The sequence below is a fragment of the Anoplopoma fimbria genome, chromosome 19 (genome assembly GCF_027596085.1).
Source record: "Anoplopoma fimbria isolate UVic2021 breed Golden Eagle Sablefish chromosome 19, Afim_UVic_2022, whole genome shotgun sequence".
NCBI classification, from domain to species: Eukaryota; Metazoa; Chordata; class Actinopteri; order Perciformes; family Anoplopomatidae; genus Anoplopoma; species Anoplopoma fimbria.
The window spans coordinates 6,791,954-6,914,585 of record NC_072467.1 but is presented as its reverse complement, the minus strand read 5'-3'; the positions used below and the strand labels follow the sequence as shown (position 1 = coordinate 6,914,585).

General features: G+C 40.3%; 4 protein-coding genes across 5 annotated transcripts; 2 read left to right on the top strand and 2 right to left on the bottom strand.

Moving 5' to 3' along the window:
• Nucleotides 1–21,825: 21,825 nt before the first annotated feature.
• Nucleotides 21,826–23,807, bottom strand: fjx1 (four-jointed box kinase 1). The gene is given in 2 exon segments (XM_054620610.1): nt 21,826–23,482; nt 23,484–23,807. Coding segments are annotated over 2 exon segments (1,281 nt in total). The 5' UTR covers nt 23,799–23,807; the 3' UTR covers nt 21,826–22,516.
• A 17,758-nt stretch (nt 23,808–41,565) lies between these two features.
• pamr1b (peptidase domain containing associated with muscle regeneration 1b) lies at nt 41,566–62,675 on the top strand. 2 transcript variants are annotated; one of them, XM_054619971.1, is made up of 14 exons: nt 41,566–41,728; nt 48,597–48,766; nt 49,636–49,761; nt 50,343–50,457; nt 53,146–53,363; nt 53,981–54,088; nt 56,479–56,649; nt 56,834–57,025; nt 57,252–58,142; nt 58,234–58,410; nt 59,585–59,651; nt 59,789–60,018; nt 61,184–61,542; nt 61,622–62,675. In XM_054619971.1, the coding sequence occupies exons 1-14, from the start codon at nt 41,658–41,660 to the stop codon at nt 62,207–62,209; spliced, it is 3,483 nt and encodes a 1,160-aa protein (XP_054475946.1). In that variant the 5' UTR covers nt 41,566–41,657; the 3' UTR covers nt 62,210–62,675. The 2 variants fall into 2 exon arrangements, with proteins under 2 accessions (XP_054475946.1, XP_054475945.1); XM_054619970.1 differs by having other exon boundaries at nt 48,590–48,766.
• Nucleotides 62,676–89,258: 26,583 nt separating this feature from the next.
• On the top strand, nt 89,259–97,269 carry slc1a2b (solute carrier family 1 member 2b). The gene is made up of 10 exons (XM_054619822.1): nt 89,259–89,400; nt 91,138–91,290; nt 91,617–91,867; nt 92,179–92,326; nt 93,062–93,188; nt 93,388–93,621; nt 93,711–93,905; nt 94,660–94,794; nt 94,968–95,232; nt 97,198–97,269. Exons 1-10 carry the CDS (start codon nt 89,271–89,273, stop codon nt 97,267–97,269), a joined length of 1,710 nt encoding a protein of 569 aa, XP_054475797.1. The 5' UTR covers nt 89,259–89,270.
• Nucleotides 97,270–104,292: 7,023 nt separating this feature from the next.
• cd44b (CD44 molecule (Indian blood group) b) lies at nt 104,293–116,628 on the bottom strand. The gene is made up of 8 exons (XM_054620075.1): nt 116,162–116,628; nt 109,328–109,493; nt 108,540–108,679; nt 108,333–108,398; nt 107,462–107,833; nt 106,581–106,640; nt 106,334–106,412; nt 104,293–106,123 (listed from the first exon to the last, which is right to left on the bottom strand). The coding sequence occupies exons 1-8, from the start codon at nt 116,226–116,228 to the stop codon at nt 105,910–105,912; spliced, it is 1,164 nt and encodes a 387-aa protein (XP_054476050.1). The 5' UTR covers nt 116,229–116,628; the 3' UTR covers nt 104,293–105,909.
• Nucleotides 116,629–122,632: the final 6,004 nt, after the last annotated feature.

The window sequence follows — 122,632 nt, the reverse complement described above, 5'->3', positions numbered from 1 at the left end:
TTAATTTTTTTTATTTTTATCTTGTCTTTCTTTACTATGTCTCTTGTGTGCACTTTAACTCTATGCTGCTGTAAGCCTGCAAATTTCCCCGCTGCGGGACTAATAAAGGATTATCTTATCTTATCTTATCTTATCTTATCTTATCTTATCTTATCTTATCTTATCTTAAGGAGCTCCAAACATTGCCTATTTGAATTTAAGTGATATAGTATTTACAACTAATAAATTTATATTTTTATTTTTTTTTCATATTTTAGGTTAGTTAAAAGAAATGGCAATAAACAAAACTCAAAAGAAACCACGTGGGAACAGAGTAGCTGCCTGTCACTCATGTTATCATTTATAAACTAAGCATTTTTTATATGTTGCTTAATATGTACACTGTAGATTTTGAGTGTGTTTGATGAGGTCGTTGGCTACATCTGAGTCATGGCTGAGCCGGATGTTGTCATCAGAAATAAGTAAAAGTAAAACCTGAACAAGCCTTGTGCTGGTTGTTTGACAACACTGTCATACAGTACCAGTCAAAAGTTTGGACACACCTTCTCATTCAACTACTTTGAAGAATCTAAAATATAAAACATATTCTGGTTTGTTGAGCATTTGTTTGTTTACCACATAATTCCATATGTGTTCCTTCATAGTTTGGATGTCTTAAATATTAATCTACAATGTAGAAAAAAATGAAAATAAAAATAAAGAAAAACCATTGAATGAGAAGGTGTGTCCAAACTTTTGACTGGTACTGTACATTTCCCATATGCCTCATAACTTACTGGAGCCATTATATACTGTATATACTAGTGTGCAGTTAAGTTGCTAATTTTTAAAGTTTCATTTTTCTCTTTCTTTTTGTTTGTTTTTACATGTCTATCTGCTTTTCCCTGACACAAACAGAGAGGGTGAACGTTTAGCAGAAAACCATAGCCATTGTGTTTTTTTATTGAATACATTCAAAATACAGTGATGATAACATTACTTAAAAAGAGAAACTGAAAATGGAAAATAGGAATTATAAATAAATAGGAATCAATAGAAAAAATAATTTCAGGTTTTAATAAATATTTGCACCAAAATGTGTGCCAAAAAACAGGCTGTGAGTAATGTGATTACATGCTTGTCTTGATGTTGTGTACTAAATCATACAGTGCTTTTTGTGTCGCGTAAGCGGTTTATTTTAATGTAATTATTGTATCTATTTTATTTTATTTTTTTGTTATTCAACCATTTTTTTACCAGGATAATCCCATTGAGATATAAAATCCTATTTTCGAGTGTGTCAAGACAGTAGCATAAAACTTTTGAAATAAAAGCAAAAACAACATACATAAAACATAACAGCAACAAGTAAAAAAAAAAACAAGAGATGCCAAACGCTCAATATAAACAGCAAATTACATCAAACATGAATTAGCAGTGACAGAACATGCACATTCAGTGGTCAATAGTGCTTAAACCTGTTTTTTTAATCTTCCATTCTTATAAAATAAAGTAGTTTAAAGTGACTCTGTACCTCATACCACGATGATGGAGCAAAAACTTTAAAATCATGTTCATGAAAGACTATGCGGGTTGGAGGAATGACATACTTAGTGTGTCCGATGATCGAAAGAACAGCTACTGGTGGTAATAGTTATAATAGATTGAACAAAATAAATCTTAACCAATAAAATAGAATAAAATTGCTTTGTAAGAAAGACTGTTCCAGTAAAACATAAGGATTGTGACCAGTGCTCAGATACCTGAAATACTTATGTGACTAACTTGCTCATAAGACTTTTGACTTGACTTTAGATTTTAAACTTCTCCCTATAGTTAAACATTTCAAAATTGGTAATTGCTTCAAAAACAGTGATTCATTGCTGGGATTCAAATATAATCATCAGTGCAAAAGTTGTAATAATAATAATGGCAACATCCTGGGGCCTGGGGATGAGATGAAATAAAACCCCTAAATCCTCGGGGTTAGGCAAAGTGAGGCAAAAGCAATATTATATCACAGAATTCAATCCTGTTTTCTCAGTGAGCATTTGAATGATGTTAAAATAAGTGCATGTCATTGGTCATGCATACATTTATAAGAATTTGCAGCAAACTAAGTGACTGCCACAAGGCCAAACAAAGACATATGTTTAATTTGACTAAAGGAAGGGGTTAAACTGGAAGAGTAAACAAATTGTGAATTTTAACACTGGCGGTTAATGGGGAGTTTCTAATTATGATGTCTGCTTTCCTCTTCTGTACACATCCTTACCCTCCATAAACCAGCACTGAGAGACAATGGAGCAGGATTAGAGGTCTGGAGAGAGAGATGACGAAAAACAAGCTGTTCTCTGTTGAGAGATCTAAAGAGGCTATTGAGCTGGGCTTCAGACAAGCCATATTTGGCAAATATTGTTTACTGTTACTGATATTTGAATGGCACACAATAAATAACCCCAAACCACATTCCAAGTACTGTGAGCCTACGGCATCCACTTGACATGGATGATGAGGCTGTTTTTGCAAAAGTTTTTGAGCTGTTTTGAAAAGGATTGCTCACATAGAAAGGTTGCCACCAGAAATGATTTAGTCTATAAACAGAAAGGATGACTCAATGAAAACATATTTCACTGCAAAATCAAATTTGCCTTGGCTTGAGACTCGCTTAAGCCTTACTGACGTAACGATTGAAACTTCAACCACTGTTAATCATAACAAATGAATGATTCTGGTTGGAGTGATAGCTGCAATTGAGAGGACATATATTGCTCATCAGTATATGTCAATATCCTAATGAATCAAACAACATGGTCATTGTGAAGTTAAGAGTCATCTGACTTGTTATTAAAAATCTTTCACTGCATGCTGAACAATAAGAGACAGCATCATCATGCGCTCTGCATAAAACGCAAAGGCTCATTGACTAGCAATTAATTAGTATAAGCACTCAATATAAATACAATATTTGGCTACTGATGGGAACTATGATTTGTTTTTTCTTTACCCAGGGAGTGTAGTGGAATAAAATAGGCGACACAATAGGAGCTAGATTGTTTACCTAAATTGTGTTTCTACAGCTCAGAAAAGCCTGTGCACTGAAGTTGGCAACAGAAAGAACATGAAGCTAGAAATGGCAGCCAAGAGTAAAGGGGGAAGCTTTGGCAGACAGAAAACACTTACTTAATGGCTCTGTTTTAACATTGTTTTATGTATTTTATCGGGATGAGGTCACTCTTTGCTTTCAAGATGAAATACCTGTCATTGCAACAGCAACGGCATGTCAGAGGAGCGCTTCTCTCTCTCCACATTGGGTGTAGATATTTTATTATCTCTCCCAACTCATTTGCTTTGGGTGCTCTTGACTTTTCCACAACTCTCTCAACCTGTCAGAGCCGAGCAACATAAAACAGACTCAAACAGTCTATGCCCCATATGCTGTTTGACAAAGTTGTTAGTGGATTCCTGAAACCAGTCTCATACAGCAGAATAACTAAACGCTGCTGAATAAAACTTTTAAGCGCTTCAAAGCAGATCTGGAACACAGGCTGAAGTAAAGACAGATGCATTAGGTGTTACTCAGATGCAATTTCACCAGCTAAAATGGTAATCCTGCTTTATGAGATAGGCCCCGTGGGCTGCACTTGCTCAGCATCGTTTGTTTTCTGTGTGTGTATGTGTGTTTATAGGGCAAGGTTGGGGAAGGACAGCTGTCAGGACTGATCAGAGGCAGAGAGATACAGGTACAGAGCAGCTCGAAACAAGGCATCCAAGTCAATGTGAAATCAAGATCCCAAGAATACGTATGCATTAAAGCACAAAGACTGCTGTAGTGTTGATTCAACTTCATGGTTATCTGTGAAGCTGTTGCAATATATGCAATCTAGGTATTTCTAATATTAAGTCCACCCTCACTGATAGAGATTTCCTTTTTATACTCCTTAGTTCATATGTGGTATTGCCTGTGTCCAGAATATAGTTTTCAAGAATGTTAATATATATAAATATGTTGTTTTTTCAATCTTACTTAAATGTCAAAACTACATTTCAATACCTGTCATCATTAAGTCGAGACCTATTATCAATTATGTTGTTGGTACAAGACCCAGTTTTGTAGTAGTACCTGCTTTTCTACCTCAGCTAATTTCTAATCAGGTAATAGGGCTGGAATGAGTCCCAGAATTCTTCCAACTCCCTTGGTGTATTATAGGACAAACAATTAGACATTCTTTAATTTGTATGCAGCATATATTCATCAGACAACCTTAATCTAAAATGTAAAGTACAGTGGTTGGTTGTCAAAATACACATACACGCTGGTTTATTATCAAAAGTTCATATTTCTACTTTCCTTCACCTCAACTAAACCTGAAGCGTCTTTCTCTGAACTAAGATTAAATTGCTATACTGCAGCCCCAATATCACGTTTTTTCAAAACACAGATGTTCATTATCATATGTATCAAGCGGAGCACCACCTCAGCGTCTACTCTCTCTCTCTGTCTTTCCTTCTTGTCTCTGTCATAAAGTAGCAGAGAAACCTACTTTGAGTGCTCCCTCGTGAAAACAGAAAGAGAAGAATTTCCCAAAACTTCCCACAATGTTGGTCGGGTAAATCTGAGTTTAGATTTGAAAAATTGAAATGTGTATGTAAAACGTGTGTGGCTCCACATTTTTCGTATTGTTAAACTTTGAAAGACATTTTATTTGAGGGTATTTTTTTGGTCCATGCTTCTCCAAGGGGTTACAGATGAGGTTGTTGTTCTGTAGTTTGGGTATTAGACTCAGAGTCCCTCATAAGGATATAAAAAGACGGGTTGTTTGTGCATGCGTTACCAAAATTCTGCCATCATGAGCCATATAGCCCTTAACAGTTTATGGTACCATACTATTCTAAATCTTATTTTAACCTCTGCAAGGCTATTATGAGTTACAACATCTCCTTATGGCCTGTCTTCTCCCTAGAAACAGAATCAATTTGCAGCATAGAGCCTGCAGCCTTCCATCAATAAGTCATTTAATCAATAATCCCCAGAGTCTGCTGCATCACGTCTGTTTTTGTAAGCCCAGGTTCTAACTTGGAATGAATTATTAGAAGCAAATGGACGGAATGATTAGTCAGAGAAAGGCTATGGCTGAACCAAGGAAACAATTTTATTGTGACCACAAATGCACCTATAATGACTTGATCCACTTAGAAGATCTAGAAAGAACAATAGGGAATAATATATTTTTTTCTTCTATTCCCTTGAAAATCCCAGAGAAAATGATTTTGCAGACATGTAATTCGGCTACATTTCACATTAATCTTTTTCACTGCCATTCTATACAGTATATTTATTGATTAACAGCATCTCTTCAGTGCACTTGGGTATTTTTCAAGTCTATGTGAAGAGGAACTCTCTGCTATAATATAGATAAATGAAGCATGATGTCAAATGGACAGACAGACATGAAGGGGAGCGAACACACAAAGCACATGAACCAAGGAACTCATCATCTATGCCTTGGCTTAAATTCCTAAACCGTACCCCACCTCTGCCTACCTCTGTTTGATCCAAACATTGCTCTTATCAGCCTCTTACACACACTCTGTAACCACGGTAACTGTCTTCACCAGTAGTCGTAGGGCAGCGATGTGCAACCATCAGTTTCCTGCAGGGTTCTCGGTCCACTTTTGCTCAGAGCTGCAGAAATAGGGTGTCGGGGGACGACGGTAATAACATGGTTCAGAATCAAACATCCAGCACGGCTAATATGATGACTTTGAATTCTCACTGCACAGTTGAGTGTGTGGAAGCAATTAAGCTTAGGCTTGTATCCCTGAAGCAAATTGAAATGTAGCATACATCAGTAGTCCTTTCATTCATTGGTTACATATGGGAGAGAATTTCAGGCGATATAGACAGATTACTTTTTTAACAGTTGGAAGGTGTTCTTATTATTTTTCTCATGCAGTTGAAATTGTATCTGGCATCATGTTCAAAAGCAAAGCTGTGAATGAACAAAGAAGTTCTAGCATCAAGCAAAAAAAGTTGCAGTGAAATGTTTTTTTTTCTTTTTTATGATTTTATTTATACTTTTTACATTTAGGACATACACAGGACATGGAACACACAATACAATAACACATAATAACTGAGAAACGGGGCTGGAAACAAATCAATAGGGGATCCTATTGATGTGGAAGTCCGGGAAAGATGCGAGTGGGTGCAGGATTGTTGTCCTATGGGGATGCTCTGTCTACAGCAGCGATATGGGGCTCAGACATCGGATTAGTGTTACTGCATCATAATCAATTTGCTGTCTGGATCCCATTGCATATAACCCTAAACAACCACTCATGGCTTGATGCTGCAACATTTTTCTTCTTTGCTCTGTCTTTCTTTCTTTATTTTCACCCTTTCTTTGCTTCCCCTTCAAACCTTAAGATGCGTTGAGCAAAATCTCTATTGCTCAACGCCTGTAATAAGCTCACACATTACATTACATTACATTACAGTCATTTAGCAGACGCTTTTATCCAAAGCGACTTACAATCAGTAGTATATATTACATATCATTCACCCATTCACACACTGATGACAGGCTACCATGCAAGGTGCCACCATCAGACTCTAACTAACATTCATGCAACATCCAGTCCACACCGATGGCAAGCCTTCGGGAGCAACTTGGGGTTAAGTGTCTTGCCCAAGGACACATCGACTGCCGAAGCCGGGTATCGAACCACCGACCCTCTGATTGGAGAACTACCTTGATACAAAGCTGTCTACCAACAGCAATATTCGTAAAGATGCTGCCCCTCTGGGTAGACACATAACATAAACCATAATTTACATGAAGAAAAAAAAACATGGGTGGGGGGGACTGCCAGAATATCAGAGATGACACAAAATAAGGGTACAACATAGTAGCAAACTTGGCATTCAGGTCTCATCAAGCAATTTCAAAAATGGTTTCCACACCTTCAGGAGGAGATTTTGGGAATTACATTTGTAAAACCAACACTGTTCCATCTTAGCAACAGAAAGCATTTCAATAAGCCACCATGTCAGTTTCTTACCAAGCATCAAAAGTATAGATTTATAATGAGAAACAAAAACAGCTTTTTTTCCTATCCCTATTAAATCAATCAGATTATGCTTGAAATGGCAAAATAAACAAAAAGTGCATCTTATCTCCATTTCTATCCGCTCAAACTAAGTAATCGGCAACAAAGGTCGTAGCCAGCAATACCAGCATAATATCTAGTTTCCAGACTGGTTTCACATCTGCTGGGCACACATTCATTTTTCCTCTTGTAGTAGTTTTAGGGAGTATTTATTTCTTTATTTCCTCTATCATCATTCTTCTCGGGATTGGATCACTCTGCGTTCCAGTCTTCAGTGGGAGATGTCTGTTGGCTGAAAAGGAGAAAATAAATTAAATCTGCAAGCTTGGAGAAGGAATCGGTGTATAGTGCTGTTGCTTTTTTCTTTACTGTTGGATTTATGCCAAAAATAAATATTTTGGTAATGGACTGTGAGTACAGAGCTGCATGTAATAGGAAAGCGTTCTTGTCAAGGAGTCATAAGTGTGAATATACAGTACAACGGTCCAGATATGCATATATACGGTAGCACAAATTAACTGTCACAGTCGGGTAATGTCACTTTTGAAGGGGAATTTGTGTGAAATTCTAATATTTACCATGGTTGGTCAGGTTTCCCGTGCATAATGATGTACTATTTGGCCTCCACCAACTGTCAACAGAAATAGCACAGAGCACAGGTGCTTATAGGGTAAACAGGCAGACTATGCAAAACATTGTGAAGCTTGACACCAAAGATGTGGTGTACTTCTGGATTGCAAGTGACACTGCTTTTACTGTATACTGTGCAAGTCAAGTCCCGTAAATACTAAAGCATCATATGGCAGAGGTAGGCGAAGATTTTCTGTAACATAAAGTAGTCCCGCCCTAATCTGGTTAAGATCTGTTTGACGTAGATTGATTCTTCTCACAGAGGGAGAAAAAATGAGTCAAACACAATGAGCGGTTTGTCTAACGTTGTTATGCCTTGGTTTAGTCGTGACATGATAATTTTCCTGCTCCATCTGTGCTTCATCATGAGCAAACAAGTGTGTCCTCGCCACTGAGTCACACTCTGCAGAGTGGAGAGCACAACACCTAAATGTTTAGCATCCAAAACTTTAACAATGAAGAATAGGTTGTGTACATGAAAATATAGCTGCAAAGTGAAATTACCATCAAATATAGCTTTCATGAGAATACTCAAACTCACACAACGCTGAGCTCAACGGCCTCGTTCCACAGACATTGCGTGCTTGGCCACAGCTGGACCAATGTCTGCCATGACATCATAGCAGAGGACACAGAGCAGATCATTGGCGCTGTATAACAATGACATTCAGTGTTTTCCTCTTTTGGTCCCTCTCAGCAGGCCCCTAAACGTGGGAGCTGGGTCACAATGCTCCTCTGTGCCCCCTGACGTATGGCATCCTGGCTCTGGTGTGGCCCTGGAAAACTCTCAGGATGAATGCCCTTGGCAAAAGCCTTCGAACGTTCCAATGCCCGCTATGGCATCCTCTGGGTCTCTCGCTTGATAGTCTTGGACTCAGCTTACAACACGCTGAAAGAGAGACAGCTCTGAGGTGAGTGTGTGAGAGAGGTAGGCAGAGCATGTGGGAAAAAAGCAAACTACACGTTCAAAAAGTGAAAAATGGTTTCAACTTGGCAAGAAATGCTCTGTTTGGCTGCCAAACCAATCAGGCTTTTTACTATTTTGAGTGTTCTAATGATGATTTAGGGGTTTCAACACACTTCTTCTTTGGATAAGAAATAGGAAACACATTTCCCACAGACACCTGACAACCGCTCTTTAAAGTAAAAGCATTCGAGTCATTATTATCTTCTCATGTTGAAGCTGCCCTGAAGTTATTTCATAAGTGTTGTCTGATCAGAATGTAGCATTGATCTCAAGGTAACGCAGCACCAGTCAGTCAAAATGTGGCAACACAAACCTTACTCCTGACGGAATGGAGTTTGGGGGGGGGTGTAGTGAGGGAATGAGACTGCATTTGGCACAGTCGCTTAGGTAATTACAGATTTAAAGACGTAAGAGATTCACACAATGTTCACTCAAACAACTACGCCCGGGGCCAACAAAATGGAGGAGAGTCTTTTGTGTGTGCTGCCGATGCGACTGACTGAGTTGTGAGAAAGAGGAAGGCAGAGAAAAAAAGGGTGAGAAAAAGGGAAGAGCAGGTTAGAGGGACGATAGAAGCAGACAATAGTTTTGTCGAAAGGGTGGGGTGATGTGGAGGGGAGAGTAAAAACAGTGAGTGAAAGGATGAAGATTGAATTTCGTCTTCACTGGCGAGAACACTGCCTGCGAGCAAACAAAAGGATGAAAAGATGTCCTGCCGCTGTTCTCTGACTGACGGTCGGACAGTTCCCCATCTTCCTCATGGCAGCCCCTCCCTATAACCCCCCCCCTGCTGCAAGTCTCCAACTGCCAGTGTCCGATATCAACTCTTAAAACAATTATTGGAGTGCCTGAGGGTGGGCATAGCGCTGTGTCAGCAAACAAATGCAGAAGACTACCTGTCACAGAGCGGGGAGGCAGCTGAGGAGAAGGATATAGGATGAAAAGAAAAAAGAGGAGGGAAGCATAAAGAATGAATGAATGGTTTTAAAAATGGAAATCTAATGACAGCTAAGCTGTTTATTAATTTGGCTGACACTGGGAGACAGTGTGTGTGTGCGTGCGTGCGTGCGTGTGTGCGTTTGTGCGGCCTGTTTGTCCCCTGTCTTTGAGCGGATCCAACACTAGTCACAGCAAAAGCAGATTATGAGATTAAGTGCTTCTGGGAAAAATATATATAAAAAAAGTGGTAGATGAATGAAGACAGTTGGTACAGTGATGCTAGAAGGAAATCATTCTTAATTGAATTGTTATGTGGTGTGTGGGTGGAGAGTATGAATGAGTCATGTTGTTGGGATACCAATTCCTGTATAATATTTTACAGTAAACTGCGTTATGTCACATGGAGGGGGCAGAGGGGTTACTGTCACTTTGTCATGGCTTTACTGAGAGCAGGGAAATTAATCGCTGAATCAGTAGGATTAATAATCCGCTCTGGGCGGGAAATAACCTGCAGAGAATCACCATGATTTTGCTTTATTCTCCCCTGGGTTTACAAAGTTTCTCGTCGCAATCGAGATTGCCTCACAAGAACGCCACGTAATCCCAAGGGATTAAATTGTTTTCACATGGAACATTTGTAGCATCGCAGTAGAGGAATTTGTAAACCATGGTAAATATGAAATCACGGCTCTGATGTAAACCACTGCAGGGTCGACTATCTCTCTTTTTCCCCCTACTTCCATTGTTTCAATATCTCTCTACCCTCTCTCCGGCTCCCTCTGTGTGTTTAGAAATAGGATCTTATAGCCTAAATTGAAAATGGGACTGCACCTCAACACTCAACACATGGCGGCAGATGTTTGCAAGTGTGCAAGAAGGGGGAGGGCAAAAGGAAAATGAGGCAGAAGGAGGGAGGGACTGAAGGAAAGAAGATAAAAAAGGGAAAAGTAGGAGAAGGAAAGATAAAGATGATAAAGGTAAAGCTGGAGAGGGAATCAACAGAGAGCACAACAGGGGAGGAAGGACGATAAGAGACCGGAAAGGGAGGGAAGAGGAATGGAGAGGAGTTTAGAGGCTCTCAAACACATTGCACTCCCAGCACAGCAGATGCCACATTCTGTCTGGCACAGTGATCTGTGGGCCTGCTCTATTTATACCCTCACTGTGTCACTTCAGGGCCAGCACAACACTCAAAACACATACACACATCTAGCATCAGAGCTCTCGTGGCTCAGCTATGACTGAAATGAAGCAGGTTAGAGAGGCTCGCTGTAGGAGGTTAGAGATGGAAAACAACGTCAGGGCATATACAGGGACAAAATGGGAACAGGATATTTATATTTATGTTTGTAGCAGAGTTGAAAGTTCTGTTTGGAAAATTCCTCTGAAGCTCCCATGTGAGAGAAGATAAAGATGCAGATTTGGCTTTTCATTAATGCCTGGCTGGTTTTAGTTGGCAGGCCAGACCCTGAGAAAAGGGAGAGTGAACAAACAGTGGTCTGATTAAGCAGCGGGCGGACCGGAGCCTTTTTGGATCGCCTTGGTTACTGGGAATAAGAGCCACAAGTTACATCAGCTTTCCACCTTAACAATGAGTCGCGTTGGGCAACACGAAGAGGAAAATCTTAGTGAGTGTTGAATAAGAATAAAAAGGGCGGAGGGAATGAGAAAAGGATATAAAAGAGACATGTTGGACATTTAAAGGCACAGCAACAGAAACAGTTCTGTATGCTCTTTTCTGTAAAAGTGTGTAGTGAATCCATTAACACTACAGTGTAAAGTTGAGAATTTTTAATATATAAATCATCTCAGCTCATGTGGGCAGAAGGAAAGCTTGAATTGAAAGCTTGAATTTAACAAGCAGCACGCTGTGGTCTTTTCTAACGCCGTATATGTGTAATCTCCTCTGTGAAGCTATGTTGCATTGTTAAGAGGCAGCACCCCTGCATGTTAAATGGCCTTTGTTTGCTATCAATCAGACGAAATGTTACAGAAGCCAAGCAGGGTTCATTACACACCCGGCTCAGAGAAACGACACCACAACACACATCCATCAACCTCACACTCCGCAGGGCCCCTGCAATGTAGCGCCAGCTGGTCGGAAACAGAGGTGCGCTCACACACGCAGATACAAACACTCTCACACTCACACAAATAAAGGTAGATACAAACGGCTATACATAAGCCCATTTTTCTGTGACCTTTGGTGTTATATGCAAAGTCACACAAACAAATTCTAATAGCGCAGAAGGCGGTGGCATTTAAAAGCAATAGGAATATTTTATGCAGGTGCAATAAAAAAAAGAAGCTTGCAGGCAATCTTTGAAGGGTCACCTTTGATAGTATGAAAAATGGAAATGCTAAATCATGTCTGTAATTGTTCTGCGTGTCTTTTGATGTGTGAGAGTAAGAAAGGCAAACTTCAAAGTTCTCAGCCGCCACCTATATCTGGTCATACAGGTTGCAGAAATTAAATGAAAGCTAAGATAACAGTGTGTGTGTGTGTGTGTGTGTGTGTGTGTGTGTGTGTGTGTGTGTGTGTGTGTGTGTGTGTGTGTGTGTGTGTGTGTGTGTGTGTGTGTGTGTGTGTGTGTGTGTGTGTGTGTGTGTGTGTGTGTGTGACTGTGTGTAGACCAGTGAGTGAGCATTCCAGCTGCCAGAGGCTCAGAGGGGTGGAGAGAGCCGTGCATATGTGTGCACCAGTGAGCGTAGGAGTGCAACAACAACAAACGCTTCCTCCTCTTTGAAGTGGACCCTATCACCTTGCCTCCTCCGCTATGCCCCCCCTCTCACTGTCCATCAGCAAGCCGTAAATCCAGGCTCTCATCTGCCGATATGCTTCTGAAGTTCAGGAATGCCCGCCTGGGATTTGAGGCCCGGTGAGTTATGGGAACACCTGGGAGGGGTGAAAGAGGGAGAAGGAGACTGGGGGGGGAGGGGGCAGAGAGGGTAGAACAGACATCCTTATACATATGAAGGGCAACATGTTGACAGCCAACAAGGATAATGGATTAGCTCTGGTGGTCAACTGTCTTAGGCGAGGGTAATATGCCTTTGAATCACAGAATAGGCGTGGAATACAAGCCTGCCGACGGCATGCACGCTTCCACGCGCACCTATGGTTTTTACCAGATGGGAGCAATATGCGTGTAATCTCCAGTCCAGAGGCAACTTCAGACAGAGAGAAATTGCTGAGAACTCGGGGATGGCAGAGAGGGGGATGTTTTTCTGAAAAGGAGGAGGGTTATGAAAACAGAACATGGCCGGGGTCGTGGCCTGGCCTGACTCTGTCCCTCCTGCACAGCAAGCTCAAAGTCACCCATCTGTCCATGCGTGTCCTATAGCAGAGTTACTACATCGACCTCCATTTGTTTGTCTGTCTGTGAAAGCAGAGGTTTGTTTGGATCTGTTTACCAGGCGCTCTCTTTCAGTCTCCTGCTTTACGTTGTTCACATAAATGTATGTGTTAAGGGTTTCAGATCACATCCCCTGTCATTTTGTGCATCTATTTAACAATATATGCAAAATACAAAATTCAAGTTCTTTAAATATTTGTATCAAAATCCAATCTTTTCTTCCTTAAAATGAAATATGTCTTGTGCTTACATAAACTATTACCAAACAATTTCAAACAATAATATCATGACATCCATCCATCCATCCATCAATCAACCGCTGATGATTGAAATATAGTGCATGCATTTCTTGTCACGTTTGGGGGCCATACAAAATGTTTCTGAGGGCCGCTATAAGCCCGTGGTCCGCACATTGAGCATCCATGCCTCAAAATTTTTATTGAATGTTGAGTATCTTTCTCTTAACAGCCTCATGCACACTGCTGCTACTTGTGGAGAAATCCAAAGTTTACCACGTCTGCTTTGCCAAGTTACAGTTGCTATGCTATGATTGGATAATTTGGTTCGGGAAGGGTTTTAGCTATAGGCCAATTTTCCATAGCCCAAGGTGACATTTTCAAATGGCTTGCTTTGACTGATGAGCAGTCCATAACCTAAAGACCATTCAATTGGCAATCACTGTAAACACTGTAAACACTTTAAACACGAGTCAGTTGATCAAGTAATCGTTCTAGTATGTGTGTCCATTTGCGTGTATTTAAGGGTCTAGAATGAAGCCATTTAGTTGACATGACTATCGCTCCCTGCTGTCTCCACACCACATGACAGGCAAAGCAGCCAGGAACAAAAAAGTCCACACACAAATGAATAAATCACTTGTTTGCACTCTCTTTGCCCTTGCTGGAGATGTCAGTTTTCTGTCTTAGTGCGTCTCACAGCCAATCTCCATACTTTCCATTTCCTGATGGAAAGCCATCAATTCTGCCATTAAAATTGACTCATATAGTAAAGCTAATCTCAGTGATATATTTCAACCCTCGAGAGTCCAATAAACCCCATCTTTTTTCTTTAAAGGATAAATGATATAGAATAAATGAGCTGGTTCAAAAATCGAATCTAATGAAAGGAGACAAAATGAGAGAAGGCACTAGATATTCCCCTTGTGGTAGACAGTGCTTTATTACAAAGGATTGGGGAACCCTAAAAAGATTTAGTTTCCCTTTTAGTGGCATTGATTTTGTGGAAGATGTCTTTGTAACTAGCCCGGATGATTAGCCCCCACCCGCAATCAATCAATGCTCACAGGATCTCAACAATGGTAATATTTGCACAGGCAAAATAGATCTCGAGAAATAGAATGAGAAAGAGTGGAAAGGGAATTAAGGGAAGGGGTGAGGGCGAAAAAAACGAAGAGAGAGGACCCTATGAAATCAATCCAAGGTTAGTAGCCACAAGCCTTTTTTTTCTTTTGTTGAGCCTTGCTGATTCTTTAAATGATATGACCTTTTGCATTTCCTGTAACCCCTGCCTTGTCTGTTAAGTACTCTCCTTTTTTGAGAGGATATTGAAACCTCCCACATGCATTTAAGTTCTGTTGCCTAAGGATGTGTGCTATGCCAAGTATAAAGTTGAAACACGAAGGCTTTGCTGCTTGAATTACCCATCAACGTCGAAAGAAGTCACCCACTACACCCTGTGTTGTTTCCCCTTTGGTTAGAATCATGTAAGGGTGTCACGAAGTGCTAGACTCTCAGCTTCACCCTGCAGTTGTGTCAGTGGTTGTGGCTGCTGGCGTGATGGGCCCGGATGTCTCAGACTTGTTATGTGGAGATGAGTCAGATTACAGGTGGGAAAGAGAAAAGAATGTCTTTGGGAGAAGCAATCTCTTTAATAACATAGAATTAAATTGTATTATGAAATACAAGGAAGACAGGACGTCTTTTTTGTCAACTTTTTCTTCTCGGTTTAGTGTCTCACCGTGCCGACTTCCCACAAACATAAATGGCCTGACCTTTATTTTATTTGACTCAATGACTACAATTGGGGAATTTAAAGTTTCATTGTGGATTTGTCTTGTTATCATTGTGTTTCTCAGCAAAACAAATTGTGAGGCCAAACAAATGTGCTGAGTGCATTTCCCTCCTCGTTAAACATTTTCAAATCCAATTGTATTCGTCTTGTTTTGTTTACATGCTTGTTTGCAAGTCATTTTGGACTAGATTTATATAGTCTTTTAGTAATTTTCTTTAATGCCTTTTCATTCTAAATGATTGATTTCCAAGAAACTAATCAGCTCATATCTTGTAAACAAAATATTTGAAGCGGTGCTTTTGTTTGATTCTTTGTGGAGAAACTTTATTAATTCTATTATCTGTTTGATAAGTCGTCAAAATTCTGTGAGTACTCGTAGACAAAGAATTTCTTTGGTCGAGGACAGCCTTACTTGTTTGCATGATTGTCGTCTTCTTCTTCCCTGCCTTTGTTGTCGTGCATTGCTGCACTTATTTGCACATTAACTGCCATAAAATTGTCAGCAGTGGAAAGTGTGAAACTGGCACCAGGAATGTGTAATGTGTTGACTGTGTGCTTGTGCTTGCATGTGCATGTAAGTCATCATGCTATTGGTGGTATAAAAATACTTCTACAGAGTACCTTTAATTTAAGGTTCTCGCATCACGCAGTATTGCAGCTCTATGCTACCCAGATGCCTTTGACACTCTTGTTTTAAACTTTTTTACAATTAAAATTAAACAATCTTGAAGGTCATTTTCTGGTCTGACAAAAATCAAGGCTGGTAGTATCAGATTTTGAGGCAAGCTTATTAGTCTACTTCTTGTGACGACATAAGCGACGATGATCGATGAGATCACTTAATGTAGAAAAGAATGTTTGAAATGTTGTACAGGCAGGGCTAAAAAACTCCAAAGTTATTTTCAAAGAGAGAAGAGACAAATGACTAATGACAACACTGCACTCTTTATTTTAAATCAAACCTAGTCCAAATGCACAGGATATTTTTAGGATGAAAAGTCATAGAAGCAATGCCATCAAATACCATTATTGTCAAGACAGGAGGGATAATAATGTTTGTAAGAGCTGATATTTCCTGGCTTGCAATGATGCCAAGATTTGCCTTAGTTTATAAAATAGAGTACAATAGCAATGGAGTCAAAGAAGCCTCATTAACTTGTGTATAAAATTGTGTCCTTCTTTATATATTGCCTCAGTCTGCTGGCTCCTATAGTAGGTAGTCCCATCTCACCTTCACTAAGGCATGTCCAATCTTGTTCAAATGACAGTGATACTGCAGAGTCAGCCATAAACCGCCTAATGTTTGTCTCTAGTGAGCTTTTCTCTCTTCACACCTCTAAAGAGAGCAGCCAGAACCTGGACGCCACCCAAAACAACTTTCTGCCTCTTGTGCCTGTCTTTGTTGCCACGTGCCTGAGTGCCCTTCTCTTCTATCTACACTCCTGTCGACCTATCTCCTTAACTGATTGACCGTCTTGACATTTTCTCACAGTTAGCTTTAATCATTTCAGCGGAACAGTGTACCATTATGGAACGAGGCAAGCCGGCGCATTTACGTGGTACAACAGCCTACTATGCACTATTTACATAGAAATGACCAAATTACTGAGCAATGGACGCTATAATTCAGAATGACTACTGTGGACACACAGAGGTCTCCGACAGGGCACAGCTTCCAGCCAACGCTAACATTCAGAGAGCAAGTGGCCAGCCAGCAGGAAGGAATGTGCTGTTTCAGCAGCTTGTAGGTATTTTGTCATCAAGTATCACATGTCCTCTTGCCCTTCTGGGTATCGATTCGCTTTACACCTCAGGCAGGGAGAGGACAAAGCCCTTATGACACAGTCACAGCACGCTGGGAAAAAAAAGTTAACTCCACTAACAACAAGTATGTCAATAATGAGCAGATAATGTCATGCTGTTGAGTGGGAGTAAGATTTAATAAATGAAGAAGCTACATAATAAGTGATATCTATATCTCGGATGTAATAGTTGGGTTTGCATCATTCGCACACACCCTTGCATCATTTGCACACACCTTTTTCCCCCCTCGTTCTTATATATTATTCATATGTCCTCCCGGCTAATTTGGACCACTCAACTCTTTGTGCAGCATTGGGGCTGATTCATAACATCCACTCGCAACATTTGCATAGAAATGTCTTAATTACGGCCACAATCTTAGCTAGTTGCAGGTGGCCATGAGAAAGAGGTATTCAACAGCAAAATGATAAATTATCTAACCATGAATGCATTTTTTTTCTTTTAGAAGCAAAAGACAGAATAAAACATTTCCATAAGCATACTAATTCACATTTACATAGAGATGAATCCAGATGCAAATGAGCGAAACGGCGTGTACTTGAAGCAGGTCCCCTGGCTCCGCCGAGGCATCAACAGGCATCACCCAGAGGAAAATCAAAACCCGTCAAGCATGTCAATCAAAATGCTGCACGACATTTCAGTAGTAGTAAGGAGGAGAAAGCAAGGCGAAACATTTGAACACAACTCGGTCTTTACAAGGGAGCTAATCGATTTGATAAACAAAACAGAATTTTAAGACGTGCTAATTTGGAAAAAAAAGCACATGCTGAATCTACCTATTTGGCTAACTTTTCCTTTGCCACTTTTCCTTAGTGCAATGGTAAAGTCTTTCATCTAGCCCATCCTGTCGGAAAAAAAAACGTTCATCATTTTGAAATGTGACAGTAGACCTATTCTTTTTTATGCTATAAAATGCGAATGTTTTTACATTTTGACTGTCTGCGGGCTATGTTCTGACATTTTGGAGACAGAGCTTGAGGGACAAGGCATAACAAATAGGATGGAATTAAGTGGTAAAATGAATCAGGATTTATTTTTATGCATAGCATGACTGGCATGAAGCAAATCGTATTAAGGGAAAATAGAGGGAAGCCAAATTGAGGTTAAACAGTACTTGTTTCAAAAACAGTTTAAAGGATTATGTTAAGATCTCTATGCCTATTTGTATATATACTGTAGGCTATATTATGGCTCCAAATCTAATAATAACTTAAAACGATGACAAGGGATATAATACAGCAATGTCATATGTCATATGATATATTTCTGTAAACATGAACTACATAGAAGATCTGAGTCACTGGTAGTCATGACAGAGTGAGAAAATAAACTATAGTGCTATGGAAGTAACAGAGCTTTGTGATGGAAAAATTGGATGTTATCTTTTCCATATTGTGCAAGCATGGCAGCCCTGTATGAGTCTGCTCCCTTGTAAATGATTTACTGCGAGAGCCCTGCAAAAAAAAAAAAAAAAAAAAAAAATCTGTCATAGTTTTATATGGTCACACAAAGGTACGAACTCGTCGCCCTTATACATAACCCATTGCTTCACCTTCTCTTTTTGAACTTTTTTTCTGTTGCTTTTCAGATGTTCATTCACTCTCATTAATCAAACGCTTGTGTGTTATCACAGCTGACTTTAAAAGTAAATCCATATGGCAGAGATTAACAAAGCTGGGTGTCCCTGGTGATGTTTCCAGGTGCACACACTTGTTAGACTCGCAGCGTGTGATGAAATGGGACTACATACTCCAATTCCAAAACTCACACCTGTGGATAGTCACAATCTGGGATACCAGCCTATTTAAACATCAATATCATAGATTGGACTCAAATTAATTTGGACATACACATGCTGAGATGAAAACAAAGGAGGTCACTACACTTATCATGTTTTTTTCTTCCTCTTAGCTTAGGTATGTGCAGCCCTTGTTTCGCCTGCCTCTGTTGCTCATTACCTTCTCCTTTGTCTTGAGGAAGAATGCCCAAAGGTCCTGGCCTTATGCCTTCACCCCTGGTTTGGACAAAGCCGGGCTTTGTGCCAGCTCTCCAGGCGCTCCACAAGCCCGGCTGTGTCCACAGCCAAAGCCCCTCCAGTCGTTGCCCTGGTCCCCCAGTTTACCCTTCATGGCCCGTGTCCACTCAGCTGTGACTAACTGACTCTCCCCCTAGTATGTGCCGTGTTTCATAATGAAATCAGTCAGTCATGCACAGGAAGTTCCCTGCACCGTGTAGCAATGAAAGAATGCCAGTAATGTCCGTCCACTCACACATGGCAGGTCCACCGGGGAAGGGGCAGTCTAAGTCATTTAGTCACCCGGTGTCCGGCAAAACACCCAATTTCTACTTTTTTGTCCAAAGCACTTCATATTTTATATCATGCAAATTGGTTTGTCGTTGTAAGCAACTGTCACTGGATGATAATGACTTAATTATTTGAGTGTTATCTTTCTGATAAATATGAGGCAACAGCCAGCAATTTGTTAGCTTAGTTTAGAATAAATAGTGGGAACGGATGGAAACTGCCACCTCGGCTCTGAGTGAGGGTAACAAAATGCACCTATCAGCACCTCTAAAGCTCCCTAATCACAAAATTATGACTCATTTATATACAAGCGTACAAAACAAGTGTGAAAACAGCAAGCAGATTTACTGGGGGTTGTTGTCTGATTTTCAGCAGGAAATCTACAGTAACAAGCTTTCCATAAATGTATCTTTGTGCCTTTAAAATGTTGCATCAATGTGAATAACTTTCTTTTAATATCAACTACTGATTATCCTGACTTTATTGTTGTTTTAAAAATAAATTTATAGGATCTCAGCCAGCTCTAACAACGGTTTATGTACTCAGCTGGGACTCCTTCCACCCGCCTGCCTGAGAAGTGTCTGTGTGCGTTTGTGTGTCCATGGAGATGATCCTCCCTAGTTCCTCTGGAATGTTCGCAATGCACACAAAGAAAAAGATCAGCTTGAGTACCTGGGGTCTGTGCTTGGGCCTGCTGCGGGCCCCTGGCTAGTATGACTGTCTGAGCCTGTGATCAGCTTACGGGCACAGAAAACCAGCACATCTGGAAGGAACCACACAACACCGGCATGTATAAAGGCATAACTAACTGCCATATAGGCCTACTAAATAATAACCTACTGTGTCGGTGCCACAAGCTAGGACAGGCTGCACTCATCACGGTATTTCAAGTTATAACGCGCTAAGCTCCAATTTATCTGCATGAAGGTATTGTGGCCTCTGGGTGAAAGAATAAATGGAAAGCATGGTGGCTTGAAGGAGATTGTTTGGTGATCTGAAATAAGCCAGGCGCAGAAAGTGAGGGAGGAACATATGTGAACAGTTTAAATGGGGTCTTAACAACGTCTTTGATATCCACCATTAGTGTGATTACAGCTGGCATGGTCCCTGGTTAAAAAATGCCTTTCTTTTGCAAAGGAATAGCCCGCTGCCTCCCTCCCGAATAAGAAAACCTCATTAGGGAAATGAAACTTTCATCTTCTATTTGGCTAACAAATGAAGTTGAAAGGGATGTAAACAGGAAAGACAGATGTGGCAGTAAAAGCGAGATCTGGCTAAAATACTCAGGGAGGGTGATTGTGCGAGGCAGGAAATAAGGATGGGTGTCTGGTTTAGACCTACAGACCTCAGTTTAGCATTGTGTCCAATCCCTGGTGTTGTAAATCTCTTTGCAGAGTTTAGCATTAACAGACATGCTTAGAGCCCAGCTGCAACCCCTGTCCCCCTCTGAATGACACACACTTACATACTAACCCTACAGCCAGCACATTAACATGACCTGCTTCCCCCGATACAACACTCAGTGCACATATTGATCCCCACGTCCCTATTAGAGCTGCAGCAGGCAGTTGGCCTGTAAAAAGCCTCCAGTTACACCTGCTTAAACCTCTGCTGCTTCTCTGCCACTTACGCAGTGACCTAGCAAGCAGAAACATAATTCACTGATACTGACACGAGCGCTGTTAGCCATGAAATGAGGTGCGAATACAAATCGCGCCACTATTTGAACAAGATGCACTCGTCCCACGCTATGGAGATGTACTAACAGCAGTGGTGTGCCCTGTATTTGGCCATACATTAAAAAAAAAAGGTTGTAAAAGAAACCAGATGAGGTGCAGAACAGTGCGAGGCTGGAAAGAATTAGAGCCTTCAAAAGTTTGATCGTTGACTCTCCCTCTGATGTGCTCGTAAGTCTAGAACCAGAAATCAGACACAGAGCTGCGCCCATAGTGGAACTAATGAGCAGAGGATGCCTTCCAAAAGGGCCAAATTAAAGAAAGATGTGGTTATGTGAAGTGAAAACATACAGAATAAGGCAAAAACAATGCAGCTGACCTCCAGGCATGATATCCTTTTTCTCCTGAATACCTTTTACAGTTACAAATTCAACCTTTGAGAAACTGCAAACAAGGCTCTCTTCTGAGAGCTGAGCGCTCATTAATTGTGGGCTTGGCTTCTCACCAGCACATGCACCCACAAAGGGAGTTTTCTTACTTTTTAGCTGAACAGATTGAACCAATAAACCATCCAGCCTTGGCTGTATGCTCGCCGTTTAATATTTCTAGACTGACAAGTATTCTGCAATCTGTCTTCTAGATATGAAAAGCACTGAATTTTGATATAGTTAGGGAACAGTAAAACCCTTTTTCAAAGGACGTCAAATGATGGTCAGTTACCTCCTTCACTTTATCATTCTAGGTGAGATTATACAGGGGATTAGAGATTCTGTTGTAGCGTGCCAGAATGGCTGACAGAATGGCTCCTGGGAACAGTGTGCCAGTACAAGATATTTCCACAGCACAATGAGAGCACTGTAATGGGCAAGTACAGAGGCAAGATGAATATTATATAAATCAGAGGCAGGAGGTAGTCTACTGTACAGAACGCAGACTAGATAAATATGCACGCTAATAAGGCAGTTAAGTGCAAACTGCATAAGAAAACACATAGTTTGACAGCAGTTAAATTAAATTACAGTGTATTTATCAAAAAGGACAAGAGATTTTGGAATGTTACAATGCATGTTAAATTAGCGGAGCATCAAATTTCCCAAAAACAAAACAGTTCGGCAGACAATATTTACAACGTGTACAATGGGTATGGTACACCTGTGACTTTAAGGCTGAATATGCAATTCAAACACAATTACAGGAGTGCAGGTGCTGCTATGACAGTGTACTGTGCAAACGATTTTCTATAAAAAAAGTGAGCCAGATGTCAACAGAAATACAGAATTAAGGAGTCAACTTATGTTAAGGCTTAGGAGTTTTATCATTAGGATTGCTGAACACAAGGCAAGAATCCAAATACACATGGAAGGGCTTCGTTATGATACCCTATAGTCACAAATATATAGCCTACTACTCTTTATATTTAATCCTATTGAAGGATGAGCATTAGTGGGGTGAAGTAAGACAGTTGAGAGAGACTGGCCTTAATAATTCCTCTCTGTGAGGCATACAGTGGATATCTCAGCAGGGAGCTTATAAACATGTGTCAACTGTACTTATTTATAAAGTAGGCATCGCATTCTATTTCACAAGAGGTAGTTCAGCTGGGGATTCAAGACAAGTTTTGTGTAATGCGCATCAGTTTAGCACAGGTGTGCCAATCGCGTTTGCAGAGCTCAGTTGGACAGTGCCAACTGGATGTTCACAGCTGGCCGTACTTTCCTTTGCAATGCAAAATGTGTTTGTATAATCTGTCTATCCTGTCCTGGAGAACACCGGCGTGCTCGTCTGAGAGAAACCCCAGCTCCGGGGACAAAGGCTCGCTGTCTCTGTAGAGCTCCTGCAGCCGGCTCCTGGCGTCTCTGCGCCGGTGCAGCTCCGCCACGCTTTGCACGGTCCTTTTTCTGAACACGCACACGGAGCTCAGTACCGTGTTGTGATACTTCTCCCACATGTTCAACACCCGAAAGCCGTGCACGAGTCCGGCCTCGTTGTCTATGAACACGAGGTCGCCACGGGGCGTTTTCAGGAGGTTGTTGGTGTCCCTCTCCATTACGCGCGAGTCCCACTGCAGGCTGAACAGATTGCTGACCAGCCTGTCGAAATTTGCGGTCAGGTAGTCGAATAAAATCAGGTCGGTCCACTGCATCAGCTCCAGCAGCTCCACCGTCGTCTTGTTCCCGAGCTCCCCGAGCACGGGGTGCAGCCCGCCGCTCTCCTGCCTGAGCGGCGCCGGAGTGACCACCCCGGTCAGGTTGGAGACCCACTCGGTGAGAGAAACCACGGCTCGGTCGCTCCACTGTAATCCGCCTATCCGCGTCCTCACAGCCGCCCACTGCTCACCGTCGCTGTTCAGCTGGGACAGTATCAGAGGAGGCAGGTTTGTGATGCCCAGCAAACTGGCGAGATAATAGGTCAAAGTTTCTCCCTGCACCTGATCCGCGTTTATCCCGTAACGCACACACGCTTTGGTCCCGTCTGCAAAAGTGGCGAGCTGGTTAGATATCCTGCCGCAGCCGGGCTCCAGCTTCACTATCCGGTATTGCCTCGCTCTCTCTCGCCAAGATCGAGCATATTCCTCCGAGAAGCCGACGGGGAGGAGATCCTCCAGCCATTCGCTCCAAAATATCCCATCCTCCACCGGGGAGCCCAACTTGACCATGCCCCCCCCGCAGCGCTGACCTCTTGTTGTCCCCATTCACATGGTGATCTGGGTTTCCCGTGGAGGCAGTTTGATCAGTGAGGTTGGGAGCCTCAAGTCTGGCCCCCAAGTGCGGTGGTCTCTGTGCCGCCGGGACAGCGAGCAATGCCCGAAAAGTTTTGGCGGAGGGGTCCGCCGCCGCCGCCGCCGGGAGGCCGTGGTGAGAAGAGGACCCACGTTTGTGTCGCTCCAGACGGCTCTCCAGTGAGCTCCAGACGTAGAAAACACCCGCAAGGGCGCACAGGAATAGAAGGGCGAGCAAGTTTGCAGAAAAAGCCCTCATGGTGAGGACCACTCTACAGAGCTCCTGCAGGTTTAGATAAGACAGCAAAGGAAGGACTTTTCTTCAATCCACCGGCTGTTGGCCGTGCGTCCCCGTCCCCCGTCCCCCGTCCCCCCCTCCTGTCCCGTACCACAACCCCAAAAGCCCCGTTTGAGATCACCGGAAGAAGAGACTCTCCGAAACAATGTGAGACTCATCTGCCGTCCTGTTCGGATGCCTTGTCACATTCCTCCTCTGCGGTAAACATGGCATTTTTGGATCAGCACCGCCGCGGAGAGCCTCTTTATTAAACCTTCTCCGTTCTAACCCCCCCCCGCCGTGCTGCTCTGTCCGTCTCATCCTCTTCTCTCCCTCCACCGTGCGCCGGGGTGAGTTTGATTTGTGGGTAGTGTCGGCTCGCAGAGAGGCACTGGGCGGTGAGACACGTGACTTCAGTCCCGAGGTGGTGGGCGGATCTTGGGGAAGGGGGGGGGGCTTCAGAGAGGAACGGAGCAAGTGCACCGCGTTGTGTTGTGTGTGTGTGTGTGTGTGTGTGTGTGTGTGTGTGTGTGTGTGTGTGTGTGTGTGTGTGTGATGTGTGTGATGTGTGATGTGTGAGAGGATTGTTTGGTATTGGCAAAGGCAGCCATTATGATAATTGTTACCTTGGGCAGAAATACTTTGGAAATAATGTCACCGTTTTAAACAAATTAGATTTAGTGCCTGTGTGCCAAGTGCAATCTCCATGTCAATGGGGCAAATGCAGGCAGGAACGGATGCCTGATCCCAGTTTGCCCCAGTTTGTGCAAACGATTCGCCCACCTTTCTCGTTTTGAATTGATGGTCCTTGTGGAAGTCATCGCCGAGCACTGAAAGCACTTAGTATTAACACATTTTCTTTTTGGTTTGGCTCTGTGCTCTTAATACATTGGATATGGAAATGACAAATATAACCATTTGAGGCTGTTTGAAAGTGTTCACATCCATATTAAGAGAACTATGTTGGACATGTTTTTTTTTTTTTCACATCTCCAGTTTTAGGACAATCATCCAAAACATACAGACAAGGAAACCATTTATGCCTTAATAATGGCGCAGACTAGCCAAGTTAGTCAGCTGACATCTATGCAACTGATCAGATGATTCACTGCTGATATAACAAGACTGAAGGCACAAAACTCCGGAGACAAGCAAGAGGGAAAGATAGCTGTTGTAAAGGCCTGCCAAAGGATGATTTGGAGACCTCTAATTGAATGGAAATCAATGCAACCAAATGTTGAATGTGATTACTTTATCTCTTTTAGCAATAACACCGTCAAATGTAATTGTCAGCCCTTTCATTTCACTGTCATTGGGTTTTGTGCTTGAGACTAAACACTAAAATGTGTGACTGTACTGAGACTTACAGACAGCTCTGTATAGTGTAACAGCTTCAGACCTTACAGCTATCTGGCTGTTCCTCCCATTCCACCCATTTTTCTTTTTGAGGCTGTGAGAATATTTTTTAGACATTTTACATAATCTACAACATGATACTTTTTGTACTTGTATTATCTCCAATTATATTCAAAGTTAGCTTATACATGGAAACAAAAGCATAACACAAGGTACACTACCAAGTTTTTTACAGAGCATCTTCAGCACCAAATGGAGTTTGATCTTCCATGATGTACTTGATACAAATACCTTGTGTTTAATAGTTCACGCTCCTGTTTTGTTTTCAATAAAACATCAATTTCTGCTGCTTGGTATTAGATAATTTCCTTACTAAAAGAAGGTCAACTCCTGCTTGTTTCATCCTTGTCAAAGGCTTTTTTGTGTAATAGAATATAACACGCATACACACAAGCTCCTCTATACATTTCTCCCTCATTAACTTCTTCCTCATTAGCACCCCCACCACCCCTCCACCCCTCTTTACCATTCTTCTCATGTTTGAACTCTGTAACTTGAACCTTAGTTTGCTAATCAAATTAATTGGGTCATTTTGTTAGCAACATGCTGGCATGCTAAATTGCCTGAGTCGAAAAGACTAGAATACTCAATTACACCCGATAAATTAGATGTCTGCTAATATATGCTTTAAACGCCTGGAGCTTCATGAAGCTCGGTTATCTTCATGCGGATATTAATAGCCTGAAGGGAAACATACCCAACTACATAGAACATTTATCTTTTAATAAAGCGGAGCGACAGGTGAAATGATTCTGATGCAGTCACATTGCCCATGTGCTTTGCAAAGATGGATGGGTTTTTTTGTTTTGTTTTGCCATTAGCTGAATAATTTGCTCAATTCCCAGCCTGTATTTGATTGACAGCAGTAGCAGTGCAGAAGGAACAAAAAAGTCCCCGGGTTGCACATGAGTAGAGAAGCATTTTCAAGTTCTAGAATCTCAAGAAATGGTTTCTGTAGTGACGCATGGTTGTGCATTTTTCTCTATGGTAAACAAAAGAGTGGGTCCTTGTGGAGGTGGGGGTTTTCCATCTGGTTTTAAGAGCTGTTAAAAACAAATTAGCCTTAGCAAATTGCACACTGTGTCCCAGAAATGCAGTTAAGGATAATAAACAAGCCCGCTAAATAGACCACATACAAGTATAGATGGATATAAGTGTGTTTTTCGTTTGAATATATGTGTACTGTACATCAGTGTGGCATGTTATCTCTTGGCTTTTTCTGTAGCTTTTTCTGTATGCTCATAAATTAAACTCCTTAGGAATATAACGACCCCAAAAAATATTCCTAACGTTTTTGGAACGTTTCACTCCTATCGTTTTTGGAACGTTATATTCCGAACGTTTCTGGAACATTATATTTCTAATGTTATCGGAACGTTATATTCCTAACGTTTTTGGAACATCATATTCCTAACGTTCTTGCAACGTTATATTCCGAATGTCTTCGGAACGTTATATTCCTAACGTTATCAGACATTAGGAATATAACGTATATATTCCTTACGTTATTGTTAACGTTATATTCCAAACGTATCAAAACATATATTCCGGACGTTCTCAGAACATTATATTTCTAAAGTTTTTGGAATGTTATATTCTAATGTTCTTGGAACGTTATATTCCTAACGTTATCAGTATTCCTAACGTTATCAGTACGTTATATTCCTAACGTTATCGGAACGTTATATTCTTAACGTTTTAGGAACGTTATAATACTAACGTTGTCGGAACGTTATATTCTTAACGTTTAAAAAACAAAACTGCTTCCCTAGGTCAGGCTACTTCCCTTCACTTTCACTTCAAAGCTGAGTAACTGCACAACTTCCAAGGTCTAGACATAGGAAATGAAGACGGCTTAAGTGCATTGCTGGAATTCTGTCTGATATGTGTTGCTTTTTAGGAGCGTGGAGTGACTGTATTTACTGCCTTAGACTGTGGCAGCGTGGCTCTCGGTGTCCCTTTCCGCTGAGTACAAGTGCGGGCATGTTCACATATCAAACCTATCTGTTTCTTGCCATGTGTTATCTGCAGGTCAGCGAACCTAGCCACCCCCCCTTCCTCCCACATTCCTCCTTCATACTTTCCTCGTAAATCCCCCGGCAGTCCCAGGAGGGCCATAACACAGGGAAAACCTTTCTCCACCAGCCATGGATGTCTGTGGTCAAGCGTTGCAGGGACCCAAGAGAGCCCTGACCGTCTGTCATTCTGTCCGCAGCGTCACACTACACCCATCACCAGTCGTCTGACCGCGCCACAGCTGTGATACAATCTCGGGTTCTCTGTGTGGTGTCTGCCTATCTGTGCAGATAGACAGAGGGACGCAAAGGAGACATGGAGGGATGGGGGACAGAGGAGGAGAAAGTGCAGTGGGCTTCTGTCACTTCCCTCGTAGTAAGGTTAGCTCACGCTGAGCAATAACTCATAGGTCCCTTGACACTCTGCAGCACTCTGTTTCCTGGACTGAATAATGAATGTGCAGGGCTTCCATTAGCGTTGAAAGCTACGATTATTTCACAGGGCCTGACAATTACTCACGCTTAGGGATTCAGGGACAGGGCAGGCGAGATCTATAGGGATGAATCCATCCGCTCATGACGAAGACATCTGTGCAAGAATGTGTGTTCTTTGGCCATGAGTGTGCTTGTATGTTTAGTGTGGAGCAGATAGTAAGAAGGAGGTATGGTGATTGGATTTAGTATTCTGGTGGTGAGCACGAATGCACACTGAACTGGCAATACCTGCCTTGAATCCAGGACCTTTGATATAGTCATCAGTTTAAAAAGCCCAGCATGTGCTTTTTCTCTACTTTTCTCTAATTTGGCTGCGGTAAACTTGCAGTTGAGGATCGTGCCATTACAATAAATACTCCAGAGACAGATAAGATATTTCTTTTAACTACTGGTGACAGAATCACGATCTCGTCAGTGCTTATCTCAGCACTTATCTCAAGTAACACTTTGGAATAGTGCACAAATTGCACAAAACGAACCTTATAGTCAGCACACTTTACTTTCTTGGTTTTTTTTAGAAGGCAGATGTTGCTGGTGTTGAATGTGAGAGGTTACGCAGTGTTATTCTCCTCCATAGTGTTTTTCTTTTAGGATGATGCAGTTTTTAAAAGCAACAGCAATCACCCTCATGGCTTTGTCTTGAAAGACAACGGGTTACTCAGGGGCAGGGAGCAGAAACAAGTAGCTGCATAATCTCACCGAAGCTGTGGCTTCCATAAGAGATCCACTGCACCGCTGAGACCTGAGCATGGCACACAGTTACCAAACTGCTGCCCTTTTTCCACTGGTCACTGTGGTTTTATTAGCCTGCCTTAACCAATTTCCTGATATGCAGGGGTCGGTTATATTTGCTAATGAATACGATATTGTCAATGAATGCTGCGTTACTCTCTCTTAGCCTTGGAGTAAAAGAAGGATGCTTAGCTTATTGAAGCACTGTAGTAACCATCTCCATCTGGCTTCCATGGAGCAGAAGTTGCGAGGAGGGGGGGAGGGGTGGGTTAGATGAGTGGAAGATTGATATTCAGTGCTACACAAGGGAGACCGTCTTACAAGACAAAATCAGGGAGGGGCGGAAAAAGATGTACTGTCGAGTCAGTCGATTAAAGAATCAGTGTCCAATCTCCTGAATTACACCCCCTGACCTGCCACACCACATCCCCTATTAAATAAGTCAAGAATTGAATTCTTTTTACTTTCCTTTCTGCTAACTGGCTTATTGTCTCAAGCGTGCTCAGTGCTTTGTGGCGAGGATCGCCTTTAAATTGGCTAAAGGGAGAGCTTAAGAGCATCTGATCATTATTAGGAGAGTCATGACATTCAAAGCCTTGGTGTGTGTTTTCTATTTCATTTTCTTTTTCTGATGAAGTGCACCATGTGATGTGGGTTTGCCCCAGCTTTTGTGGGGGTCACACGGTCAGTTAAGATTAGAGATGGTGGTTGAATATCCTCCTAACGTTTCAGCGAAGCATTTAGCAGCTTCATGTTTAATGGGCGAGCAGCACAAAGATCTTGCTCTCATCATATCACATTGGAATTAATGTTCCGTATGTGTGAGGGCGGAGTGCTGCGGTTTACATGCATCTTCTTTCTCAGCTACTCCTCGCCCTCTCCACATTTAAAATCCAGTTTAAGCGACCACTGATGAAAATCATTTGGCTTTTTTTCAGCATATGGCAGCAGCTTACACAGGACAGTGGAGAGAATTCATTGTTTTGAACAGATGTATGGAGCATTATGTGCATATCAGTGTGATTCATTTAAACAGGATCTCCAGATAAGCCATTCCTTTTGCACCATGCTCAGATACCGTGCAGTGTTTTTATCTACTTGGCTAAATTGACTTGAGGGCATGTTGCTCTGTATAAGGCTAGTGGTAAGATTAAAGTCTGTATTTCAAATGGCTGAATGCACAGTCTGCATTGACATTAACAGGCCTGTGCAGGGCTGTATGAATATTTATTTGCCATATGGGGTATACTGTAAACACAGTTGTCTAGAAACTGGATGGCCAGTGATCTTCTTTGCGCTTTCATTTGGATCTGATGCTTCAAACCCTTAAATGCTGCTTGGTTGCAAGATGGACATTAGTTGAAAAAAACAAAACAACGTAGCATGCCATCAGAGAGCAGATCACAGATTGGCAACTCAGGCAGTTATACTGAATTATCCTTTAATAGATAGACATATAGTACACTGGTTTAAAAACAGGTGATTACACCTTAAATTATAAAACAATTTTGCACCGGTCAGTATCTTATTTCAAGATTTATTTCTCCCTGTTGCACTTCCTTTTTTCCAGCTCCTCAGCAGTAGTAACAATGGTGCTGGAGGGCTAACAGGACACGAGAATGACCCCATGGCCTTTTGACCTCTTCCTATACAAGAGGGCGGTAGTGTTGACATGACCCTGGTGGGGGATGGGTAAACAAACGAGCCACAAGGAAAAGAACTCCAGGCAACCTCTGCAAGTGAAAACATGGAAAACTTTACTCAACTCTCTCAATCCCTCTCACTCCAAAACAGCATGCTATATAGACTGTTTGAGTTAGCCAAAAATATAAAAACAGTCCAACTTTGTATTTTGAAATATTTTCTAGTTTTATAGAACTTTTCGTATTCTTGGCACACCGTATCTAAATAAGGAATAATCCCATTATTCTTATCTTTTGAATTTATTCATTTCTCTGAACTGTGCTGCATAAATAACATTGTTTCTTTCTGAGCCAAAAAATCTGCAGATAACATAAAAGAGGGTTTTGCCATTTAATATCGGCTTCTTTTTACTGGAAGTCTGCTATAGAGTGAACGCCTGATTATTTAAGTCTGTGGCCTTGTAGAACGAGCCTCTTCCATAGGCCTTGATGTTGAGTGTATTTTATTCGCCTATGCTTCACTGGTGCCTGGAATCTCTAATGTAGCAGATAGACTCTCGCCACTGATAGATTTGTGTCCCTTGGGACAGGTTTGTATCACTGTTGGCTGTCAGCGCATACATTATGCCGTTTAAGCAAGAATGATCACTGCTATTAACAACAAAGCAGGCCCAATTGAATAATTTAACGTAGTGGGTAGAGGCAGTGGCTCGTTGCTGATAAAAGAAGGGAGTGGAGAATTGATCTAACAGCCAGCCGTCACCCGGCTGTGGGAATATAAATAAGAAAATGAGATCAGAGTGATTAGCTGCGGTGCCCTGTTCCAGCCCACTGCATACTACCTTACATTCCTCTCCCACTGAGTTTCTCGCTGTGGACATCTTGATTCCACTTTGCTGCTTGCAATGGCAAATCAATATGTTCCATAACCGATGGAAGTGGGAGCAATTGAATGTGCTTCATGTGAAATCATAGAAAGTTATGTGCTGCGGTACAGGGATCTTATTTTTCACCTTGGTCTGTACAAGTGCCAGCAGGAGAAAAAACACGTATCATCTCTTTCATATCAGGCCTGCTTATAAGTCTTCAAAGTCTATTTAAGATGCATCTCATGCCTCCCTTGATTAAGATATTTCATGGATTTGTAGGCTCTGACTCCCTCTAGAGGGAGTATGTTTTAAGAACAGAAGATTAACTTCAACATACCTCCTCCAATTCATTTTCTGAATCACTTACAGTACATAGCCTACTTTTGAATTCCTAGTTTACACCAAATTTCACATTTGCATGCTCATGAATCCCATCTTTAATGATCATGCAATTTTGCACATAATGTACAATATGTAAAGGCATCTATAGGTGAATGTCTCCACACTCACGCCACACCGGATGTTACATACTGCGGCATGTTCTGTCTTCAGCTGCCCACGTTGTCAAAGGTTAGACATCAGTATGAGCAATGCATGATGTAACAGTTATGTAAGGGTTCAATTATCAGAGGCAGAAACGCATCCTCAGCTATCAGGAGGATTTATCAGTTACTTGAGATCATGGTGCTATTTTTAGCAAATGTCTTGGAATAACATGTTTTAAATCAATACCAGCTTGTTTTTCCTTAAGTTTATGGTTATGTTACATAAGGATTGATTCAAGGCAAGTAATCTTCTCTTTGAAATGCTACATATTTAGTCAAGGCCATTCGACATAATTTTTCTCTGGACGGTTTGGAAAGAGAGCCATGAATTTGTGAAGAAGATCTAAGGGTTTTTGAAATTAACTTTGTCTTTCACAAAGTAGTGAAATGCCAACAAAAAATGACTAGTGCAGAGCCAATAATGTTGATGGTGGCAGTGCATTACAATTTTTCAGATATTGTTAACATTTTAAAGCTTCATCTCTCTCTGTTTTTGTTTCGTCACATCTTCTGATGTATTGTTTTTACTTAATTGCGCACTTGTTCTCTTTATGTCTGTCTCTGTCTCTTTCCAAAACACACACACACACACACACACACACACACACACACACACACACACACACACACACACACACACACACACACACACACACACACACACACACACACACACACACACACACACACACACTGATTCCATAACATATTTTATATTACAAATCCAGACACTCGTAGTCACAGTGTATGCACCTATTTCAGAAACCAAGTTTTGGTTTATACTGAATCCATACATACTGCCATGCAAAATGTCTTGACAAAAAGTTTACAGAGTGGTACATGTCAGTGTTAAACAGCCCTAAAAACAAAAAAGTTTGTTGCATCTACACAAACTTTCCTTCTCCACCTCAAGTAATTTGTTAATATACACAATAGGTCTTGGGTCCCTTAAACCTCCTTTTTACTGGTACATGACATTTGCATTGCCCTGCGGTTTGCCCTGCGGTTTCCTTGCGGTCAGGACCTTTGCCAACTTTCACAAACACAGTGCACTTCCACGTTCGGCCACAAGAGGCTGCTGTGCACATATCATCTCTCTTGTGGAATTTTGGCTTAAAGAGCTTTATACTTGAGCTGTTTTATGTAGTCTGCTGCTTGTGCTCTTTTTGCTTAAGCTCTAGTCTGGGCTAAGATAAAAGGCAGTAGTGACAAAGTGCTGAGAAGACTGAAAGGAGGGAGTAAAAATGCAGATGATGGACCACAACAACAGAAACTGACAGTTACTGTGTCTATTTGCACATTTTTACTTTGTTTTGATTGTATTATGGATTGTTATTATTTGCTAGTTGACTAAATTCATTCAGTTCAACACAACGCTGTTGATCTAACATGTTTACATAATACATATATACTTAAAACGATTAATAAATGCAGTATTCGGAATAAAAAGAAGGATATGCCATAGTCATACACACAGTGATTACTGGTTTGATTTATTAAAAGGCCAATGAGTAAAACATGTGTTTTAAGTCTTTAATTTAAGTCAGAGTTGGACAATCGTTTCTATTTTCATATCATCCATTGTGGTACTTCGAGATTGCTGAAAGGACATCCGATCGCTAGGTGGTTGCGGAGTAGCTCAGTGTCTGACTTGAGATAACAGAACCTTTAAGCTTTTTGCAAGCAATACAGTTACATTTCCATGAAATAAACATTTATTAAATAATGTGAACATTTTATTTAATATATTGAAACAATTAAAAAATTACTAGTAAATAAATAAATGAATGTATGGAACTCTTAGAGGACAAAACAAAATATATAGTGAGAGTATAGTTCTGATTCAAAATATATTTAGTTTTATATGATATTGCAATAGTTTTAGACAATTTTGTCTTTATATTATTGATGTGTAGTTTTGCACATCATTTATGATCAATTATCATGCCAAGAAATGTATTTTCATACACTTTTTCTATTTCAGGTGTATTAATCACAATTGACTTAATCCTCTCTTTTTAATTTCTGTATATGCACACGGCCCTGCTCTCTAATGCCATTTTATGGGCATCGGAAGGCCGTTCACCTGCTAACTAGGATCAACTGGCAAAAGCCTTAAATTTACGAGGACAGTGGGATTTATCATCATGAGAACACAGGTACGAACAATTTCCCTCTAACTGTGGTTTAAGAAAACGGTGTGTATCTGAAATAAACTTTTCTGGGACCTTTGTTAAAGATGAAACTTAAAAACAAACTTCGGAAGATATTGGGGAATCAGGCCAAATGTTTTTTAACCCTCAAGGCAAGAATAGATCTTTAAAGGGTATTATTATGATATACTGTGGATTTTTTTTTTTTTATTGAATGTCACTTTCAGAATAGGAACACATTAAGGTTTTTCAGTTGTTACAGATTAACCAGGAACACACTAATCACCTTCATACATTAGCTACTCTGCTAGGATATAAATACTATGAAATATGTAAGGTATAAACCATCCTGACTTATGAATCAATATGTACTGCCTTCATGTGCACAGGATACAGCAAATGGGAAAAGAGCTGCCAAGGTAAGAACTGATATGAAGGAAACTACAAAGCTAATAGAAATTCAACATTGTTTTATTGTCATTAAACAGGTGAAACCCTTGGTCAACCCTGCAACAGTTGAAGCCATCAAAAAGAAAAGGTAGCCTATATACTTTCCTATTGATAAGGTGGGTATAAAATCTATACTTGATTTACCCTTTTTTTTCCTTCAATATTTTACAAAGCATTATGATATTTTAAAGATAAATAAACACAAAACAACAATGAATGAGTAGTAAATATAACAGCTCGTTTGACGTTTACTTTCTGCAGAAGTACCTCCACGTAAGAACTATTATTTTTCTTTGTTTTTTGTTTTTTTACGTAATAGTAGTAATAATTTATTTTGGTCCTTTATTGACAGTTTTTCTGATTATTTTATTGTGCAAAACATGCTCATGCAACATTTAATAAATAACAACAAGCCATTACATTAAAAGGACAACAACAAATGCCAACTGAAAAGGTGTGGGCTGAAGCTAAAGCTTATTATACTTACCCTTTTCACAACATATTGTAAAAGGCAATCCTTTCACTGGTAGCTTTACCAAACAAAACAAAAATACATTTCCAAATGTTTCATACAAAATAATAATCATACCTTAGTTTATCACCTTATATTTAAATATCTATCATTTCATTTGCAAAGTAAACTACTCATTTTTTATTTATAGTTTTAAATAATAAGGATTTAAAATACATTCGTCACTAATGCTGATTACCGGGCTTGGCGAGCAGACATGACACTCCACCAGGAACATCTTTAAATGCACAGTAGGGAACAGATTCTAGAGACTATTTGTACACCTAAATTCTGATAGTAAGTTAGTAAAAATTGCTTTAATATCAGTTTAGTGAGAAAAAAATCAGCCTTTCAATCGTCAATATACAATTCAGTCGCCAGTTGGTGCCGTCCTAATTTAAGTTATTGATGGATTTGCATAGTCTAATGTGTGGACTTTTACATCAAGCTCTAACCACCTTTTTGTCTGTGAATGAATGTAACCATCTGAACACGATCACATGTACCAGCTTGTGAAACCAACATGTAACTTTAGACTTGCACCATTATATTTAAGTTTCTCATAGCCATAGTTAGGAATTGTATGGAAGTATTTTATTTACATGATGTAATTCATTAACAGGGTTTTATTTCTAATGACTTAAATCATGTGTAATGCCATAATTATAACATAATTTCATACAGTAATACGCCTTCCATATTATTATTTATATAGTGCACATGATCTCATTGTTACTTTGTTTTTCCCCTGTATCATATCCCATTTAATTGCACCAAGGCTTGCTACGTGGCCAGGCTCAATATCTGGCACGGCAGAAAAGGATGCCACCCTGGATCCACTATTATTATGATGATGGCTGCGGAGCAACAAACCCTCCCATAAAACTAAATCCAAAATGAATGTGACTATAAATACACACAACAGATCAGGTATCGAGAGGGTGGCGCTTCAAGACCATATCCTGCACAACAAGCATGATCTCTCCTGTTGGTTTTCCCATGTTAAGCCTCTTCTGTACAACTACAAACTTGTCCTGTCAAGTGTTGCAATCCTCACCGAAAATGCCACATCTGTCACTGAGAACAAGTTGAAGTCACTCGCTCTTGTTTTGAGACTCCTCAAGAGCCATAACCAATAGAAACAAATAACAAAAACACAGAGAAATCAGAGAGGAGAAAATGCTCTCAAAGCAGCAAGGTTAGAGAGGAGTAGGAAAGTTGGAGTGCCGTGGTGATGTGCTGTTAAATTTGGGTTTCTGTTTATGGGCTTTGTGTGGCTGTTTTACGCTTTAGTGGTCTCTCGCGCTGACATCACTCAGCCAAACCTTTTCTTTCTTTCTTCTAGCTCCGCTATATGACCAAACTATTTCCACCACACTGGCACAGCCTCTGTTCTCCACTGCATACGGTGACAGGAAGGGGATTTAAAAAAAGATGTCCAAAACAGAAACCTAGTTGCCATGATGCATCATAACAAAGTCTCTCGTGTGAGACAGTTCTTCAGTAACCATGACATGACAAGGGTCACTTCATGATAAACACGGATCAAGAGAAGGAAATGCAATTAGCTTATAAACACAAGGACAGGCAGGTCTGCAGGACACTGTGTCTCATGTCAGAAACCTCATGACTCCCTGTTGAGACCCAGAGCAGATGGAAAGTCTCCTTCTTCCTTCCGCACACCATACTTTCTCTCTCTCTCTCCGTCTTTCTTCCATGTGCTTCTGAGGTTTCCATTAGCCCAGCGTGGTTCCGTCTTCCAAGTGGGAAGCTCGGTCAGCAATTATTCAAGGAGCTTCCACTGCTACTGCTACCAGCTCCAGTTGTTCTTTTCCATTAAACAAATTCATTTTCAGGATTGTATAAAGCTATGCTCATCACACTCTTGTTTAAGACCCCACAGCTGTAGACTACAGTCTGCCTATAAACTTGGAGGGCTAGACAAGATTTATGATCTTGAGAGCCATTTGGATGTTGGCGTGAGACTATTTTTGAGATAAATGCCACTCATTGTATTGGAGGAGAAGGTGACCTTCATATGCAGTCTCCGATTTATTTAAGGGGATATCCCTTGTGTTATTGGTTTGATTTAAAGTAACTAAGTTCTCTGGGTTCAAGTTTTTAAATCTCAATTAAACAGTTAAAGATCAAAAGAATATGTGTGTAATGATGTTTGCTGAGATTTCCAGTACTGGCTGAATTTACATTTGACTGTCCATGGAAAGCTGGGGGATGCAGATATTTTGCATATGCTGTAATTTGGATGAAGTTGTTTCCTATTAAAATGAGTTATTTCCAATTACGTATTATTTTTATTAGAAGGATCAGTTATGTTCTAATTCAAAGTAAAAGCAATATTTCACTTCAAAGATTCAGATTAAAGGTTGTCAGATGGTTTAAATTATACTCAAACTGGGACTTCATGCAATACAGACTTACTCGACTATATAGGGGCGTGGAGGTATAGAACATATGGAAGACTTTATTCTGCATGCTAGATATCATATGGTTGTGGAGCTTACACGCATTTGCATATGCTCGGATGTGCGCTACGTATCTCAAGCATCCTATCTATAGACGCCCTTGAGGGTGCTATAATAATCTTTAGTTTAATGTTGTACCCTGCTGTTGCAATCTCCTGCGAAAGGACCTTTTGCGGTGGGACTAACAGGGTGCAATGGGATGTGAAATCCAAGTCTTTGTCATTTCCAGCCAGGGCGGCTATAGATGCATAGCTTTACTGGGTGGAGATTCTGGAGGACAGATTTAGAGCTTCATACAAAGTTATGTGTAAATGTATTTGACTTGACTTTAAGGTTGAGGTCAATTAAAGCCAGGGAGGAACTATTTGGGGTGTGACTTAAAATCGAAAAGTTGGTACATGTGAGCCAAAAGTATGTTTGACGATTCTGGCAAGATTACTTGAATATGCGTTTCAAGCACTGAGAACCCTTTAAAGTATGTGTAATCGGATGGGTAGCGGTGGTGATGTGTAATGTAATTCTTGAGGCACTTCATCTAATATGATTTACCTATAGGCATATATGAAATGTTAGAATGAAGGTTGTAAGCCTGCATGTAAACAGGGTCACTATGTTCAGGCACTTATCCTAGAGCACATTAAAATGTTTACAGTATATCTTCTTCTTCCAGTATTTTCAGGCTAATTTAGTCTAATTTTCTCTTTCAAATGATGTGTATCATGTCATTATCACCATATATCTTTCTAACCTCCCTCTGTTCTTTCCTCCAATTTAACTGCATGTGTGTAATAAAGGATACAGACTGGTTTGGCAAAAGGGCAGATAGACCCCTTCTCCTCTTTAGGGACATATGATTATGCATAAACACAGTAGCTGTGCAGAGTAGTTAACTTGAGAGGAGTTCAGTAAAACAAATTACTCTTCGCAAGTGGAGCATTCTCTTTAGAATGCATCACATAAATGAGAGCATATTTGGCATCCAGTTTGACACAGTCCTGCACTATTAAGTTACTAACGTGCACCTCATCATGGCACTATGCTCCTGGCAACAGTTGAAGCCGCCTTTGCTAAGTAACTGCTGCAGGCATCTGTCTTACCTGTGAGGCCCACGGCCTAGTTTCCATCCACAGCATGGAATGGAGACAGCAACTGTAGGGGAAAAAAGGCAGTCATGTTTACAGTGTGTCCACTGGGTAACCATAGAGATGGGATGAATGTGTTGCCATGATTAGATTCCTTCATATTAAAACCACATGGCTCCATAGGCAGACACAGGTCTGACCTGGTGTGAACTCTGGGACCTCAAACACAAACAAGTTAAAGCTATTAATAATGAACTGATCAGACCACTGAAAACTTATTTAATATCCTCTGAAAAGCCTTCTGTAATGAATGTGTAGTCAACAGTGGATGTCATTAAGTGTAATGGTTGCTGGGTAATTTGTTGTGCCCCCACTGCACCACTTCCTTCATGCACTTGGTAATGAGATGTTACTGTGCGCTGTGGGCAAGGGTCCATTTCTCTTTGACCAATCACACTTACTGTGGTGCCAACTGAGAACCTTCTATAATGCAGCCCAGGATGAGTGTAGTCCGTGGGTCATGAAAGAATGTTTCCCTTCAGGAAAATATCTCTATTAAAGTAATGATGAATGAAGTTATCAGCAAGGCTTTGGTTGCCTGGCAAGGTGACCAAAATGAGTCTAGTATAGAGTCAAGTGGCCAAACTAGATATTAATGACAACATGATAGAACATCAGGGTAATATTGAGTATTGTAATGTGTCAACCATTGTCAGACATTATTTTGTTGATGTTCAGTTAAAACATCCAATTTTGGTCATTTTGATTTTTTACTGAAAAACTGAATGTGTAACTGTTTTCGGGCAAAAATATGCTAAAGTTGGCGTGAGAGTGCAAAATAAAAAGCAGCACTTGATCTTACAAATCAGCTAGTTAGGATCCATGAACTTCAACAGAATGTTAACAATAACAGATATTAATCTTATAACCGTTGTGCCTTGATCAGCATCTCGATTTTTCTGCAATGCTTGACTAAGACTTGAGAGATGCAGAGAATAACTTTCACGTGAGTTTCTAACGTTATCACTGCCCTAATTCTAACATTATCACTGCCCTAAATTCTGGCTCCTGTAAATTATAGAATTCCTCTGGATGCTATTTGTGTGTGTTTGGTGTAAAAAGCCTCGCACAAATTCCTTTGTGGCATGAGAAAACTCTTCTACTTCTTAAGATGAATAAACCATTTAAAAACCCATTGGATTACCAGGAAAAAAGTAATTCCCACAAAACTGTTTATCTTGGCTCGTGAAAAATGTACATTTTGGGGACACAAGGTTTCACAGGACAGTGGTGTTTCTTGGAAGTTGTATTCTCCTTCATTACTCATTGTAGACTGAATGTTTGAGAACTAATATATTTGAAGAAAGTCACACTAACACCAAAAAAAATATACCAACTTATTTCATCACAGTTACCACTGTCTACTGCTAAAATTGTATATACTATATATTTAAAACAAATAGCGCAATGGAGTGTAAATGTGCAATAAAAATACTTTTTTCTGTGTATGTAATATAAAAAAAATATGTTTAGAGTCTATTCTGCTTACAGAGTTGACTGCAGATGTAGTCACTGAAAAAACAAAGCCAGTAACCTGAAAGCCTTGGGTTTCACATAATAAACCATTAGGCATCTGGACAAACAGTAGAGCGGCGGTGAAAGGTGGATAGAAAGCACAGACAGGCAGACAATATTTCCTTTTCCCCCCTCTCTCTTCTTTGATTTACATTTTTTCCTGCCTCTTTTCTCCCTCTGTGTCCCTATATCTTTATTCCTATAATCTCTTCATGAACCTTCTTGATTTCAGTCTGTATTTTAATTTCCCTACAATACACATACACAGACTGAAGCACTGCTCATGTCTTCCTTTTATGGTCTAAATCCTGCTGTTTTAGGAAACTGCTAGGGATATTTGAGTCGTTTGATCTGTTCTCCCTGTTAGCTCTTGCATGCAGCTTGGAGTCCCCAGTGGGCAAAGAACAACAAATGAATTAATTCCAGTGTTGTATCCAGCTGAAATGAAACACACCCAGGATATCATACAAAAAACAACTTTTGTGAAAAAACAAAAAAAGGTATCTTGAGCAACTCTGTTTACACTGGCTACCATTCTGTTGTTCACGTTTGAAAGCAGGATTGTAATGAAGGGTAAAACTTTCTACATTTACTTTTTCCTCCACCATTTAATTTGCAAGATAACATTAAAATTAAACATAGATGGGGAAAAATACCGTATTTGTATACAATGTTTCACAGGAATAGTTTGACATTTTTAGAAAATGGGCTTATTTGCTTTCTTGCCAAGAGTTGGATGAGAGGATTGATATTGATCTCCCATCTGTAGCTGGAGCCAAATCCAGTTAGTTTAGCTTAGCAAAAATACCTAAAAAAACAATAGGAAACCGCTAGCCTGGCTCTGTCCAAAAGTAACAAAATTCATAGTCCCAACCATGTTATAGTTTGCTACATCACCATCCGTAAAGTCTCAAATTGTTGTTATTACACTTTGTTTTTAGTACAGATTAAACAAAAGAAATAGAGATTTGTCCTGGTAGGAGAAATCTGTTACCTTTGGACAGAGCGGGTCAAGATGGTTGCCCCTGTTAAGCTAACAGTCTCCTGGCTTCAGTGTACATAGAGAGTGGTATCAATCATCCCACCTGACTATTGGCAAAAAAACTAATAAAAGTATTTTGCAAAAAAATATATACTATCCCTCATAACTTACAATTATAACCTACCAAATGTTATTTGTTGAACACACATAGCATCCCGAGACCACAAACAGCTGTGGTTTTCAAGCTTAGAAAGTGTGAACATAATTCGCACTGACCTCAAATATTTGTTAGACATGAACACATAAGCAGTGAAGCAGAGACAAATGCTATCACCACATCATTGGTCTTGTCAGTGTGGCAGGCACAGAACATAAAGTGGTTGCTCTGTGCTTCACATCAATGTGTGTGTGTGTGTGTGTGTGTGTGTGTGTGTGTGTGTGTGTGTGTGTGTGTGTGTGTGTGCGTGCGTGCGTGTGTGTGTGTGTGTTTGTGTGAAACCATAATGAGTTAAGCATAAAACGCTGGAGCCTGCATTCATTCAAGAGCAGTGACGCCATCCTCTGAGCGGAGCGAGGGGAGTTTTTGGGAGACCTACAAGTGGAACTCCTTGCGAGGCTGGACTGTAACCTGAAGCCAAAGAGAAGTGAGAGAGAGAGAAAAAGAATCGGGAGAGAAAGCGAAAGAGAGAAAGAGAGAGAGAGAGAGAGAGAGAGGAGAAATGGAGGGAGGGGGAGGGAAGGACTGGAGGGCCAAGAGAAGGTGATGTCAGCTGAGTTCAGAAAGTAAACAGAGTTCCAGACTGCAGCATGCTGTCTGCGGGACGGGGACTGCAGCTGGGGCAAACCCACAGGAGCACCCACACAATCCCCTGGACCCCCACCTTTATCTCATGGAAGGAGGGCTGGTTCCTCTTCATCTCTCTCTTCATCTCCTTACGTCAAGGGACAGCCTGGCCCTACGGTAAGAGACTGGCAAAGACTTCAGCTTTCACTCCTGCTCTTTTTCTCCCCTCTCCCTGTCTCTGTGTTTGGCACGGCCTCTTGGTTTATGTTCTTTGTTCTCAAAAAAGCCGGCATCAGCAACTCCCTCCATCCCCTCTTCCCTTCTATCCTTTAAGAGCACAACAGAGCTCAGCAAGGCTTGTAAAAGAAGACCCAGTGATGTGCAGACGCTGAAAAGAAAAACAGCACTGACAATGTTTGTGCAATCTTTGACTCAACAACTAATGTTCTGAAATACAGAGTGAGGGATTGTCCTGCGAGGGTTTTGTTTATTGTCCTATTAAAAGGGGCTTTGGGATCTTCCTTTCTACTCATTGAAATTGTTCTCTGTGTGAAATTAAAGTGAGATTTTTTATTTTTTTTTCTGCTCTAAAATAAAAGAAGCACCAGTTGGATGCGGCCACACATTCCTTGAGGTCAATCGAGGCGGTTAAAGTGCTAATAGGAGTGTCGAATCTTGGCACGCGTTCCCCTTTGTGTGAGAGCTTCTCTTTTAACGCTAAAGGGTGCTCTCCATGAGACTGAGATTTCTCTCTGCCTGTTTACCCTGGGTGACCACTTGAACTGCTGTAGGAAGACATGAGTCACGTTTTAAGACCTTTGTTTGATTGCTCGCCCCGCGGTAACCAGGCAGTAAGATGTTCTTCAATTTGTAATGTTGGTGAATGTGGTTAAGCTGCGTTAAGCTGCATTGACTCAGATAGTTCTCTCTCTGGGACATTTGCCCACTTTTGTTGTTGTCAGCTGAGTCACTCTCCTCACTGCTTGGTTGATGATCGTGCATCACCAGCTGATGATAGATGTTTTTCTATTGAGCAATCGAAAATAGTTTCTTTTTCTTAAAGTAGAGCAGTGGTGTTTACATACAAATCCTGACTTTGTGGACATGTTTTTGTTTAAGTGTGTGTGTGTGTGTGTGTGTGTGTGTGTGTGTGTGTGTGTGTGTGTGTGTGTGTGTGTGTGTGTGTGTGTGTGTGTGTGTGTGTGTGTGTGTGTACTCCTGTGTTTGTGTATTGTGCATTTTTTGGAGGCATTTTTGATCTATGTAAGGCTTCCTGTTTCGGATAATCCACCCACCTGAATCCTGAGATGTCCTGTTCTTCTGACACATTTCCTTAGATTGTGTTTAGCTAAAGTCCACTGGGAAGTTGTCAGAGCTACTGGGTAGTGTGTTGTAGGAAACAAAGGCCAAGGCTAGCACATGTAAAAAGCATATTACATTGAAGAAAGTTAAATCCTGGCACAGGCTATAGTTACAGTAATCAAAACATCGACCTCTGACTGAGCATTTGGAAAAACATGTGTCATATCAGACTCAAGAGTTCATTCCAAGTTGAGGAGCTGAATGCTCAGAGGAAAAGTGCAAATCTCCGACTACCAGATATTCATACCATCACCATAGTGGATAATAGAGTGAAAGGGATATTTCATTGGGTTTGTGGTTTCCTAGCGAAGGAAAGTTTATTTAAAGCAAATCTCCAGGATGACCACTGGGGATCAGGCTACATTCAGATACACAATGCCCACAGAGCTACCCTGGGAGATTCCCCGTTCCATGATAGAAAAATCACTCCAACCTCAAAATACCAGACAGCTGCTGTGGGCAGTAGGCAAAAGGAATTATACACTCGCACATTCATGCGCAGCACAAGCACTCACAGCTGCTGTAAAAACAACTGTTTTTCCGTTCTACATCAGCATAAAATAAGCACTATTTTTTCAGAAGGAAACTATTTATTCAGTGGACATATACTGTTACCTGTCATTTCTTCACAGGAAACTTTTTCTTTCATGAGTTCCCACTTATTTATGGCAAGAAACAAGTATGACTTAATGTTGTGGGGAGGATTATGCAAAGCAGCATGGTCAAATAAAACTGACACTGTCTGCATTGCTAGATGCCACTTGAGAGAAAATATATATTTTTTCAGAATTTGGAGGAATCAAACTTTAAAGCCGTGGTTCAGTGTTTTTGGAAAATATGACTTGTCGCTTTCTTGTTATGACTTAGATGAGAAGATTGATACCACTCTTATCTTACTCTTACCAAGAAAGCCAATAGGCATATTTCCCAAAATGTTGGACTGCTTTATAACTTATAAAACTTATAAAAACCTGCAGAAAAGAGATACTACATGTCCAATGTAGGTGACACAGCCACAGCATTGTGCTGTGTTTGATAAACATGTTGAACCCGTCTTCTCTAGGGGAATCTCTAAAATTGGCTCCACATTTGCTCCTCAGCTTTGTTTAGAGTTGAAAATAGCTTAGCTATGATGTGGGTGTGAGACAAGACTGATAAGATGCAGCTCCCGAGAAGTGAGCAAAGATATGACAAACCAGACAACAACTGGTTTAAATGCCACAGAGATACTCTGCCAAGCTGTATTTCTGAAAACATTTTATATCAAATTAGAACTCAAGTTATTTGAGACTCTGGGCGCAGCACTCGGATGTTAATGTAAACTGGATTCTGACGTCGATGCTGATGCAAAAGAACAGAATATACTGACCTTGGGTTTTATTTAGTACAGAGGAAGTTGCTTCCAGAAAATGCTGGCACAGTTCCAAAGCTGATGCAGGCTTATGAGTCATGTGTAAGGTGAATTCAGCACCTGCAGCACATTTTGAGTGTATCCGGTTATCAATAGTGCTGGCTTTCCAGGGGTTGAACATTTATGTGTGAGTTATCTGTGACCTTTATATTTAGACAGAATACATTATTAATGTAAGAAAAAATTATATTCAAAACAGAACAATAACATGGTCATTTTAAAGTTTGATCTTGGCAGAAGTCTGGTTTTGCTGTGGCTCTACACTGGCTAGCGGGGCCAGCAGGGCAGTAAATTCAGACGCGACCACATCTAGTCTGCCCCGAGTAATAATGACGTCAGTTGCTGGAGCCACATCAAAGGTGTGCAGCTGACACATGCCGGCAAACAACCTGGGTCTGTAGAGCTTCTGATTGGGTGGGAGTGCTTTGTGACACTCACACAGAGGTCTCCACTACGCAACAGGGTGTCTGTTATGATGTCCGTGCTATTTCTATTTTCATTTCTCTGCCTTCTTGACATGTTGAAGAGCTTAACATCTGGAATGGAAAAAAAAGCAGATCCCACTTACATAAGAACATGAAAGCCAAACAACACACACACAAATCTGAATGCTTAGCTTCAGGAATGAGGGGGGGGAAAAAACTTTTGTAATCCGCTGTTAAATTGTTTTTGGCTTGGTGCCAGTGCCCTCTCTCTACATAAAATACTAGTTATGTGTGTGCTGGGGAAATATTAAGACTTAATTACATATACCAAAAGACATATCTGACAGGGCGGATGGAAAGGGTGCTAGAGAGCTATGAGGCACAATAAGGAAGCAAACTTTGTATTAGTATGAATTTCTTACTCATTACAGTACCTTTCTGACCCCTGTCATCACTTCAAGTTTGTGATTAAATACACATTAGCCAAGGGCACACAGCACAATAACAGTCTTGGGTTAAATTACAGGTATGGGGAACATAATGATGAATGGAGTGTCATTTGCATGTCCATGCCATTTTTTTCACACATACATTGGTCCAAAAACAATTTCAAAATAAATGATAGTGCTTTTGTTAGGCTTATAGAAGGCCAGCTCATGCATGCACAAACTCCCACTCACTTGTAGGCTTACTCCTGTACACGTGCACCTCCACAGCTGTTCAGACCATCCTTGCTGTAAAACACCCATATGAAATTGTTACTGTCCAGTCTGCAGTTACCCACAGGTGTTGACCTGGAAGCCTCGCAGATGTGTTTTTACAAGGCAGTAAGCCTAACGCCGAAGTCAATAAATTAAAATAGCCGTGGCGCAAGCCAAAGCACAGTTATGAAAGAATTATCTTCATTGTTGTAAATCAGTAAACACATATTAAGGAGAGGGGATAGCCTTCCAGAAAAGTAGATGCATTCCAGCTTACGTCCAGCACTGGGGGAGTAACCTCGGAGTCATGCTTCAGAGAAAAACATAACTGCCTTATCAACAGAGATGGAGGTCAGCAAACTGAATCCAGTTTAAACACAAAAGCACTGCCGCCTGTGTTTATTTACCTCAGGAGCATTAAGAAAACAGCTTGAGGAAAACTGGAAACCAATCCTATCATAAATGCATGCTTTTTTGTCCAAGAAAGAAGATGATTAACTGACCCAAGTTAATACATAAAGATTGGTTCTATTCTGCTGTAAATCAGGGTCTTCCAAAGAAGTGCACTGAGGGCAGTTATCACCACAGGAAGTAATTTCTCTATCTCAAGACAAGACACACAGCAGTGATCCATGTAATGACATTACCAGACCAGCTCATAAAGTTTTTTGACCCTTTCAAGTTCATGTCCTATAAATCAGCTTTCACACTCTCTCGGGCCAGCATCCTTTACAAACCTAAGCAGGGAAGCAGCAAAGCTGTCCCACAAGGGGAGGACATGGTGTCAACACCTCTCAATCCCCATGTGGCAGACATCACACCCTTTTAAACAGTGTTTTCGTCCAGCACTGTTGTTTATTGCAAGGTAGTGGTTTAAAGACTAAATAATAAAATTGGCCAAAAGATATTGGCTCAAGTCCATCCTCTCTTTGACAAATCCCAACCTCTGTTTTATGTAATTTGGGTCATATTGGAATTAGACAAAGTTGTTGAGAAGGTTGTTGATTCCAACTGCATTTTATTGTGAGTGAAAGCAGACCAGAGTTTGGATGGACTCCTGGACTCCACTGAACAAAGTCAAGCTACTGTAATCAACTTATTAGCAGCTTCAATTTAAGTTTTGTTTTGTTTTCCTTTTTGGGTGAAATCTAATAAATTGCATCAAGGGATGTTTCTTGAGGCAAATTACAAGTTTTTACAAGTTTAGAAATGAAAAAAAAAACAATCTGGTGGAGTTAAGTAGAAGTGAGTTTACCAGACCTCTGTAGCCCGATCCTCATCTCCTCTTGAGGCTATTGGAATGAGTTGCTCCTGGCAGAACACACCTGAATTTCTGACTGAGTCGTTGGCAGTCAAATTGCATTGTAGGTAATGAAGGCAGCAGTTTTTGACAAGGAAAAAGAATGTGTGGATTCAAAATGATGATATCTCTGGTTCTGCTGCATTGATTTTGATCTTAACTGCAGACCGTGAGACAAAACGTTATAGGACTGCAATGCTAATCTAGCAGAGAAAGCATGGGCTAGACTTTTGTATGTGTTTTTAGCTAAATATATTGAGGAAAGTAATAAGTAAGATTTTGGTAAAGATTTCATATTAATGTCATATTTGTGCTTTTCTTGTCTCAACAGACATCTCTCTAAACATTCAGGCCATGCCCATTCCATGGATGTTTGTGGTTCTTGCACACATCCACAAAAATAACATTGTTGACAGAAACTATGAGCTTCTCCTTTTGTTTCTCAGTGAAGCAAACCCAGTTAAAAAAAAAGAACTTCAGCTTTGATAAAAAAAGAAAAAGCTTAGGGGTTGTAAGTTTATGGTCCAAAAACATTTGAATGACATTAAATTATAGTCATAAGATCTATTGCATGCCATGCCACAAAGATACCCCATGTTGTCACTGGCTTATTGAACATTTAAGCTTCAAGGTTTTTTCAAGTCCATCTGAGCCCAAGTTATCAAGACATAAATGACCTACGCTAGGACAGGATTCATAAAATAGCTAAAGACTGCATTGGCTTTATAAAGCACAAACTCTGTCCTTAAAAGAAACTCACATTAAAGTTGAACTGGTGGCATTGCACAGCCTGCTCTTGATATGATTAATGTCACTGCGTTTAGTCGCCCATCACTGTGTCTGCTAGGAGAAACAGCTGAGGTGAATGAGCCAGATTCTAGTTGGACTGAGATACAATTTATGATATCATTAATGTGGAAGGGCAGCAGGGACGACTCAAAGCATTCCAAGACATCCAGCGTCTCCTCTCCAGCTGACCGTCTGCAAACTATCACTAAGAGATTAATCGTTTCTGGTGTTTGCTCTGGTGTGTCTGTGTTTTATATTCTTGGTTTAACAAAAGTCTTATACAGAACAAATAGCTCTAGTGTGCCTCTATGGCATTACAAATAAAAACAGTGTACCAGCATGCCAGTGTGTTATTAGATGGGGGAGTGTCAGGGAAGAGTAAATGGTTGGAGGGTTGGGATCAGAGAAGTTATTATGATTGCAGGGTACAGAGGAGGGTACGTTCAAAATGCTGCACCAACGTTTTGCCAAGTTTAGAGTGCAGCTTCTGTTAGTTCTCTGTCCACATCTGCCACAAGAGAATTTTCCACTTGTCTGTGTCAGCTTTTAAATCCTGTATTACATAACCGCTCAGGCTGGAAGTTCCTTGACTCACTGGTTTCCAGTCCAATTAAAAATTCCATTTATTGGGTAGAACTTTACTCAGAGGAACAGTTGCTGATTATTGATTTGATTCTATTTTCTACTTTACCCTTGTGGCATGCTGTCTGATGTCATGTAGTATGAGAACACGCACAGGAGGTAAACTACTGAGAGACTTGCCGTCCCCTTTGAGCTTGCAACCATATGACAGTGGAAATAACCACTGCAGTCAGTGTAGAGCAGCAGCTCACACAAACACAGTTACTCACCAGAATCCTTCCACTGCTGCTCGGTCTTCTGCTGACCATAACCATGTCTGCTCAAAGGGCAATAATTAGATTTATCATAATTTCTCCATGTTTGCCTCATCTTCCTCTCTTTGTCAGCACATGTATATGATGCTTGCATGAACATTTGTTCCCTGCTCGCTAGTTTGAGTTGCTGACCCTGACGTATTGTCTTCTTTAGATTACAGGTATTTGTACAACCACTGCCCGGGCCCAGAGTGGAATGTTATGTGCAGAGGCTGCTGTGAGTATGATGTGATACGCTGTAAATGCCCCATACAGGGGACAAAGGTGGGTTATGCAGTGCCCTGCTGCCGCAACGCCATCAATGAGTGCGACCCCTGCATCATCCATCCAGGTAAAACCCTTGCAAATATTCGTATTAGACTGATGGCTCAATTTTATGACACGTTGCAAACTTGTTTACCTCGAACAGAATAAAAAGTTGGCCTTCTCCTTGTAAAGCCTACATCTGCTGATCTGGTCTTTCTCTAATATCAGCAGTGAATATTGTGCAAGACAAAGTGATGTCTGTTAACTGCACAGCTGTTTGCACTGTAGCATTACAGTATGACAGAAAGCCCGAAAGTGTCTGTGGCTGATCTCATTTGTTTACAGGCTAACTTCACATTGGCTCCTTCTCTAGACTTTCTGGCAGAATCCTCTTGAATGAGTGCAGGAGTGAATGATCACACTTTGAACTTTGATTTGTAAATGAAATGGGTGTAAAAATATGTGTGTTTGTACTCATAGATGAGCGCATCATTGTCTGTGTAAGAAATATAGGTGTGTGTATATACGTGAGAGTATAATCACTTTGAGTTGTTAACACACGTGCTGTAGCTCTCGCATAGAAACTCTTGCATTCCTTATTTTATTTTCCTACATGCCATCCACCTGTAGAAGTATGTCATATTTTCTTCACAGTTTGAATGTACTCATGTTTCGGAACATGAGCTGTTCGGAATTTAATGGATACCTGTAAATCCCATTTTACAAGCCCAGTATACATTTTCAGGCATTTTTTATGGAAATGTATACCTTTACTCAGGTCAGATGTTGCTCTTCAACCCCTCATGGATGGAGCAATCTCTTTAGGGGTTTTGATCCACATTTTTATATAAGGAGGCACTAATTGAAATTGTTTGCATCTTTTGTATTCTGGCCAATCAGCCTGACTCTTTAATTACTTTACTGTAATTTTGTTTGGGACTCTCTTTCTTTCAGGTTGCAGTATATTTGAGAACTGTAAGCGGTGTAACAATGGGACATGGGGCCCCAGGGATGACTTCTTCATTACCGGAAAATACTGCGCTGAGTGTCGGCCTGGCTGGTCAGGAGGAGATTGCATGAGTAAGTCTCTTTATTCTCCCAATTAGCGGATCCTACAGGGCTTTGCTATCATTTATTTATTTATATACGTGAAATGAATACCATGTACATTTATTCTTTCCTTCCCTGATGATTTATGCTCATCCGGGACAACTATGCCAGCTTGGAACGCTGCCATATGCCCAGGAGGGTTTTCCAAGGAGCTGAATGACAAGTTAGAGTCAACAATTGGGAATCCCATAAAACAGTTTAATATATAACATTTGGACACTGACTACAGCTTTCTCAATATGCAAATATTCTGCTTAGAAACTCATGGGAACAACATGAGTTTCTTTTTTTAATTAAAAGCAGAACCTGGATAGGCCGCTGAACGCCTTGTTGCCCCTGTGCGTATTGTGTTTATGTTTCTTTGTTTGGTTGAGTACACTGGGCTTTTACAGTGGCTTTGGAAACTCAAATGTAACTGCTTTTGGTTTGAATGGTAACCAAAGCAGCTGAATGTAGTCCCTCAAAAATATAATTAAGCTGTATTTAACAGCCACAGAAATTTAAAGAGCACCAACTTTCCAAAATTGAATTCTTTCCCATGTGATTTTCAGAGTGTGGGGGAGTGATCCGTAAACGGCAGGGCCACTTGGTGCTCGAGAGCTACCCCAACAATGCTCGATGTGAGTGGACCATCCAGGTGGACCGTCCCTTTACTATAGAGCTCAGGTGAGACCATGCTGCCTCTGCTTCTATAGTTATAGTTCTCTGGTCCTCATTTACCTGCCTGTGTCATCAGATCTCATCAGTTAGGTAACATCAGGAGGGTTAGTGATAATATTCACTGATAAAAGTTGTTTTCGCCTATCAAAAAGCTTTAAGGGTAAAACCACAGGTTAAGACTTAGTATCTACAGCCATGCTAACAGTGCTGTGCTTTATGCTATATTTAGCATGCTAACATGCTGATGTTAGGAAAACATGATGTTTACCATGTTCACAAACATAGTGTTAGCATGCTAATATTAGCACTAAATAGCTGAGGCTGATGGGAATGTCACAAGATGTTATCATAAACCATACAGGACATGAACAAATTCAAATTGGGGAACACAGCATATAAAAAAGTTCATGGCAATCTGAGAGTTGTTGAGATATTTCAGTCTGGATCAAATAGGTGGTCCTTGGCAAAAGAATTACATTAACAGATTCAACATTATGGTGAATAATTGAATACTTCAATGTCAACGGTTTTCATTGGAACTAATTACATATGAAGAATACAGTAAACAAAAAATTGTTGACATGGATATAATGACCTCAGGTTACAAATAAATATGTATGTGCCCTTGGGAAGCTGAAGAATATTGCAAACTTTTGTTTCAATATAGTTTAAATTGCCCCAGTTTCATTTGGCATTAAAGCCTTACTTGTAGGGATCTTCATTGACCATCTGAAATAGTTATTAATGGCTGATCTGCTTAAATTGAATTTCCACTCCGTTCAGTTTCTGCAAGATGTATGTCCTGGAGGGATGGCAAGTCTAGAGCAAAATTTGGAAACCACAATACCTGCTTTTTTTAAGGAAAGTTATTGCTTTTCAATCCTGCGCTAACTTTCTATTTCTGTCAATCTCTCCATTACGCATTCAGGTTTTTACAGGCCAACATTTTTGCAGGGTTTTAGTGGAACAAAAGCTTCATTCAGTTAGATTCAGGCTGAGCGTGCGGTTATCAGACATTTAGAGTACATTTTTCCGCTATATAAACTTTGCATTACATGTCAAACCAACATTAATATAGAGATGACTAATACTTATATGCCATATACTCAATCCTTTGTGACATAAACAAAACCCCTAAATGAAACAAAACTGCTGTGCTTACAGATAGACTAATGGAAAAATTCTATGTTTGTGCCTGAGTGACTTGGGAATAAGGGTTTTCCTGTATTTCTTTAACTACCCTGGCTCAGAGTACACCCCCATCACAGGAAACATATCTAAATTACAGCTGGCATTCCTGTTGGGAGCAGCTGCAGGCTAACATTTAGCATTACTTTAGATCTTATTAGTCTAAGCTTCCCTGACCTAAGGGTCTCTGATAAAGGGTCATTTTAGAGGATTTGGGAACACGCCAGTGCATTGTATAAAGTTCATCAGTCATTCATGTCGGTTCCAATATTAGGCCAAGGAGATTACATCTGAAATCACAGGAAAGGGGAAAGGGGACTTCTTTGTGTTTTTTCCTAATCTAGCTGGTAGTCCTTTCAATGTCACACTCTGACTCAATGTCACAACTGAATCAAACCGCTCATGAATTAAAAGTATATGTAAATGTCTCCTAACAGCTATTATACTCACTTAAATTCACATTAAATGAGGCCCTAAAGCCACTCCTTCTGGATGTCCTGACTGTGTAAGCACACAAAGAGTGTTTTGGAAACATTCACACAATACCAATAATCACCAGTCACATTACTTGTTTTGGAAATAATGTTGTGAAGTAAACATGTTTTTCGGCATTCATGAATAAGTTTTATAGATGTTCAACATCTGCTGATATACCATGCAAGATGCTAAATTAGACTTGAAATGTACTGTTTTTTCTATCAGCAGTAGCCTTATTATTGCCAATTACAATAACGTAGTGACATTTATATGTGCACGTAAAACTGTTAAATAGGCACATAATTAATGCTATAAGATAAACAATCTGTTAAATATAAGATGGAAAAATTCCTGAGACGTCTCTAAAACCTGCCAAAGCCACAACTAATGATAGGCATCTGATAATGTTTTATTGATGTTGCTGCCAAGTGTCAATAATTATTATGCTTTATTGCAAATATTTAATCTTAGTTCATATAATGTTGGTCCAAGTTAGTGTGATTTAATGTGAAGGTATGTGTACGGTTATAATGTGGTTTTACATGCCTATACCTGTTTTAATCAAGATCTCAGTTTACCCTTTTCCTTTCATATTTACTGCCGAGAACAACTTAACTCCCACTTATATATATTACATTAAAAAAACAACTGCTGTGGTACCTGGTTAAAATGAGACTCAATTCACACACCATTAATAACAGTAAGCTTCGCAATAGTGGAGCAAATCACCTTTATTGCATTTGGTAGCTGTTATTGATATGACTGTTCATTAGTGGTTGCCTGGCTGAAGATTTTAAAGCGTTGGTTCCATGATACCAGGGAATAAAGGTGCTCCCATTATCCGGAGTAACACATATATAGCAGACACACACCAGAAACTATAACACCAGTCAGTTTGCTTTATGTCACCATCTTATTCATAAAATGTGTCGGTTGAAAAAGACTAAAAATAATTTCCAATGATGGCTAGTTTAGTTTATAACATTTTTTGTAACGTGTATTTTTGTATCCTCATCCTCTTACTAACAGGTTCATGATGATGAGTCTGGAGTTTCACCAATCTTGTCGTTACGACTTCGTGGAGGTCCGAGATGGTGACAGCATTAACTCGCGTGTTATTGCTCGATTCTGTGGGAACAACCGACCGGCCACAGTTCACAGCTCCGGTCACAGTCTGCACATACTCTTTGTGTCTGATGGTTACAAGAATTTTGATGGATTCTTTGCCACTTTCCAGGAGAGCTCAGGTAGGTCAAATACCACATATCAAAAGGGTCATTTTAACCCAACACCCAAAACCAAGTCCTAATCCAACAAGAGCGCCCAACAGTCAATCCTTGCTTCATAGACAATAAATAAAAAAGTCATTTGTAAAGTCAGGTTTATGAACAAAGGGGATCTTTGAAGGAATGGGCCACAACAAATGCAAACAAGAAAGAAGTTTCCAAGGAACTCACAATCCAGTGAATAATTAAAAAAAGCCTTTAATAGTGCGTGACTGATACCTACAAGTTTCAGCAAAAGCCTTCGTCAGGATGTTGAGCCTGCTTACAGCCAGAGACAGCCTGTGCTGACCAAAATGCCATTACTTTCCAGAAATGTGCTCATTCTCAAGGTCCCCAACATGCATAGACTCATAAGTTACCAGCAGCTAAGCCAGATCTAGTAAAAGTAAACAGAGGCTTTCTGTGTAGAAATGGAAAGTAAAGATGACATTTAAATGGTACCAGCTTTGAATATGAATCCCTTGATGTAGCTTGAGGTGGGCAGCAATTCCTTTTGACATTCATATTTTATCATCCCACTGCAAATGAGTACAACATTTCTTCTTGTACCCTAATGTCAGACATTTGTATATTTACAGCTTGCAGCTCTTCTCCTTGCCTACATGATGGGACTTGTATCCTGGAAAGTTCATACACTTACCACTGTGGCTGTCTGGCTGGCTACACAGGCAAGAGGTGTGAAAATGGTGAGTTTGTGTAACCCTACTACCGTGGTAAAAAAAATAAAAATGTTTTGAGGGAAAGATGGAAGTTGGGAAAGAAAAATGCCTGCAAGTTCTAACAACAGGGAAGAATAGCCATGACTTGAATTTCCCATCCCTGCAGTGTCGAATGTCGAGTGTCTTACTTTCGAAATTTCAATGTTATTTTCGTAATTTTCATCTGAAATCGGACACACCAAGTTACAATGAATTTATGGAAAACTATTTTCTTTTTGTTGTTGTTGCTGCTAAGAGGCAGGCGGTGATTCACTGTCACATGGGAGAGAAATCTTGTTTGGACTAGTTTCAGGCCAGCTGCTTTCCCCATCCGTGCAGTCCCAGCTATAGCTTTGGTCAGTCAGCAGTTTAACAGTTGGGCTGCAAATCCAAATGACCATTGAACCAACTAATGCATTAAGTTATACTTTTGTTGACAGATAGATACGGTATGTGGCAAAGAAACTAATAAAAATTGAAGGGGAAAATGCACCAACACAATATATGATGAACCAAGAATGAGGAGAAGAGAAACAATACTGTTAGGTGGTTAGGTCAGCAACCTTTTGGTTTCTGCACTCTGCCACCATAAATCTGTGCTACAACATACCAGCAGAGGTACTCAACTCTGTCATGTTGGGTACTGCTCAATCAGGGTGTGGTTGGCCTACAAGGTATTTATGGGTGTCTGGACCCTAACTTTTGTTTTTATATCCAATACCCCTCCCTTAGGATCCCACAAAACAGACCCCCTGAACCCCAGTCACTTTTCTCTTATGTCATTTTCAGGGCTAAATACAAGTCTATAAAACGAATGGAGAAACATTTCCTCTACTATAACACGAACCAGCTTTTCCATAGGAGGAGACACCCATAAAACAGGCAGGAGTTTCATTCCACATAGTGTGCATTCATCTGTATTCCCATGAGGAATCCTCAGCTGTTAATTTTAATGGATAAGAGCTGGAATAAAGTTAATGTCAGTCATTTTGTAAGGGAAATGTAGTCTACATTTCTGCCTGGAGACACATGAAGAACATCAGCTGTATTTTATGCCTCCAATAATCAAACTGTCAACTGTTGTAAGCCTCAGATAAAACTCATTCTGTTTGAGAGTCTTGACACATAATCTTAGAAACTCACGAAATCATTTGTTTTCCTTTCTCTCTCTGGTTCAGTTTAATCTATTCTTGAGTGTAATCTGTTTTCGAGTGCAGTGTTTAACATAGTTACCAAGGCATTAACAAAAGGAATGATGATTTACTTACAGAATGAGTCATTATGCATAGTGTGTTAGCATTACAGCCCAATGATCCCATAATGCCTGTGGACAAAATTTGACAATGAAGATGGATCATTTATGCACAAAACAAAGATGCCCACAGCACCCCAGAATACTTAATTGATTTAAAAAACATATTCAAAGGAAGTCAACTACAGTTCACTGTCCCACTATTCGTTGGTAAAGACTATACTCCATAACTAAAGGGACTTAAGATTGAAAATACCATTAGGCAAAACATCCGTGCCAGATGATAGGGAGGGTTCCTTGGTTTGGAACTATCAAACCGCGGACAGAGCCTTTTATGGATCGACCCCAAATAAAATGACCTCACTTGAGGTTTCATTGCACACATCGGACTGAAGAACCTCAGTGTTGATATGTGTGTTTGGGTTTTTGCTAACTTAGTGTTGGGTGGCGCGATTCTGAAACACAACATTTATGTGCACATATGTAGTAGTTTGCCTTTAAGATAGACATTTATACTATATCCATAAAAGAAAATGTAGAACAAAAAAATGCCAAAGTAAAACACAATGTTTTCCCCATTTGTGACATGGATTCTTTCTTTTTCAGTAGATAGTCAGAGTTACACCCAGTATTCCATCACCACAATAACAATCTCTACTACCCAACTCCATAAAATCCACTTTTACAACACTGGAAAATGAAACAGTTTGACTAAAGCTATTTTATTGCATCTATTCCTGCCCCATTTACAAGCCATGGGTATAAGTCTTGTTGTGATCTTCATCACAATGGGTGAAATTACTCATTAATGAGCCTCTAAGGTAGCAGGATATGCTTTTAAAGCTCTGAGCATTTGTAAATTAAGAGTTTGTGAGCTGAGGTTTTGGTTTGTGGGCAACCTGTCTGACCTGCAAACACCTGAAGGCAATGAACTCACTGAAGGTCTATTTGTGAGGTCTTTTATAGGAGGGAGGCTCAATAAACTGATGTTTTATGGAATGCTTGAGATGCTTCCTAAATTCCCTATTTGCCTTTATTTGGAAGATCTGGCTTTCAATTAAAAAAAAAGGAAAATATGACAAATTATGTTTATGAATAAAATGAGCATGTCTGTATTTCCACTCAGTGGTTGGATGCCGCAGGCCTCCAGTGCCCACCCATGGATCCACAGAGGGTTTGTTTCATCACTCGGGCGCACGCATCACTTTCCGTTGTGACCCTGGCTTTGAGCTGCGGGGTTTCCACACTGCCATCTGCCTGAGTGATGGCACCTGGAGTGCGCCTGCCCCAGAGTGTGGTAAGATAATGACCTGAATATATATTACTTCTGCCATATATTTCAAATTTAAGATCTGGGAAAGTCATATGTGTGTCATTTGCTTACTCTGTATGCCATGCATACTGCCCTAGAGGTGGAGCAGATTGCGGAAAAAGGAAGATTTGCAGCCACTAAAAGCCTGATTTTCCTTTCCTGCCTCCAGTGCCAGTGGAAATAGTCTGTGCTCTACCACCCAAGCCAACAAATGGGGACCACTTCTTGGTTTATGGACCCAATGATGTCCTCATTGCTCTACAGTACCTGTGCTACCAGCCCTATGAACTAAGTGGGAGCTCCCAGAGAGCCTGCCTGCCTAACGACACCTGGAGTGGGACTCCTCCTGTTTGCACCCAAGGTCAGACAAAGTGTCGTAAATAACAGTGATTAGAATGGTTATGTAAGTTCAAATATTGCAAAGTGCCTGTAGTTTATTTCACTGTCTTTTATAAGGTCGTCAGCAAATGAGTCAGTGCCTAGAGCCATTCAGCATGACAAGCCAATAAAAGAAAATAAAAGAGATTTGGAATCAGCTGCCTGCTGACAATAAAGTAATAATCTTTCCTTATGTTCTATATCCACAGTAAATAATACACTCACTGAAGATGAAAACGACAGAAACAAAGGAAAAAAGACAGAAAAAGGCAACAAAACAGATGGTGACGTATATATTAACAAAACTAAAGAGAAAGGTCAAGACAACATAAATGGTGAAAAAGAAAGCGCTGGAGGGGGAGATATAAACACTGGGCACGACAATACAACAGCAGTCGACAGAGAAGATAAATACACTGGTACCATTCCAGGGAAAACTGTATCTGAGGGTGGGAATGAAGGGGAGCTAGTGGAAATAAATACTTGGTCAGAGAAACCCACTGGAAGCAGCAAAGATAAAGTGGATAGTGAAGGCCCAGACAACAGCCTGAATACAGTGGAAAACAAAGAACCTGAGGTTGGGAAGCCACCTGAGACAAAAGAAGGCAGCCCAGACACAAACTTGGAGACAGAAAAGACAGATATCACAGAAATAGTTGTGATTAAAGACAAAGGACAAGAAGAGAAGGAAAGAAAAGAGGAGCAGGTGAATGGAAAAAGAGATCCGGACAAGGTCGGCCCTAATGATACCAAGATGAGAACGGTCATCATAGCTGAGGGAGACAACACAGTGGAGATATTTGAACTTGAAATGACAAAGAACAACACTGTTATACGTGATACAAAGGACACACAGAAGGAAAATAATACCATAGGTTCTCCAGAACCGGGGAAGAAAATCATTCCCACTAGAGTCAACATTACACAGTACACCATGTACAGAGCGGGAAGTGAGGAAAATGGGAAAACAAAGGAAAAACCTACAATTAAAGAGGACCAGACAGAGAGGGATTCTGCTGAGAAAACAAAGGAGGAGTTGGAGAGGGAGAGGGAGGGCAAAGAGAAAGAAAAGGAGAAAGAGGACAACCAAAGCTTCACCGGTAAGAAAGAGTCATTGAAAAAAAAATCTAAATGAATATCATCCGTTCTTTGTTGATCTTCACCTTCACCTACTGTCTGCCCCCCCCGCAGGGAATAGCTGCCCACCTCTCTCTCGCCTCTACCATGGCTACTACCAACTGGTGCCTGGACTGGAGCCTGAAACAGTGGAGTTCTTCTGTAACCACTCATATGCTATCAGTGGAAACGCCCGTCGTACCTGCCAGCCAAATGGTACCTGGAGTGGCAAACAACCCCTCTGTGTCAGAGGTACTGTCATCTATTTGGTCACTGTTTTTCTACTGATGACATTTCTGTAGGAATGTAGCCTACATGCCACCTCCTAGTGAGGTGAATAGCCTACCATATAAAGGTAGTACAAACAAGTACAAATATGTATATTGTATAATAACTTGTACAATATTCAGTACAGCAGACTTTGTTAGAAAATGAGTAAGTAATTAATGAGGTGTTCTCACTTTATATCAGGCCATCAGACTCGTAGATATAGCCCTAAGGCCAGTAGTAAAGGGTAATAAAATGCTAAACAAATGCTAATGTTATATGCTAATAGGCAAAAGTTTTTTGCAGTACAATAATCCATAAAGTCTGGAGTGTGAATAAGTTCTTAATGGATTTTGGTCTGGATGCTCTTCAGCTCTTGCCAAAATAAAGAAAATGGTCAAAGTTTCTGTGGCTCTACATTCCTCATAAATTAAAGAGCGAAGAATAAAAAACAAAGCAGGTTATTCTGTTGGAGGATATACAGCAGCTGAAGGATTTTTTTACTTTTCAACAAAGTTCTACAGTTTTGGAAATAATCTTTATCTCTTAGTTAAATGAGGACATTGATACCACTCTTGACTGTAATTTTGCTACACTCAGCAGCAGATTAGTTCTTAACATAAAGTAGCTTAACATAAAGGGAAAAACAGCTGGTCTGGCTCAAAGCACAATACTTTGTTTTTTCCCTTCTAATTTTTTTACATATTAAACAAAAAATATATAATGTGTTAAGTAGTGGGCTTAAAAGGTCCTGGCGGCATTCTTTTTTTTTTTCTTTGCTTTGAAAAGAGCCAGATTTGCTGTTTACTAGTTTCCTGTCTTTATGCTAGGCTAAGCTAGCTGGCTCATGTTTGAAGCAGACATGAAGGCTAATCTTTTCATTTAACTCTTGCCAAAACGGCAGCTACGTTTATTTCCCAAAATATTTAAACCTTTCCTTTAACCCTAATTATAATGACTTACAATGTTTAAAACCCTCAGCCTATGCCATATTAGAGAGTGATACTAGTAAAGACATGGTACTCCTGTCAGTCTACAAATCCCCACGGTCCAGTCACTGTTCAAGTTCCAGTCTCTCTATTCAAATCACAGCTAAAGTAAATTGGAACTTTATGGTATGTGTTATGTGTGTGCTCAGAAATATGTGTTTATTTTACAGCATGCCGGGAGCCCAAAGTGTCAGAGCTGGTTAGACAAAGCGTTCTGCCACCTCAGGCACAATCCAGGTTTGTTTACCAATGCATTATGTTATAAATTACCAATCCATTATGTTGTAATTTATTTTCTGTACTTGCATCCAAAAGCATCTACTCAACCTTAAGGGTATGTCTTCATACACCTGGCCTTTTTCTTCTCCTCTCAGAAAGACACCTGTGCACAAGCTCTACTCTTCTGGGCTGGGCCGACTGCTCCAGTCTGACGGCCCAACTAGAGAACCTCCAGTGCTTTCCCAGTTGCCCGAGGGCTTCCACCACCTTTACTCGCATGTAGTGTACGAATGTGCCTCTCCTTTCTACCAACACTCTGGCAGTTCTCGCCGCACTTGCTTGAAGACTGGAAAATGGAGTGGGCGCCATGTATCCTGTTCTCCAGGTGAGGGCAGCAGAGGACTACTAGTCGTCTGACCACTTGAAATAACCACCACACCCTCACAAAACAAACTCATTTTTATACAGTGGTTTACGCCCACATTTTAGCAATGATACGTGGATACATTATGATGATGTAGTCTCTCTGAGAGACATTTATCTAATGAAGTAATATTAAGAGTCCACTATAGCCATAGGTAGAAGCACTCTTAAAATATATCCACTGCCTCTAAATGTTGGCATTGAACAATACATTGTCAGCATCTTCACCCATCTCTTAGGCATCACTGTAGTCCTCTCCTTTCTACTCAGATGCAATGAGAGTTTAAAGGATCAGCATCTCTAAGTAAACAACGTGTGTCTTTTGGTTGTAATTAAATAGACAAACTACATAAACAACAATCTCCACTTTCTTCATCATCAGCAACAACTTTATATGTAAAAGCATACATTATACAGAAGATGGGACAGCTTTGCTGCAGAGTACATCCAATCACAGTGTACCTCTCCATCAATATAATCACGTTGCTATGAGACTTCATCCTCAAAGAGTGGTCGACTTGGAACCTTTCGCTTCCAGACTTAATCACTTTAAATGGGCAGCTGCTCTTCATGGGCATCCTGCCTTAATACCAAACCGAAAAGGTGTTGAGTCTGTGAGCTGTGTTTACCTTTGATAAGATTGGTCTGCACACATCCACCACTTTTGAACAAGCCTTGGAGGTAGATTATTTTTTTTGTAGGGTGCTTATCACTATATTGTGGAAAGTTTCAAAAGGGAATTAGATGTTTGAATCTCGCTTGGTGCATTTTTTGAACATTTTGTAGAGGGTAGGTAAAACAGATATCCATTTACTATAAAGATTGTATTATTATTTTTTAAATCAGGGCTTCTTTCATGTCACAAGATTGTGTGGCTTTTGAGTATTTAACATGTTTCTCCTTCTATGCCACTGCTTTGCATTTTGGCACACATTCTTAAAGACAGCAAGCTTATGTGCACATGAAAAATAAAAGCCCTCGGAAGGGAAATACAAATCAAAGACACTACAGTGTTGACACTGTCTCAGTGTGGGTCTAATTACTTCCTGTACACTTTCCACGCCCCCTTCTCTTTATTGTGGTCTTTCCCTCTCTGTCCTCTCATCCTGTCACCTCCTCTTTGGCAGTGTGTGGGAAGCATCCCACCTTTGACCCAGAGAGGCCGGCAGAGGCTCACTGGCCTTGGCTGGCAGCCATCTACCGCCGCTCCACCAACGGAGCTGGGACCAAGGTGACCAAGGCAGACAGACAGGCAGGGTCCCTGAAGGGGGACGTTGGAGCAGGAACTGGCGGCCACAATCAGGCTACTGACTGGCAGCTGGTGTGCAGTGGGGCTCTGGTGAACCAAAAGAGGGTGGTGGTTGCAGCCCACTGTGTGACAGAGCTGGGGAAGTTGTATCCTCTGGATGCAGCTAAGATCAAGGTGGTGGTAGGGAAGCAGTACCGCGACGACCACAGGGAAAGTAAAGGTCTTCAACACCTGAGGGTAAGATATGCCAGATCTTGTCTTCTAATGATACCCTTGAAACAAACTTGCACACTAAGTCCATCTCTTTCTCCTTAAGGTGGCCTCCATTGCTGTTCATCCAAACTACGACCCACATATTCTCGACTCTGACATAGCCGTAGTCAAGTTACTGGACAAAGCAAGGATCGGGGAGAAGGTCCTGCCGCTCTGCCTCTCAGACAGCCAGGAAGATGAAGTGGACTCTGGGCAGGGGCTTGTGACAGGCTGGTCTCCACTGCCTGATTCAAGTTTAGGTCCTGATGAGAAGGCGAGGGTTGGGCTTGTTCACCTTGCTGATGTAGTCCCCTGCGAGCGGCAGTATGCTCGCAATGGCGTGCCAGTCAGCGTCACAGACAATATGCTCTGTGCCAGCCACAAGCCTGACTATGAACCCTCTAACATATGTCCCTCTGACACAGGGGGAGTCCTTGTCCTTCCCGCCCTCTCTGAGAACCAAGCCAGCAACAACCAGAAGCCCTCCCTCAGCTTTAGGCAGGTGCAGCGGCAGGGGGAGAGCGAAGGGCTGTGGAGACTCATGGGACTGGTGAGCTTTGGCTATGACCAAGGGGAGTGTGATCCTGACCTCTACACAGTTTACACACGTGTAGCCAACTTCAAAGACTGGATAGAGAGCAACATGAAATAAAGACGCTACTGTCTGACTCTACTGTTCCCTCTATGCTTCCAAAATATTTTAACAGCTTCATATCTTACAGTCCCCTTTACCCTATGTTTGGCTGTTTTTTCAGTCTATTCATCCTCCCTAACTTTTATTTTTTTTCTTGCACTAGGGCATTTTCCTACTCAATGCAAAAGCGCTGCACAACACTGGACAACACAGTGCTCCAACTGTAGGGGGTGCTAACACATTAGATGTGCTGGGCATAAACCCCCCATCAGAAAACTTCAGTGTTCAGGTCCCTAAGCCTGAGGTTTCAGACTTGAAAATGACAAGAAAGCATTTTTTTACGCCTCTTTCTGAATTTGTATTGTACTCATTGGTATGTATATATGTTGTAATGTACTGAATTATTCGACCACTTCATATGACCCCAGAGATGTAAATATTGTATCTAAAGACATAATGACAATTTTAATTAAATATAATGTGGTTCTGGTAAGGCTTGCTCGGTGTGATTATTTTTTCATCATAGTGTGAATCAAAAATATTTCCTACCAATTACTATCATTATATTGAGATGATGTGAAAAAAAACACCTTGTATTTGCTCTATGAAGCAAACATTGGGCTTGTGCTATGAGGCAAATAAATCCAGGTCAGAGAAGCACCATTTTCACAACCATAAACGGAGCACGTTATTCACAGATCAATTCCTTTCTCTGTGCTCAAATTAAATCAATCACTTCCATTCCGACCCCCCTCCATTATTCAGAAGTGAGTCTGCACGGATAGAGGGGCTGCAGCTTATATCGACTTTCAAAAGGACTTTAAAAATATTACTTTATCTCCAGGAGCATCAATAGAGGAGCTGGGCTCAGGTTGTTGGTAAGGTTAAAATATTTGAATACTACAAACTATACCAATGAGACAGGTAAAATCAGGCAATAACAGTTTACGCAAATGAAATAAAAAAAAACTCAATAAAATAAAACGTGGAAACACAATTAAATCCACAAAAACAATATTACTGGGACTGTAAAAATAAAATTGAGCCCAATATAAAAGGTGCAAGATCTCAGATTTGGGAGCGTTTTGATTGCCTCTCAACGGCCCTCAACATGTCTATTGCGAAAAGGCTCATATCTAACGGTGCTTACAGTATAAACTACAACGAAAGCAATGACAGAGCTAACGTGTTTATCTGAGGTAGAACCAGAGGGTGGGCACTACGTTTCCTTGACGACGCTGTCTGCCCTGCCTGAGTGAACCAGTGGGGCACGCTCACATGCACTAACATGCACTAAAACCACAGACGGCCAGCCCGGCTATGTCTAAAAAATCCAGGAGAAGATCAGATAAAAAACACACACAATGGAAGAGCGACTTTACTCTCTGTCCAAGTAAAAATTACTCCAATCTATCTCTACATTGCAAATAGTTGTTTGCTGCTGTATTAATGTTCAGAATGCTAAACACAGCTCTTTTTATAAGAGGCTTTTTTTTTTCTTCCTTTACAGATTTTGTTTTTTAGGAAGATGTTGCTGAGTCTTCAAGCCTCAGACAGGAAGCTGAAAGGTGAGGGACCTTCAGAAGAACCCTGGCTGAGCATCTGAGGCTGCACACTGTTTTATAAGGAAGAAAAAATATCTGAAATAAAATTATGAGCCTAAAATTTGGTACAGTGGATTGCAGCACTTGAACATGATGGTATGAAATGTTTTTCTTAAGGTCAACTCCTAACAGGAATTACCACATTTTTCAGATGCGATCTTGAAAAGAATGTTCTGTAGACTGTAGATATAGAATTTGGATAACAAAATTAGACCAAATAAAATTGAAAACAAAAGTTTTCTAGTGGGAACATCAGTACTGAAGCTTGAGGTTTTACCTTGGAGAAGTGAAGGTGGTGTCACTAGCAATCCAGTGACGCACTTGTCTGCGGCCCTTCTCTTCAGATCAGGTCAAAACTTCACTTTGCTTTAAGTGGTATTTTTGGTGTATATTTTTTATATCCGCGTTGCCCATGGCCAACTTGGACCTTGCACTTGATTCATAAAACCATCGCTCTTAATGAAGCCAGCATGCTTGTGTTAAAAGCTTTTAAAGTCACCACAGTTTTATTTACTGCAGCCATACATTCCCCACATCCATATCCCAATGTTGAGCACCCAGTAAATGTAGGTTTATTTGTGTAAAGAGGGGCTGTGCTTCGACCCCAGGTAAATCTTTCAATCAGTGACTCAAAACAATAATCCTCCTTTACTCTCTTTAACCGTCTTTAAAACTGATAAGAAACATGAGCCCAATGAGCTGGTCTATAACATGGCAGTCAGACTTTTCAAAAGACATGCCAAAAGGGGATTACACAACAGCCTCGGCAATACTTTACTCTTGTGAATGTTCTAATCAATTAAAAAAATGTAGCTCTTACTTTACTGCGGGACTTGGACTGTGCTCAGAATATATGATAGATTTTCCTAAACCTTTTGGGCCTGAGCATATCCTTAGGCCTTTAGAGCTATTTTGTCTCTACATTTGCCAGGTCCAATTTTCTTACTAGAGGTGATCTCTGCTGTCACAGCCATAAATCTTGAGTGCAAGTTTTTTTCAAGATTTCACATATGTAATTTTTTATTTTTTATTTTAGGCTTACTATATCCAATTTACTTAACATTTGTTGATGCTGTGAATTTTTCCTTTGAATTACTTTGAAAAGCACTTAAAATGATCTTTTTTTCTTTTTCTTCCTATATATTTGACATGCAAAACTGCTACAGTGCCTTTGTTGCACTCAGCAGGAAGAACATCCATCAAAGACTTTCTGTCTTTTTTTCACCCATTTACTGAAGTTGAACAACAGCCTAGTATAGTCCCATGAGGACTGTCCTGTCCACTTGGGCTGGGAGACTGTCTGTTCACAGGCCCTGGTTAGCTCACAGGGCATCATCCATAGAAAACATGGGCAACACTTAACCAAGTTCTGACTGTCCTGGGAACGGAGATGTAACCCTGAGCAAAGTACCTGGATAATGATGGGAAAATGCTACCATGAGAAGTCCATAGTAAAAGCTGGAGAGGCGGAGGGGCAAATACTTCACACCAAACTTACACAAAATGTTTAGATTTTCACACCAGTTTTCCGGTTAGGCTGATGAGCCCTCTGTGCTTTGTTCTCTGTGTGAGAAAACCCTTTGAACTAAAACATTTTGGCACTGAGGATACCCACTCAGCTCTGTTATTAGTATTCTGGTGGGACTGCTAGGGTTATGCCCTGAAACATTTAACATCAAGTCTCGTACATATATATTTTTTTAATTTTGTCATGCCCATGTCCCTACTGAAAATTTAAGTCTTTAAAAATAGGTCAGAAACTTTCAAAGCAGAATTGGGCACTGTAGTTTTAAGGTACAAATTGATACACGTTAGTTGCACACAGTACAACACTAACATGTGTATCTGGGATCAATTCAGAATAAACTACAGTGCTCACATTCGTTGTAATGAGGTAACTTGTCACCCAGGGCAACAGTGTGGCACATTCAAGTGTTTTTAATGAAGGCCTATGGAACATAGACACATAATATTTTATATCAGGCTTTGGTATGGGCAGTACTTGTTGGAAGGGTCAATTCATTGTTGATTTTGATCTTTTGGTGAGATTTTTTAACAAGAGAAAATTAGACATGACTTATTATTTAAGCAGCCGTGTGTTTACTGCCGTTTGGTATGATCCCTACCCCCATTTTCCAACCATCATGCCTATGGCAGCTCATCCTGGTTCCCAAGAACCATTCTTATTCCATCCCCCTCAGCGCTCTAATACATACATACCTCCTAAAGGGAGGTGGTATTATGCAGCCATTACCTGCCAGATATGGCTTGACTATATAAAATGGAAGAAACCCATTCATACACTTCACATCCCTGAATAAATATACAACACACACGTGTTTCAACACACGAAGCAATTTTGCGGTATTGATGTGTTTTCATCCATATGTAGGCCTGTGCCTGAATTGCACAGCAAAAAGAGGCAATATGATTTATTATAGCTGTGATTGTTTGACTCCTACAGCAGCTGCAGAACGCCTGCATGATTGCAGGCTGCTGCTACTGAACTGAGAAAGAGTGTGTGAGAGAGAAAGATAGCGAACTGGTTAAAGTGCATACAGAGATAGCAAGATATAGAGGGAATGAATGAAAGATACAGCAGGAAATATGCATTATATGTTATGTGCGGGCAGGCGTGGTTCCTTTGTTTGGGGGGAGGCAATAACATCCTCTTGGTTTGGCTGTTCTTTTAAACATGTGTACCATTCACCAGCACTGAAGGCAATCTTTCAAATTTATACAAGGCTTAGGAAACAGTTCGATACTTGCATTAACCCCCCTCCCCCAAGAAAACCCCCCCGGGGTATTTCTGAAGACTCGCCTGCTTTATTACCCTCAAACATCCTCATTACACCCCTAGGTTTTTTGATTGCTCCTGAGAGGCCAACAACTCTGGCCCTTAAGGGTTAATGTACCCTTATTATGAGGGCAGGTGCAAATAGTAGCTGTGTATCACGGTTTCCTCCCAAAACAACTTATTAAAACGCATATCAATAAAAAGTAAAAACCTAATTTTAAAACCTAATAATACTATTGCTGCTTTTATTATCATTATCATTATATCCACTGATGCTGTTAGTATTATTAGTAATCATTATTCTTATTATACTTCTTGTAGTATTTCTGTCATATGGATAACTGATTAAATAGGTTTAATTTTATAATGTTGTTCATTGTGTACAAATTACATCTATTGCACTTCTGTCCATCCTGGGAGAGGGATCCCCCCCTCAGCTGTCCCCTTCCATTTTTTTCAAACCTTTATATAAAAATATAGTTTTTTTAGTATGTAATCTGTGATATATGATGCCTACTTATCGCTTTGTGGTAACACATCTCCAAATGAGTCATGCAGAAATCTGTTCTTGTAGAAGGACACACAGAAGTTCACATGGGCCTGAATTGTTACAATTCTTTAATCCCATAAATGTTACTCAACACGTAGACCAATTGATTTGGGCTGATGATTTTGTTCTCCTGTTTATATTTGTAGCTTGTGGACTTGTTGTGAGGTCACATCCACAGATAAACTGAGTTTTACCACCATCTGCAAATTCAAAGAAGTGAAAAGTGTCATGGTAAAGCGGAAGTAGCGTAAACTGGTCAAAGACTTCTCAATCGAAGTTTTCCTACTGGAGTCACAGATTTCAGCTTATTGCAGTCACAACAAAATATACAAGATCTTTGGTGAGGAGGGTGAAGATTAATTAACCAATTGTGTTTCCTGTTGCTCTGCATATGGAAGAGGATCATGGAATTCTCCTATTGACTATCCTTCAAAGTACAGTCTGGTACATCCAAATGTTGGAGGCCCAGATGATTGTCTTTGTCTCATGGGCAAGCCAAACCCAGGGGAAGGATGGCTCTTCCCTGCGATTCCATGGAGGGTTTAATTGCAGCAGAATGAAGCCAATGACCCGGGACAACAAGCGATACATCGGTTTTATTATCCTACCAAGCAAACTGCGGCAAATGCTAAATAATCATACATAGTTTTATGATTTAAAGTAATGTCCTGCTCACTTCGATTGGCTGTCGTCAGAGTGGTTTCAATAGGGTGATACTGACCCAAGGCTGGCCCAAGTGCCAGGTGGAGCTGATTCTCATGCATCATAAGCGACCGAGAAAATGAGGCAAATCTTGCGGCCATTTCAGAATGGTTCTGGTTCACATTTGGTCCTCCAGTGCTGAAATCGGAAGGTTACCTGAGATGGGTTGATAGTGTCAGGAAAAATGCAACAAGTACAAACAAATACAAGAACAAGTGTTAGTATATTGTAAAGCAAGTCTGTCATCTTAGACAAAGATAAAGCACATGTGCACACTAAAGCATGCTCATTGCTCTGCAGTAAGATTAATCAGATGTTTAATATACATAGCTATTTCTGATTGTGCATTCAAATTTCTATATTTTCAATATTTGGCAGATTTAGCACATCGTGATTACTTGAATAGACAGTGGTTTCTAGGGAATAAAAGATCTAGTAACAAAATAATGATGGTGCTAACCAAAGTACATTACACTGCTGTCTTATGTTTGCTAAAATGTAATTTTGCTTTTATGTTTTCTTCAAGGGTCGCCAAAGAGACCTATGTCTCCTCACTACAAATTAATTAATTGAACTACGATCACACTCAGATAACACTACGGCCAACAGGTAGAAGAAGTGGATGATGAGAATTACTCTTTCCTAGTTCTGTCCTTTCTAGTAGATAAGTGAGGACATTCAGCTGCAAAGGTGTACGTAGGATGTTGTATATGGTGCCACAAAACAGATTAGGAGGTCATGATGGATGGTGGAGCATAAAGTGCTTCACTTTGATACTGCAGACAAACATTTGTATCCTGTCTTCTATCAACAGTCATTGTGTATTTATTTTGAGGACATCACTCTTAACATAGTTCAGTTAGTTAACCTTAATCTCTTACGGACCTGACTGTCCTGGCCCTCTCTCCTTGTGTAACGGCTGTTTTCATCTCTCTTGTATTTCTTGTTGGTTCTCTGGTTGTTTTCTCTCACTATCTGTCTGTGTGTGTATTTGTCTGTTGTCTGAGCTTCTCTCTATTCTTCTCCTGCTGAGGAATCAACCTGTACACCCGCAATCCATCAACTCATCAAGATCCAGCAGTATATATATCCAGATCATTCAGTTCGCCAATGTAGAACTACCACTACGGCAAAACGAAGAGCTCTTGTGTTTGTGTGATTCACATTGCCTAACATAATCAAGGAGAAGAAGAAAGATACCTTCTTTCCTCAACTTTCTTCTGAAGTAAACTGACTTTGTTATACAAGTGTTACAAAAGTAAAAACTAGAGCAGAGCAAGTTTTTCTGGGACTTCAATTTGTGCCCAACAACATGAACATAACCCAGGAATCAGATTACTGTGGTAATGTCTAGATCTGGATAATCAATAACCCTGGAGCCTTGCTATAAGTTATAAGACTTTTAGAAATTACTTTGTGTTGATAATGTAATAAGGCAACAACAATACGCTCATAATGATTCATTAGCATATTTTCCAAGTAATTAAAGTTGATGTAAAGTTGGGGAGTTGTGAAAATAGCTGAACTTGTTGTATACAAATACAATGCAATTCCAAGGTCCTAATAAAATACTACAGTGATGGTAAAACCCCTGCAAGACATTTCAGGCAGACAACAAAAGAAGAACTATAACTCTCCTAGGTGACTTTTTCCTCTCAGGGGAGTTGCTCTATAATAGTTGAGCCTCTTTCTCATCCTGTCCATTGCTACTCATTATGCCAACGCTACTGCTCAGTCACCGACCCCTGCAAGCATTCTCCTTTGATGGTCTGCTTACTTATTGACAGCCTAATGTCTTGCACCATCTATGTGTCAGACAGAAATGTGGGTAACTCAGAGAATCTGATTCATATATCTAATGGGGATTCAGCTGCTACTAGAGTTTCTGCTATAATGGTTTAATAATTTTACACACATTTGAAGCTCAAATGGATACAATTACCAAATTAATTAATTACTAAGAATAACACTGTATCCTTTCATACCTACAATACTGACCTTTACTTTTATTCGTCGGTGGTGGCAAGGCTGCAACTAGACAGTAAAGACACTAATCACTGCTGCCCACACATATAAGCAGCCGGTGCAGGCACGCACAGAAAGCCTCACTCAACTGTTAAAACTGCTGGATCTGATCTCAAAATTTAATAAGACACTGTGCAAGTGTAAGTGGAATATCAGCTCGGTACAAGAGTGCTCCACCAATGACTTATCTTAATTAGCGTTTGGCTCTATTTCTTGGAGTAGTTTAGGGAATTTGCTTTTATTACTCCCTATGCTCACATTTGCTGTCCAATAGGCTCTAGATGAGCACTGCCCCAAATATAATTGCAATAGGAATTAAGTTGTACCTATACACTCATGAGCAGTCTGAAGAGCAGTACAAGGATGGCCTTGAGTGCTGCTACATCACCATCTCTCTCAAAAGAGCTCTTTCCTAACAGATCTGCTTATGGTCAGTTTATAGATTTTTGTAGGTTGAATGACAACAGGATGTGAAAAGCGGTCTCCCATGTCAAAGTCCCTTCCTCTGATGAACAATCCATCCACTCTAAACTCCTACTGTTTATATTTCATGGCTCTATAACAGTATAGTGTATAGTGGGATTGTTTATGTTAGCCCCACCTAATTCAACTGTCGGAGAGGTATTAGGTGAAGGTTTTGAGGAGCTTTAGGACAAGCTGCCTAAAAGACGGCCATTGTCATTTTTCACATTGCCTTCCAAGGGCCTGATCAAGTAGACTTATGTATACATCAGACATTTCAAGCATTTGAACAAATGGCAAATGCCTTTGAATTTTTTTGTGATGACATTGTACATTGTCGCTTTGCAAGGGAGAAATATGACCCTCAACCTGGCAATATCATCCAGTGTCTTCAAAATATTGCCCTGCCTCCGGCAAATTGATCTGGCAACCTACTTCCCGCTCCTACTTTTACCCTTAATTTCGTCTTCTCCTTTTCTCTAAGTCACTGTGATGGTATCCAAAAGCATGTAAATTAATCTACATTTATATAGTTATGTATTTCAGCGTTTAACACATAAATGTCAAAACATGGTACTCTACTATTCTACTATTTTGATCATCAATTAATTGTTTGTCTTCTTTAAATCTTAAATAATATACATTCTTTCAGAAAGTTGTGACATTTTACAAAACAATTAATTGATTAAAGAAATAATCACCATTACTTGAAGTAATAATGACGATAATCGGTAACCTAGACATGACTCACATGACATATTGCAGTAATGTTTCCAAAGTTTCTCCCTATATATTCTCTTAATGATTTCTCGTCATCCTGTTCTTGGTGCTCAACCTCACCCTTGATTCAATGCAGGCAGGCCACAAAATACATATGTGTGCCACATACCGTGACTGATCATTAGCGAGGCATGAGACAAAAATGTTCCCAAGCCCCTCTCCCCTAGGGTTTTGACTCGTATTGATCATATACATCGTTCTTTTTTTTTTGTTCACAGGGAAAGCAAAGTGTCCTTCAGTTTAAATTGTGCAGGCCTAACTAGGATTATTTTCTGTTAAACTGCAATCATATAAATTAGACCTGCAGTACATTATGTAGCCTACTGCAACAGATTAGAGAGACACTACAGAATGCATGGAAAGTCAGTTTTATGAATTTAAGCCAACAATCTCTAGACAGTACAACAAAATAAATGAATAAAATCAAAATCCAATAAGGGCTGCTATGAGAACCAGCAACCCTCTGCATTTTAATGTAACATTGAATCTGGGTACTGTCTGTGGTTTAACTCTCTGAAAAACATCTCTTTGTGAACAGGTTTTGCATCAACTTTGACAGTGTTGGGAAATCACTGTGTGTGTGTGTGTGTGTGTGTGTGTGTGAGTGTGTATGTGTGTGTGAGAGAGTGGCACGTTATACATCATCAACCAACGGGAGCTGGCATTCCCATGCTGAAGAGACAAAGAGGGGCGAAAGGGGCGGAGGCGAGTGGGGGAGTAAAGCACCGAAGAGTGAGGTGAGGCACAGCTCATTCAGTGGTGATCGTTGAGCTGCGGAGCTCCACGGATTTAACGCACAGAGAAGCCCTCCGTTTGGACTGAGAAGCGCTCCTGTCCTGGACCGTTGTGCGCTCTGTGTCTCGCTGTGGCTGACCCTCCTCTGAAGCGGATACGAAAAGACCCTGCAAGGGGACGAGACCAAAAACTTTTTTCATCGTGGTTTTCAACAAAGGTAAGATGCTTTTTTTTTATTTTATTTTTTTTTTTTTTTTTTTTTTATTATTTTAGCTTGCAAAAACAGAATTAATAAACGCGAGATGTTGGAGGTGATGAGCAGGTGCATGGCTTGTCCTGTTCCTTATTTGTAGCTTTATTTCATGTTTTGTAATAACAAGTCACAGGTTATTTAATTGATTGATAATTGAAACAATTGCTTTAAACGACCAAAAAAAAAAAAAAAGAAGCGTGTCTGTAAGTAAACCATTAAAGAATACAGTAAAACACCAGTTTGCAGATCCCCCCCCCCCCCCCCCCCCCCCCAACTTGTGCAATATCCCATAGATGCTCATAGATTAAGCAATAGAGGTGACAACCTGCAGTGAAAAGTCCTGCATTCACTCACATCTTTCTCCTTGTCTCACAGATCACTCCTTCAAACGTGCATGCATTAAATAAAAGTGGAATTCATTTTCACTGTAGATGCATGATCTAAGTTAACCATTATTCCCATGCTGTAACATCAAAGGAAACAATCAAAAACGCGTCTCTGTACGTTTGACAGCAGCCGTGGGCAACACCTTGGCATCAGTGCTGGAGAAGCTCTGTGACAAGCCTTTTTCCCCCTAAATCTCTGGCTTTTGTGCGTTTGCTCGTGTCCAAAGCAGCCTTTTTCCTCCAATAAACCGAAGGTCTCCCCCTTCCTTGCTCCAGCCAAAACGGATCACGTTTTCCTGTTGTTTTCAGTAGAAAAGGAAGCTGCTTTAAACTAAAGCCTTATCCTGTCGGTTAACTTTACTGTAGAATAGACTAGGTTATGTTTGTGCCTCTGCATATAGTGATATTATGATAAATTAGTCAAAAAGTTCTAGCCAGAGTTAAGAAAGTGTTTTAAAATTGCTTTAATACATTAGTTAAGGTTTGCTTTAGTAGTCAAATGTAGATTCACGACTTTGTAAACTTGCTTGATCTGAGAAAAAACAAAAACGTCTGCATTTGGATTTGTTGTGATTTATAGTTTCTGTCATTCCTCCAAAATGTTGTCTTTTTTTTTTTTTTTTTTTTTTTTTTTTTTTTTCCCACGATGAGATTATTATATGAAGGGTTTTATTGTTGTATTGCAGAGGGAGGAGACGCACCTTGAGGGGAAAAAAGGAAACGCTTATTTTCTTTCTATCGCCGCCCACCTCTTGAGCCAATCGTTGCAGCCCTTTCCCTCTTTCATATTAAAACGCGAGCACTTGTCCACGCACGCACGCACACGCACACACAGTCATTTTTTTCCCCAACAGCACCAGCAATGTCACCATGGAAACCAACTGTCTTTGTACCTTCAGTTGATCGTCATCATCATTACTCTTGGCTTGTCACTTGTGTATAACAGTCTGTCACTGCATGTTGATGGTCTCTCTCTTTGCCTCTGACTTGAGATAATTGTATATGTTGGACTTTTTAATGGGCATAGTATGTTCTGCTCGTGGTTCCTGGTAAGAGGAACTGGCCCGTGGTCTACCTTGGGCATTGTGTGGCGGGGCTGCGATCTAAAGAGGCCTCGGTCTTCAGTGTAATTGCTGCAAGAATCAGTAAAGGGAAGTGTCCATGCAGCTAATGCGTTTTGTCCCTTTTCCCAGAGGCTGCTCTCTAAACTACTGTGCTGTGGCATTTGCTGCCTTACATGAATGAGCACAACAGATATTCAAGGCTAGCTCACATGCTGTAAGGCAGGATGAGTCATTTAATATATAAATGCTTGTCCTGGATCTGTGGGGGGTGCTTTTTTTTTTATAAGTAAGAGTATATGTTTATCATGTGAGAGGGTTCCATGCTGTTAATGTAGCCATAACAACCATCAATGTTAGTCTGCTTGGACATATTATGCACATTTTTAGTATTCTCTTACAAAGAAGAACATCATTGGTGTAAGGAAATTTATTAGGAGACTTGTATCCTGGAGTGCTCCATTAATACTTTTTACCTGCATGTGCCAGAAAATAATAGACTTTACTTGGTGCTTATGTCTTGCCGTATGCTGTTCTAACAAACATATTCTGTGAAAGAGTATTTTTTGTTTTTGTTTTATGTTACCGTCATTTCAATATATTGTATTGATAAAAATAAATTAAAGTAAATTTCTATCAGTTTTAATATCTAAGTCTCTTTTTAAGGTAACACCTCTTAAATTGTGGAGGAAAATCAAATCTATGTTAATTGTGTGATGTCAATATTTAGCTGTGCTTTTTATAGTATCGATTAATATTACTGTTAATGTTAAAGTTTATTCGAAAAGTTAATGATCGAAAGTTCACCATGCAATCATGAATGTGTTAACCCCTCTGAGCAGAAATGCATCTGAGTAATCAGGCACGCATACACGCACAAGACAACATAGAGAGGTACTCCCACCCCCAAACAAAACCCTGCAGCGTTGCTGACCTCCCAAGTGAAACGAGTCCAAATCATATTTCTCAGAATCTGTCATGTTAGCCATCTGTGAAGACGCTGCCTTAATTAAGCTAGACATCGCTCGGGGTACTCAGGGCAGCGTGGATGTTTGCTTGGACATGTGTGTTTGTGTTAAATATAGGCTGTTCTACTGTGAGGTACACATACAGGTAGGGGGAGGGTAGTTGTGAAGATATGCGAGCCAGGGTTAAATAACATAGAAAGGAAATGGAAGTAGCAGCACACCGATCCAAAAAAAATCAATTCGTTAACCGATAGCCTCTTGACTGACTGTGCTTTAATATAGAAATCAAATTTTACCAATCAATCCTGACAGTTTCTTGGATTGATTAAAGTATTCGGCTGTGCTTAAGAATTAATAAGAGGAGAGCCCTCTAGATGGATTTGGTTTTAATACGCATAGATCATTGGGAGCGGCAGATGGTGGCAGGTGGCAAATGAATCCTCACCAGTAAGCATGAAGTGAAGAAATAAAAATTGCATTGACACTGCAGAGTAAGCTGAAAGATTAATTGAATCCTATATGTCCACATGCAGTGGCTAGAATGTGATAATATGGTCATGTTTTCATTCGCTATATTTTATATATGCCCAACAAATTAGAAAGCAAGCAGGCAGCAGATAGTGTTGGCCTATTTTCCTTGGTGCCTTCATATCTTGTACACTGCTCCATAATGTTCTTCAGTTCACTTTAGCGCCTGGGAAAAACAATAAAACCCAAGAACAATGTGGAAACGCTTTGGTTTCTGCCAGATAAACTGAGATTTTTACACTGCCAGAAGTGTTAGATAGAGTGGGCGAGTGGCTTTTATGTGTGGGAGTGACAGAAAGATAAAAAGAGATGGGGAAGACAGACAGTGAAATATAGAACTTTTTCTTTGGTTGAGATAAATGGCCAAAGGATGGAGTGACCGAGTGGTGTAGAAGGTGGGGTTTTGTGTGTCGTCCCCCCCCCCCGGTTTCTCAGCTCTGCTCATGAATGAGGACATAAAAAAGGGCCACACAAGCAGCTTGAAGATGGAGCATATGTTACCTGTCTGTGGCTGGCCACGTCACACCCCTATTCTCACTGCTGCTTTGAAAGGCTGCAGAAAGAGTGAGAAAGTTAGAGAGTGAGAAAAAGGGAGGCAGGGAACATGCTGGGAAAAAGTGGAGAAAAGAATGAAAAAGGAAGTGAAAAGGGACAGTAGAACTGGAAAAAAAAGAGGGAGGAGAGGAAACAGGTGAAATAGACACCAGAGTTCAGATATCCACGGAGATGTGTATGTGTGTGGTTGTGGGTCTCCATTCATGGAGCTTCTCTTTGGTCTTGCTGGCAGCCTGTGGCATCTAGTGCTTGAGTAATCTTCATGGGAACACACAGAAGCTGCCAAAGTACCATCAAGCTCCTCTTTTCACTCTTAACCACTCTGATGCTCGTCTATCTCTGTCTCTCTTTTTTTTTTTTTTTACTTATCTCAATACTTCTTTTTCTCTTCCCTTAGCTGTTTCTTTCATTTCATTCCTTCCTAATTGCCTTAATATCATCCAATTTGATTTGTCTCCGCACTTGATTTTCCCCGTATTCCTTTGCCTATTGCTTTTTCGGGTCTCACATTGCGATTCATCTCCCCCTCATCACTTACTCCTGGTGTGATGTGAATATTCCTAATATGTGGGATTCATGCTCTTTTTCTCTTTTAGTCTTGCCTATAGAATCAGTGTTTCGGTTCTCAGAGAGTACAACAGAGTGAGGCCTTTCCCATGGGTTGACCAAACAAAGAGCCTGGCTCCCTTCACTTCTGTATGACTGCACAGGAACAGAAACAGAGGCATTCACAGGCGAGTCTGCTGCTGGGCGGCAAAACGATAGATCTCCGCTAGCCATGGTCAAGGCATTTCTTCAGTTTCGCTATGAGACAGTAGCGATCATTAAACTGAACATAGAATATGTGCTGATGCGTAAGGGATGAATCATAACTTCAAACAGTGGAACCATGTGTGTTTGTCATGTGGCAAAAAAAGTGGTTAACACAGATGGAGATTTGGTTGAGTTTATTTTATTACGACAGCAAATGTTGTCAGGAGCTTGCCTTGGTGAGCTCACAGTGCAGTATGCAAGCAATCAGATTGCTTTATATTTATTGTAATATTAGATTATCTAATTCTGAAATTAAGTTGTATCATAATGATTTGAATTTATAGTGCTCTCTATTACTGTGTATACAAGTAAAGTAAAACTTTTTGAGATACAAAGGCTGTGTAGCCAGTACAAGCATCATGTGGGAGTTTTTTTGCTTGCTATCATCTGGTGGACACTGGTCAAAAGTCATGGTCAGAGTAGCCCACACATGTTCTATTGACATACCAAGTCCACGAGTTAAACACAATTTTACTATCGATAACGTAAGAGGGTTTGGCCAACACATCTTTAAAAACACAGTAAATTCACAAACAAGTTATTCTCACATGTATATCAACTTGATCTGGTTAATAGGGGCCATTTCTCCTCCAAATAGTAATTACACGATTCAATCCGTAGCTTTCTATCCTTATCTCCCAAAGGACTCAACTGAATTAATATCACATTAAGACATTAACGTTAACATAAAGTGTTAACTGTGCTACAGTGAAGGCCTCCTCCCACCCAACCCCTTCACCACTGTCACTGTCCTCCTCCTCCCCAAACCACCCACATCCCATTGGCACCTGCTACATCGGAATTCAGGTCAGCAGGGGGAGTCACGAAATTGCTCTGAGAGTGATTGGTAAAGGGAAGAGGGGCCGAACGGGATGTGGGGGTCCCGTTTATTTTCTTCTTGGCACCAAAGACCATGCCATTGAAAACAATCAGCCCATTGTGTGGCGACAAAAGATTCATAATTAAAGCAGATTAAGAGATTCGTTCAAAACAAATAGAGGAGTTCATCTGAACAATTGTCACAAGATGCAGTTTGACAGATTCACACTGGTATCAGATAGAGCTACCTTTGGTGTGTACCACTGCTCTCTTTATGCCTCAGCACATACTATCTCTATAAGACCAAAAATCAGTGTGATAGTCTACTTTTACTTGAATGAAAGAGAGATATATGATTGACACATTTTTAAATACTGGACCATGTGACCTTAGGGAATCAAAAAAACATTCAAAATATACTTTAAAATATACTCATATATACACATATATATCTGTATTTATTTTTATATTTAATTTTGAGCTTTTAAAAAACATACTGAAGTTGCTCGAGCTGCTTTTCTCCTTATATCCCTCCTTTCTAGAGTAAAGCTTTTATGACAATTTCATAATGAGGATAATGGGAGGATCGACGAATAGGGAATAAAGAGCAAAGGGATAAATAGAGAAAAAATTAAGGATTTGATGATGCCTAAAGTTTCCATATGGTGACAAAGATGTAGCTAGATATCATTTACACATTTGATACTCCTGCCGTGAGCCAAGGTCTGCTCTGACCAGGGATACAGAAAATAAAAGTAAAACCAGTGTCATTGCCCACTTCACCCACTACCCCTCCCCGTCTCACCCACCTTCCTCTTCCTTTGCCCCTTTTTACTATTCCACAAATCCTCAATTAAGTGCGTAATGGGCCTCTGAGGAAGGTTTGTGTGCTTCTTTGTTCAGCTTTGGGGGAAAGGCCGGCATTAATGTTCCTCTTGAGTATGTTAATAGCCTGAGCTGTGGGAGCGCAGAGCAGAGCTGCCACTTGTCCGCTTAATCGTGGAGAGCTCCATCACTTTTCGACATTTTAGGGAGCCAAAACGGGACATGCATGAGAACTTCAGCACCAAATACAATGCCCTCACTCGGAGGAGTAAACTCAGCACCCATGTCCACCTCCCACTTCTTCCGGAATAAACCCCCTTCTGCTCTCTCTCCCCCAGCACCCTTTACCCTCACCTCTTCCACCCTCCCCTACCCCCAAACAGGCCCTCACCCCTCTAACTCCACAGAGCCCCGACCAATCCCCCCTCTGTGTGTGATTTGCACCCCACTGCTCAGCCTATCCCATCCCGCCGAGCCCAGATGATAGACCCTACAGTCTGGTTTTGTTTACCTCACCCACTTGTCCAGCGGAACACACAACAATCCCCTTCATTGCATGTTTGTCAGCCCCCTTTTCAGAACCAAAAGAGGAGAGAGAGAGAGAGGAGGGGGATGGAGGGGGTTACAAAAACAAAAACGAAGGAAACAATTAAATTACCCCTCCTCCCAATGAACCCTGTGCTAGCTGTTTCCCAGCTCTAGATTCTGTGAACTAACTTGGAGGCCTGTAAAGTGGCCCATTATTCTAGTAGGGGTGGCGTGTTCCAAGAGCGGCTTGCCTCAATGGCTGATGAACACAGAGAGGGTTTTGTTAGAGGGTTTTGGCTCACCACATTATGCACTGGTTAATTAGGAGCTGCATCTATCTATCTATCTATCTATCTATCTATCTATCTATCTATCTATCTATCTATCTATCTATCTATCTATCTATCTATCTATCTATCTATCTATCTATCTATCTATCTATCTATCTATCTATCTATCTATCTACATAATAACTTATCTGTAATGGTTTCTTACCAGTGATGTAAGCCAAGTTTACGAAATAACCTATCATCTGAAAAAGAGAAAACATTGTGAATTAAAAAGTCTAATGTCAAGTTGAATTAATTTATGTAGTCTATTAAAATCAGTTTTAGACGCCGTCTTACTGCACACTGCACAGCATCCCTTTGTATCCAGATGGATCCTGACATCACTGGGAATCCTGGCTCCTCTTTAGTAGTAGAGGATTACAGTGAACCAGGATTTCGGGGAATTTGTGTTGTATGCCTTAAATCTCGACTGAACGGGGTTTACCATCTTCTGAGTGGGCTAAGATGAATGTGCTCTGGGGATTTGGCTGTGACTGGGATTGAACAGTGGAAATGTGTTGAAAATGCTTTTGGCTAGAGGTTCTGATGATGATTGATTGTGACTATAGGCAGGCTTTCATAATTAGTTGGTGGAAAAAGTCTGAGCTAGTGCTTTCGCTCTCAATGGCATTCCATTGCTGCGTGTGACTGAATAAATATTTACATAGTTTGACAAAGTATGCATGACTAGTGACATGAAAAGAAAACAATGAAGTGAGGAGCAGCAGGGGTCCCCTGGGGCTATTCACGTGTAACAACAGTCAGTAAGAGGCAACGATTAGCTTTTATTTTCCCAGCATTTAAGGGATATGAGAAAATAACTCCTGGTTCATGTGCATACATACATGTGGTTCTGAAAGAACAGTGTCAGTGAAGTGGTCCTGAAAGGAAAGCAGGCTTGCGGTGTTAGAGGCCTGAAATCATACTGGAAATGTTAAAGACAAACCAAACATATTATTGAAACCCCTCCAGTCTTTATCTTTGTAAATGTATTCTATATTGTGACAGGTATCATTGAATGTTTTGATTAAATTTCTGTTTGCTGCAATAAAACAGTTGACTGGTACCAGGTTTTTCTTACTCTACTGGCTTTCTAGAAAAAAGAGCACGGCTCCAGATATCAGCCTCTGCTATGCCTGTCTGTCAGACAGGCATAGCAGATGAAGGCACTCCTTTAGTGATACAGAGTGTTGTGATAGCAGTGATATGTTGTGTGCATGTGTGAAAGAGAAGGAGAAGGAAGAACCAAGAGTAAAGGAGGGAAAGACGGTGAAAGACAGAGTGTAATGAGGAAGAGAAATGCAAACTGTGGATAGAAAGAATAAGAGACTGTCAGCTCTGTCACACTTCGCTGCTTTCCTGATATGCTTCCCCGTTGTATTCTGGTCATCCTTGATGTGATTTGTGTTGCTCTGTGCAGATACAACAGACAAGGAATGTTGCAATTACAAAAAAACACAATGCATACAGGTACCTTATAGGATAACATTACCATACGCCATGTCTACTGCACATAGTCTTCAACTTCTGTTTAAGGTCATAAGCATGACCTGATCCAGCCATTAGATACCATATGGCACATATCCCAAAGCACAACAAAAAAATTGTTTTTAGACCAAACTACTGTATGAAATTAGCATATGTCTAGGAATGTCTGTTGGTGAAGAGCAGCCAAATATGAACTTGATAATCCTAAAAAGTAGCTTCCCTTATTGGATGTTATTAACCATATTGGCATATTGACTAGTGTGTGTTTGTGTGTGTGTTTGTGTGTGTGTGTGTGTGTGTGTGTGTGTGTGTGTGTGTGTGTGTGTGTGTGTGTGTGTGTGTGTGTGTGTGTGTGTGTGTGTGTGTGTGTGTGTGTGTTTGGTCGTGCGGCTTAGCTGGTTGATGTAATGAGCTGTGTGTGTGTGTATGTGTAGGAATGCCCTTTCACTGCGGGGTGGTGTGAGGAGACCGGGGCATGGCCACTGCTGCAGCCTGGGCTCCGTCCCTACAGACTGCAGTGTTTAATTAGTGAGAGAACATCCATCCTCCTTAGCGCTCTTATTGGCAAATCCTGAGTGAGACTGTAACCCCCTCACCCCCCTCCAATACCATGGGACTGGACCAACTGAGATTTATGACCATGTATTGTACTGACACAAATGTGAGCGAGAAGAAGGATAGACAGTGATGGTTAAGTGCACGTATCGTTCACGTATATTTACATTTGCGAGTGTGGCAGGTGAGTCTAGTGATGTATGAAACGTGATTTGTGCACTAATCCCATTTCACAGGGCCAGCTGCCCAACACAGATGTCAAATCTTCTTGTATCCACAGATAACCTGATAACACAAAGCCGTTCAGATAGACTACTGTATATGTAGAGACATGCCCCATCTTATTCTCCACTCGATTGATTATTTTAATCTGACCTCCGTCGAACCCTTTCTTTTCACCATCACCTATTTTTCTCATCTGTTGACACCTTGTTCTTTTGTCTCCATCCTTAGCTTTATCAGCCACACCTTCCCTTTTCAACCCTCCCCCTTTTTCCTTTACCCTTCCCCCATACATTGTAACACATCTATCTTTATTTGGCATTCTTGCCGTTTTTCACCCCCCACCCCCCACCCTTCCCTCTGTCTACTATATGCCTCTCTATCTCTCTCTCTCTCATTCCCCTCTCAGCAAGTAACGGGTATACCATAGCAATGGATGTAGTAGGGGGTGGGGGTGGTCCTGCCTTTCTGGCAGATTTAATGAGCTCCTGTGGGGATCAGACTGAAGCCATCAAAAGCTGTGTGCTGCTATATAGCCAGCTCATTTAAACAGATGCGCCTTTGCTAATGATAGCATCGCTTCATATGCAGCCGGCATGAACGCATGAGCAGCTATAGGAGAAAATAAATGAGTATGTCTGCAATAGGTGTGTAGCCCTTCAGTTGAATAGAGGGGGTCGCGGGGAGGTACAGCGTGAAAAATCTCACATGACTATGTTTGATCTTTTTTTCTCTGCTGACCTTTCATCTGTGCAGCTTTAGGGAAAAGATGGGGGCTGGGATAGAGGATGGTGGGCGGGTAGTAACAAAATCTTTTTGGTTGCAGCTTTGAAGGACACCAATGAAAACAGCATGACAGTTAACACTCTCAGATCATGATGGAGGAAGGACGGAGAGTTACACAAGCTGAGACATGTAATATGAATGCCAGAGCGTTTTGGGGGATACAAACTTTGAATGCAACAAAAAAAACTGAGAAAGGAGGGGACCTAAAGGAGGAGATGAGTGTATGTTTATGATTGAGTGCCCAACTGTAGACCTGGCCATTATGTGGGTTGTGGGTGGATTGGATCAAACTAAATCTCTCTGCAGATTTTATCCACATAAATGGGAATCAACCAATTCAGCCCTATGACACCCACTCCCCAGCATAATAGGCTGTTAGCACATAATTACAGTGGGACTGGTCACATCTGAGAGACCTATGCAGACTACAACACTAGCCTCAGGATTCCCAGAGGCTCTCTCTAATGACTGCCTCATTATGGACACAAAGAGTTGTGCCAAACAAAGGGAAACCTTAGAGGATGCTGAAGGACCAGCACATACAGTATGGTTCAATCAGGAGTTGCCAGGATGCTGATGCCTCCTGATTTTGAAATAGAATTGCAAAGATGTGATGAAAGCATATGAACGGGAGTTTGTGTTACAGCTGTAACATACAATGTAAGATGCATTTTGCTAATTGCAGCACATGATGGACAGTTACTGAAAGAAGGTTTGTGTTCTTCAGTAGAAATATTACAGAATGATACATAGACACAAAAATCTGCTTAATAAGGGAAATTTGCTCCCAGAGGTCAATGTACTTTATTTTCATGTCTACATTTTGTAGAAAAGTGTTACATGCTAATCATTTGACAATACTGTTACTTTGGAGAACACTTGGTAGCTTCAGTGCTGGAACGCTGCATGCAAACCTTATGATCACTTAGGATCGGGTGCGGTAAAAGCAGCTCCTTTGGCAGCTCAGATCATCGTGAACTGAGGCCTCAAGCTGCGCTACTGACCGTGGTACTGAATGGTTGCCCTGCTACCCTATATCTGTAAGGAAGAGTTAACCCTCCATTGTTGGAGTTCCCCTCCATTTATTTGTGCAAAGTTCTGATCCACACTAGTACGAGGTAAATCATTAAAAAATGTACTCATTTATTGTGCTGGAATTGAATCAGCAAAAAAGCAGCAAATTGTTTGGAATTACAGTTAAATGTCCTTTACAATCACAGTTACTTGCTCTATATTTATTGATTAACCATTCCGCAGTCATTCAATCAGAAAACAGTCAGTTATGGGGTATGGAATGGACTGAAATCTGCTCTATTTGATGTGCAGCTCCTTTGGCTATGTGACAGTATTCTCACTCCATAGTTCATTTGGAAGTGGTTCAAGACAGCTTCCAAGTAGACCACTGAGTGACTCTGCACACCTACATTTGTCTGGGGTCACTCTCTGAAATAAACCAAATCAAACCGATAAAGGTGTCTGGTTCACCGATATTTCCTGTAATAGTGGATTTAGGATCACCAAGGTTTGACCAAGTGTGTGCTATTGGATGAGTAAATTGAGAACCGGTTGTGATACATGAATATGTGCACATAGTGGATACACATAAACACATTTAAAGGATTATTTTGCTGAGCAGAGGTAGATGTGAAACTCCCAACCATAATAATATAATACTTTTTTTTACCATCATCTATTTGATATACTGGGAAAGCCCGGTGCTGATCGTGGTCTGGTATTTGGGGTTGAATCTACACAATGTTTTAAGTCAGCTTCCTGATGAGAAAGTATTTGCCATGGTCCCTTCTATTCATAGCAGATATTGGGTCTTAGCAAGCAGCACTCTTTTTGTTTCGCTACTGAAAAACAGTGGGTTACACTGCTGATGGAATAAACCAGATTTGCATAACAGTCCACACATCTCTCTATCACTATCTATCACTGCATCCATTTATCCCAACAACCATCTAGGGATACATAATTGAGAGGCATTGAATGACAAAGCTTCCCCTTCTTCGGGTGCTGGAATTTATCTCCCACTTCCTATGCGCAGCACAACCTGAAGTGTTTGCTGAGAGCCTCATTTTGGGGGGGCTTTTTCACAGCTCCTAGGCAGCCAGTATGTGTGAGCCCATTTTTTCCCACTGCATGGCAAGTGGCTGCGAGGCCCCAGGGGGGAGGGGGGCCAGATATATCCGGAGCCTGGCATAGCTCCAGTTGTCTTTACCTCACAGTATATTGTGATGCTCCAGTCATGATAACGGCATCAGGCCCCTGGAGAGACCAGTGGGAAACCTAATTTATATCTTCCTCTTTGCTATTGCATGGATCCCGACAACCTGAATTAGCAGAGTATAACACACAACAGGTCACTAATGCAAACTTGTTAATCATTACGTAAGCACATGTTGTGGGTGGTAGAGTGGCATAGTATGGCAAAGCCGCTGACTGAAGCTCATTAATTATGCGGGATGGACACCAGAGAAGCTCTTTTTGGAAATGGCCAGAAGTTTCTAAAAGTATTCAAATGCGTAATGTTATAATACATCTCTATCTATGAAACCAAATGTTCTTTGGTGATGGCTCTATCCATCTGCTAATCTTTCAAGCTGAATCCCATCTTTAAATGGTGTGTGTGCAGGCTATGTGTTTGTGTGCGGCTTCCCATTTCCCCTTCATCCCCTTCTCCCTAAGCCGCAGAGTGTTGCTAGGACAACCCCTCGTGGTCCTTGCTGCATCGCAGCGGCCCTCAATGCCAGCACTCAGGGAACCTCCTCGCACTGGGAAGGCAGCATAAAATCGGGATAATCGCCGTCGATTATGGGACACAATGGGCTGCAGCTTCTGAAAGATTCATTCATCCCGGAAAAAGAGACTGTGGAAGGGGAAAGAGAAAGGGGCCCCTTGGTCCCTCCGCTGCTCTCCCACGGTGGGCACAGGCATGACATCAGCGGCCTGAAAGAACTGGCATTCTGGACATGCCCACTCCCCTCCCCCTCGCTAAACCCTTACACCCCCTCCCATTTGAACCCCCTCCCTCCTTTTCTCGGCCATGCCAGTTTGGATGCAGCGCTTGGCTGGGCGAGTAGGGGCCACTGCCGCTGTTTGCGTGTGAAACAAAGCCCCACAGAACGAAGAGAGAGGAAGCGGAGAGCTTCACATGGTACCAGCCAAGAGCAGGGATGGCTGCCTCAGCCTTCCCCTCACAGGCCCCTCTTTTGGCTGAGAGGTGCTGGTGTGACCCCAGTACCCCTTTCTCCCCCACTGTCCCTTTTACTCCCCCTTGTAACCCCTTCTTCTCTGTACTACTCTCTCGCTTCCATCCTGAAACCACTCTCTCTTAGCTGAGAGGCCCTTTCAATTAGTATGACATGTCAAGGGATTTAGGATGAGTGATTTCTCATGACACAACCTTTGCCGACAGGGATGGGATTCCTCCAGCTTTTGTTGTGCAGTTGGTCATTTGTTTGAAGAGGAAATAGCTTTCCAACACATTTCTCTAATTAGAATAATGTGATACTGCTCAATACAATGTGAAGTCCCATGCTGCTGGGAGACTGGAGGGAAATCAGCGTGACACCATCCTCACATGAATCACTTGGTCATTTGTGCTTTGGAGTTCAGCACTTTGGAGTTTTGTTGAATAGTTGGGATACGTAAATCTATATGTTGGAGTGTGTGTGATCTTATTTTGCCAGAATCTTTAAAGATTTTTTCACTTAGTAAATTATTTTTGTAGAGATCAAAACTAAACAAGTATATGTAAGTACCTAACATATTTTTTTATCAAATTCTTTGGAAGATTGTGACATAACCATTTACATAAATCCAAAGAGTGACATAATATGTTGTAGCGAGAGCAGCAAACATTAACTCTCATCTGCTGTCCATCAGGATGACCTAAAGGCAGCATTATGACATTAACCATTCCATCAGTCATTCCTTTATCGTTTATTCCCCTCTCATCAAAAGGGCTACTTACAAAACACTACTGTACTGTCCGTATTGTTCCATTAGCAGGCACCGTCGTGATCTTCTCTAGCAGTCTGGCCTTTCCCCCACTATCCCATGTAGCTGGATGAGTCTGGGAGCGTACTCTCTGGGGGGATTACAGTGTCCAGGGAATGGAGGGTCTCTGAGGGATTTGACTCTGAAGCTATTGACTCCTCCCTCCACTTCTTATTTTTGTATTATTTATTTCTAGGTTTGTTGGATGTGTGTGCATGCTCTGTGTGCGTGTGTGCTGTGGTGTTTAGCTGTTTGTGGGTGGTGGTGGAGTCAAGGGGTGGGGGCTGACGGGGGTTTGCAGACTTCAGGATGGGGCAATTCAGGTTGCTGTGGCTGTGACTGGGTCTGTCCTCTGGGCTGCGTTGACTTGCTCCTCTCTGGATGCTTTGGAAGAGCTTGTGGACAGCTGAGCGCTGCTAGCTGTCAGCAGAACTCTGCTTTGGATGGAGCAGTTGCAATCCTACTAACGATTCCTTGAGCTGAATCACTCTTAAATTCCAAAGGCTAGAGATTTGATCCTGGTCAATGTATATAGCACTTACCTCAACTCCAGGAGAAATGAAGTAAGTACTCGCATCGCATTTGTAGTTTTAGGTGTAATATACTTTTACTTTCTCTCTTCATTGTCTTTTTATTGATTCAATGCAAGCAATTTTATTTTCTGTAAAAGTCAATGGTGAACATGAAAAGCTCCTATAATTTAAGCAACAAAATATACAGGAACCTCTCTTTTGTAACTGAAAGACAAAAACTTTTTTGATTGTATATCACCTCGGTTGAAACCAGATGTTGTTCTGTTAAGGCCTTTATTAATTCTTCATGGCTTAGCGGTCCTGTAATGAAATTAATCTGATTTAGCCCCTGGCTAAGATTAACCGGTTTATAAAATGATCCCATTAGAGACTGAAAAGAAGAAACTGTTTGGATGTGTGTGTGTGTGAGTGTGTGAATGTCCTTTGAACTATGAAGTTCTATGGGACTTTCATGTTCTTTATTTGTTTTTATATTCACAGTTTCTATAAGTGTAACTCAATGGATGCTGAAAATGTCCCAGCTTAAGATCTCTGATTTATTCTTTATGACAGAGAGAATCCATTCTAAACTCATGGCATTCAAAAGGAAAGCAAAAACGATTTACATAAGGAGTATTCCCCATCAAGTAAAATAATTCTTCAAAGTAAAAAAACACCTACTGATGTGAAATGACAGTTATCTGCTGTAGTCCATTATTCTTTGCTGTACATTTAAATTTTCATCGAACATTGGCTCACACAAGCCCACTCTCTCATCTGTCCTTCGCTTGGTGAGAGAGGCGCTAATGAGAGGATCATGACAGAATAATATCCGTCCCCTGTGACGTCCAACGTCTGCTTTCTCTTCATTTTAGTGCTAAAAATAGTGAAAGGGAGAGAAATGGGGGAAAATTCAATTAACAGCTCTCATCACTCTTATGGAATGGGAGGTAATGCCATTTTTTCTGGGTTTTATTCCTGGGGTTTTACTTATTTATTAAACTATCATCTGAAGCATGGTATAATGATGGCTACTGGTCGCCTGCTGTTTGCATGTATTTTCTGTATTTCACACTTCACTTTGAAATTAATAAGAGGAGACAGGACTGGTCCATCTGTGTGCCTGGAAGCTGACCAGGTGGTCTTCCTATAGCCAAGCTTACAAAGACGCAATGCACAAAGCTGGGGGAGGTGTGTGTGTGTCCGTGTGGAATTATTAGTGACTACTTACACAACAACAATAACAGCATAAAAAAGCCTTTGGTTGCAAGGAAGTTTTCCAAATGCCTATTGAGTTGAGCTCGCTGTATTGCCTTTGATCAAGTTTCAGCTTCAAAAAAACAACAACTTGACAGCCGCATGATTAATATCTATGAAGTGCTCTGACTTCATAGTAGTCTATGGGGGGAGGTGTTGAGGACAAAAAAAAAAATGTCTCCATTGAGGCTTCCATTTGTGAGTTCTAGGCCATGAACTCCAGGGGTGAGGTGAAAGGTCAGAGTCACATTATTTCTTCTTTGCTTTTCTTTGTAATTCATCACAGCAGACATTTTCATGAGCTTATTGGAGATGAATAGGAACACAGACACATTTCTTTTATCTCATAGACAAAAAGGATGTCAAACCGAGCAACTCAATTTGATATATTATTCTTGCAACTTGTTGAGCGGACGATGAATATAAAGCTCTTACAGAGTTACTGAACATCTTCCTAACTGGCATGTGACACACAGCTGGCTCTCCTCTTGCTTACAAACACATTCTCACCTCGCAAGGACCGCAGGAAGCTGCACTGTGCTGCCTGTAATGAGAAATCACTTTTCATTCAGCTAATTACGCTGCGTGACTGAGCCCCCTCTTCCTACTATTGTATTTGAGGTTTTGTGCGCTTCTAAATTTACTGTCACACAGTCATTACTGATACAGTGAATGTATAAGTGGGTGTATAAGTCAATAACAGTCAATATGTTTTCTTCTCCTCTCGGGAATTCATCAAACTTTTGTACTGTCAAGTGAGCATCTGTTTCACTTCCTCATCACTGTCTTAAATGGATGTCTAGATACACTCACTAGGAGGTATTTGTCTCTGGTTTTCTACACTGTGAACCTCAGTATTTTATTCAAAAAACATAGGCAATGATGATGACATGATGCATAATTTTAAATGATGAAATCCCCATAATTCATCTGGGATTAAAACTTGTACTCAGGATGCAATCGTCTTCACTGTTTGTTCCGTGTATGTGCATATAACAGTAATTTTTCTGAATGATAAAAACTATCCTGGAAATAATTTCCGTCAGTCAAATTGTATCAAATTCTCACAAAAACCCCAGCAGATTATTATTTAATCAAAATGCAGAACTTCTTTACATAAATCTTTTTAATGAACTGACTTCAGATGCTATGTGTCTGAAGTATCGCCCCCAAAGGAATGCAATTTTGCAAGCAGCAGCTTGTAGTCAGCTTCCATCTGTTGGATGCTATAGCAAATCATGGACAGTGTCGGAGTGACAGCTTGGCAACACACTTGAATGCTTAACATTTTTCACCATGCAGTGTTGTCTTTTTAACAATATCAGAGATATATTTTCAGAGACAGAGAAAGAGATCTGATTTCTGTATTATGGTCTGTATTTTAGTGTAGAGTCCACATAATGCCTGTTTTTTTCTCCAAGTGACCACACATGACAGAACATAACTCTGTAGTGTTTTTTAAGAGGTATAGCTTGATTCATTTTGTTTATAACAGTTCTTATTTGTTCTTTCTCTCTATCACAGTGCCAACAGTATGCCTAAACAAGTTGAGGTGAGGATGCACGAGAGTCACCTGGAGCCCATTGAGGCCAGGCCTCAGTCCAAATGTGCCCAAATCTGCTCCAAGCTGTTCAAGAACCTTCTGCTCACGCTCACCATCCTCGGTAAGTCACCTCGTTGCCGACGTATCAGTGTTCTGTTAACTCATAACTCAATTATGCAGCTTGCTGGTAATATGAGGAGGAGATGCCATCTGTGCCTGCTCAGCGTACCAGACAGTAAGATGACTGGGTGTCCTGACCTTCCCCAGCACCGTGCCACCTGTTGCTACCACACGCTTTCTGCAGCACTGGACATCCAGACAACAGCCTCTGGTGGTGCATGAAAATATTGTGATAAAAGCATTGGCTCAGGGTGCCACGGGGGAATTTAATAAATTGGGCACAAAAGTAGTCATGCAATTTCTGGTTATAGGCCCTGAATCCGATGTGTGTTAGACCAGCATATGTGCCTGTATAGTTTGCTGTGTCTGACAGCCATGTGGTCCCTCACAATCTTATACTGTATATCATTAATAAGTGTAGGCTATGAACCTGTTAAAACTGTATAAATACATATATGTGTGTACTGTATATTCTATTTAGCTGTGTTTGTGCCTGTCTATCTGTATCCTGCTTGCATGGATGTGTGTTTGTGTGAGCATGTGTAATGTGTACATCTCACCCCACTTGGCAGGACTCTCGCAAAGCAAGTGAGCCAGCATGATCATTGATCATCTGTCACTTGGCAGATCAGAGCCTGAATGGGAACTTGCAAATTGGCCAAAGAGAAGGCAGGAAATCAAGTGCCATCCAAAACCCTTGGGTGTGCAGAATCCACGGGATACTGCTAGACTGGAGAATAGATTGAAGCACAGAGGACAATTTACAATTAAAAATGCTGCAGGGCTTTTGATTCCAGTGTGTGTTATTAGACAATGTCTCGGGCCTGTGATCTTTGGCAGTGGTGTGGCAGTAGAGGAAGTGCAGCCCCGGGGGGGGGGCATGCTGGAGTGTGTGGCCTGAGATGGACAGACACAGAGGCCAACTACCGGGCCTGGTAGGCTCGGCTACAGAGGGCTAGGAGTACACAGAGGTCATCTTTACCTTCAGGGACAGAAACACTGTGTTGCATGAACACAGTGGAAAAGCATATGTCAAGGGTCAACAGTGGCTTTGTTAGCGAGAGGCTGATCTGAGGAATGACACTGTTTCAAGCAATAGATAGTGAATGGAGGCCAGAAGACAGGTTAGGTAGCAAACAACCAACTGGATGGCATAAATATCCCAGTGAGGAATTGGCTGAACTACTTCCTTTCCCTCCTTTTATTGAAATATTTTATTAGTCTCTTTTACTTGCCCTGCTACAAAGTAAAAAAAGGAATCCTCGAAAACATTTTGGGTTTGCTGAGATTACAGATGCTTCACCGGGGAATCTGACATGCTGCCTCCTCCCTACTGCTTCAAAGAGATAGGATCTTAATCCTCCATGAGCTTTACTCTCTCTCAGCAGGTTTTTGGTTTTATCTTCTCAACCCACTGTCCTTTTTAAGCATGTAGCAGACAGCCTGTTGTACAGCTCCTAAAAAATGAATCGATAGGACCGGAGTCAGTTATTAAGGCTTCTTTATGGAGATAATCATAACTCATTTTTTATTTCATAGATTATATCAAAGATTTTCCCATAAACAGAGAATACAACCATGAGAAATTACTTTAATTTTTAAATTCAAATTTAGTATCTGATTTTATCCTCTGTGACTTCTCAATATCTGACTTTGATATCTGATTTCCGATTCTCTTCTATTTTGCCGTTATACACTCTTGCAGTTTCGCTCATTCACACTCTTCCTTGCACTACAGGTGTGATCTTGGGAGCTGTATCAGGGATGCTGCTTCGTGTCGCCTCCCCGATCCACCCAGATATCGTCATGGTGATTGCTTTTCCCGGTGACATCCTGATGAGGATGCTAAAGATGTTGATCCTGCCACTCATCATCTCCAGTTTAATCACAGGTGCAGTGTGACTGATCACTTATGGCAAATACATACATTAATACAATAATATGGGATATTTTGAATCTATCTTAATCTACATATTCCACTGCTGTAATACAACAACAAAAACCCTGTTATGACTGTGATTCTAATTCTGAAATCATAAATGACAGTAATTGTAATACATCATGCCATGCATCATGCACATGATCAAACACTATTATGCAAGCCCTTAATGGTATTTGCATCCAAGCTTCATAGCCTGCAGTATTAATTCAACATTACCATTTAAATAAGTCAAAGTAATTACCAGGTAAACACAATCTTGCTATTTTTGGCTGCAGGTCTGGCTGGCTTGGATGCCAAATCCAGCGGTCGCCTTGGAACCAGAGCTATGGTCTACTACATGTCCACCACTATTATTGCTGCTGTCCTGGGAGTCATCCTGGTGTTAGTCATCCACCCTGGCAACCCCAAACTGAAGGAGAATCTGGGCCAGGGCGAGAAAAACGATGAGGTGTCCAGTTTGGATGCCTTCTTCGATCTGATCAGGAACCTCTTCCCAGAGAACCTGGTGCAGGCTTGTTTCCAACAGGTAATTGACGATGACAATAACAAGATGATACACACGATTTAATGCTGAAGTTTGACTATCAGTGCAGGTGCTAGATGCTTAGAACGTCTGTCTGTGACATCTGAAAGTCACTGTTGTGTCTTGGATGAGCATCACTTAATATCGAATATCATTTGTCGCCGTAATCAAGTTAGAGAGATTCCCAAGCTTGTTTGTCTGGAACAAAACATGATCAGAACAGTTGAGTGGTCTTTTGTCATAAGACACATCATATGTGATTCCAGTATTGTTCATCAAACTCAGTAGTAGTATGTTTCCTTCTTTAAATTCAGATCCAGACCGTCACGAAGAAGGTGGAGGTGATTATCGAGGAGGATGTCAATACAACGGCTGTAGAAGGCTTGTTGGCTAACATTACCAAGGAGCCTCAGTTCATCGTCACAAAGTCCCTTCAGTTCAAAAGTGGCATGAATGTTCTCGGTATGTAAAAACAATCAGTACCTGAACTGCAACAAAAAAAGAGTCTATAGCAATGCCTTCGTGAGGCTGCACTTTGCTTTGAGTTTAACACTAATATCAGCATGCTAACATGCCAACAATGACAATGCTAACAAGATAATGTTTAACAGTTACAATATTTTGCATGTTCACTGTCTTAGTTTAGCATGTTCGCTTGCTAACATTTGCTAATTAGCACTAAACATAAGCTGATGGCAATCAGCATGTCAATAGTTTTGCAGAAATTTGGTCATAAACCAATGTATACAAACACATTTCAAATGTCATAGCAATACATCCAACAGCTGTTTAGACATTTCATTGAAAACCACAAGTGTGAACCTTACAGGACAAGTTAAGGGATCACCAAAGTCATTAGGATTCATTCTCTGGGCACAATGAATATCTCTACCAAAGGTCATTGGCAATTCATCTAATAGTTGTTGAGAATTTTCAATCTGGGCCAAAATTGTGAACTGAACAACCGGCCAATTGTCACCCCAAGGACCATGCTGTTAGCTTGGCTAAAAATCAAAACAACATTCACAGTATCACATTTACAGAATTTTGCAATAGCAAATATCTGGACGAACCAAATTTATTTGGCCGTTAATGAAAAACTTCTCATCTCCTAATAATTAAATCCTCATGGGGTAATCATCTCATTTGTTCACACTGGTGTTTAAAGTTTCATACATTTATGATTTTCTGTCACAGGTATGATTGGCTTCTTTATTGCATTTGGCATCTGCATGGGCAAGATGGGCGAGAAGGCCAGACTCATGCTTGAATTCTTCAACATCCTCAATGAGATTGTGATGAAACTTGTCATCTGTATCATGTGGTTAGTATCACTTAAGAATCTCATTGACTCATTTTGAAACTCAGTTATTTTGAGCCAGAAATAACTGTTGATGCCAATTCTTTTCTCAAGTCATTACATTTTAAAAGATTTTAGCTATGTAAAACTGAAAAAAATTGCGTCCTGACAAATTCTTTGTCTTCTGTATTTAGAGTAATAACTAACATTTTTCTTTTGTCAGGTACTCTCCCTTTGGTATTGCCTGTCTTATTTGTGGTAAGATCATCTCCATCAAGGACCTGGAGGTGGTGGGCAGGCAGCTGGGCATGTACATGGTGACTGTGATTGTTGGCCTCATAATCCACGGAGCAATCTTCCTGCCCAGCATCTACTTTGTTATTGTCAGGAAAAACCCCTTCACCTTCTTCCTGGGGATCTTCCAGGCCTGGATCACTGCCCTGGGGACAGCCTCCAGGTCAGTATCAGAATGAATGGATTGTTTTTTTGTGATGTTTCTACAGTTGATACAAACTATAACCTACCTGCTTCTGCTTTTCCCTCCAGTGCTGGTACACTGCCTGTCACCTTCCGTTGTCTGGAGGAGAACTTAGGTATTGACAAAAGAGTCACTCGTTTTGTCCTCCCAGTCGGTGCCACCATCAACATGGACGGAACTGCTCTGTATGAGGCGGTTGCAGCCATCTTCATTGCCCAAATGAACGGCATCCACCTTGACCCTGGTCAGATTATCACCGTCAGGTCAGGAGACACTCATGATTTGTTTATCCTTGAGCTTCAAACATATCAAATTTATCAGTTGATGTCATTTGCACTGTATAAGTCTATGTATTCAATGTCAAGATAAATGTTGCAAAATGATTGAAACTTCCATTATATTTCAACAATCCCCAAAGCGAAATAGGCTCCTTAAATTGACTTAAATTTGCTTTTCTCAGTCATAACAATAAGGATTGTAATTCCCATTATTTAAAGAGGGTTTAAATGGAGCCCTGAGGAAACACATTTAGCTCTTAATAAATGAGGAAAAACACAGCAGCAGCGAAGGGGCTCTGTGGCTCCAAGCAGCAACATTAGAGAAGAAATTTACAGTCGAGCAAATAAACCACAAGGAGGAACTGACAACATATGCCAGTGCCGTGTCTCATGCTACGCAGGAAGACAAACACCAATCTGTAACTATCTTTCCCAAATGCTGATCTGTTAATAGAGTGAGTCAAGGATGGACGACCTTCAGCTTGACATTTACATGGCATATCAATCAATGAAACCCTTGAATTAAACATCCCATCTCTCACATTTAAACCTCTCATCACGTGTGATGGAGGACCTACTCTGGTGCTCTTCAGCTGCTGCTCTTATATACAAGTACCATAGAGAATGAATGTCTTCATGTGTAGCTGTGTTCACGTTTGTTGGTGTTTGAAGAGTTGTGGCAGGGTGTGATGGGTTTGGAAAACGTGACTGACTGCTGCTTCGCTGTGATTTCATCCAGTCTTACAGCCACCCTGGCCAGTGTTGGAGCTGCCAGTATTCCAAGTGCTGGCCTGGTGACTATGCTCTTGATCCTGACCGCTGTAGGCCTACCAACCCAAGACATCAGTCTGCTGGTTGCTGTTGACTGGCTGCTGTGAGTTTCACAGGACCAAAACATATTTTGTGGTTAAATATGGATTTTTCCCTTTGCTTCTACATAATGTTTTGTTTTTTCATGCATCTAGGAAACCCTGCTAGTATATTCCCTCATTTGATAAGAGTGAAGTCTAGAAAATCATCCTTTCATCCTGGTTTCTCTGTCCTCAGCGATCGATTCAGGACCTCAGTGAACGTGGTGGGTGACTCCTACGGTGCAGGCATCGTGTACCACTTGTCCAAGGCTGAGCTTGAGGAGCTGGACGCGCACGCGGCCAAATCCGACGACATTGAAATGATGTCGAAGACCCAGTCTTATTACGATGACATGAAGAACCACCACGAAAACAATTCCAACCAGTGCGTCTTAACCACTACCGCTACCGCAACCTCTAGTGCCACTGCTAACAATTCTGTCGTAGTAGATGAATGCAAGGTACAATTAATGCTTACGGACATAGAGACTTCTATTTAACCCTCTTTGTTGTTGCATGCTCACCCTGCATGTTTGCTTGACTCTGTTTTGTTCATTGCATCTCTTTACATAATAATCTAAATACACCCACTGTTCTTTTAATACAGAAGTGTAGCACGAGAACCATAGATGCATGTGTACGTATATATTTCATTCTTCTGGAATAGCAGCTTTTGTGTTGAATGAACTTCCAAAAATGTTATGTGCTCAAGCCAAAAAGTTTCAACATTAAACAAACTATAAAATGATCCCAGTTCACTGCAAGAAAATAAGGGGTACTTCAGCTCCTGCTCTGTAGTTAGCCTTCTCAGATGGCTGTAACCTGTTGGGGATCGGCTCTTACTCAAAAGGCAGAACCAGATAATCCTCATCATGACCCTGAGGAATTATTTAGTAGCCCTCCAATCTAGGAAAGTTCACACTGCATCCATCTTCAAAAACAAAACGTCTCAATAGAACAATATTTTCCCTTTTCTATGATTAATTCAGTGTCCTTTTTCTTTTTGTTCAGCATAATATCTGGAGTGGTTAATTTTGCTTTATCTTAAAATGTAGGGGATTTTAATTTAACAGCTTTATTTCCAAAGGTTCCCCCTTTCCTGTAGGGAAAGTGTTACAGCTAATTAGTAGTTCATATATTCCCTATATATACACACTTCAACCACGCTGTCAGTGAGTCATTCCCAGTTGGGTTTTTGCATTTTGACACCAGCTATTTCTGTCCATTGTGAGAACTTCGTTGTGAAACCGAAAGCTGTGAAGCAGTTCCCATAATGTGTAACATAATGCACTTTGAATCCCTTCTTTGAATGCCTTCCAGGCTTTTAGAATAATATATTGGAGTTCAGAGTGCTTGTTCCCTGACACACACACACACACACACACACACACACACACACACACACACACACACACACACACACACACACACACACACACACACACACACACACACACACACACACACACACACACACACACACACACACACACATCCTGGCGGTAAAGGTCTACTGATGAACCTATTCATTTATTAAAGGATGAAAGGTGTTGCCTAGCAACGCTGGCAACCTGTCACTTAAGTGATCTGTCCATAGTAAAAAAGTTAGATCCTCCTATCTGAGTCTCTATTTCTGAAAAGATATTTACATATAAATGTGACACAAAGGCTTGCTATTTCAAGTAACCGTAACCACTATGACATTTTTTTCTGTATTCTGGTCTGTATTGCCTGTAAATAGTATGACTCACATTTCTAACCCTCTTTTCAAAGATGAAAACCACTGTAGGGTGCTTGCAAAATAGCTAACCTAACAATGCATTCATTATGTAGTTTTTGTACCTTGTTTTCAAAGTTATCTGTCTGTTTTGCATTCATTCATTGTATTTGTATTTTTGTTGAGTTTTTGGTCATTATAAATATGTGATCCGTTTCCAGCTCCATAAAATAAGCTCCACTCTTAGTACCTCCATAAGCACGGTCTTCAGTGGTCGTACAGGAGTTCCAGTATTCTTCCATAGTATTTGTATATTGCAAGATAGTTATGATACCTTAGAGGCAGTGTTTTATTGCCAAAGTACTATAGCTACAGCACCAAAATTACAGAAAATAATGTCCTAAATGGTATCCTGGCTTTACAGTTATACAATGTTTACAGGCATGTGTGTTATTTTAAATGATTTCCTCAACATATGACACTTAAAAACTAGGACATAGCAGCATTGATTGGCAAATTTGATTTTTAATGGCAAAGTAAGCAATATATTATGGTCAACCATGCTTTATGAGCTTGGTAAGTCTGATTGACCTATTAGATTGCCAGAAACTCAAGTGGGATAACTGAATTAGTTTTATTACAAATGAACTGTGTTTTTTTGTCTGTGCCTTGGATCAACTGTTTGGATCTCCCTGCTAACTGCTTACAGGTAACCTCAGCCACTAACGGCTCTGCTGCGGAGTGCACGCTTGTTGAGGAGGGACCATGGAAACATGAATAATGGCAGCACAGAGATCCCCTGCTCCTGGGCTCCACAAGCTTTCCTATCCGGTGATAAAAAAAGAGCAAAAAGTCACACGAACAGAACTACTAATTGTTTTTTACGTAGTTTTCTTTTTTTATTAGTCCCTTTAAAAGTTTTTGTAACTGTCTATCTGACTGATTTATAATACTAATTCATCTAACCGTGAAATTATAGCAGAGGTATACTTTACCTGTTAGAGCACAATTTTGTCCGTATAGCAGATACTTGCACAACATACTTCAAGGCTTGGGGAGGAAAGGAAGAGAAAAAAAGTTAGATAAGCTATTCCTAGCAATATATCTTGGTTCATTTATCAGAGATGTTATTAAGATGAGAGAAGAAGTTAGAGCATTAATCAGGGCATCAAATGTAATGTTTGTACTGAGCTTCCTTGAATTTCAGCCCTGTCAGTACCATTAAATGTGTGCATAAGGCCACTGCTTTTCCTTATCAGCTCAGTCTCTCATCTAAGAACAACACTTTTGATTCTCAAACTGTCAGAGACTTTAAACTGACTCTGACCACATTTGCCCAATATTACCCGCCATCCAGCAAACTGATGAAAGGCAGGAGGCAGGGAGAACAGTAAAGAACAGAATAACCACACTGAGCCTCATAACCTACAAGGACATTCACAGTGGAATTATAAAGCACAAACCATACCATGGACACCATTTTCTTGTACCCCCCTTTTGTTTTCCTTTTTTATCCTGGTTTAAAGGAAAGGGACTTCTTTGTCCTCATGTAACCTGTTGAGTGAGATGTAAATGTTGTTCGTGTGTGTGTGTTTGTGTGTGTGAAAGAGAGAAATAGAGCTGGAGTTAAGAACATGACCAAGTTAAGTATAGGGACCAAACAGGCAGGAAATCAATCAACTCACAGAGGCCTTTGAACTGCCTCCGTGATGTCACTCACAACACATCATTCAGTTTTCTGACATTTATGTCCATTAATGACTGGCTGGCAAAGCAGTTGATATTACCACAATTTCTGATTAAGCCTCAAAGCTAAGAAAATCACTGCCCTAAATATGAAACTTCCCCCCAAACAATGTTTTGAGATGCCAATGAAATTAGGAAAAGATTAGGAGCCAAAGGGATTGTTGTAAAAACAAACAATAATTCATAATTGACATAATTTTTCTGTGCTGAATAATTTGTAGCACAGAAAAAGATCATATAAAGCACAAACAAAGTGATAGAGCACAAATAAAGCCAATGAGGATACTTTTCAGTCAGTGGCATAATCAAAGTCATGCACATTAATGTTTCATGTCAACACATATTGTATTCCAAGTTGAAATTTTAGAATTTAAAAACACAATAAGGGACAGCGGAAGATACTCAGGCTTGTATGTTTACTCTTTAACATGGAAAAAAATGTGTAACCCTAAAATGTTTACTTCATCACTATAAAGTTTCAAAAAATGTGCTCTTAGCGGCATCTTTCCCAAGCATTGACCTCGAAAAAGGTGACAGTTTACTGTAAATGTCCTTGTGGAAGACAGCAATTACATTATATGATAATATAATGGAAAGGGAAGTTTCATAACACATACTGTGCTATTGAATGATACTCAACCTGCATACTCTCTGAAAGCACATACACAGTTATTACTGACAGAGTACACAAGGTGAACCACCAGAACATAAAAAAAAAAGAAACGGAGGACGAAGTAGTGCAAAGCTTGGCTGACAGAAGGATTCTTGGCTTGCACAAACAGAGACAGAACATTGATTTAACACTTTTCCGGGAGGCTTTCCAGCTTCTTGTTTAGCCAGACCTAAAAAAAGGTAAACAACCATATATTTTAGCCACAAGAGCTCAAGACTGTTTCTACAAACCCTAGATGCTGCAGCTGTGGGTCCATATGGGTTCGAAAACGTTTTTAGGACAATGGACACTTCACATGCATTATGCCAGAATGTTGCTCACTATCAGGTAATAAGAATATATTCCTCTCATAGAACCAAATAGCTTAAAAAGACCTGCAATCACAGAAACAAAGCTGGACTACTGGCTGTTATCTTTTTTTAGCCTGTGTGAGTGAAAGGGTAAGACTTCTGTGATGTGGCTGTGGATTTGATTTCTTTATCAGTATTATGTCCTTCTCTTCTGCTTGTTTCTTTTCGTTTGTGCTTAGTAACAACCTTGCCTTGAAGATGTTCACTTCAAACAAATGCCAACAACAAATGTCAATAAGAGTAAGACTAAGAAACTTAACAAAACACTTAGCACAGCACTATGTCCTTTAGTTCCTGAAACACACTCTCAGAAGATGTCTTTCAACTTTGCTTTTTTATTTAAACTTGGCTAACAAGTGTGCTCTGATACAACAGAGTGCACTTTGTGTTCTGCCATACACACTGCACAGACTAAAGCACAACCTTACACACAAAAACAAGCATGTACACGCACACACACACACACATTCACCTTTACTTTAAATGCACACATATAAACACACGCAAACACTCTTAAACCTGGAAGGTCACTACATTTCTAATTGTAATCAGCGAGCTGCTGAGCACAGCACTGACACCCTATCAGGCCCTTCCAGCCAGATCTTTCGACCTCTTGATCTTCAGGAAAATAAAAAAATCTCTCCAGTAAGGAGACAATACAGACCATATTATCATCAATGGGGATTGAGTGTTGGACCACTATTATGTTCAAACTCACGGTTTTAGAAGCATGAATAAAATGAAATGATGATTATTTTTTGAACCACTATCTTAAAGCATGATATTTTGAAGTGCCTCCTTGCACTTTGTGTATATATTGTAGGTAACAGATGTTTTTCTTTGTTTGTTTTTTTCCTTTTGTTTTCTTTTTGGGGGCGTTGAAATGGTAATAGGAATATAGTTTCATTACTGTGACATTTTTAATGGAATCCTTTAGAAAAAAAATATATCATCTATGTCCTGAGTAAAATTAGATTAGAGAAAATGTATAGAGAGGAAACCGTGTAATAAATTGCTTGTTTTTCTATTCTCTAATAGCTGTTAACTAGATGTTTTACTTACCTGTCACACACCAATATATAAATATCTTTTTTTGAATCTAATGTAAGAGTTTTGAATGTTTGTTCATGAAGATATAAGCAGTGTGCATTCATTTTCATTGTACATAAATAAATATATAATTGTTCTGTTCAGTGGCGAAGCAGACTTTTCTGGAAATTACAGTGATCCTGAAGAAAATGCTGTTTGAGAAAGAAACAGAGTGAGAAAGAGAGAGATAGAAAGAGAGTGAGGGGAAGTTTTTGGTTTAAAAAAAAGGGGGCCAACATGAGATATATTTGGGTGGGAATTACTGTGCTAAAGGTTGCAGAAAAGAGAGACAAATAAAGAAAAGGTCAAATGTGCCCTGTATGTAGGATAGAGTGAGGAGAAAAACGTAGCCTAGTAGTTGATTTAAGTGAAAGAACAAACAACATTTGATGCATTCTGATGCCTGTTACAGTATAAGCAACATTCCTCAGGTGACTCATCTGAACCATTTTGTCTTTTCAATGAAGAAAACTGGCTTTAGTCTCAGGCATCTTTGTTTACCCGGTGCATGTGCATTTAAAGCTGCAAGACATGGATATCTAGATCTTTACGTTCTGCGTTACCTTGTTTACACGCCACATCTTCACACATTTGACCGTCGACGTGCCATCAACATTATGGAGGTTTATAGAAATCCCACTTGGCAAACTGCCTTTACTCCACTTGCCTTTTTTTTTGCTTTCTACACAGAAACAATATGCACTAACAAACTCCTGGAACTGGAGCTGAGCTATATAGTACTGATGAAATGGGATTTGATTGACACAGTATTTCAAACAAAGAGCCAGTATATCTTCAATCTTGTCCTTTTCTACTGAAATGTGTCTTTTTGAAGACACTCCTAAACAGAGCTGATAACCCGTCTTACTCCTGCCAACAACTTGCTTTCCTGATCTTACTTTTCTAGGCCTTTCCTCTTTGTAAAGCTGTTGTAATTTCGATGTAAAGGCAGAGCGTATGTGTGGGGGAGATACACTAATGAGAAAAGACAAAAAAATACATGAATTATTTCCTCGGTCTATGGTATACATAAAAAATGTTTCTACATATCAATAAGTGTTGTACCTTTGGTGTACATATACAAATATAACTAATAAATGTTGATTCATAACTAAAAATGTGTCTTTTGTTTGTGTGATTTTCCTTTTTACATCTTGTCACATAACTGTCACACACACAGATAAACAATTTTCACGTCTGTTTCTGTCGTTCAGTTGGTGTTATGACAACTCACAAGCAGTCAAGGCAATCTAGCTTTTACTGATGTAATATTCTCAAAACATTACTAAATGCAAAGAATTAATGTGTCGTATTGGAACACAGGCAAATGTCAACTATTATAATTTTGATTACTAAGGTAGGGCTAAATAGATTGAAATTAACAATCATCTGTTATTGGCTATTATTTAGCATCTCCAGTGTGCCTTGTTGTTTATGCTTTATCCCGAGAATAATAAGAAATTAGTAATAATTGAAATTCCAATAGTGCCAAAGAAAAACACGAGCTGAAAATTTAAAAAATGCTGTCATTCATACCACAAACCACCTGATGCACAAATCCATAAGGTTTCTATCACCCTCTGAGAGTTGTACAGAATCAAATTTTAAACAGAGGGATAGTAGTTCAAGAAATGTAGTTAGTTTCAACTGTACCCACCAGCAAACGGTAGAAAGTTTTAAGTTGTAGCTACATATCAAATTACGTCCAAAATGAACGTTACCAGGGTAGGAAATTAAACCTTTAACGTTAGCCGAGCCTGTAGCCTAGATTCATTTCTATAACGTTAACGTTTCAATTATTTGTGCAGTTTAATGAAGTGACTTTGTATTTTCTCACAGCACACAGATGTTGTGTGTAAGGGCGTTATTAACCATGGGTTATTAACCAGAATTATTAACCAGAATCCTGGGGATTTTGATAATTTCAGACATGTCAGAGCCAATAGTTAAAAGTAGTAAGTGTAATGAAATAGCACAACATATCTAACATTAGTCCCGAGAAACTGGTTGTTGTTTTAGTTTGCAAACCAAAAGAATAACCTTGTTGTGTTATTTATGAGTTCTTGATCTTGTTCATTAAGATTCATATAATATGTAAATATATGAATTCATAATAATCTGTATAAGAAGTTGAGAGTATAATTTTACTACAATAATAAAAATAGATCTAGAGATGGACACCTTCTTATTTACTCTTTAGTAGCAAAATGTAATCAAACCAAAACTGCATCCTGATGGAATTAATACAAAGTATTTATTTTATTTTCTTACAGCTAGGGCTGAAGGACTCGACCACTGTTGAGCTAGTTGGGGTGTAACTGTACACAAAATTCATCGTTGAAACTATACCTCGTTTTTTGGGTCACAGTTCGGTATGTTTACGGTAAAATAGGGAAAACAAAGAAAATGCAAAGAAAATACTTATTTTTTGAGGAATATTACTTTTTTTTTTACTATACTGTGATTTTCTTTATGACAGACTATATACTGTTACTGCTTTTATGATATTTTCCTGGCATACTATACTATAAAAAAATTGATGATGATGATTTCTTTCAACATACTATACTATGACTTTTATATAACTTCCTTCAAAATACTTTTTTTTAGTTAACGTTTTTTTTCAGCAAACTTTACTTTGACGTACTATACTATTAGTTTTTTGACATACTTTACATTTACTTTTTTGACATACCAAACTATGACTTTTTTTACCTGCTATACTATGACGTTTTACATTACTTTTCGATATATATTATACTAGGACTTTAATATAACTTTTCATTCTAACTTAACATTCCATACTTTGTCCCTTGCATGTTATACTATGCTATTACTTTTTCATTACATACAACGCCATGACTTTTTATAATTTTTTACGACTTTTCCAAATAAAATCCTTCAAAATATTATACGATGACATTTTTTGAAATGCTATACCATGGTTTTCTTTATGACTTTTCTGACATACTAAACAAGGACTATTTTTTTCCGGCTTTTCCAACGTACTATACTAGACTTTTATATGACCTCTTCCAAAATAATATACTATGACTTTTTTTGACATGCTATAACATACATTTTTTTATGGCATACTATACTATGAATTTTTATGGCATACTATAATGCCCTTTTAGAATATTTTGTATTCCTCTTATATGACCTACTTTATTTTTTTATTATTTTATATTTTTATGACTCCTCTATAATACAACACTACGATATTATCTATGAAACTTTTATGGCATAATATACTGTAACTTTTTTATTAATTTATAATGGTACACTATACTCTTTTCATGAAATACTATATACTATGACATTTATTGACCTCTTTGTGACTCTTTTTTTTATTTTTTAAACTTTACTTTTTCTATGTCCAGACACATGGTAAATTGAGAGTCAAAGCACTCAGTGACCCTAGGGGTCTTAAGAACCTTTCCTGGCAGAAGTTTATTAGTTAACATTTTAATTGATGTATTTACCACATTTTAGTTTTTATCATCTTTCCATTAATGATCTCTACAGTAGTCATTTTTATAGATCTGGGCACAAAATGGATCGATTACAGGTTTCGTTTGACTAGAGAAGTTTTAATACTATTGAGTACCTATTCCCAGCCCTATAATATAGTATGCCATAAAAAAGTCATAGTATAGAGTGCCATGAAAAAGTCATAGTATATTATGACATAAGAAAACTCATAAATGGAAAATGTATGGAAAAATTGCACCGCTATCTTTCAAAATGGTTGTCTTTATCTTATCTTTGTTTCCTGAATCAACATATTCTCACATCACGACCCTGGTGCCATAGAAACCGTACTTCTTCTTATGTGGGGAAATGTAATGACTACTAGCATCCCACTGTCATGTCAATCACTCGCTCCTTTTTGTCTTCACACATACAGAGTAATTAACGAGTGAACACACCACATTCCCGCACATCTCTTTCTATGCACATTTATTTTCATCCATGACATTACAAATCTTTTCAGCAACATCTTTTGTTATTTTGTCATAAAACCTTCCTAAACTAGTACATTTGCTACTTTTTTTGAAAAGAAATCAAGAGAGTGAAAGCAGGGAAAAAGTCAGAAACAAACAAAAAAATCTTTTTGCAATCACTGTATGTAATTCAGCGTTTTCATGCTGAAAACCAGAAAAAAATACTGTCACACAGGAAATAATATTGATATGAAACAATGTATGATATATAGTAGAAAAACTGCAGCATTTAGTTTACATGTGTGAAATGTACAGGGACTGGCACATGTGGGCCTGGGCAAGCACACAGGCTTCATTCATCACACCCCTCCCTCTCGAGAGCACGGAGACGACACAATTGAGCTTATATTTTGCACTCAAAAGATGATGAATTTATCCTATTCTTTGTTTTGCGCTTTCTTTTTCCCAAATCAATGTACACACTGTTTATATATAGTATGTATACATACTTTTTATAATTCTACTTATCCTCAGGATAACATTTCGGACTTAATCATCATTATTCCCTACCCAATATAAATGTATACCATAATAACTGATTTCAGTGATGCATTAATTGCACAGTTTTGGATGCTATACATCAAGTTAATTCATACAATATCCACTCCACTCTGACTATTGCAAAATTTCTTCACAAATGTTTCCTTCGGAGGTACTGATTTCTAATAAAATAACTCTCAAAAAATGACACATTCCTTAATTTAAAAGGGATAAGTGACCCTTTCTATCAAACAACAAAAGCACTGGCAGCTATTGCTAAGGCATTTTCAAAACATATACGTTATATACAGAGACCAAGAAAAATGGGCCTCAAAGCTGCATACATTAAGATAGTGACATCCCCCATCATCTTGAAAATGGAGAAAAAAACTCTAGTCCACAGGAAATGTATGAAATATACACAAAGTTACAATGATAAACAAACAAAATAAGGAGATGAAACACGTGTAAAACATTCAGGGTTGTTTTGTTCGAAATTATTATTTCTTATATCTGCAATACCACAAATAAAATAAGCCTGGTTTCATCATTCATCTGTCATTTCTCATTTAGGATGAAAGGCCATACAATTTAGGATTCACCAAATAGATAAAAAAGAGGACAATTTGTCATCGATATCTTCTTCTTAATTTAGACCCCCATCACCCCTCCATTTAAAACCCATGTCTATCCGGCCCCATCATCAACAAAGCATACAGCTCACAAACACAAATAACTGACACAAAACACATTCACACAACCGGCTGCATCAACGCATGATTCCCCACCCTTGTATGATGCTCTTTGACTGCCACTCAGTCCTAGCTAACCCGGCATACCAGTCAAACAAAATTATGCATGTGTTGGTTTGAAAGACCCTGCAGACCCAGTACAACATTATACCTTAGTTAGACAATCTTTCTAAATAACACACACATCCAGTGCTGGCCACCAAAGCAGTTTCCCCCCAGTGTTTGGAGCCCCAACCCCCAACCCATCCAATCTCCCAACCAGATCCTAATCCTAACCTTCCCTATCCTCACTTACTCTTTTCTTCCTGCCTCAACACTCTTCTCTCAAGCCAGCTGTTCTTTATCTGGCGACTCCTCTAGTGTGATGACGGTGAACTCCTCTGTGTTGCCGTTCTCCTGGATCTTCTCCTTGTTCATGAGGGTCACCATTTCCTGCTCTCTCTCCTGGGCGTGGGAGCTGGATGCTGATGCTGCAGCCCCGTTGCCCTCGCCGCCGTCTTTGGATGTGATCATCAGGGTCTGCTGTTTGCCGCACAAGCTACAAGAGTACATTCAGATTATTTATTATATATTATTGATTTATTTTTGTTTTTGTATGCCCCAGTCTGCAGCAAATAAGATTTGAACAGTGACTATTGACTACTGTGCACAGAAAGGCAAACAGCGGGCAATGTTTCTGTCCAAAACACGTTACATGACAGCTCTTTTAGTGCAAGATGAAAAAAAAGAATAGCAATAAAATTCATACCTCTTTCTCATGGCAACAGCTGCGCACAGGAGAAGAATAATAGCAACGACCACAATCACTAGAATTATAACCAGCCAGCCTGGAGGGAGAAATAACAAGCCATGCGTCGACAATATTAAAGCTGGGACAGTAAGAAATAAAGATTGAATCCATTTAGGGGTGCATGTTTCCAACATGGTCTTATTTGTCTGGCTAACTATGGACTTCGGGGTGTAAGAAATGTATGAAAAGTAATGTGGCTGCTCACCCGATGAACTGTCGTTCTGGTGATCATGCTGTCCTTTGCCATTAGGTTGTTCTTGTGGAGCTGCATGTCAATAAAACAAAAGGTAAACATTTAAGTCATCTCACATTTAGGTCATTCACTGACAAATTTAACTCAGAAGAACCCAATCATAGACAAAACTAGATAAAATATTGAAATGTGTTTTTGGCTGTATCACAAAGAATGTACTGTATTTAACTTTATATTGCCATAATTAAAGTCCAAATTCAGATTTCTGTAAGGCTGCAGGCTTTGTGGCACCATTCAAGCTAAATAAAAAGTTATTTCTATTCCTGTTAGTTGTCTGAAAATCCATCTAATTTGATTTATTAATTTGATTTGAATGTAATTGTAAAGCAAATGTAAGTGTATATATATTAATGCCATCAATGCATACTTTTATGCATTTGATCCGTTTGTTGAATATGCTGAGACGGATTGTAATTCATCCCAGACATATAGAAGAAAAATCACTGAGGCCTGTTTGTAACAAATCCACTCCACAGCTCAACCTAACACAAGGGGGCGTCATGTGTTCCTAAAGTTACTCCACTCCACCCAAAACCTGTTACATCTGATGCCAGGAAGTGCTGTTCTTTAGAAATGTTTCCATGCATTAATAAGTAAGCTGCATAATGCAATCCAAGTGTTACTACGGTGTTGAATCAGCACTAATTCTTTCAGATAGAATCTCAACCTAAACTGAACAAAGGAGCCACCAGAACCTTTTTAGTGCATGGTTATTATACAGGAACGCATTACATTTTCAGGTGTTGCATTCACCCAATACTTTGTTGAACACAACTCAACTTGTGCCTTGAATGTAGAAGCTATGTGCTGGTTTTGCTTGTGTTTTTTCTTACGCTTTGTTGTGGTATCATCTCCATCAGGCTTCTTTGTTTGTATATGTTGCTCATTGTCAGTAAGAAGTTGTGTTTCGTCAGTTGGAGAGGTTCCCTCCTCTTCAGTGGGTGGCATCATCCCTGATCCAGTGATCCGATCAAACTCTGTAGGAGTGAACCTCACAGTGCTGTCCTCACTCCCTCCAAAGGGGTTTTCGGTGGCATCATCTGGCTCGTCTTGATTCAGTCCTATGAGATTAGTGGTGGTCATTTCGATCACATCCCTAGCCGTACGGTTAGCATCCTCACTACCAGAAGCATCCTCGAGTCGTGTTTTTGGAGTGGTCACTTCCTGGCCCTCTGCTGATGTTGAGGCCTGAGGCTTTGGTTCAGCTGATTGGAGAGTAAAAAGGGCCATGCATGGTTTTAGTCATACATTACTTTTGATATGTTTTGTAAGAACAACATTAACCATTTCTTAGCAATATAATATAATATAGCCAAATAATTGAATAATGTCTCGTCAGACAATACAATCATAGAGAGCCATTAAAGGAATGGCACACTGCAGTTCCTATATAAATATACAGCACAAAATTAGTATTGTCCTGCTTGCTGCACTTTAGCATTTTGAATTTCTAAATATGTTTAAGTTCAATTCCATGGCAGATGCAAAATATGATAATAACCTGACATTTTTCATGTATTGAAATATTGACATCCTGTACAATATTTCAGTTGGTCTAATGATAAACAAGTTACACTGCTTTCAATCTATAATTTTTTGGTTTCACTCTACAATATATCAGTGCTTAAATGTTTGATAAATGGTGACAAATGTGCACTATATGTATTAAAGTAAGGTGAGTGTTAATGTGTATATTGTACTTACCTGGTGCTTCTGAAGTTAAGGTTACCGTTACTCTAAATTCTTTGGTACAGTTCTGACCAGGACCAGCTGGCAAATGGGGAAACAGAAAATAGACGTTAGCAAAAATGGGAGGGCAAATAACAGCAGGTCTACGCAATGCAGACTGTCTATTTTATTATCAGCTTTCATTGATGATTAAATGTAACTACTTCCTGTTGACGTTGTCACCTGTTTCATCGAAGCAGTAGGCATCAAAGGGTTCTTCAGGATCTTGTGAATTAATTATGAAGCCTGTCATGTTGTTTGCACAGTTTTCATGGTACGAGTGTCTGAGTATGGCAATGCTCATATTGCTGGTCCAGCCGTATCTTAATTGACACAACAATATTATTATTATTATTATTATTATTATTAGAAAACATATTTGTCACAATTTGTTACACATTTGAGACATTTGTTGATACAGGATCTCAGGTCTAAACACATAACATCATACTAAAAACCGAAGTAATTCACATTGCTCAGAGAAGTAGAGAAAAACTTGCGTAGCAGATGATGGTTTATTTGATTGGAAGTCTACGTGATGTCTACCACATGACAAACATGGTGTTAACATATTGTAAAACTGGAAGACCTTGTTCTTCTTTTCTGGTTTTAAATCGTTGGATGAAGTGCAACAATGGAGACCAAGTGTATTTCAATTTGAAGTTCAATTGTGGGTTTTATTAAGATTAAGGTCGGAGCAGTATAACCTGTGACGGAACTGAAGGCGATCCAAAGGTTGACATGTTAAAAGATGTGAGAGGGCTGCACTCATGGCAAGAACTTGAGAATATGGGGTCCATAAATGTTACATAATAAATGTTCTGTATTCCTTTCATGTCTTACAGCTTAAATAATGAACTCTGTATTCAACAAGCATTGAATTGATTTTTTAAAAAGTCGTCAGTAAATAAAAAAGTCTTCCTCACAGCAATCAATAAAGGTAATTATTAAACAGAGGCTTGTAGTTTCACCTGCATGTTTCCATGTTTATATCATAGGCCTCCAGGATTTGTTCTGTACTCGCCAAGTTGCTCTCCTGCTGCTCACACACCTTTCGAGCTGCGTCAAAGTTCAGGGAGTGACGGCTCGCTCCCTCAGCAAGAAATACCCCGGCATAGCTGCAGCTGCGGGAGTTCACTGTAGGGAACGAGAAGGACAAAATATAAGTTCAGTGTCGCAGAATCTGTCACTTGACATGTTATGTCCAAATAATTTCTAGCCAGTAACAGGGAAACACAGACCGAAATTTTGATTTTAGAGGACTAAACTGAAATAATTTTATTTTTCTTAATTTTTTAAAAATTCTAACTTAATTCAACTGCCATGTGTTCCACTCAGAAGATTCAGTTGTTGCTTTCTGACACTCTGATGGTGCGCTTTGATGCTTAAAATATATGGTAAGTCAAATCTTAATCTATAGCCTACTGGCGCGATGTCGAGTCATGAAGCGACTGACTGTTCAGATGAGTTCTCTGGGAGAGAAGCACAGAAGAGTCTTGAGACAGGCAGCAGATTCATCTAATGTGTTTAGCCCCAAGGTCCTTCTAAGTCATTTTAGTTCAAAACAAAGTGATCAAAGCGGAGTACACATAGCGCTTAAAGACAAAGAACGTTTGACAAAGGTAGGCACATAGACATACACTGTGCTAGATGTCTTGTAAATAAAGACTCAATCGTGCCATAACAAGTGAAAATGTCACTACCAAAGTGTGTCTCTCTGTGAAACTCAGCCTATTTGCTTAAGTTTGCTTGACTAAAGGAATAACCTCAGGGAAATGACTTTCCCTCACTGAAACTAAAACAAAAACACAAACTAGGACTTGCAAATGAGCAGATGAACAGGCAGCATGGGTAAGTGTAAACAGGTATATCACTTTCAATTATCTATATGTCTATATGAAAAAAGTACATTTCAGAGTTTCAGAACACCTGGGGATTTTCCTAATACGAGCAGTTGATCATTTGCAAGGAAAATGAAAGAGAGAGACACCACCTGGGAAGAGTCTCGGGAGATGGGCACACCCCTTATGCTGAACATTTACCTGTCATTTTTTCTATATATAGCCATCTTGACATGCCCCCCCCCCAGAAAAAAACAGTTTAGTGAAAGTCTACTGAATGCTATTTTTTAAAAGCATGTAATCTCCATTATTAATGGCATGAGAGGTCATGATTGGACATGAGAGGGCATGAGGGCATGAGGTCATGAGAGGTCATGGGAAATGGAAGAAGTCATAAAATGTATTATCGACCATGCAAAATGTATCAAGAAACTGATATGAAGGCCTAGCAGATGATGATTCGACACCTTGCTGCAAGATTGTCATAACTCTCAAAATAAATAAAAAATTGGTGGGTATCATATCCTATTATCATAAAACGTGACAATAATATGCATAAGAAAAATTAAAAGTAGGATCCTTTACCACAAAAGCCAGATGTCATTTGAATATTGATTGGAATCCAAACAGTTCATGCACGGAGGAAACCAATATCTGCACTTATCTATCTATCTGTTTGGTGCTTCTTAAAATGTGCTATCATAGTGACAGATGCACAGGATGTGAAAGATGTCTCATGCTAAGTCACCAAGAAACAACACCGGATTTGCACAGGGAAATACCACAAAGCAATCTTTCTCATGAGATTCATGTGGTGAAGCCTGGCAAACAGGAAAACGTGCACCCACACCTACTAAGCAGTATTTGAACAAATAAAGTAAAACAACAAAACTTGTAAAACCTGCTCCCTCACAATATCAAAACTACTAGACCAATTAATTGCCTGAACAACATAATGTAATTGTCCTGCAATGTATACTACATTTGTGAAGCCTTATTGGGACTGCTTTTGAGAGAAATGAAATCAACTCAGGGGTTTGTGTTGTTGTTGTTGTTGTTGTTGCTCTATTAGGTTGTGTGACATTGAACAGCATGTGCTCACATTGTGATCAAATACTCCATAATGCTAAATTGTTCAGCTATAGCCTCAGCAAAGAAGGAAGGACACTGTTAACTGTTCTGATTTTCCAGGCTGCATCATGAAATTGACTCCTGCATTGAGGCATGTAAATGAAAGAAAGAAGTTACTTATTGGATTTGACTTAGTAAAGGTTCATCCCAACTAAATATTTAGTTTTATCCCACTGGAGATGCAACTTTGAAGTAAAGCTTTTACGAAATGATTGTGTTATGTTATGTTATTATGTTGTGGGCGTGTTCAATTATTTAATACAGGGAAAACCTCATCTCTAAAAGACCAGATGAGATTTAAAAAAAAGTCCCATCCCCCACCCTTTTTCCACTGGCAGTTATGAGTGAACAGAACACTAGCAGCAGCAGGAAGTTAAGCTCTCTGCTGTTAGTGGCTCTTGCAGTTGCTTCTCTCGCTCTCTCTCTCTCTCTTCCTCTCTTCATTCTCCTACACACCCTCACACCCACACCCACTCACACTCACACTCACACTCACACACACACACACACACACACACACACACACCCACACACACACACACACACACACACACACACACACACAACTGAAAGTATCTCAACACATGCTGCCACATGGCACAGTGTCCCTGAAAGAAAAGGGGTGAAAAACAAGACAACAGTCCTGGCCTTGCAAACCTGCCCAGAGGGATCAAAGGGAGCACAGCTTACCATCAGTGAGCTTAAAAGGGGGCCGACATGAATCTGAGCAGCGAACATTAGTGTGGTATTTGTTATAAATGTATGTTTGTACATATATTTTCAAGGTATGCTCGATTGATGACAACAAGAAGCTCTACTTGTAGGGTCTTAGGACCCGGGGGAATATAGGTGATGCATGGCAACCTGTGAGGAGAGCGGTGTTCTTTGGCTGAGTTAAATTATGGCCAAGTTATGCTAATAGAGAGTTAAAGTTAAGCAGTTGTTCTCACGTGAATATATGTTTCTTTAAAAACATGACTTTGAATTAGTATGCAGAGGGAACGGTCATGGTTGTCTTTATACAGTTGACAAGCCTGCTATGCCAAGGCACTGACTCTCCCAAAGGCTCCATTGTCACCTAATAGAGTTGAAACCAAGGATACTGCAAAGTGTGATTGTACAGAACCTGAGAGAAAGAGAGCTTTACTACAATTTCTTGCCAAAACCTCCAGCTGCTCTAGAAGTAATAGACAAGCCTGAATCTCCACTCTCGCTTCACTTTCTCTCTGTTTGTCTTTTCCAGCCTGCAATAAAGAACAAATTACCCCCTGCATGCAGATGCTCAAAAACATAAGCAGATCACAGATGCAAATGCACAAACACACACTTGAACGTTGGCTGATCATTTCCTTTGGAGAGCCCCGACACAGCATGGAGCACAGCAAGAGAGCCCGTTGCTCTTGATGTCAAGATTAATACATAGAAAACAGTGGCTATCCACTTATCTTCCTCAGATACACCTTACTGAAAATGTTGTAGTGGAAGTTCTCATAACATCGTGCAGGAATCCCATGCTAGAACAAACAGTGTACATTCCACTACTACTGTAACATCCTTTTAGCCATAGTTCATCAGCTGGTTTGGAGACCATAACTCCCACAATGCTCCAGTGTCCTGCATTATCACACTTGAGTGAAGTTGCTCTGTCAGCAGGTATGTTTTTCCCTCCACTGTTCACAAACAAAGTCCAACGGGCCAGCGGGACAGGTGAAACACGATACATGGTGCAAATATGTTTGGGGACGCGCAGACATGTGGACACACACACACACAGACACACACACACACACACACACACACACACACACACACACACACACACACACACACACACACACACACACACACACACACACACACACACACACACACACACACACACACACACACCAATTACTAACCAACATTAACTGAAGGTCACAAGAAGGACTCTAGCTATCTGATTTTCTTTTGAATGTGCGAGTTCCTTTATCACCTTCTGTCTCCCTCCACCTCCATCTATAAAGCAGCTTCCTTTTAAATAGAGAAGGCAAGTTCAATTACATTACATGTTTTTTTAGAAGCATTACCCTTAAAGCTCTCCCTTTAATGAAAAAGAAGGGTTCAATGAATCCAAATAGATCATCTGTGATAAGAAATTTGACCTCCAACATTCTTTTTAAACATTCACAATTAAAAATAAAGAAGCCTTTAGTGTAAATGACACATTTTGAAACATTCCTGACATTGCAGAAGTATTTCATTGTCTGTTTTTGTTAGCATTATTATGTGTAAACATGCTTTTTGTACTTAAAAGGAAAGGAAATCTGCTACTCTGCCTGATGATACAGTGAGATTGTAAATCCCTGCTCTTCCTGAGCAGTTTTCCCATGGACACAAAGACTTTAGTGTAGGTTATATGAGGAGGGAGAGCATGCGGGGGGAGTATGGATATGAGCATGAAACTCACAAGAAGGTTTTAAAAAGTATTTAGAAGATTTAACTCTACTCAAAGAGATGTGGACGAAACCTGGAATATGAGGACCCCCGCAACATTTAAGATCAGTTCAATCAGTGTCAAAGACACTGGGTATAGAAACAAAAATGAAAAGAGGAGAGGAGTTATTTAAGATATTGGTGCTGGCCATTCTGCTTCAGGGTGGTGTATTTGCAGAGGAGGGTACATTTGTAGAGAAGGCAAACACGTGCCTGAGAGTCTCAGGTGGCAGGATAGGGTGCTCAGACCTGTACAGGCACAAGCCCTCTTTGTCAGGGCCCAGTCCGAGTCCACAGGCCCACCGACCACCCCTCACCTTGAAACATGACACGGGTGCATGCAGGAAGGGTTGTCACGCCAATGAGGCAAACACAGCCGCATTCGCAGGAAGTCCAGCGGTCCGGTTGGCCTTAATGCATGCATCTGAGTTTGTGTGTTTGTCTGTGTTTGTGTGAGAGAGAGAAAGAGAGAGAGACTAATCCACTGCATAGAGGAAGCAGGACTTAGACCTACTATAAACTCAAAAGATACAAGAGCACTAACCTTACCCATCAGATAAAGTTACTGAGAGTTTTGGCCGTGTTGAAAGCCCTACATATGTTGTCAGTCTGATCATCTGATCATCACTGAATCTCTTGGTGCTGGGAACAAGAAAAAATTCTCAATTTTATCACAGCTGTGCAAGTTTATTTGTGTAATTGAATATCATATCTCATAACGCTTGATTTAAGACACTATCACCTAACAAGTAACATTTCAATGAGATATATGCACTTGTTTTTAGGCAATGCATATTGAGTATCTTGTTAGGTGAAGAAATACTTCATGTGTGCATTACAGGCCTGTTATAACACACAACACTTCATAGTACTAGTGAAATATAGCTCATAATGACATTCCCTTAAAAGTTATTTAAAGATCTCTATTCATCTTGAAAACCTAAATAATGCATCCTATTTCAAGAAATCTTCCAAAGCAAATTTCCTCTTGTTTCATTGGCAGATTGTTCAATTTATTACAAGAAAGAATACCTTGTATTCATTGTCAACACTCATGCAGAAGTCATTCAGCTATGTATGAATTTCAGTGGATGAAATTAATTAAATCAACTACTGGGAAAAACAGCCTACAGTCAAATTGCATTTATCCACACATTTTTTGTATAATCATTCATGCTCAAATATGTTATATGTGAGCATACAGGCAGTCTCGTAAAAAACTCTCCACAAATCTCATCTTGGTTAACTGGCCAGCCACAAGTCCATGAGTCCTGCTCTTAATGATGTGGTTTGGGGAAAAGCTACAGGTTTAAGTTTCAAAGACAAGGATTGCACCAAGATGGGATCTAACAACCGCAGGCCCCCTCTAGCCAGACACCAATTACTCCCAACACTCAAATATAGAGGTATGTACACAAAAACACACAAAAGCTCACAACTCTTCTGAAAGGAGGGAGGGCGGGAAGTGGCTCCATCCCCTTTCCTCTTCCCACGTACAGTGCACATACAAGCTGTTAAGGCAGTCTCTTTTTTTTCTTTAAATACTGGTCAAATTTATAGCTTGATGCTGGTTGTTCTTTGGCCCAGTGCCAGAGGAAGTCTTTGTGAACAACTCCACCACCACCTCCTCAGGGAAGAAGCAATGCGAACCCAGACCTGTTAGATTCAGTACAAACTTCCCCTCCAGAGACATATTGCTCCGAGCAACAAATCCAATCAAAACCTTACACAGAAAGCACATGAGTGAGAGACAAAGAGAAACAAGGGAGACTTATGGAGTGCAGCTAGAGCGATTGCGGAACATCCTTTGTGTCAGAGAATAAAGCATTAAGCGTGGCAGCACAGACTCCAGCTGTATCAGCACAGCAAAGAAAAAAACTCTATTTCTTCTTCTACCTGAAAAGGACTGCATGTGAAAGCTACACTGATCATCCAAAACCCTGATAAATAAGGTTCACTTCATACCCTGTGAATGTGTGTGAGACAGATAGTGAGCAAGAGCGCCTGTCTCCTTTGTGTCTGTCAGGAGTCTCAGACTGCCAGACGTAAGCCTGTCTGTGCTGGTGTAGCACACGCTCTCTTGCCGGCATCCACTCATGCATTCTATAAGCAGCAGCAACAGAGCACAGCCTCTTTCTTTCACTGTCTTCTCTTTACATGAACCTTCATTCATCATTTTCAACATGGTTCAAGAAAAAACTGTGTTCTTGAAAAAACAAGAACACAGTCTGGTCCTAAAATCTGAAAACAAAGGAGTGTTGCCAGCCAGGCAAAATTTCGAACGAATAAGGTATAAATATATATATAAATATCTCTCAACAAAGAGTCATCCGCTGGGCAAAGGCACAGATCACTCACCTTGAAGTTGTTCCGACCTGGAGGAGGCCAATAATCCAAAGGTGACCCCCAAGACAAGCGTCCACATCCTGGGCAAAGCGTCTGTCGATGGCTGGGTGAGTAGCTGGGAGTAAAGGTGTGTAGCAGTTCTCCTCTGGTCCTGTCTTCCCTCTGCCAGGAGTGACGGGTGATGGTGGTGGTGGTGGTGGTTGTGGTGTGTGTTTGTGTGTGTGTGAAAGAGAGAGAGAGAGAGAGAGAATGGTGAGAGAGCAGTAAAAAAAAAAGAGAGAGAAGAAACCTGTCACTGTGGAGGGAGTTGCTGTGAGTGTCTAGTAGCTGCTGGAGCTGACTCAGACTTTGCCCTAACTTTTCTATTCTTTGCCTGAAAGACACACTGACTAGTGGCACACACGCAGAAGGGCAAGAGTGGTTCATGTGAGCACACACCCTTCTGCCTCTCCCACACTCGCCACACCTCCCCTCCCGCCCTGCCTCAGCCACGCTTGCTCATTCTCTCCACTCTTCCTGTCTCTACATTTTTTAATGGTAAAGAAGAAGGTGATCTCCCCCTCTGTCTGGCTGCTTACCCTCATCTCCCTCCCTCCTTCCCTCTTTCCCTCCCCATGTCACGCTCTCTCTCCCTCTCTTCCTCTTTTCATGCCCCTGACAGCAACAGTTTCTGAGAGCCCATCTGGTCTTTTGTTCAGTTCTCACTCCATTTTCAATTCATCCGATTTCCTTGTCTCTGCTCCCTTGCGCTCTCTGTTTTTCTTTTTTGCCGTATGTATCAGTGTGGTCCTGTGCCACCAATTGAAAGAGGTCACATCCATTTCACAGAGACACACCTTATCCTCCAAGTTTTTATAGATCCAAAACATTGATGGAAAACTCTGAAATGTTGCACACATTTCACTGTGTCTAACATCTGTTTTTACCTTAATCTCATTGCACTGCTTGGCCAACATACATACATACATTCTGAAGAAAAAAAATGTTTATAATGGTAAAGCAGGCACCAGTTATGAGCTTCTTTTTGAATCCTCTGTATCCAAGAAATGACAAGAATAATGGATGCAGAGAATCTCTTCAGATCAGTTACGCTTTTATCTATGGAGCCCCCATGTTTAATGGTATCCACACTATCTCGACTTCCTTCCTTTTCCACTTATATCGTGAGAAACTTCCCTTCACTCTAAAACTGTGAATCAACATTTCCCTTCAGGTGAGGGCTGGAGTTGTCTCAGGTTTCCAGAATCTTGTGACGGCTCGTCTGTACATTTCTGACTTCCTTAACAACCATCCAAACATTTTTTTTTGGCTCAGCATGGTCAGTAATGTGGTAGTCATGGTGACAGCCTTAAATAAACAGTGACATTAAGATGAATGAAGTTATCATTACACAGCAACTTATGGCACTTAAATCACAGCATTTCCAGCTCATTTAGCTTATATAAGGATAGGACAGGATTATGGTTAAAACAACTAAAAATACCATTAACAAAGATAACAGATACTTTAAATTAGGCCTACATATGTATAAGCCTCTTACACAGTTCAGCTGTGAAACACAGAAAGTTTAAATAAACGAAACTAAGAGTCTTCAGCATGATAACGGCTATGTAAGGAAATGAAACCAGAAATGCCACAAGAGGGTGAGGCTATGTACAACTAAATGCTGAATAAGACATTTTTAATGCGTCCAAAAGGATTACAATTTACTTACATGAACTGAAACTTAAAAGAGTTAAAGTTGTAAGACAAAAACAAGGACAACTCCCAAATGGGATAACACTGTCTGTTTCAATCACAAGGTAGCCACGCCCTACAGTATGCCCTGCTTAATCATCTATTTTACTCAAACGGGGACCATCATTTAAGAAATGAACATTATACTGTATATAAGAAGACTTGAACCTAGCAATTTAGACTCATAAACAAAAGTTTACAATGTTTACTGATGTAATAAATTAAGTGAGTTTCTTACTTAGACTTCTATACAATCTTACTTCTTCTTGCAACAAGAGAAGTGGCCCCCTGATGGCCATTAGAAATAATGTAAGTTTAAGGCACTTCCGCATTGACTTTGCTTTTCAGATCCGGAGGTCTCTGCCTGTTCTGGACCAAAGTCTTGGACCGACCGACTTATCAAGAGATGGACATTGACATCACTTGAGCCACGAGGCTAGCATGGCTAAAAATCCCAGAATACACCTGAAAGCAAAAACTGCCATCATAACTCCGAACATAATAACATTACCCCCATCAGGCAGCTAACACGGAAATAAACATGCAGGAAAGGGAACAAGAGGAAGTAATTGTGGAACAATTCTGAGGACAAGACATTGAAAACAATGTACTCCTAATAGATAAAACTAGCCCCTCAACTTCTTTTAGCCTTTACTCACTTCTGGTTTGGGAACAAACCACTAGTTAGAGCAAAAGTGGTTCCCAAGTGGCAATGAAGAGATAGATGGTCTTTTTGTTAAAGCAAACACTACAGTTTAATTGGAGATTGTTTAGATTTTGTTTGGAGAACATATTACTGAAAAATATCAATGATTTCAAACACAGATTCATACAGAATACAGATTATCTTTTCTGATAACTGACTTCACACACAACCATGATTCCCCCAAGTCAAAAAGAGAACAGAGTATCAGAAAGATTCACACTTCCTACCACACAATTACAAGTTCCTGTTTTAGCTGTTGCCATAGTGAAACCTGTTTATAGTTCATCTGAAGCAATAAAAGCAAAGAAACAAGCTTGTTTATAAGAAACCCCATGTAAGGTTGTATTTGCTTACTCTTTTTCATGTAAACCACATTGAATTTTCCATGTATGACATGAGTTATATAAATAAAGATTGCCTTGCCTTGCCTGGTTTGACAAATACGTTTTCTGTGTTATGAAGTTAATATGTATAAATTAAAAGGTATTTCTCAACTGACAATAAATTAGTAAAATTGTTAAGGTGAAATCTAGATAGATAGGATGATGAAAAATAGAGCGTACAAGACAGAGACAGAGACTGAAACAGAAACAGAAACACAAAGATATGACAAATGATCATCAAGCCTGACATCATTTCTCTCGCAGGACAATGTCTGTCCCAGATACACACTGTCCCATGTAGGGTAGACCGAATAAAAAAGAAAAAAACACTTGAGCACATAGGGATACACAAAAACTCTCAAGCACTATTAGTATGAAGACGTAAAATAAACTTGTTCACCTTGAACTCATAATGTTTAAGGGCTTGTGAAAACATGAAGGTGACCAAGTGACTCAGTTAAGTTGGAAGTGGCTTTGGAAGTGGTAAAAATGACGATATGAATAAAACCAACCATTTAGCCAAGGTTCCAGGGTCATTATCTGGCTATCTTTGCTGTATGACGTTACAGCGGCACAAAAAAAGAAAAACGCTGGAGATGAACAGCTGTATGCACGGCATGACTAAAGCCTTAATTAAACATTTGACTGCTGAGTCGGCCAATGCACATCCAGAAAAGAAAAAAAAAATCCATGATAGCTATTCAGTGAGGACACACACACACGCTTTCACCAGACGCCCTTGTGGTTGGGAATCCTTGTGGTAAAGGCTGCCTAATGGCACCTCTTCAGCATTCCTATTAGCTGATGTGTCTTTTTCCCTCGAACCAGGGCAGTCACTTGAGACTAGAAGAAATCTCAAGATGTCCATAAATGAACAGAGCAGCGAGACGAATGAATCATTTGCTGTCTAAACATCAAGTGAATATGAAGGTTTGCACAGATGTATGAATGATGATGAGAACTACAGGATGTGCAGTTCTATTTATATTTTATTCTGATCCATCTAAGAAGAACGTGTGATCTCTTGGTATCTATCAGACAGATGTTTTAACTTCCTGTTACTACTTTCTGTAACCAGTAACTTCTGAGAGGCATTCAGATGTCTATTGCCCCCTACTCTAGGGGTATTTGGGGAGGTGAGGGAGGTTGTCAGGAGTGTGTCCTGGTTGTGTATCTTTGGCGGATAGATGAGCTCTGCCTCACCCTTCTGTGTCTCAGGCTGAATGAGCTATCCAGGCATCACAGGAGCATGACTGGGCTGCTTCAAAAGGCTGGGCTTTGCGTAACAACAACAAAGCAAGGGCTTCGCTCGTGTTTGGTTGCTGGGACAGCAGAGACAGCGAGTTTAGACAATGAGTGTCACAGAGTACTGTATAGCCATCTGGAATGTCTTGTGTCATCCCCCATCTAGGTCGGACTCTCAGTATATTATACACCACGGTAATCTCACAGGTGAAATGTTTGTGGAGGCCAATTAGTTTATGGTTAATTTACATGTGCTTTCTTTCAGACCACTGAAACAGGATGCCTTTAGATGAATGGAATAAGAAGCCTTACTAAGAAATGACATAAAGGTCTAAATGTAGTATAACTCAGACAGAAGAAGGAAGTGGAAGTGCCAGGTGGTTATTTTACAGCAGGCTTTGCGAGCAGAGTTTGCATCCCAGTTAAAAGACGACCGATTAGAGAAGTGCTGGTAGTACGGGAAAACGGGAGACCAGAGGAAATCCTGTCAACAATGGTTGAACAAACTTGAGCGTGAGACAATGTGGATGAGAGCAAGCCTCTCACCAACCCTGGTGATCATTTACAAAGCCTGTTCACACAGGGAAATATGTGTCCCTCTGTGTGTGTGACTCTGAAAAAGAGACAGGGAGAGGCAAAATAGACTAAAATGGTTAATTCCTTGTATAAGTGGGGAAATTATTCATCGCTACCTTATAGAGACAGAAAAGTCCTTGTTTGATTTCATTGGAAAATGCAGGACTGTTTTTAAATAAATTGATCCAAGCTTTGATACTGACCAGGAGAACTGAAAGGGGATGGATGGAGGCTTAGGGAAAGTGTGGACTGGGTGACTGCACCACACACTCCCAGCCTCTCTTGTTTTTTTTGTCAATCAAGAGGTGCTTCCAATCCCTCATTGAATGTATAGGCATAACCCATCAAACATGGAATCAGCACATTTGTCAGACGATGCATCTGAAGGACATCCAAATATCAGCACAACAGAAGTACACACTCGCCCACTTTGGTCTCCATAGCAACTGCCTCCAGCTCTCTGCACCACGCTGTGTGTCCATGAGTCTTACCTACACGCCAGCGCGAGCCCCCGCACTATCTTCAAGACCCTGCGCACAGTTAATCCAAACCTCGGCGGGAACAAATCTGATTCCTTCTGTTTGGTGGCTCTCTTATCCAGCTGTTACACATAACAAGATTGCTGGGCAGAGATTTGCGGGCAGCAGTCACAGGAGTAAAATGTCAGACAGTGACAGGTAAGCCTAGGAAATGTCAGTATCTGTTTTGCTGCATTTGCAGTGCTGATATTGGAAGAGTATTGTTCCTCTGCTTTGCTAAACAGTCCCATTAGTTGTCAAACTGATGGGACTGTTAGTTTATGGATGTGATATAGATATGAGGTCTAATAGAGGAACATTATTTCACCATAAAAACAGTTTCAACCAAGAGCATTTTAGAACAGAAAAAAGGATATTGTAACAACAGCAAGAATAGTGTACTTCATAACAAATATTAGGCCTTAAGGATATTACATACCATTTACACAAGAAGGCTTTGTTCCAAACCAAACCTCTAATTACACTGGGCAGTATGGTAGCACATGACCATGACACAACAAAATCACACATGGTTATCAGCTAGCTCCGGGCAATGTCTTTTCCTGTTAGCTTGTTGCTGGGGTAACAGCCAGCCACTTCATGCAAGAGAAAAAAAGAAAACCTTCACCTCGTGTATTAATCACACATTTGTGTTAACTTCCTGCCATTTTACCATGTGTTTTTCATGTGCTATGATGGCAGCTTACACATTGGTTTTGCCTTCTACAGCAGCTGTTTCAATTCCTGCATTTCACCTGTTCTCAGGTTTATCCGTGAAGTTACTTTATCTCTTCCCAGCAGCTGGGGAAGTTGTGCACACAGATATATACTTGCACAATGCAGCGATTGGATTATGAGCACGGCTCACAAAGTAATAACACATTTCTATTCAATAAGGAGGAGATAACTGTAAGAAAAGGGGTTACTGGCTGTAGCTGAGCGGAGATGATGTGAGATGACTGAATGTGGTCTCTGACAAAACTGAAAGATTTGCAAAGATTCAAAGAGCACTATGAAAAGCTATGTTGAAAGGCATGGTTCTTGTCCTCTCTTCACTTTTTATTCAAATGTACCTTCCACCCCCCCCAGCCCTCTGTATCCGGCCTGTATGTGTCCCTACGTCTATCTGATTCCACAACAACCACCGAACAAAATGTCCTCGCTCTACAGTCATTGAAGAGTGGTTATGTATATAAAGACTTATTGGAGATACTATCAGACGACATTTTCCACTACAGTCGTGGCCGTCATTAAATATTAAGGCAGTTCCTGTCCCTCTTTTTTTTCCATTGCTACCAGAATATTCCACTACTCAATT

Coding starts and splice junctions, on each gene's coding strand:
- cd44b (XM_054620075.1), bottom strand. CDS start 116,228: ATGTGGACGCTTGTCTTGGGGGTCACCTTTGGATTATTGGCCTCCTCC. Junction 107,834..108,332: donor CTTAACTTCAGAAGCACCAG/GTAAGTACAATA, acceptor CTCTCCAATCAG/CTGAACCAAAGCCTCAGGCC. Junction 106,641..107,461: donor AGATGATACCACAACAAAGC/GTAAGAAAAAAC, acceptor ATTGACATGCAG/CTCCACAAGAACAACCTAAT.
- pamr1b (XM_054619970.1), top strand. CDS start 41,575: ATGCTGTCTGCGGGACGGGGACTGCAGCTGGGGCAAACCCACAGGAGC. Junction 60,019..61,183: donor CCATGTATCCTGTTCTCCAG/GTGAGGGCAGCA, acceptor CCTCTTTGGCAG/TGTGTGGGAAGCATCCCACC. Junction 61,543..61,621: donor AAGGTCTTCAACACCTGAGG/GTAAGATATGCC, acceptor TTTCTCCTTAAG/GTGGCCTCCATTGCTGTTCA.
- slc1a2b (XM_054619822.1), top strand. CDS start 89,271: ATGCCTAAACAAGTTGAGGTGAGGATGCACGAGAGTCACCTGGAGCCC. Junction 91,868..92,178: donor TGCAGGCTTGTTTCCAACAG/GTAATTGACGAT, acceptor CTTTAAATTCAG/ATCCAGACCGTCACGAAGAA. Junction 92,327..93,061: donor AAGTGGCATGAATGTTCTCG/GTATGTAAAAAC, acceptor TTTCTGTCACAG/GTATGATTGGCTTCTTTATT.